General features: G+C 42.6%; 3 protein-coding genes across 20 annotated transcripts; 2 read left to right on the top strand and 1 right to left on the bottom strand.

Annotated features, from left to right (window-relative positions):
* Nucleotides 1-4,265: 4,265 nt before the first annotated feature.
* mapk8ip3 (mitogen-activated protein kinase 8 interacting protein 3) lies at nucleotides 4,266-62,921 on the top strand. Of its 17 annotated transcripts, none has more exons than XM_012970137.3 (34): nucleotides 4,271-4,458; nucleotides 5,604-6,030; nucleotides 27,593-27,713; nucleotides 28,055-28,125; nucleotides 29,148-29,239; nucleotides 32,199-32,222; nucleotides 35,072-35,216; nucleotides 36,384-36,618; nucleotides 37,194-37,296; nucleotides 38,235-38,353; nucleotides 39,251-39,262; nucleotides 40,674-40,691; nucleotides 42,527-42,584; nucleotides 43,939-44,091; nucleotides 44,185-44,239; nucleotides 45,250-45,398; nucleotides 46,843-46,899; nucleotides 47,248-47,418; nucleotides 48,089-48,248; nucleotides 48,902-48,997; nucleotides 49,896-50,054; nucleotides 50,450-50,615; nucleotides 50,924-51,109; nucleotides 51,791-51,974; nucleotides 53,326-53,445; nucleotides 53,667-53,747; nucleotides 54,290-54,357; nucleotides 54,518-54,666; nucleotides 54,752-54,923; nucleotides 55,430-55,543; nucleotides 57,538-57,576; nucleotides 59,063-59,242; nucleotides 59,868-60,008; nucleotides 61,207-62,921. In XM_012970137.3, the coding sequence occupies exons 2-34, from the start codon at nucleotides 5,722-5,724 to the stop codon at nucleotides 61,326-61,328; spliced, it is 4,029 nt and encodes a 1,342-aa protein (XP_012825591.1). In that variant the 5' UTR covers nucleotides 4,271-4,458; nucleotides 5,604-5,721; the 3' UTR covers nucleotides 61,329-62,921.
* A 4,948-nt stretch (nucleotides 62,922-67,869) lies between these two features.
* rab40c (RAB40C, member RAS oncogene family) lies at nucleotides 67,870-86,958 on the bottom strand. The gene is made up of 7 exons (XM_004917990.4): nucleotides 86,673-86,958; nucleotides 82,237-82,610; nucleotides 73,530-73,590; nucleotides 73,017-73,077; nucleotides 71,795-71,872; nucleotides 71,020-71,242; nucleotides 67,870-69,520 (listed from the first exon to the last, which is right to left on the bottom strand). Exons 2-7 carry the CDS (start codon nucleotides 82,376-82,378, stop codon nucleotides 69,225-69,227), a joined length of 861 nt encoding a protein of 286 aa, XP_004918047.1. The 5' UTR covers nucleotides 82,379-82,610; nucleotides 86,673-86,958; the 3' UTR covers nucleotides 67,870-69,224.
* A 3,487-nt stretch (nucleotides 86,959-90,445) lies between these two features.
* ubfd1 (ubiquitin family domain containing 1) lies at nucleotides 90,446-102,215 on the top strand. Of its 2 annotated transcripts, none has more exons than XM_012970101.3 (7): nucleotides 90,446-90,665; nucleotides 94,141-94,401; nucleotides 95,268-95,476; nucleotides 96,056-96,121; nucleotides 96,838-96,943; nucleotides 97,071-97,153; nucleotides 99,843-102,215. In XM_012970101.3, the coding sequence occupies exons 2-7, from the start codon at nucleotides 94,158-94,160 to the stop codon at nucleotides 99,951-99,953; spliced, it is 819 nt and encodes a 272-aa protein (XP_012825555.1). In that variant the 5' UTR covers nucleotides 90,446-90,665; nucleotides 94,141-94,157; the 3' UTR covers nucleotides 99,954-102,215. The 2 variants fall into 2 exon arrangements, with proteins under 2 accessions (XP_012825555.1, NP_001120489.1); NM_001127017.1 differs by having other exon boundaries at nucleotides 90,475-90,614; nucleotides 99,843-100,661.
* Nucleotides 102,216-104,455: the final 2,240 nt, after the last annotated feature.

A 104,455-nucleotide genomic window follows, 5' to 3' on the forward strand; every position in this document is an offset into this window, starting at 1 on the left:
GGGCCACCATCAGAAATCACAGGACCCCTTACATCAAAATTTTCTAGGCCCCCCCTCAGCACCCTCCAGCTCCACTCCCCAGCATCCTGCAGCTCCCCCCTCGGCATCCTCCAGCTCCCCCATCAGCATCCTCCAGCTCCACTCCCCAACATCCTGCAGCTCCCCCCCAGCATCCTGCAGCTCCCCCCTCAGCATCCTCCAGCTCCCCCCTCGGCATCCTCCAGCTCCCCCCTCGGCATCCTCCAGCTCCACTCCCCAACATCCTGCAGCTCCCCCCCAGCATCCTGCAGCTCCCCCTCAGCATCCTCCAGCTCCCCCCTCGGCATCCTCCAGCTCCCCCCTCAGCATCCTCCAGCTCCACTCCCCAACATCCTGCAGCTCCCCCCCAGCATCCTGCAGCTCCCCCCTCAGCATCCTCCAGCTCCCCTCTCAGCATCCACCAGCTCCACTCCCCAGCATCCTGCAGCTCCCCCCCAGAATCCTCCAGCTCCACCCTCAGCATCTTGCAGCTCCCCCCCTCAGCATCCTCCAGCTCCCCCCTTAGCATCCTCCAGCTCCACTCCCCAGCATCCTGCAGCTCCCCCCAGAATCCTCCAGCTCCCCCCTCAGCATCTTGCAGCTCCCCCCCTCAGCATCCTCCAGCTCCTCCTCTCAGCATCCTCCAGCTCCCCCCCAGCATCCTGCAGCTTCCACCAGTGTCCTTCCCAGCATTCTCCAGCTCCCCCCAGCATAGTCCTCCCTCCAGTGGCTCCCCCCAGCTCCGACCTCCTTTTTCCGCCTGCTTCCTCCGTCCTTCGACTGCGTCTGTCCCCAGGCTCCCTGCGGCAGCCCACACTTTTATATGGTTGCACCCCGTGCGTACTAACATCACGTGCACGCACGGGGCACTAACAATTAGGGCCCGGAATTCTTTAAGGGGGCCAGAGCTAAAAAACTGTATCGCAGCCGGGCCCCCTTTAAAGAATGAAGATCGTCCGGGCCCAGGACAACTGTCCCCCATGTGTAGCCAGGGCCCCCTACCCAGCATCCTCCAGCTCCCCCCCCTGCTCCAGATCCCCCCCCAGCATCCTCCCCAACATCCTCCAACTCCCCCCCAGCATCCTGCAGCTCCCCCCTCAGCATCCTCCAGCTCCACTCCCCAGCATCCTGCAGCTCCCCCCCAGCATCCTCCAGCTCCCCCCCTCAGCATCCTCCAGCTCCCCCCCTCAGCATCCTCCAGCTCCTCCTCTCAGCATCCTCCAGCTCCCCCCCAGCATCCTGCAGCTTCCACCAGCGTCCTTCCCAGCATTCTCCAGCTCCCCCCAGCATAGTCCTCCCTCCAGTGGCTCCCCCCAGCTCCGACCTCCTTTTTCCGCCTGCTTCCTCCGTCCTTCGACTGCGTCTGTCCCCAGGCTCCCTGCGGCAGCCCACACTTTTATATGGTTGCACCCCGTGCGTACTAACATCACGTGCACGCACGGGGCACTAACAATTAGGGCCCGGAATTCTTTAAGGGGGCCAGAGCTAAAAAACTGTATCGCAGCCGGGCCCCCTTTAAAGAATGAAGATCGTCCGGGCCCAGGACAACTGTCCCCCATGTGTAGCCAGGGCCCCCTACCCAGCATCCTCCAGCTCCCCCCATGCTCCAGATCCCCCCCAGCATCCTCCCCAACATCCTCCAACTCCCCCCCAGCATCCTGCAGCTCCCCCCTCAGCATCCTCCAGCTCCACTCCCCAGCATCCTGCAGCTCCCCCCCAGCATCCTCCAGCTCCCCCCCTCAGCATCCTCCAGCTCCCCCCCCCAGCATCTTGTAGCTACCCCCGTCAGCATCCTCCAGCTCCCCCTCTCAGCATCCTCCAGCTCCCCTCCAGCATCCTGCAGTTCCCCACAGCGTCCTTCCCATCATTCTCCAGCTCCCGCCAACGTGCTCCCCCCAGCGTCGTCCTCCCTCCAGCGGCTCCCCCAGCTCCGACCTCCTGTTTCTGCCTGCTTCCTCCGTCCTTCAGCTGCGTCTGTCCCCCGGCTCCCTGCTGCAGCCCACACTTTTATACGATTGCGCCCCGTGCATACTGACGTCATGCACACGCATGGGGCGCAACCAATCAGGGCCCATAATTCTTTAAGCTGCCCTGAGTTAAAAAAAACAGTTTTTCAGCCGGGCCCCCTTTAAAGAACGAGGATCGTCCGGGCCCGGGACAACTGTACCCCCTGATGGCGGCCCTGATATGGGGCCCCCTATGAACACAAGCCTGCAGTACAAAAAAAATGCCACACCCCTCGTGTGTGCATTATAAACAGCTGATGTTATAATAAGCAGTTCAAATAAAAAGTTCATATAAAAAGCTCCATTGATTAATGTGCTAATAATTCAGTCAGTTCATTGGGGGTCAGTGGAGTTTGCCTTAAGTTTAACCCTTTCCCAACTACCTGCCACTGCTCTGTGCTGTCATCATTTGATATGGAAGTTATGCAAGTTTTTGCATAAGTTTTGTAAACTGCATTAATTTTGCTGTGGGGCCCAATATCTAGTCAGTGGTAGATCATAAAAATAGTAATTAAAAGTAATCAGTCTTAACCAGTCTTATCAGTAATCAGTATTTTGACTGGGGGGGGGGTCAGTGGAGTTTATACATAAGTAACATAAGTTTCATTGAAAGTAACATAAGTTTTTGCATAGTTTATATAAAATGCATAAGTGTAGGGGCCCACCCTGGGGGCCCCACACCAGTTGCAAACTCCTGACCAGATCCCCTGGTTTGGTTTAGCCAGTCTGTATGGTGTGAGAGAAACTCTAGCTTGTAAATTATCTGCCAGTTTGGTGTGTTTATATGGACTACCTACTGTATGAGGAGTTTGGATTCTAACGTTACTGACTGGGCTAACGCTTTTTTTTTGTATCTGTTGTTGTAAACAATGATGTGTAACAAAAAAAAAAACAATGTATAACAAAATGTAATTCCAAGCAACGTTCCAATATTACATATTTCTGATGTTTAAGGGCTAAACTCCATGGGAAATTTTGATCAGACTTTGTGGGTCAAATTTTATCTGCTCTTGTCATACAACACCACGCAACTCCACAAGATTTTGTAGGACCCTAAAAAAAACCTGATCACCCATAAGCTGAAGTGTTAAGTTGGATCAGATAAAGTCGGATGGTGTGTTTTGTTCCAGCATCTACATCTGACAGTCAATGTATTTAAATGAGGAAAAAAAAGTCTGTCAGGCGCCATCAGATTTTATCTCGCCAGATGAAGATGCGAGCGTTCCCTTCTGACAGGCGTGTTGTGTCGGCTGGCAAGTCTTTCATGCAGTTTACACATCAAATTTTTGTATCAGTCCCAATATATTTTGACCCATGCGACTACATCTGATCCAACACCATTCTACAAAATCTACATAATGGAATTTAGCCCTCAAAGGCGTTTGCATGTACAGGTATGGGATCCCTTATCCGGAAACCCGTTATCCAGAAAGCTCCAAATTACGGAAAGCCTGTCTCCCATAGACTCCATTCTAATCGAATAATTGAGAATTTTAAAACTGATTTCCTTTTTCTCTGTAATAATAAAACAGTACCTTGTACTTGATCCCAACTAAGATATAAATAATCCTTATTGGATGCAAAATAATCCTATTGGGTTTAAATAATGTTTTATTGATTTTTTAGTAGACTGTAGGTATGGAGATCCAAATTATGGAAAGACCCCTTATCTGGAATACCCTTGGTCCCGAGCATTCTGGATAATGGGTCCTATACCTGTATAAAGTCTATTGTAAGCAGTATAAGTCTGTTCTTTGCTATTCCCTGCACTGCCGGTCCTGACTGCATGTACCATTGGCACTTTGTATAACCTGTGAGCTCTCCTCCGACTAAGACGCCAATCCCACAATGCCTTACAATGTAATCAAATTCCCCTGTCACATTCCCACAACATGCCCTCAATGGCGGCAAATTAATCAGGAGCTAATTAACCTGCTTTTTGTCAGCGTGGGAGGAAACCCACTTAAAAAAAAGAATGCATTTGGAATTAAGGTGCCAATGCTAGCCATTGTATAGTGTAAATAAATATATTGATCATAAATATATAATCCCCAATGTTATATACAGTATGTGCAATTTCCAGGGAAAAAAATCCTTGTGCTATATAGCAGCTAGGGGGGACAGGGCTGCAGGGGATGCTGCTGCTAGGGAGTGAATCAGCTGTATTCTCCCTACCCACAATGCAGCGGGCTCCATCCTGACGTCAGATCAGCAGCCTTGGCTAAGCAGAGGGAGGGGCGAAGCAGCAGCCTGGCTAAGCAGAGGGAGGGGAGAGGCAGCATCTTATTCCCACACTTACAGCAGGGCGGGGAGGTGCCTCTGCCTGGAAGGACCACATCTCCTCTACACTGAAGATGGAGGGGTTCCCCTAGCACCCAACACAGTGGGGGAGAATCATCAGAAAGGAGCAGCAGCAGCCTCTGGACTAATGCAGGTGTGTTCTATCCCTATTGGAAGCTCCACACTGGGGTTGGGAGATCTTGGTTGGGAAGGGCAGGTGCATAGAATATTCAGTATGGGGTTAAAATGACGTTTTTACTGCCTGAAATGTGACCATCTTAACATAGATGCAGTGCATGTGTACCTTGCCTTAACAATTAATATATATATATATTATATAGTATATAGTATAGTCTCCGTGTGTCTGTTTATTTTATAGATTATAGCCAAGATCCAATTTATACGGTGGAAAGAGAAATAGGCAATGGTCGTACACACAGCTGTGTGAGTTGCTGTATATTACTGTGTATAACAGGTTAAGTGCATTACAGATATACAGCGACATTGTAGTGCTCTGGGGTGACCCTGTAGTGTAGAAAAGGCTGCCGTGCTGTGTTTTGCTCAGGCATGTTGCTGTAAACACTCTTTAAATTGGAAAGGAATAAAATTAAACGGCAAATAATAAGGATATAGTAGCAGGCCTAGACCTACCAAGGAGGCAGAAATATATATGGCAGTGTCTGCAGATGGATATCAGTGTGGTGCAGTAGCTTGGCACAGAAGTCCCACGCAGTACAGGGCTCAGTTCAGGGATATATAGCCTGGATATAAAGGTATATCTATTCATAAAAGCTTAATTAGTATTCTAGTCCTGATTTTTGCAGATCTGAGATGCAAGCACTGGGAATAAGTCACTCTTTAACAGGGTACCGGGCATTAAATATTTATATTATTTACCCTATTAGGCTGTAGAAACAAAAAACGGAACTGTTCTATCTAGATATTTACATACATAATTATGGCTAATGCTATTCAATATTAATATCATTTACCCTATGAGGCTGTAGAAACCAAAAAAGTGAACTGTTCTATCTAGATATTTACATACATACTTATAGCTAATGCTATTCAACATATAACCTCATACTGATATATATTTATTTGTAACTGGTCAAAAGGTCCAGTGACTCATAATTTAAAGGTTTATCACAATGCACAACATATCTAGTTTTTATCTAGTTAATTATTATTGGCTATAACTCTGTAAGGCACTGAATTAAGGACCGATATGTTGTTCTTAAATGCATCTGATTTCTCCTTAAGTATTATAGTCAACGGCTGTATATATTTTTTTTGAAGGCTCTGTTGACACCCCCAGAATTAAACACAGCATCAGGATCTCAAAGGGTAGAGGCCCTTTATTCTTTCTCCAATAAACTACTGCCTCCCTCTTGGGGGTAACATCCCACCTGCCAAGATGATGGAGATACAGATTGACGATGGGGTGGTCTACCAGGATGACTACTGCTCTGGGTCGGTTATGTCAGAGCGGGTATCGGGGTTGGCAAACAGCATTTACCGGGAATTTGAGCGCCTCATACGATGCTATGACGAGGAAGTGGTAAAGGAACTCATGCCACTGGTGGTCAATGTTCTGGAAAACCTTGACGCTGTCCTGACAGAGAACCAGGAGCATGAGGTGGAGTTGGAGCTGCTAAAGGAGGACAATGAGCAACTGCTGACACAGTACGAGAGGGAGAAGGCTTTAAGGAAGCAGGCTGAGGAGGTGGGTAAACAATTATCATTATCATTGTTTGCATACTATATACAAGCGAAGGTGGCAGGGACTTTTCATGAAGGTTCTATAAAAAAAGCTAAAATGTCTGATTTACTATTGTTGGTGCTACCAACACAGATACCTGTGGCAACCAATAACATATTTTTTTCATTTACTACCTTGTAGTACACATAGCAAAACTAATTACTGATTGGTTGCTATGGGTAACTTTAACTCTTAGGGGTGGATTTATCAAAATGTTACATTAGAGCTCACCACAAAAAAATTGTATTCATTCTTATAGGATTTTCACCCAGTAATAAATACCATAGGAATGAATAGAAAGTGGGAGAGTTTTTTTGTGGCGAGTTCTGGTCTCACATCTTCATAAATCTGCCCTTTGGAATTGAGCATGTATGGTAGATTAGTTTCTATTCATTCCTATGGGATTTTTAGAAGTTTATTTATCAAATGGTGAACTCTAACTTTTGCCCATTGATAAATATACTTCTACAAATCCCATAGGCTACCCTACACTGTTCATTTGGTTTTCATCCTATTTTATTTTGGTTAGTTTAAGCTTTATATTGATATTATATTTGATATGAAAAAATATTCTTGCTTATGTACAATATGCATTAAAATTAAATAAAAATGATAGAAATACAAATTCCATAGGAACGAATAGAGAGGAGGTGAGTTCTAGTCTCACATTTTGATAAATCTGCCTCATAGAGTCTAAAGAGAATAGGAAACAGAATGCTTCCAATGTTGTTACACTACAATTCCCAGCATCCCTTCTCAATCTGCATGGCTTCTGTTGGCCATCAGTTGGTAAATATCTGCATAGCACACTATAAAGGTAAAAATGATTTACTATAGAGAACATTCTTTTGTTGGTTTCAGGGATTATATCACAAGTTTCCAATCATGTCCTTGTATACCCAGAAAGCATATTCCGTTGGTCGATCAGGACAGATCATGGAAGCTGTGGATAAGGTTACACTAAAGTGGCAAGCGTGCTAGTGATGTATATACAGCTGCCCATAATCAATAAAATATGTTTCTGGTCAGTAAACTCCTAGTTTCTCAGGAGTGCTTCAGACTCAATGTTGTTTAGGTTCAATGTCCATGTTGTTACTGTAATGCCAGCTTCTTTTTACCTTGGGCAGGTTTCTCACTGTCGCTGCCAACCAGGTATCACACTTATACTGCAGATCTATTGGGCAGGGACTGGTGTAAAGTGCAGTAAGTAAAAAGTAGAGCCGTGTAATAGAAAAAGACAGGACTGTATATGTTATTATGGTAGAAATAGTTGGTGTGAAATTTCTTTTAAGCTACAATTTACTGTTCTTGCACATACAGAATGTATAATAATCAAGCATTATTTTACTAAATTATAGGTAACAGAATAAAATACTGGCTATACGCTGTGCATAACCATTTTTTGCGAATTGTCGTTTTCAGAAGTATTTGAAATTCATACTGTTTCCTTGGAAAGTGCATTCGCAAGGAACCCTAGAATCAAATCAGCTGAATCAAATATGAAATAGTGTCACTTTAAAGCTCTTAACTACTGACAATGACAATTATTTGTTCAAAATGAAAGCAATTTTCCTTTTTTTTTTTCAAATTTGAAATTTTAAATATGGATTTGCTTCGGTATTTGGCTGAGTCTTGCGTGAAGGATTTGATATTTGGCTGATTCCAAAAGTTAAGGATTTGGTACATCCCAAGTTGACAGTGTAATAATATTAATATGGAGGAATTTTTATGATAGTTGTTTTTAAAGGCAGTCGTTGAGAAAAAGTCCTTGACTAGCAAGTTCTGCTATGTATTTACGTTATCTGGCTGATACAAGGAATTGTTTCACTTGTACAACCTTGGTAGAATTGGCCCTTATATAATATTTCTAAAGGTCTTTTGTAAAGTAATGAGCCTTGCCTTAATGTGGTGCATCACATACTGTATAAATGGTTGTCATGGCAATGAGGAAAGCCTGCTGATCGCTTGTCTGTGGGTAGAAAAAATTCTATATATATACAGGTATATAAGAACACCAGACTTAACTAAATTTAGTTGGAACAAGGTATAAAAGGGAAGAAGATGGCATGAGAGTAGGGGAAGAATGAAAATAATAAATTAAAAAAAAATAATAATAATGTAGAAAATAAATAGATCAAATGACTTTATTCTTGTAAGGCAGCATATAATATTGTGTCCTAAAAGTAATATTGTGTCGCCTTTATTCCTTTATACTAGATAATTATTTACTTTTGTAAGGTGTGTAATGAGATATTTAAGGACTTTTGTTTGATAAGCACCGCTACTAAAAAAACATTATACTATACTGTTCTGCTATTAAGAAGCTTATATGATGTGGTAGAATTCAGTTTTAAGAAACAAATTAACTCCCTGATTGCCTGTTAATTTTCTGTTTTGGTGAATTGCCAATTGAAAAAACAAAGCGAATTGCCTCGCCTGGTTATATTTGTTTTAATGAACAGTGGAATATTTTCCAGTTTAATAGAATTACCCTAAATCTAAAGGTGCCTATGCATAAAAATCCCCATTTTTCCATAAGGTCCCCCAGTTTAGCCACTTTTCAGGCTCTAAATTTTGGTCTGAAAGAGACTCAACTGGAAAATTGTAGTATTTCCAATGCATGGGAAGTGGTATTTGTTGGCAGAAATGTGCATCACCTGGTCTCTTAGCCTAAAGGTGGCCATACACGCACTGATATTATCGTACGAAACCTCGTTTCGTACGATAATCGGTGCGTGTATGGCATGTCGGCGAGTCGACCGATATCGCAGGAAGCTGCTGATATCGGACGACTCGCCGATCGGACCAGTTTGAAAATTTTGATCAGGCGCCGTAGAAGGCGCCTGACCAAAATTCTCCCTTCAGAGCTGAATCGGCAGAAGGAGGTAGAAATCCTATAGTTTCTTCCTCCTTACCTGCCGATTCAGCCCTGAATGGTGTGTGGCGGATCTTACGATGTTTTGTGCGACCGATGGTCGTACGAAACATCGTCAGATCGCCACGTGTATGGCCACCTTAAGACTTACCTGCCAAGACTAAGGGGCTGATTTACTAACCCACGAATCCGACCCGAATTGGAAAAGTTCCGACTTGAAAACGAACATTTTGCGACTTTTTCGTATTTGTTGCGATTTTTTCGGCTTCTTTACGAATTTTTCGTTACCAATACGATTTTTGCGTAAAAACGCGAGTTTTTCGTAGCCATTACGAAAGTTGCATAAAAAGTTGCACTTTTTTCGTAGCGTTAAAACTTACGCGAAAAGTTGTGCCTTTTTCGTAGCGTTAAAACTTAAATGGTGCAAAGTTTCACGTAAGTTTTAACGCTACGAAAAAAGCGCAACTTTTTGCGCAAGATTTTACGCAACTTTCGTAATGGCTACGAAAAACTCGCGTTTTTACGCAAAAATCATATTGGTAACGAAAAATTCGTAAAGAAGCCGAAAAAATCGCAAAATACCGATCATTACGAAAAAAACGCAATCGGACTCATTTCGACCCGTTCGTGGGTTAGTAAATGTGCCCCTAAGACTAAGCAAGGGGCAAGTGGACTGAGTAGACAATTATGCTGTGTGGTGGGAGTGTGTGTGTGGAGAGAGTTTCTTCCATATGTTTAGGCAGATAGGTAGGTGTAAAGTAGGTGTAAAGAAGTGAGTAGGGTTCCAGGCCCCACAGTATTGCCTTGGATGGCAATACTTTGTAGTCCAGCTGTGCCACGGGCACTTGAAACTGCATGATGATATTGAAGTAATTTCACTCAAAACACTCAAAACAACTCCAGTCAGTAGATTTTGGATTCTGTTTGTTTGCGTTTTTGTGTAATGTATTTTACAGACTATATGCTGTGAGATATCAGCCCTAGATGATCCATTTACAAAAAAACATGCACAACTGCAGAAGTGCTAAGTCATGCAAAATCAAGACCCATAGATCCCCATGCACTAATGGGTTGAGCCTAGCCCTTTAAGCCACATTAAATATTCATTACAAGAAAAAGTGCCCCAAGGGAGCCCTTAAGCCCTCCAGCTTGTGTGCTCTAAATGGGGTACAGGCGCCCATGTTGCACCAACATCCATCTCCTTGCACCACTGTTGAACGCAGGCAGAGCTGCATAAAAAAAGTATCAATTCTAGGAGCTCAAAGGATGGAATGTGAAGCCATAGAAAGCAAATTCTGTTTGGGCAAGGTGCAATAAAAAAAACCCAATGATATCTAGGGGCTAAATCAAGGATTCTGTTTCAAAATGTACATCACATGGCTAATAGTCATGAAAACAATTTCACAAAATCCTCAGTATGTGGGGTTTACTACTATGTCCCTGCTACCTAAATGGCTTTCATACTTAGGGGGATTATTGTCAGAGCTCCCTATCACATGATCCTAAAAACAATGGGACAGGGAAATGGGGCTTAGTGGCTTGCACTGTTTTCCAGTGATCAGTAATCACTTTTAAAAACTTTGAAAAAGCCATGGCATTTATTATCCATAATTGGGACCTTGGTATTTCAAGATAAGTGGTCTTTCCTTAATGCAGAGTTGCACACCTTAAGGCTACTGAAAACTTTTTGTCATAGGATTGTTTTGCCATCAATATGGGCTTATGCTAGTTTAACAGTGCATGGTACTATATATAGGGGCACATTCATCAAAGTATGAGTTTGAATCCCGAAATGGGAAAAATTTGGATTAGATACGATAATTCCTGATGATCGCAAATATCACGAAAATGCTTACGAAAAAATCGTAATAGTCACAATAATATTGTATTGGCGATCCGAAAGTCACAAAATTTTCGTATTGAAAGATCGTAAACGGCGGGAAAACCTTTCCAACTTTGATCCTTCTGTGCATGATTTTGGAAGCCTCCCATAGGGCTCAATGGCACTCTGCAGCTCCAACCCGGCCCAAGGAAAGTCTCCCATAGGGCTCAATGGCACTCTGCAGCTCCAACCCGGCCCAAGGAAAGTCTCCCATAGGGCTCAATGGCACTCTGCAGCTCCAACCCGGCCCAAGGAAAGTCTCCCATAGGGCTCAATGGCACTCTGCAGCTCCAACCCGGCCCAAGAAAAATCTCCCATAGGGCTCAATGGCACTCTGCAGCTCCAACCTGGCCCAAGGAAAGCCTCCCATAGGGCTCAATGGCACTCTGCAGCTCCAACCCGGCCCAAGGAAAGTCACGACACCGAAGCTTGAATGAATCCAAAACTTTTGTACTCGGCGAGACAATACGATTTTGTCACGTAATTTTTGACGCAGAGTATGAAAAAGTTGCGCAAATTAGCAAAAAAATCGGCGAAAATAGGCAAGCTGCGAAAACTATTCGGAGGCAATCGTACTTTAATAAATGTGCCCCATAGTGAATAATGTACCCCCCTGTTGTAAAAAAGATATTATAAGTCACCAAGGAGTTCCATGACCATATAAAAGCACAAGGCTGAAGGTGATTTATATATATACAGTACATAATAGACAGGAGCCATGAATATCCTGTAAGTTATACCCTTATAAATGGCACTTAGTGATGTCATTAGTTGTAATCGGCGCTCAGTGATGAAACTTCTGTCACACACACTGTAACTTTTGTATTATAAGATAAAGCAATCCCTGTTGTAAAATATGAGGATATTAGAATTTACCTCGTTCTTTTTTATGGTCATGGAACTCCTTGGTATTAATATGCTTAAATTTTACAATATGGGGTTCATTATTCACTGTATATATTTATATACACACATGGAAGCATATACCAGTAACAAATGTGCAGGCTTGAGAAGGGTCAGGTACCATTGGAATACCTGCAAATCGGTCAGTTGTCTGCCAGGAAAAATAGTATTTCCTGGCCCTGCAGGTGGTCAGCAGGCACCTTACAAAGGGAATTAGGTGGGGTTTTGCTCCCTGTATAATTAATCTGTTACAGTCCTCTCCATGTTCTGGAGTGGTAGACATAGTCATATTTGGTGTATAGTGTGGAAACCCCCCATAGGAATAGGTAATGGATCTATGGGGGTAAAAATATGGATCTAGATCAGGTTGTTGGTCAGATTTGGGCTTGGGTGTTCCTGACCAACACAAAATGGTCTCTTACATTCAGCCAGTTCATGTTTAAGGTACACCCTGTAAACATGCTAAATGGGGTGAGACTTGCGAGGTACATTTTAATGAAAGAGTAAAAGCACACTTGGCAGTGAAAGATAAAATGGAGGAGGCATGTATCTGGGTTGAGTAATGAAAGCATAGATACAAACGCCTCTTGTATGGATTGTAGCCCATTTTGACTGGGAAAAGGTTAACATTAGTGGATGTGTAATTTAATACCATTAGAAGATGGAAAAAGATCAATAAGCATTCAGCTCTGTGACTGGTGAGTTGCCTTAATGTTACAGGAGGCAAGGCCCTTCCCCCATTAAACAGCACAACTGAGTTGTCTTGTATGTGTGTGTGTGTATGTGAGTGAGTGGGCGTTGTCTTGTGCAGTAAGTATGGCGGGGGCATGGCTATTTGTTGGTGCTGCACCAAGGGAACCCAAATCCCAGTCTGAGCCCCTATATATTTATTTTGTGTGTATTTTCACTTCTTATAAAAGTTATGGCAACAGTCAGAGCGGCCCTATTCGGTGGTCGGCCTGGGAAACGTTCGCTTTCTGCCTGTTGCCATAACTTTTAATGCACACACACAGAGCGGTGTACGGAAGCGGATCCGCTTCTCTCCGCCAGGCAGAAAAGCACAGGGCTCAGAGAAGCAGATTAACGCTTCGTATGCCCTCGGCCTTAATCAGAACCAGTTCGACTAGCGCCACGCTGAGCATCTTTTTGTTTCACTGGATAATTATGAAATTTATTTATGGCGTGTCAACAATTTTGTATTGCGCTTTACATAAGTTTACAAACAAATTGATACATTAGGTAATGAGGACCTTGCCCGCAGGCTTACAATGGGGATGGTTGATACATAAGGTATAGAATTATGTGGCTGAAGGGGAAGCATACTATGGGAAAATATTAGCACATGAGGCAATTTTCTCCTCAAGGGAAACCAACCCTTTTGTTTGAAAATACCTTATCATGTCTACATTTCTGTGGGAATTTGTACATTGCTGTAAAAGAGGCGATTTACCATGTGTGACAAAACACGCCATGTGCCACCAATGCACATTGTGCAACTTGGACAAACACTTTTTTCAAGCACCATGGGCTAGACATCGCACAGATTCTGTGGAAGGTGTATTTATAATTTCTATTGCTATTTTATTTACTGATACTTATTTAGTGCAAAAAAACAGCTGGATCGTTACCCTACTTTTATCTCAATTGCCTTACATTCCCTGTTATTAAGCATGGCTTGGTGGCCCGGCTGCTGTTATTTTCTATAGGAAAGAAGTAGAAGAAGTAGATATGGTTATATGATAACAAAGCAAATCACATATTAATGCAAGGTGTGGTAGGTAGGTGCCAAGTACACTAAGAGGTAGGCTTTCTGATCTGCCACTTTAAGCCCCACTGGAGCAGGGACTAATATGGAGAATCTATGCAAAGTGCTGTGGAATATGTCGGCTCTCTACCCCAACCCTTGGCACCCACACCTGCACATTTAAAAGAGTGCCATGGTTCTATGGCCCACAACACATTTCTGAGCCAACACACAATACCTGCCATTACCCTTTTCACTAGCTTAATGTTTTCTTTGCCCATGTCCCAGGCTTTCAGAACCTGCTGATTATAGTGCAATATAGAGCATATAAGCCATAAATATTTAAACTCTTGTTGAATACAACTCCTAGCATCCACCTTTGGCTTTTAGGACACGTTGGGAAAAGTAGTTCATCAATGGCTAAAGGCCCAAAGATAAGGAAGCAGATACCTGTATTAAATTGTGTGCATAGTTGGCCTAGCCTGTGGGGGGCCAATTTGGGCAGAGATCCACTCGCTTGACGACCTTGCCAAACAAGTGGATCTTAGTGGGCAGCTTTTCAGGTACAGACCTGAGTGAGAACCCTTTGCTTTTTACATAAGATACAAAATATAATGTTTAATATATAGTTATATTATGTATATGTATGTTTTATTCATACTTAAAATAAATACATTATGGAAGTGTTGTATTTATGGCAAATGAAAGTGTGGCCCATAGCACAGTTCTAACAATTGTATATGCAACATAACAGTCAGAGGTTATTGTGAATGAAAGTGTTTTTGTATGAAAGTTTTTCTGATATGCCTTATGCCTATATCCCAGTCAGGAGTGTGACTGCCCTTTAATATTTTTTTACAATGTGAAAATAAAAAAGTGATACTGAGAAAGTGGGAAGAGATTCCTGTATGGACTAAAGTCAGTGCTCGAATGGGGAAAGTACCTGTGAATATTTGCTTGATTAGCCTAAAGGGCTGGCAACAGAAGAGACCCTGGATAATACATTAAGATGAATCTGTGTTTGCACTACCCTTCCCCCTGAGCCTTGCATTGCTATTAATGATGTTCCTGTGCATCTCAGCCCATTCTGCATTAATCTCCTGTCTGTGGCTGTGCCTTTTTAGCTTTATCAAAGGGAGAGAAAATCAGACTGCTGGGTCCCAGAATTTTGAATGGTGCAACAGGACTCTGATGGATGATACATATGGATCTCATTGTCAACTCTCTGGACTACAACTCCCAGAAAACAACATTTTTTTCTTTGGGGTTGAGGGATGATGGGATTAGTAGTCCTCTAAAATCAAGGATGTTTTTTTATAGCACCACTGTTCAATAAAACTCTTCCTCAGCTGTTCCGTGGCACACTTAGGGACAGATTTATCAAAATGTGAGTTTATAGCATAATACATAAAAAGTCACCCATTTTCTATTCAGTCCTATGGCATTTTTAGGAGCGTATTGATCAATGGGTGAAAATTAGAAGTCACTATTTAAATATATACACTTCTCAAAATCCCATAGGAATGAATAGTACATGAGTTTTTATGTATTAAGCTCTAAACTTGCATTTTGATAAATCTGTCCCTTAATGTCTGCTTCTGAAGCACAGGTAGAGATGATATACTTAATTGAACATTAAAAATCAATCAAAGGCATGTAAGATGATTAAATTAAAGCTTCATGTTCCAGGCTAGTGCCCTGCTATACTGTATTGCTCCCCAGAAGGTGCAGAGAGCAGGATATTAGAGGGTTAGTCCCCAATGCAATATGATTTTGTGTCCAAAGAAAACCTAAGCCCTAGAGAACTTTTGATGAAGTCTGGGCCCAATTTGGCCACTCACGTAGAAGGCCAGTTGGGCTCATAGACAAATGACCGAATCATACACTAGAACCTGTTGATATCTTCCTGATTTTTGACCAGATATGTTAGAGCTGGCCTGTTTGGGTCCCCATACACAGGCAATAGGCAGTTGACTCTTGTAAGCAGTTGGCTTTTATAGCACATGCAATGAATATTATTCACTTGTAAATGCACAGCTGACATAATGCGGTGGCCCAGCAGGCCCTTTTGGGTGCACTAATGTGCCTTGGCATTATCATGAAATGGCGATGGCAACTTGCTGGGATAAAAGGTGGTTTTGGTCGGTGTTTGCCATCTTTTTATACATGTTGGAATCCATTCCCTTGGTTCTACTTATATAGTGTGAGGGAGCCAATGGGAAACCCCAAACGTGGCATCTAAAATTGAAATCACTGCTAGGCCCTACCTTATGGCCCTTGCAATGGGTTCTCTCTCCCTGTGCAGCCAGAAACCGCAGTGATTTGAACATGATTGGCTATACAGGCAGGGTCAGACTGGGGGGATTCATTTAAATATTGAATAAACCCAATAAGATTGTTCTGCCTCCAATGATAGGTAACTCTGGAGCGCCCTCCTCTGTCCAGACTTCTCAGATGAGGTCTTATGGGGTAAAGTAAAATAATAAAAAAAAAAAAAATAAAAAAAATAGCGTAATACAGTAATTACGCTATTTTTTTTTTTTTTTTTATTATTTTACTTTACCCCATAAGACCTCATCTGAGAAGTCTGGACAGAGGAGGGCGCTCCAGAGTTAAGTATTTTTTTTGTTTAAACCGAAGCACAAGGTATCTGGAGTGGGTTATACATTTCATTCACACTGAAAAATTGTTTTGTTCCAATGATAGGTAATTATATCTTAGTTGGGATGAAGTACAAGGTACTGTTTTATTATTACAGAGAAAAGGGAATCATTTAACCATTAAATAAACCCAATAAGGCTGTTCTGCCCCAATAAGGGGTAATTATATCTTAGTTGGGATCAAGTACAGGTACTGTTTTATTATTACAGAGAAAAGGGAATCATTTAACCATTAAATAAACCCAATAGGGCTGTTCTGCCCCCAATAAGGGGTAATTATATCTTAGTTGGGATCAAGTACAGGTACTGTTTTATTATTACAGAGAAAAGGGAATCATTTAACCATTAAATAAACCCAATAGGGCTGTTCTGCCCCCAATAAGGGGTAATTATATCTTAGTTGGGATCAAGTACAGGTACTGTTTTATTATTACAGAGAAAAGGGAATCATTTAACCATTAAATAAACCCAATAGGGCTGTTCTGCCCCAATAAGGGGTAATTATATCTTAGTTGGGATCAAGTACAGGTACTGTTTTATTATTACAGAGAAAAGGGAATCATTTAACCATTAAATAAACCCAATAGGGCTGTTCTGCCCCAATAAGGGGTAATTATATCTTAGTTGGGATCAAGTACAGGTACTGTTTTATTATTACAGAGAAAAGGGAATCATTTAACCATTAAATAAACCCAATAGGGCTGTTCTGCCCCAATAAGGGGTAATTATATCTTAGTTGGGATCAAGTACAGGTACTGTTTTATTATTACAGAGAAAAGGGAATCATTTAACCATTAAATAAACCCAATAGGGCTGTTCTGCCCCCAATAAGGGGTAATTATATCTTAGTTGGGATCAAGTACAGGTACTGTTTTATTATTACAGAGAAAAGGGAATCATTTAACCATTAAATAAACCCAATAGGGCTGTTCTGCCCCAATAAGGGGTAATTATATCTTAGTTGGGATCAAGTACAGGTACTGTTTTATTATTACAGAGAAAAGGGAATCATTTAACCATTAAATAAACCCAATAGGGCTGTTCTGCCCCAATAAGGGGTAATTATATCTTAGTTGGGATCAAGTACAGGTACTGTTTTATTATTACAGAGAAAAGGGAATCATTTAACCATTAAATAAACCCAATAGGGCTGTTCTGCCCCCAATAAGGGGTAATTATATCTTAGTTGGGATCAAGTACAGGTACTGTTTTATTATTACAGAGAAAAGGGAATCATTTAACCATTAAATAAACCCAATAGGGCTGTTCTGCCCCAATAAGGGGTAATTATATCTTAGTTGGGATCAAGTACAAGGTACTGTTTTATTATTACAGAGAAAAAGGGAATCATTTTTAAAAATTAGAATTATTTGCTTATAATGGAGTCTACAAACTTTCTGGATAATGGGTTTCCGGATAAGGGATCCCATACCTGTACTGCTAATAGACATGGCTGGGGGGAACTGCAGCTTATCGCTCTTAAATGGTACTAAATAAATAATACGAAAGTTGCCTATTGCTTTTCCATTTACTGTTTCCCTAAACCTTGTGGGAAATTTGTAATTCTCCTTTAAATGCCATATAATAAAATAAATAAGGAAATATAAATGATTCCTTTTGAGGAGCAATAAACCTGGTGGGAAATCTTTAATTTTCCTTTAAATGCCAAGCTAATGTGGGAGGAGTTTTGTAAATAACCATGCAAAATGGATATCTACTGGATGCAATGAAAGGAAATATATATGACGCCTTTTGTCTGCTCTGGTGGAGCTTTTATTACTTCTCTTCCCACCTTAAATTATTTATTGCCTGTGGATCAGGTTCCCACACTGATGAGTCTTTATTGTCCCATGCCTCAAGCCTTCTACTGACCATTTTACATTTTTTTCTGCAGGGACTAGTGCATTGTGAATACATTTAGCTATTGGGTAGAACTGCAGGTTTATTATAGGAACAGTAAAAGCAAAGAGGGTTCTGCATCTTCCCTATAAACTTTCTCCAGTCATCAATTACCAGAAAAAGTATGGGTTTTTTTGTGTTTGGGAGGAGTTCCCCTTTAAAAAGGGCTTGTAATTGATTAGAAATTGATTACCAACTCCTGCATTGCCACGTTAAAACCCTTCATTTACTGTTGGGTTCAACCTGATTCCAATAAATAAGGTTTGAGTGAAAATGCATTAGGGCTCTGGCATACGGGGAGATTAGTCGCCCGCGACAAAACTCCCTGTTCGCGGGCGACTAATCTCCCCGGATTGCCATCCCACCGGTGAAAATGTAAATCGCCGGTGGGATGGCATACGCGGTGGCGCGATTTCAGTAAAATCGCGTTAATTGCCTCGAGAGTGTGCCAGAACCCTTATTCTTTTAGTTGGAGGAGGTGCCCTCTTTATTTTTGCCCGAGAACACAACAAATCTTTAATTCCATCACTTCTCCAACACTTATAGATAGTAATACAGGTATGGGACCCGTTGTCCGAAAACCCATTATCCAGAAAGTTCCGAATTACAGAAAGGCTGTCTCCCATAGACTCCATTATAAGCAAATAATTTCGATTTTTTTGAAATGATTTCCTTTTTCTTAGTAATTATAATACAGAACCTTGTACTTGATCATAATTAAGATATAATTACCGTATATACTCGAGTATAAGCCGATCTGAATATAAGCCGAGGTACCTAATTTTACCTAAGAAAACTGGAAAAACTTATTGACTCGAGTATAAGCCTAGGGTGGGAAATGCAACTGCTACTGCTAAGTTTCAATAATCAAACAAATAACAGATAAATAAATAGATAACTTAATGGAAAGAAAAATGCTACAGCAGCAGACAAAAGCAAGTTTGGGAAGGCTAAGGAAGCTGCCATACTAATTATCAAGTACTTGGACCCCAGTGTACAAGTCACACCACAGTACTACAATAGTAGTTACAAGGGCAAAATAATTCTTGATGCTGGACTTAGTACAAATTGAATTTTTGTATATAACAAGTTATTGTACCAGTTACTTAATCTGGCTCGTTGTGCAGATGGATGTGCAGATGTAGCGCACCCACCCTCCCTTCCTCCACTTTTGTCCATGCATACATACCTCCCTCCACTTGTGTCTGTTCATACCTCCCTCCATTTGTGTCCGTTTATACCTCCCTCCCTCCACTTGTGTCCGTTTATACCTCCCTCCCTCCACCTGTGTCCGTTCATACCTCCCTCCCTCCACTTGCGTGCATACCTCCCTCCCTCCACTTGCGTGCATACCTCCCTCCCTTCCTCCACTTTTGTCCATGCATACATACCTCCCTCCCTCCACTTGTGTCCGTTCATACCTCCCTCCACTTGTGTCCGTTTATACCTCCCTCCCTCCACCTGTGTCCGTTCATACCTCCTTCCACCTGCGTGCATACCTCCCTCCCTCCACTTGCGTGCATACCTCCCTCCCTCCACTTGCGTGCATACCTCCCTCCCTCCACTTGCGTGCATACCTCCCTCCCTCCACTTGCGTGCATACCTCCCTCCCTCCACATGTCCACATGTGTCCGTGCATACCTGCCGTTGCGCGCACTCTGGCTGACTTTGGCTCGTTGAACGCGCTCATTGCACGCACCTCCCCCCGAGGACGGACGTGAGTAAGTGCGTGCGTGCGTACGTACGCGCACGTGCAGATATGCACGGACACACGTCCGTCCACGGGGGGGCTGTGCGTGGAACAGCAGGAACGGCAGGTATGCACTGACACATATACTCGAGTATAAGCCGACGGTTACTTTTTCACTACATCTTTAGTGCTCAAAAACTCGGCTTATACTCGAGTATATACGGTAATCCTTATTAGAGGCAAAACAATCCTATTGGGTTTATTCAATATTTAAATGATTTTTAGCAGACTTAAGGTATGGAGATCCAAATTATGTAAAGATCCCTAATCCGTAAAACCCCAGGTCCCGAGAATTCTGGATAACAGGTCCCATACCTGTACAGGTGCTGCCTCACTCTAAAGCTGGCCATCGCTGATAATATTGGACCGATTCAATTATGTGGGACTCGACCCAATGATTGGATCAATAGTGCCACTATGCATGCAGTTGAATTGAGGACCGCATCAACCTGCATAAGCAGATTTGTTCCAACAGGAAAATTCAACCTGCCCAATTGACATCTGGCCAATTTTCGTCCAATATTTGGTCCCTTTAGTGTTCCATCACTTGCTTTCCTGCCCATAGTAAATGAGCCGTGATATGTTTTAGCAAGATGGGGGCACTTTTGTACTGGTGGCTCTTCTCTTTTATTATGGAGAATGTGATGTGTTGCTGAAAAAGGGCTTTTGGGAAATGGGTTGAAAATAGTTCAGCTCGGGTTTCTTCCTGGTTCCTACAAATAAACATATGCAGGTACATACAGTATATATACTAGTACAGTGATGAGGAAAACCCTGTACATAGATTATACTGACAAACCTGGAACAAGCTCTTTCTGATAGAAGGGAGAATTAACAAAGCATTTCCTTGCAAGCTAGATGGATCAGCATCAGGGAGACATTATGATACTCATGCTTTAAAATGATTATCTGGAGAGTTGCCCTCACACCATCAGTCTGTGTCATGTTAAACTGCTATAGATTTTCTCTAGAAAGGCTGGTTTTGTTCTCCCAAGTGCTAATGAAACCATCAACCTGGCTTATTTACTGAAAGACATTTCTAGTTCTTTTGCCTTAATTAACCTTTTAATTGACCACCTACATATTTAAACCTGTCTTGGGTCATCGCTCTGCCTCTAAGAAACTGGCCAGTCATCAGTATCAAGCAGCCAGTCTTTGTCTTCCTTGTTAAAGGTGATGTAAGCCATAGCTACTACTCTATCATTTGGGCCTATAGCTCACAAACATCCTGGAGACTTACAGACTTACAGACTAAGAATCACAGTACACTACTTTGGTCACTAGACCTGCCCCTTTTGGCCTCTTGGAATGACTATAGACAGGCTATAAGAGGTGATAGAGAAGGCTAGAACACCTCAAAATGCTGTGTGTCCCTTCATCCTGAGATACAAAAAGTTCGCTACAGACCATATTGAGTTCCAGCAAAGTGATTGGAGGTTGGATTCTTTTTTTTTTTAAAAGGGTTTTTATTTTGTATTTTTAAACATAAAAAACATACAGACACATAAAACTAACATCATGTGGTTTTACATCAAGTTATCCTAAATTGTGTTTATTCAAGATAGCGTATACAGTAACATTAGCTTTTAATCTTGTCTGGGTTGGTGGTCCTGTTGGTAGATGTGTCCCCTGGAGCATAAGAAGGGGGGGGGGGGGGAGACAGTTCAATTAGTAGCATCTATCCAGTTCCTCCAGATTATTTTATATTTTTGGGGACACCCCCTTGCAGTGTATGTAAGTTGAGACAGGGGGAGTAGCATTCTGAGATTTAACCATCTATCTATTGTGGGAGGGGATTGCGCCATCCAGTGTAGCAGTACACATTTCCTAGCATAGAACAATAGGCTTCGGAAAAGGGTTCTAATGTGGGCTGTTGGGGTAAGATCATCAACCACTCCCAGTAGGCAAACCTTAGGTGTTAGGAGGTTGGGAGAGAGTTTTTTTCTTGGATGTAGCTCATTACTTGTGCCCAGTAGGATTGGATGGTCTGGCATTGCCAAATGATATGTATATAGTTTGCCTCTCTAGTTGAGAAAAGGTAATCATAGGCCCTATCAGTGGCTTGATCCCAGTCATCATCATCTATGCCTGGGAAGTCCCTGTGCCACATTGTATAGGCTGTACCAAATGGGGATTTGACTGTTGATAGGAGGACGCATATAATGTTGTAGTGAGTTTTTAGTTGAGGGGCTTTGGAGGGTTAGTTCTATTCTAGATGTGATTGGCGTGATACGGTTTCCCCAAATTGTGCCTGAAGGGAATGTCGTAGTTGGAGATAAGAGTGTAACTTGGGTTTGTGAGTGTTTAAATGGGTCTTTTGGTGCCAAGGAATCTCTTATTAGTATGTCTCCCAATGTACGAATTCCCCAGATGGACACAACTCTGTATGATGATATTTGTTTGAAATGGCGAAGGTGGGAGCTAGCCCAGAGTGGTAGTCCAGCGGAGAGAAGAGGGGGTTTCAAGTGGTAAAGTTTTAGTGCATCGAGCCAAGCTTTATATGGCTTGAGCATGATTGGATGTGTTATGCGGATATCTGCTGGTGTGCGGAATGGTATATATGTTAGTGACTCTGTGGAGTCCCCGGGGCTCCGTATATGAGAAAAATGTAGGTGCGGCTGGATGGTATGCCACCCCTAAAATTGTGCCGCCCTAGGCCTGGGCCTTTGTGGCCTAAATCCGGGCCTGCATGCTGTACAGCTCATAAATGACCACAGAGGAGCACTCTGCCTGGAACAGTTTTTGTTGGAAGTGTGTGTTGTAGCAAATGCAAAGCATTTGAAAGGCAGCTATTGAAAGAGTTATTGTGAGGCACTGGCTGGTCTCCTTGGTGGTTTCCCAGGCACACAAAAAAGCAGCTCTAGTTACGTTTAGAGAGAACAGAAAACTGTGTATACACAATGCAGGCAGGATTCTTGGGCACGGGGTAGGGGGTGATGTGTGTGTGGTGTCCCCCAAACAAAGACAAACGTCAGAAGATCTGAATGCTTTAGAGCTCAGATTGGTGACACAACATGCCAGCAAAATACCAACACTGGGTTAATAAATAAAAAATGTATGAGTGCCCATGTAGGGCTCCATCCTTCCAAAACCACTGTTCCTACTCAGATGGCCAAGCCAGGAAAGTACAAAATAAGAAATCATATTAAGATGTGGTCCTCTTGGCTACGTTTTGTGTTTGATCTCAGCTGAAGGGTTAAGCTACAGGTCAGTTTCCCTCTTGATAGACATCTGCAAACTGAATGGTGTTACCCAATAGCACAATTATAATTAGGATAACATGTTGGGTGTCCAGTTTAATTCCTGCTTGGGCACTGCCTGCAAGGAGTTTGTAACATATATCCAAAACATACATGCAGGTTAATTGGTTTCTGGCAAAATTGACCCTACTGTTTGTCACTGTTATAGGGCAGGGGTTGAAGTAAATGATGTACTCTGTACAGAACAGTACTGCGTAATGTGTGTATGTGCTATATAACTAGATAATATAGTAAAAAATGTATTTGTTTGTTGCTGTCACCAACTATATGCAAAAATATTGTGACACTTTTATGAGTGCCAGGTGCTGGCAGGAATTCCTGTGTAACAGCCTAAGCTTCAGGCAAGGGCTCATTGGCGATGTAATTGTCAATGGATCTGAGTCATAAAGTGATGGAAGCCTTTGGGCAGGGATAGGTGTGGGAGTTTTGGCAATGGCTGGTTAGGGTTTTGTGCGCTTGGGATATTTTCCACCCAGGTTATCATTACTGGCCAGCTGAGCTGGTCAAATTCTCTATTTAAGGTATATTTGTTAATATCCTTAATATGTTTTAACAATTCCAATGGATGATTAATAAAAATAAGTTTTGGCAAGTCTATAGTGCAATACTCGGGCTTTGTTTCTAATTACCATTAGGTTACTATTGCCTTTTTATTATAAGGGTATGGATACTACCACTGGGAGCCACAGTTAGTAACCCACTGCCCTCCTAGACTTGTCATATAAGTGTTCATTCCCCAGTCTGCCCAATTACACACACACACACCCCAATCTGCCCCATACCCATCCACTAGTGGCAAGCTCTACCTCTTTTGGTCCCTATTAACCTGAACCATTGCATCTGTCAGGCTTCCAAATGGAGTTGGTCACTGACAAGGCTCCAGTCTGTTCCCCCAAAGGCACCACTGGCTCATATTAGCATTGCATAAAATACCTGGGCACCCTGGTAATTTTTATATTACAAATCCAGATGTCAATGTTTCAGGACTTAAGGTACAGTATTTCCTAAAAACAAGACCTAAGAGGTATATAAACCTTAACAAGAAGAGTAAATAAAGAATTTTTGAAGACCAGAATGCACTGGGATTTTATATAACGCTAGGGATGTAGAAAAAGGTGTGGCTCGGTGGTTTGGAGATGAGAACCCTGGCAGTACTTGACAGGATTGACAAGGCTTTTTCCTGGCCCGCTAAAAGCGATATCTCTTGACCGCAGCCACTCTCAGTCCATTTGCCTGTTGGCTGATAGGTCAGAGAATATGGCTGCCTTTAAAAAATGCTGAGCTTTAAAACAATTATTCTTGTGTGTGATTTTACTTCAGATATCTACTAAGCAGGAGATTTTTCTAATTAAACAAATTGGGTTTTTACTGGTAAGAACTTGAAATTACCAGCAGATAGTGTTGATTTTTCATTAGGCTGTCCAGTTGGGGTATCTAACATTGATTGCTTTCTTTACAGTTATATAATTGCTCAATTCCTAAACCATCACTGGTGATGTTTGTCTCCAGTGTTAATAAATACACCCTTTGCTGTGCTGATGATATTTTTTCCACCAATCAGAACTCGCTGATGTGGGGCACCCGATATTGTTGTATGTATATGGAGTGGCACTTCACTTTCCCTTTCTAATCATATATTTGCCCAGTGGCGTAACATGTCTCACCCAGGCCTGTGAAACATACATTACATACAAATACTGACAGATACAGTGGGTTTGTGCTCATTAGAACTTCCTGCTCTAGTCATAACTATCAAAGGAATCACATCAAAGACATCAAAGAAATCGTTGACTTTAACTTGTTCAGCACCAGCGTCACTTGATCTGAGCCAATAAAGTGGATTTTTTTCCAGTAACTCTAATAAAATTAAATTATTGTTAAAATTACAAAATCATTGGGCTGCCATCCCAGCCAAAATATCATTTATTAAAGTAAGCAAGTTTAATGGAAGTGTTTGTTTCATATCTTCAAACCTGGAACAAAATGTGTTTTTTGCAGTTTGCCAAAAATTTTCAAAATATCAAATGAATGTTTAACCCTAGGGACGCCTAAGGTTGAGAGTGCCTATGGATGGAAATCCTCTGCAAATGCTATTCCCCTAGTTGCTAGGCAGAAGCCTGTGTATCTAAGTTATTGACCCATAGAGCCAGGGACCATTTCCTGTCACACTTTAATATAGTGTTTGGTAAGGGGTGATTCTTCCTCTTTGGCCTCCATCTTCTGACCCAGATGGATGAGTCTGGGGGGCCTGGTGTCCAAAGGCCCAGTAAAAGGTTCTGCCCTAGAGTGACAACCCTTCTTGTCCAAGTTGGGGAACAGGGACCCTATGAACAAGGTTAAGTCAGATTATAGGACTAGCTGTGTCAGGAATATGCTTTAGGAACATAAGATAGTAAGGCATAGCTAGAAAGAGCAGCCTTGTGCTCCACCCAAGGATCGTAGCTGGAGGTAGGCCTCCTTAGGCATTACTGGCCTAAAGTGAAGGGACCACATAGGGATTCAGTCTTAGCATATTGCTACATGAACAGATTCCATTGAAGGGGATTCAGACCACTAGCTGCTAGCCTTAAAGGGGTATTATTACAGTTGCTTCTGGACTCCACCGTAGTGTCACAGAACCCTGAGTGTATCTGACAACAATAATACTACCTCATTGCTTTGTGAGTATTAACCCTGTGGTGTGGTTTCAGTAAAACCCCTTTTGTTTTGTTAACAAGAACCTCTGGCATCCTATTTGTCTTTCTACCCACAGCAGAAAGGTGCATTTGCACAACACACTCTCATTTTCTCCTCCACTTAGTAAGGGCCCTGTGGGTAAGAGAGTTCAGTGTGACCCATAGGGTTGCAACCTTTATGCGCCGTTAATACCAGCCTTCAGGATGGGGGGGCAGACAGTGGTGATACTGGCAGGGCCATATTTACCATAAAGGCACCCAAGGGCCTGTGCATAGGGTGACACATTTAGGGGGGCAGCCCCCAGGTGCCTATATGATTAATTAAAAAAAAAATTGCCCTGCCACTACTACCCCACTGGAGGGCGTGGATTGATGGCATAACGGGTTGGGAAATAGGCAGGCTGGGCAGGGAATAGAGCATGCTTGGGGGGAATGGGCAGGGCAGAGGCAGGCTTCCATAGGAAGAGTTGTTGCCCATCCTATGGGTTATAGTGCTGGTAAATTTGTAATACCAGAACCTGCCAGTCCTAACAGGTGATTTGCTGGCTAGGCTGGTCAAATACTGGCTGGGTGGCATCCCTAGTGACCTATGGTCTACTATTGCTAGCTGGAAAGGCACTTTTTGGCCAAGATAGGGTTACAAAGGTTTATTATTGTTTTTATGAAAATATATATCAACTGTCCTAATGCTAAAATTTAGAATGTGTGATGGGGAATGTGTTGGCAAATGATATTGCTCACTCCCCGCACTGATTTCTTCTGCATGTGAATGTCAGCAATTGAGGAATACTGGCAAACCTTTGTCCTTTGTGCATTTCTCTCACTCTATTAGTCATGAAAGTAACCAGCCCAGGACCATATCTGATTTATATCTGCATAAAAAACAATTACTGGTGACAAGCAATGTACAGAGCCACTTCCCTACTAATGTGGGCTGCTTATGGTCCCAGAGCCTGCCGCTTTGAGATAGCAGTAGCATGGGGTGGGGGCGACTCTGCACATAAAAATATCTAGAGGAAATACAAAATTGTAATTTATAGAACAAACAACAAATGCAAAAGTATGACAAATTTGTGTTAATTAACACAAAAATTATCTTGGGGCAGCTTACTCCTAAAGGTGCCCATACACGGGCCGATTCTAGCTGCCGATATCAGTCCCTTAGACCGATTCGGCAGCTTATCGGCCAGTGTATGGGCACTAGCGACAGGCCTGCCAGACAGATATTGTTTGGGCAGGTTTGAAAATTAGTTGGAACTGAAGGACGCATATAGCCATCGTTCTAATTCTATTGTTTGGCACCCAAGGCCAAACAACCGATTTAGCCTAATACGCCCACCGGTAGGTGGGGAAATTGGGAGAAGATCCGTTCGCTTGGCGACCTCACTAAACAAGCGGATCTTAGCGTGTATGGCCACCTTAAGACTATACAATAGTCTTAGGATCAGTGTTGGACTGAAATGGCAGGGGCCTTTCAGAATACACTGGACCATAGGCCCAATCTCAGAACTTTAATTCCTCCTCTTCTTCCTCAAACTCTTTATTGTCCTAGTCTCTTTTCTCCATTATACTCTACTCTATACTCTTCCATCCATCAAGCTTCCTTGTTCCCATACAGAAATAGGGAATGACCATGAAATAGGGCAAATTGTTAGAAGCAAAAGGTCCCACTGACACCTGGGCCCACCGGGAGTTTTCCTGGTATCCTGGAGGGCCACTCCGAAAGTGCTTAGGATGAAGCTCGCGAATAGCTTTATGTCATAAATATATATGTATCTGAGCTGTATAGAACTGGGAATAGGATTGGGTTTTCTAACCTTCCTCCATGCTGATCATTTTTCATCTCTCTCATGCACTCTTTTTCTTTGACTTTTGCAGAAATTTATCGAATTTGAAGATGCCTTGGAGCAAGAGAAGAAGGATCTCCAGTACCAGGTGGAAACCCTCGAATTTCAGGGACGGCAGATGGAGCTGAAAACCAAAAACTATGCTGACCAAAGTGCGTGGTAGGGTAGACATTGCAAGATGTGCCTTGTGGGATGGGCATTAGATGTAATGTATTTCATTGGGCAGAGCCAATTTACTTTAAAAGGGAAAGCATTCAGGACTTACCCCCCAACTGTTTGTGGGAAAGATTAGGCACCATAAAAGAACAGGCAAATACATTTTCAGCACAAGATCCATTTATATTACTCAAGCTGAAGAAATATGTTAGTAAATGTATACTGCCCCTTTAACTAATCTTTATATGTGATAGTGTATGGCCTGGAGCTTTGCTTTTTGCATTTCTTAAAGGAGGCGATTGATGCTAGTGTCATTTGTTGTCTATTGTTTTCTCAGTCTCCAGGCTGGAAGAAAGAGAATCAGAGTTGAAGAAGGAATATAATGCATTACATCAGAGACACACAGAGGTATGTTCCACCTTGCCTTCTCTAAGGCTTTAATAAAGTGAAGCGAATAGAACGGGTGCAATAGTGTAAAGCATGCTATGAGGCTGATTTATTTAAAGGGGTACTCCGCCCAAACACAACTTAAAATTTTTGAAAAGTAAACATTTTTAAGCAACTTTGCAATATACATTAATTAAAAAATATGCAGCATTTTCATGATTTTTAATGTAATAATATGGTTTGGAACAATTCCCTAAGCCCGGCCCCCTATTCTCCTTCTGATCTGGCTGACAAATTTGAGACTTAAAATGTAACAATAGTCGTCTGTCCTCAGCCTGCCTTCAGCCTGCATCCTCCCAATCCCACAATTCCCTGCACACGTGACATTAATAAGGAAAGGAACATCACAGTGCAATGCATTGTGGATTATGTAGGCCCTGCATGCTGTCTGTAAGCTGTGGAGAAGTTGTTAACAGTATTTTAGTCCCTCCTCCCCTGCCAGGATTTCAGATGATGCAGAAAGAGAAGAACTGTTTTGTAGCTGGATTTCAGCATATAAAAAGGGTATTTATTCATACTTTTTGAAGGAACAGATAACAGTGATAGGTATATTAGGGGTTTAACTGATTTCCCCTTTCTCTCCTTTCTTTAACTGAGTTTCCCTTTAAGGGGGTGCAGTGTGCTAAGCCTCTGTATTAGTATGCCTTCTTTAAATTACTAAAACCCAGTCAGGCTCAGTTTAGTAGTATCTTGTTTGAACAGTGCAATGAGTTACTTACTATATTATATGCCCTTGGCTTCTTCTTCTTAGCATCCTATTTGCACCACTCACAAGCCTGACTGGGAAGAGCATTGTGTTGGCCAGTAGGCTTCCAATTTAGTCTGCACCATTATCCGCCGCCTTAAGGAGAACTCTGGATACTGTTTCTGGCAACTTTTTTCAGTTATCTGTTGGGTGTTAATGGGGTTACTGTTGTATAATAACACTTTAAGCCAGAGCCAAGATGTGGAAAATTCAGAGACATTTTCTCTTTGCTTTTCAGATGATCCAAACCTACGTAGAACATATCGAGCGGTCTAAACTGCAGCAAGTAGCAGGAAACAGCCAATCAGATGGTGGTGTTACAGGCCGAAGGTGCAGATTTAAACACATAAATAACATACAGTTTGAAATAACCACATTTTTTTTTGTGTATTTTTTGCACTGACAAAGCATGATCAAACAATATGGTTTAGAGAATAAGAACCTGTGTGCCCCAAGAACTGAGAAGTGCGTTTGTTTCACTGGACCAGCGCTGTGTAGATTTCTTGATGGAATGATTCTGCTGCCTAAATGTTTTATACGCCAGTGTGCCGGTGTGCCAATGCCAGCGAGAAACATCAGCAGGAATAAGGGCACAAGTAAAACTGGGAACTGTATCTCAGCACATGCATTGGGCAGTGACTGAAATGGCAAAACCACTGATGTGACATTGGGAAAGCATACAATGAAATATGACTGTCACATTATTATAGAATGTTGTCACAGTTGTGCACTTCTAGGACTGGTTATACGATCAGTTAGATGTGTCTGTTTCTGCATGTGCTTGTGGGGCCACACATCCCTGGCAGTGACTGGCAGGGTACAGCTATGGGTAAGGGTGAAGACACATGGAGCTACTAGTAGCAGCTACTAGTTGTGGCTACTAAAATAGACAATGTTGATCGTTTACTGATAACTGTCTCTATGTGTGTTTAAAGGAACAGTAACACTAAAAAATGAAAGAGCTTTAAAGTAATAAAAATATAATGCACTGTTGCCCTGCACTGGTAAAACTGGTGTGTTTGCTACAGTAACACTACTATAATTTATATAATAAGCTGCTGTGTAGCCACGGGGGCAGCCATTCAAGGTGGAAAAAAGGAGAAAAGGCACAGGTTACATAGCAGATAACAGATAAGTTCTGTAGAATACAATAGTGTTTTATCTGTTATCTGCTATGTGCCTGTGCCTGTGCCTTTTCTCCTTTGAATGGCTGCCTCCATGGCTACACAGCAGCTGATTTATATAAATTATAGTAGGCTTTCTGAAGTAAACACACAACTTTTACCAGTGCAAGGCAGCAGCACATTATATTTTAGTTACTTTTATACACTTTCATTTTTTGGTGTTAGTGTTCCTTTAACAGAGGTAATTCTCAGTACTGTCTATGACAGGATATTTTCTGGAGTTTAGTAGCTGTGGAAAAAGTAGCTGCTACTAGTAGCTCAGTGTGTCTTCACACTAAAGGGAAGAGAACTGCATGCTCCGCTGATCTCCCCGAGAGTCAGTGTGCCTTTAATGTGCATTTCTTCATTTATACATTATTTCAGTGTATCAGATTTCATATTCCAAGTCCACAGTGTTACAATGTGATGTTATTAAAGGGGTATCAGAATTATGGGGCAAGGTGTTAAGTTTTCTGTACTCACATGTCTAGGCATGTGTGTCTTTTTCGTACTACATTTATCTGATATATATTTCCTAGAAGTAAAACCAAGACCAAAAAATAAATCCTTATTATGGGTAAGGTTGCATTCATAAGTTTCATAGCAACCTTTTTAACGCTGTAATACATGGACCCGTTTGTACCCAATGAGTAGTGTGATTCTTTAGTTCTGCAGGTCTTGCTGAATCTGGAATTAAGGAATCTGCCCCTTGTGACTAAAGGGGCCCATGTATGTAAAGGAGCCTAAAAGGGCCCTGTCTCATGATAAATTTCAGTATATATACAAGAAATGGCATCTGTGTTGCCGATTACAAATCCCATTGTCTACTGACAATGAAAAGATTGTACAGTAGAATGCTCATCAGCTAGTGAATTGTAATTGCCCCAAAGTACAAGTTGAATGGGCCACTAAGGACCAAAGCCAAGGTGGAGGAGTGGAGTCTGTGCATGATTCTACCATTGTTCCTTTCTTTAGATAAATGTTTACTGTGATACTGAAATATGCAGTACTGGGACAGGGAGCTTTAGCATCTCCCCTCATTCCCCCAAATGTAATAAAAGGCAGTAAGTTTGCCCAGTAGCAGTAACCCATGGCTTCCAATAAGATATTTGCTATTAAACAGGTGATAAGTAAATTTAAACAGGTGACCAGTAACCTTGCTGATTGGAATCTATGGTTACTGCACCTGGGCAAACTTAGTGCATTGTATTACATAATCCCCATAATGTTTAAAGATATAAAAATATTGTTTTCCCTTTTTACGTTTGTTAGCCCTACATTTGAGCCATTCCGTGCTTTATTTTCCAATGCTACATTATATGCTTCTGGTTTTTTTCTTTGTCTTACTTCCCATCTCAACGTTTGTCAGTGTTTTTCTGCCTTTCTTTCCTCACAAACTGCAACTGTCTCTTCTTCTTTCCATGTGGGCTCAACAACTGTCTCTTCTTCTTTCCCTCATCTGTGCCTTTCTTTTTTCATTTTACCCATCTTTCCCCTTGAACCTTCATCTGTGCCTTTTTTTCATTTAACCCACCTTTCCCCTTCAACCTTCATATTCCCCATTCTCCATATGCCAGATTCTCCATCTATGGAATCCCCTCAGGCCAATAACTTTACCCCCTTTCTTTATGTTTCTTTATTTTCACCCCCTCCCATGTCACATTTCTTTCCTCCCTCTGCATTCTTTCCTCCTGTGCCCTCCCTCTCCCCTTACTGTTTATTCCCCACTTTACCAGTGTTCTAGTCTGTCTCTTTACCCATCTCCCCCCAGTATCCGTGCTGTTCTTCCTTCTGGGCTTCATCTCCTTCCAGAACACTTTCTTTTGGATCCATCCAGGGATAGCCAGACATTTTAATTTTGAATTGCTTGTTGGTGCATAAAAATTATTGTTTCAGAATCGCATAGACATTTTTAGTGAAAAAAAGGTGAATAGTAAGGCAAACCTGCATGTCAACCCATTCGTCATTACACCAAACTGCCATGTTTATGTATCACGCTGAGAGCATGCACACCTATTCTCTTGCTCACGTATATGCATGAAGCGCAGCATCTAACATTTGTTTTCTTGTCCCGCTTCTTGTGCTGTGGCCGATGTGTTTTGGGTGTCTTGTCTGTGTCACTGCAGCCACCGCCAGTCCTGGAGAAAGAGGTAATAATTCCCACTCACTCATTGTTTCCACAAACGAACCACCGTGCCATGGTCTGACATTTTTCTATATGTGGTGTACTTCCCCTTGAAATGTTTTATCGTGGGCATCACTTCCAGCTTAGATGACTCAAGAAATTAAAATGGCTGATTTCTGCACAGAAGTTTGTTTTTTTAAAGAATTTAAAATGGTAGCTGCTTCATTTACCAGGGATGTTGCTGTACAAGGAAGTCCCTGTATAAGTCTTTGCACAATATGAATTGCAGATAGAAAAAAAATCAGTAGACCAGTAAAGGCTAACAAGGCAATGGCAATGTTTGCTTTAAGACAGTCAAATTAAAGAATATATTAGCTTTTTTAAACTCTTGGCCACAATTATAGTATAGTTTGTGTTGAGCAAAGCATTATATTGGAATTTCAGCTTAGCTTTAAAGTGCATTTAATATTTTACAGTTATAGTATCCATTAACCGGAAACCCATTATCCAGAAAGCTCATCTTTCTGAAGGTCATCTCTTATAGACTACATATTAATCAAATAATTTAACATGTTTAAACATATTTCTTTTTTTCTGTAATAATAAAACAGTACCTTTTACTTGATTCCAGCTGAGATATAATGAATCCTTAGGGCTCTGGCACACGGGGAGATTAGTCGTTGGTAAAATTATCCTATTTGGGTTATTTAATGTAGACTTAAAGTCTGGAGATCCAAATTACAGAAAGATCCCTTTTCCAGAAAACCCTGAGAATTTTGGATAACAAGTCCCATACTTGTACTAATCATCTTCTAAAATATTATCTAACATCAAACTGCTTTATACTTCTACAACCTTCAAAAATGTAATTGTCATTCTATTCAAACCTGGGAATGCTTCTCTAACCTGAAATTTCTGAATACTGCTAAAATATGAGAATACCATTCTAACCTGAATACTTCTCTCAGCTACTCATATGGGTGAATACTTCTCTCAGCTACTCATATGGGTGAATACTTCTCTCAGCGGCTCATATGGGTGAATACTTCTCTCAGCTACTCATATGGGTGAATACTTCTCTCAGCGGCTCATATGGGTGAATACTTCTGAATCCTGAAGTCTGAGTCAGAGTTCTGAATGGTAGTCTAATCTGCCTAAGGGCTCTGGCACACGAGGAGATTTGTCGCCGGCGATTTTTAAAAGAGCGATTTGGCGACAAGACGAACGACAAGACGCCAATGCTAAACCAATGGAAATCGCCAGCGTCAAAACATACAAGACTACTTCAAGTCGCCTGCTGTTTCAAATCGCACACAGACCCTTTTCTGAGCGACTTGAGTAAACATGTGGGAGGGGTAACTGTTGAGTGGCACCATGGGTAGCAGATCGCCTGGAGCTAAACTCGCATGAAATCTCTTCGTGTGTATTGTCGTGGCGACTTGTCGCCAAAGCGCCTGGGGGAAAAACACAGGCGACAAATCTCCTCGTGTGCCAGAGCCCTAAATGTCAAATTACTTCTTTAACTTGCTTAGATTTTTACATACTCCTACTAATTGGGTTTCCGAAAACCTCCCTAACCTATTCAGAGTTATAAATACTTCTCTAATCTACTTGAAAGCTGACCATACAGAGCAAGATCCAATTGCTTAGCCACGTTGCCAGTTGAGCAGATTTTTACAAGGTTTGGTCACCAACACGGTGGGCCAGATTTGGATGATCTCATTACTGACCTATAGAAATCGCTTGAGCGAGGACCACGGTCATCATCGGATTTTCAAGCCTGCCCAATTAATGTCTGACCAACTTTTGGATAGATATCATTTAGGCAGGACCTCCCAAGGGTCCTCTACAGAAACATATAGACTGTCACCTCTGGTGGGGCCAAGACAGCAGCTCAGCCAATGTGCGGCCATCTAACTACTAAGTACCCCTTTAACCTACTTAGGTTTCATAGCACTTCCATAACCAACTCTAACTTCTGAATGCCCCTTTAATCTACCAAGATTTATGAATACATCCCTAACATACTAAACATCTAAATACTTTTCTAACCTATTCAAACTCCTATATACTCCTCTTACCTACTCAGACTCCTATGTACTCCTCTAACTTAATCAGGCTTCTATATACTCCTCTAACCTACACAGACTCTTATATACTCTTTTAACCTACTCAAACTTCTTAGTATTCCTGTAAGCTACTCTGACTTCTCTATACTCCTCTAACCTACTCAAACCAGTATATACTGCTCTAACCTACTCAAACCAGTATATACTGCTCTAACCTACTCAGATTTCTATAAACTCCTCTAATCTACTCAGAGTTCTGAATATTTCCCTGACCTACTCCAACTTATAAATACATCTCTGACCTACTCAGACTTGTAAATATCCTCTAACTACGGGTTTCTTAATACTTCTGTAAACTATTCAAACTTCTGAGTACATTTCCAACCTGTATTTCAAAATTCCTCCAATCAGAGACAAGAGCATTAAACAAGAGAGGTAATAGTTGTGCAAAGTATAATGTAAGGCATAATGAGAGTCTTAGAGAAGCTTCTGTGTATAGTACATTTCCCTAATTGCCGCAACTACAATTCCCTATATCTGCCAGTAGTATGTATAATGTAACACTCCTGAATGGCAGAAATGTCATTTATGGAATTAAAACAAAAAAAGGGGCAAGTACCCCAGAATAACAATAATGAAGTATTTGTTTTTAGCACTTACCTCATGTTTTTTATCCTGTTCATTACATTTCCTCCTTTACTTAATAAAATTTCCCTTTTGAGTGACATGCATAGAAGTGTAAATCGGCAGCCATTGCTTTGTATGTATCAGGCCTAAAAGCCATCCTTTTCTTGTAATCCCCCAGCAGGAAGGAGCGGCCGACCTCTCTCAACGTGTTCCCCTTGGCGGATGGAATGGTACGTGGGCAGATGGGTGGCAAGATCACCCCAAGCTCGGACCACTGGCACCTGAGCGACCTCAGCCAGCTAAAGTCCAGCTTCAGCTACAAGGTTGGCCCAGAAAGTCAAGGGAACAAAGTTCCTGCCATATGTCTTCATCTCCAGATTCATCTCACTGAACCTTCTTGTTCTGAATATGATTTTTTCATAAAGAGATCATGTTCATTTTTTTTCATGAGTTAACTCTATGATAGCATCTGTTTCAATGGGGATTCACATGGACTAATAACACAATACTATAAATTGCCAGAATATCATATATCAAAATGTCTTTTTTTATTCTTTGCCCAAGTATACAAAGAACTGACACAGGAATTAAGAGTATGTGAAGACTAGGGGTTCCCCTGTGTCTGTGCCTTAAAGGAAAACTATACCCCCAAACAACGTAGGTCTCTTTAAAAATATATTGCATAAAACATCTCAAATGTAAAACCCTGCTTCATCCAAATGGACCATTTTCATAAAAATCTACTTTTTAGTAGTATGTTCCACTGGGTAATCCTAAATAGAACATTGCCATTTCAAGTACTATGGGCCGCAAACAAAACATACATGTTAGATCACATTAGCCAATGAATGGACGAAGTTCTGCCTTTTACTCTCACACTACTTCCTATTACAGTTAGAGCTGCATTATTTCCTGTCAGCTGATCTCTGAGGGAGCACACAGGCCATCACAAAATAGTGCCTGAAGATGTAAAAGATGTAAAATGGCAGTATTTACTGTTATATAGAGTATATATATATATTCAGTTTGGTAAAATTCTTTAATAGGCCACTTAATATGATATAATCTGTTGGTTAAGTATTCCTTCTTGAGGTATAGATTTCCTTTAACAAACCGTTTTATTACATTGTTGTATAAAGGGTGAACACAAATCCCTTTGCACAATATCACCAGCTCTGTATGTGCACCTCCATTTGTTAATTCCTCACATTCATACAAGTTTGTCTCCTCTGTGTCACCACATTAGTCATGGTGCCCTTAGACTAAAATTGAGGCTGTATGAGATTGCATAGTAGCCTAGTGTTTGTAAACCCATCAGGGACCCAATGCATCTCTCAGCTGCCCAGGCTGAACAATATATGAATCATCCTTAATCGGGTATTGATCAGTGAGGGTATCATTTGAGGCCCATACACAATCACAAAAAAGTGAAATTACCACAAGTGGAGCCTGACTTTGTTGTTAAAATTTTATAACCCTTTTCTGAACAGGACGAAATGTCAGAATCTGGTCAGTCGTCAGTAGCAGCTACCCCAAGCACTACAGGTACAAAATCAAACACCCCTACTTCTTCTGTCCCGTCGGCGGCTGTGACGCCTCTACATGAGAGTTTGCAGCCTCCCCAAGATTATGGCATGACAGGAAAAGCCAAGAGATCACGGGAGAAGAGGCACAGCCATAACATGGAAGTGCAAGTGACCCAGGAGATGAGGAATGTCAGCATAGGTAAGGCCATCTTTTCCATAAAAAACTGCTTTCTACATTTTTCTGTTTGAAAGAGTGATTGGGCATATATTCCAGTGTGGCACAAAGCAGACAGAATTAGCTTTACTGTGCTGATATGCCATATTTTCCCAACCTAGCAATGGTGGCCAGCACAACAAAAAGAGGCCTATTCGGAAACGGATCAGGTGCACAAAGAGTAAAGTTACGAACCCTTAAGCTGGCCATACACGCACCGATAATATTGTACGAAACCCCGTTGTATGGCAAATCGGCGAGTCGACCAATATCGCAGGAGGCTGCTGATATCGGTCGACTCGCCGATCGGCCAGGTTAAAAGATTTTGATCGGGCGCCATCTACTAATTTCTCTCAGAGTGTGCATTTTATATTCATGGAAAAGGGCTGTTTTCTAAAGACATATATACATGCAAAATGTTTTTTGCAACCATTTATTCCCCCATGTTTATGTGTTTGTTACTGACCCCTCTGCATATACCTCATTTGCTGTTATATATTATCTGGAAAGCCTATTAGGAACTTTATCCATGTGGGAGTAGCACTGTATCTCTCCTACAGGTATGGGAAGCAGCGATGAGTGGTCTGATGTCCAAGACATAATTGATTCCACCCCAGAGCTGGACATGTGTCAGGATCCACGACTGGAGCGCACAGGAAACAGGTGAAACAGGAAAATAATGCTGTCAACAGATAATAAATGCAAAATCTGAGGATAAGCAAGATAGACTGAATAATTATATACAGTTAATTATCCTTAGTCTACTTAATGGATTTCAGTTTCTACTACTATCACAATTGTTAGCAGTGGCTACGGAGATTTTATCTTTTATGTCTTTTGCATAGAAGAAAACCCCCCTCAGTGCTACCCAAACATTAAATACAGTTGAGACTTTCAAACAAATTATTTTTACCTTTGTTTAGAGTATGATTCCATATTGAGCCTCAGTAACCTGAAGGTATTTCTTGTTTGTCTTCAAATACACTTTAAATGCTTAAAAGGGAACTCCGGCTTCCGAAATTTGTTAAAGAGCCCCACACAACACAGAAACCCCTAATATACCTATTACTATAATCTGTTCTTTCAAAAAGTAGGAGTAAATACTATTTTATATGCTGAAATCCAGCTGCAAAACAGTTCTTCTCTTTCTGCATCATTTGAAATCCTGGCAGGGGAGGAGGGACTAAAACATTGATGTTACAAATTGTAACAACTTCTCCACAGCTTATAGACAGCGTGCAGGAACTACATAACCCACAATGCATTGCACTGTGATGTTCCTTTCCTTATTGACATCACATGTGCAGGGGATTGTGGGATTGGGAGGATGCAGGCTAAAGGAAGGCTCAGGACAGGCGACTACTGTTACATTTTACTTGAGTCTCAAAGTAGTCAGATCAGCAGGAGAACAGGGGCCGGGCTTAGGGAACTGTTCCAAACAGTCCAATTTTATTATTACATTAAAAAATCAAGAGAAGGCTGCATATTTTTAATTGATGTATATTGCAAAGTTCCTTGAAATTATGTTTACTGCTCAAAAAGCTTACGTTGTGTTTGGGTGGAATTCCCCCTTTTAAACTAAGTCTACAATATCTTTTTAGCCCAACACAAGGGATTGTAAACAAAGCTTTTGGAATCAACACCGATTCTTTATACCACGAATTGTCCACGGCTGGGTCAGAGGTCATTGGTGATGTCGACGAAGGGGCGGATCTCCTAGGTAAGCAGTGCACGTCCTTCTAAGCAGTGTCCAGCTCTGCCTAATCATCACTCACTGCCATTACTGGGCCAAGTGTTACATGAAAATGGAAGTAAAAAAACTTTTTCCGTTTATTAACCCTTCCTTAGCTTCATTTCCAAATGTAAATTAGGATTCAGATTCGGTTTGGTATTTAGCTGAATGTTTTACGAAGGTTTCAGGATTCGGCGCATCCTTAGTTACAAGGAACAAATGCTATAATTGTTCATTGGGTCTCTAACATGAAATCAGCTTCTATTTTCAAATAGCTTAAGGCAACAATACATGGGCCAACCACATAAATCTCTGTCCGATTGGCCCATTGGCCCAACAGACGGAGTGTGTATGTGGGGTCTCAGATGGTATGGCCACCTTCCTGTTGTTTTAGTCAAGTTGCAGACAATATGGGGCAATGACTTATTACATTTTCTAAACTGTTTAATTCTGGATCCAACCAATATGAAAAGTCCATGGCTTGGTGGGCCAAAAACATAAACAATGTTTTGTGCAATATTATTGGTAGGTATGGCGCACTTAAGCCTCTGATTTAATTAACTGAAGAAAGGAAATGGATCTTCTGTATTGAGACTGCTAAGCAGAATCCCAGGGCAAAATATGAATCCTGTATTTGCATATCGTTGTAACATATTCCCACAGTGGTTACACAGTGTTGTGTGCCAGCAGAGAGACCAGCAACAAGACCTAGCAAATGGATATGGGCAACTGATCCTCTGACTGCTGCCGGTGCCATACGAGGACTTTTGCATAACGCTATGCTTCATTGAATTGTTAATGAATGACCCAGTCTTATCCTTTGTTTCCCTTTCTCTCCACATATTCCCATTATCTCACACCTAATCACCAAACCGCCTTCAAAAGGAGAATTCTCAGGTGTGTATCGTCCTTTTTCTATTTGGTCCTTGCTTTAAACTTCCTCTTGCCTCCCAGAACCCTGCCTGACAGCTAAGTGAATGGCGTTCTTTGCCTCCTTGCAGTAATTCAGCCCTTTATTTACACAGGGTCTCTCTCCTCCAAAAAAAAGGTGTTCACATTTTTATTAATTGGGTTTTTGTGACACAGTAGGTTTTGGCAGGTGTTTACTTGTGGCAGAAGAATTTTCCCCATAGGACTTGATTGATCTGAAAAGCACTGATCTTCCAGCTAGAAAATTAGGGCCTTAATGTTCTACCAGTGCTATGTCTAATGTAGATTAGATTAAATAACCAAGCACACCCTTTAAGTATGACTTTGAAATCTTTATTTAACCTGGAACGGATTTTAAGGCAGTACTAAGTCATGTAATGTGCATCTAGGCACTAACTGGTATAATAATAACTCTAAGGGCGTCCATTAGCACCTGATGGGCAAACACTGACTATTACACAACACTGTTGACATTGATGAGAGCTATTATAGGGAGTGGATAGGGATTGGCCGCAACCAGAGCAAATTGTATTGGGTATTCATGCCTAGTGCCAGACTGGGCCTCCTACATCCCCACCAGAGAAGCTTACATCCAGGGCCCACTCTCCCAACCATTAGATAAAGCTAGTGAAAATGAGGATATAGGTCTATGAAGGACATAAGAAATAACTGTTGGGAATTGTCCTCAGCTGCCCTCCCTGGATAGTTTTGGTGGTTTAAGACCTTTATTATTAATGCGTTGTTCACCTTTGAGTTGACTTTTAATATGATGTAGAGAGTAATATTCCAAGACAGTTTGCAATTGGTCTTCATTTTTTTGTTATTTGTAGCTTTTTAATTATTTCAGTGTTTGTTCGGCAGCTTTGGAGTTTCAGCAGCTATCTGCTTGCTAGGGTCCAAATTACCTTAGCAACCAGGGAGGGGTTTAAATGAGAAACGGGAGTATGAATAGGAGAGGACCTGAATAGAAAAATAAGTTCTAAAGAGTAACAATAATGATAGAATTGTAGCTGCACAGAGCAATAGTTTTCTGGATGCTGGGGTCAGTGACCCCCATTTGAAAGCTGCAAGGAGTTAGAAGAAGAGGGCAAATAATTTAAAAGCTATACAAAATAGTGAAGACCAATTGAAAAGTTGCTTAGAAGTGGCTAGCCTATAATATGCAAAAAGTTAACTTAAAGGTGAACCACCCCTAAAACTTTACTACCATAAAATCCATCCAAGTGGGAAATAGGATGAAGTGCGCTCTTTAGATTGGCAGTGCATGGCAGCAGCGCTATTATGGCTAATATCCAGTCACTTCCTAACAGCTGCTCTGTTTTCTTTTCCTCCCCTCTCTACTGCCTCCCTCTGTCTCCCCACGGGGCTGCACTCCTAGTGCGGGATGATTTCTTTGGTAAGGCCGCGGCCTGCGTTTGTCATCTGTATGCCAGGCTTCTTTCTGACTTGCTGCATCTCCTGCTTTATACACTGTTTGTGAAATCTAAGTTTTGGGGGTTTTCAGAACTCAGTTTATTTATTTATTTATTGTTTATTTTTAACTTTAAGCAGTGTATCACTTTGATATTTTATTAACCTATTAATAACCTTTACTTAACAACTAAATTAAAAAAACGTATGAATTTAATGTATTGTTACTTTTTTTTCCTGCTTTTATGTTCTGCCTCAGTGGCTGCTCCCATAGCTTCCATGGCATATCATTGGTTACAACTAAACGCATGTTTAATATCAAATCAGGGGTAGTTCACCTTTAAAATAATTTTTAGTATGATGTAGATATTGTAAAACAATTTGCAGTTGGGCTTCATTTTTCATTTTCTTTTTTATGGTTTTTCATTTATTTAGATTTTTGTTCACCAGCTCTCCAGTTTGGCATTTCAGCACCTATTTGGTTGCTAGGGTGCAATTTACCCAAGCAACCAGACAGTGGTTTGGGAATATCAAAAGAAGAGAGTCTGCATAGAAAGATAAGTACAGGTATAGGATCCCTTATCCGGAAACCCATTATCCAGAAAGTTCCGAATTACGGAAAGGCCATCTCCCATAGACCCCATTATAAGCAAATAATTCGAATTTTTAAAAATAATTTCCTTTATCGCGTAATAAAACATAACCTTGTAACCTTGGAGGCAAAAAAACCTATTGGGTTTATTCAGTATTAAAATGATTTTTTTGCAGACTTAAGGTATGGAGATCCAAATTACGGAAAGATCCTATCTGGAAAACCCCAGGTCCCGAGAATTCTGGATAACAGGTCCCATACCTGTAATAAAGCGTAACAATAACAAAACAATTGTAAGCTCACAGAGCAGTCATTTTTAGCTGTCGGGGTCAGCGGCCCCCATTTGAAATCTGGAAAGAGGCAGAAGAGGAAGGCAAATCATTAAAAAACTATAAAAAATAAATCATGAAAACAATTGCAAAATTGCTTGGAATGGGTTATTCTATTACATACTAAAAGTTTGCTTAAAGGTGAACCAAAAGGGACATATACCCATCACAAGCTAAAGTGCTCATCTGCAAGGGGAGCTCCATTCCTGCTTTCTTGATGTAAGTATTTTTAATCCGCTAATATCATAAAGACGAGAAGAGGGCTGCAGGAGCAGGAATTATAGAACCTAAAAGCAGGAAAAGTACTTTCAAATAAAATAGGCAACAGAAAATGGCCACAGCTTTATGTCAACCAAGCTGCAATGAAATCTCAGTGATACAACTGCTGCAAATAGTCATGTGAACAACGTATATTGTCTTCTGTGCTTTTAATTTGTTAGAATGCTAATTTTTCAACCTTACAAAAAAAGGTTAAAGAGTAATGCAGGGGTAAAGTTGACCCAGAAGACATGACCATGTATATTAACCCTGCGTATATCCAGATTTGCACCACCGGACTTAGCCTAAATTCTGTACTACATACATGTTTGTTTCATCTCACTCCCCACTACTGATCCCTTAGTTTGATGAAAATACAATCTGATCCATATTATCAGTAACAGAGTATAACCCATGACACAGCCATCAGGAGTGCAGTGGGGCGAGTGGTGTTTTTCTGGCTGTTATTTGAGTTAAAATAAGTCATGTCTTCAAGTAAAATATCCTGTGTTTAGATGGTAACGATGGCAGTGGTACAATTATTGTCCTACTTGTGCCTAGGCAATATTTTTACTTTCTAGGACAGTGATTTTTAACCCAAAATGGCCTCTACACCAGGGCAATAACATACTGTTGTTTCAGGAATGGGAAAAGAAGTGGGCAATCTCCTTCTGGAAAACTCACAGCTTTTAGAGACAAAGTAAGTTTGCGTATGATCTTTTTTTAAGTTTTGCCTATAATTCCAAAGACATATAGTACAGCAGTGATCCCCAACCAGTGGCTAGTGAGCAACATGTTGCAACCACCCCCTTTGTTGTTACTCCAGTAGCCTCAAAGTAGTTGCCCAAATCTACATTGGAGGCAAGTTTGGGAAGCCCAGAGACACAGTTTTATTTGAAGCAGAGCCTCCTTCAGGCCAGCAGTCCACATGGGGCTACCAAATAGCCAATCACAGCCCTTATTTAGTATCTCCAAAGTACTTTTTTAATGCTTGTGTGGCTCATGAGTGAAAACGGTTGGGGATCTCTGTTGTAGGGATGCACCGAATCCAGGATTTGGTTCGGGATTCGGCTAGGATTCTGCCTTTTTTCGGCACGGTTTGGATTCAGCTGAATCCATGGTCCTGGCTGAACGGAATCTGGGCGGAAATGGCGTGGCGACATTTAATTAGGATGCGGTTCGCTATTTGGCCAAATTCCTTAACATGGATTCAGGGGTTCGGCCGAACCCAAAAAACTGGGTTCAGTGCACCCCTGCTTTGTTGTACATCAAGGTTTTGTGTTATGTTCCCTTCTTCTATGTGCATGTGTATCATTCTTTTTCTTTCTAAAGGCATTTAACCCTTTCTTGAAGTGGCCTTATATCTGTGCCAAAGTACCTACAACTGGGAAAGGGTTCCACAATCGTTTACTTTCACTGTAAAAAAAGCTAGTGGACACGTGTTGCCATGAGTCAGGAAAGGAGAGAGCAGCAAAGACACACATGGCGGGCAGCAAAAAGCACAGTCTAGTTAATTCAGGAGATGGATAGAGGGGAGGTAAAGTCAAGGACCAGACACAGGCAAATACAGAAGGTGTCACATTCACGTGGGCAAATAAGGACTATAAGCAGGCCACTTAAAGGGGACTTGTCATCCAGACATAAAAAGCAACCATGAAACTCAATTTAACCAATTTAAAAAAATCTTTAAAAGAGTCAGGTCACTCACCGCAGGATGTATTGATGAATAAAGCTGTTTAACCTTCACCGCTGCCTTGGTGTCCGATTGAGTGCATGCCACATGGTGCTTTGATCCGTTGTACCTACAGAAGCCTTACAATATGCCATGACTTTAAAATTAACAAGATATTATATAAAGGCTTAAAAGTGGGGTTTTTACCAAAGCTTCCATTTCTTTTGCTTCAGTAAACCCATTGCTGCTCAGCAGTGACCAATCACCTGTAACCCATGACATGACCACCAATTTACAAGGAAACATATGAAAGTCTGAGGCATTGTCCCAGTGGCTGAAGTTCACATTGACTTGTTATTACCATGTTTCTCACCTTTGTTAGGAATGCGCTAAATGTTGTTAAGAATGACTTGATTGCAAAATTGGACCAACTGACTGGGGAGCAGGAGGTGCTCAAGGGAGAGCTGGAAGCCACCAAACAAGCCAAGGTTAAAATGGAAACACGTGTGAAAGAGCTAGAAGAGGAGCTTAAGAGGTACAAAGCTTGTGCTGTCTGACAGATACTTGATGCAGGTAGACGTAAGGTTAGTTATTTTAAAGTTAATTATCTTATTTTTCTCTTTTCCAGGGTGAAATCGGAAGCTATTGTGGCCTTGCAAGAACCCAAAGAGGAAGTGGAAGAGGTTGGCATCTCCCTAACATGCTTCTCTGCGATATAGAATTACAGTTTGAGGGGCTAGTATACACTGTTTGTTGTTAACACAAATATTTTTAGCACGAAGCACTTCTTCCCAGCAGTTCTGCTTCCATGACCCCCAACAGACAAAGAAAATGCACCAAGGATAAAAGTCATTAAACATGCCAAGGGGGTTAAACTGAAAAAGGGATTCTGTCACGGAAAAACCATGTTTCCTCCAATACTGCATAGGATAAACAACAATAGCTTATCTGAAAGCAGTTCCATTGGTTAGTGAATACAATTTTAAACAGTTAAATAAATCATTTGTGATGCTCACAGTGTAATTTAATAGTTAAGACTACACCATAAAAATCATGAAGGGGAACAAAACATTTGCTGCTCTGGTTGTACTTACAGTAACTTTATTTTTTGTCTTGGAATGAGGATGAGTTAAGTTGAAGCTAATTGAAAGCTGTGAGCTGCAGATAACTTAGTACAGTTACAGGGCAACATAGGTGCCTACATAAATTCCACTGTCTAGTTTTATTCCCCTGCTACACTCGGTGCTTTAAATAGATCCAACACAGCTAATTATCACATTAAAATGAGGAGTTGAGGTAATTGCATCAGTGGTTATAGCTTCTCATATAAAGCACTCTCATTAATGTCACTATGCAGGGAGCATTTTGCTGAGTTAATAAATAACCAGATTTTGGAGTAACTGCATGCTGTGCATATTTAACTCATAACTTGCATTCTCTGGTGAATTTATTGACTTTTTTTGGATAACAAAAACACATCTTCATGTTAAAAAATGGACATAGTGAAGCGGTTGCTTTTGTGGTATTGTGTCCTGGGCATCCAGTAATTGTGTCCAGTTATTGTGTCCTGATATAAGAAGTGGCCTAGTCATGAAGCCAGTTGCTCTTTTCTGGATAAAAATATTGCTTGCCAGTACAAACCAGGGTGTTTCATATTTACATTCCTTTTGTCTTTCTCTGTCTGACATATAAGAGCTCCTCACCGCTGCAGGACAACATTCCCATCGCTCAGCGTAGACGATTCACCCGCGTTGAGATGGCCCGGGTTCTAATGGAAAGGAACCAGTACAAAGAAAGACTGATGGAGTTGCAAGAAGCTGTGCGGTGGACAGAGATGATCAGGTGAAGGAATTCATGTAAAAGTGCTTTACTCCCTTGTAGCAGGGCTAGATCACCTCTCATTATTAATGAAAGAGATATGGAGCTGAATTACTAAAGGGAGGGGTCATCTTTAAGTTTACTTTTCATATTTTATAGAATGGCCAATTCTAAGCAACTTTTCAGTTGGTCCTCATTATTTATTTTTTAGAGTTTTTGAATTATTTGCCTTCTTCTTTTCACTTTTTCCAATGTTGGAATGACTCAGCAGCTAAAAAACTATTGCTCTGTGAGTCTGCAACTTATTTGTTATTGCTACTTTTTATTACTTGTTTTTCTATTTCTAGTCTCTCAATCAAACCACGCTGAAATTCCAGACTGGAAAGTTATTGAACAAAAAACAAAATAATTACACAACTACATATAATGAAAAATGAGGACCAATTGCAAAGTGTTTCATAATATTACTCTCTAAATCAGGGTTCCCCAACCTTTTTTACCGGTGAACCGCAGTAAAATTATGAGAATCAATCAATCAATCATTGAGAATCATGGTACCATTGTGACTGGATCATACCTTCTTACACCTGTCAGTTTCAGCCAACAGCTAACTGAATAAGTTTAATGGAACCATTAAGATTGGATGCCTGTGACTTTACTACCCTCAAGGGTTTAAATGCACCTGGATGAATAAGAATCTTCATAGACACACAGTCAAAATGTAAAAAAATTTGGAGAGCAACACAAGCATCATAAAAGTTCATGGAGGTGCCAAATACGGGCTAAGATTGGCTATTAGGCAGCCTCTATGCACACTAACAGCTTACAGGGGGCTTTATTTGGTAGTAAATCTTGTTTTTATTCAACCAAAACTTGCCATTAAGCCAGGAATTCAAAAACAACTACCTGGTTTGGAGGAACTGAGAGCAACATCCAAGAGTCCCACCTGCGTTTGGCACTTTCATGGACCAGTGTGAGTACGGGCATATTGAGAAGAATAGGGTGCGTTCCTTCCTGCGCTCCCCTGTGGTAGAATGCAGAGGAATGCACTCCAGGGAAAAGCAGAAAGGGACGCTTGAGGGTACAAGCCTTAACTCAGAGGTGGACTCCCACTAAAAGTGGACAATCACTGGTTCGGTTTTATTTTTGGAAATGATGGGAGATGGACTTCCATGTGAAAGAGTCTGATTTGTGTTGAAAAACATGCATTGTTGCTTTCATTTTGCTGAATAAGATGCAATTGCATCAGGCACTTTGCCCCCTTGTGACTGAAATTACACTGGAATTCTGGGCAAAACCCCTATTTCTGCAGAAAAAACTTGAAGATTGAGCTCGAAATTGCACTTTGGCAGAGTGTAAGATCCCCAGGAAAATCCTCTTCTATGATCCAAAGCCTTCACTAACGTTCCATTGTTTAGCATGATTAGAGCTTTACTAACACAAAAATCCATCTTTTTTCCTTTTGCAGAGCCTCCAGGGAGCACCCTTCAGTCCAGGAGAAGAAGAAGTCAACCATTTGGCAATTGTAGGTTTGCCTGTACTTGTATTTCCATCATACACTTTGACAGATAGATCAGGCAGCCTTTGACTGGGTGCCATTTATAAGTTCCTTACTATCCCTGATATTGTCTTTATCACAATGTATTTGACCCAACAAATTCACTGTATATTAAGTCAAGCTTGGCATGTTGAGTGCACAGATTAACTCTCAGTCATTTTCTATGAATTGAGATATTGGCAATAAGAGGTTTCTGTTATATCATCACATCAGTTGCCCAGGAAGATCTTAACTGTCTATGACCACAAATGAACCACTAATATAGAATGCACAGTGGCTCCTCATAGCTGTGTAATGTTGCCTATTTTCTTTCAGCTTCAGCAGGCTTTTCAGCTCTTCATCCAGCCCACCACCTCCCAAGAGGACTTACCCATCTGTCAATATCCACTACAAGTCTCCCACGCCTGCGGGATTCAGCCAGCGCCGCAGCCACACCATGTGCCAGATCTCCTCTGGGGGGCGCACCATTGAGTTCTTCCCAGATGAGTAAGTCAAGCATTGTGCTTGAAAGAGTGTACAAAGACACAACATAAAACTATAAATAAATTCTGATTATTAAGTATTTTTTAGTTGTGTAGAAAATCCATGGCTTTGGTTGTTCACGACTAGTCAATGATGATAGGTGAATGCATATTAATGTTTTTCCAATGTCTTGATGTTTCCATCTATTGGTAGAGGCAGGTGCAGACTGGGATTCAAAATAGGCCCTGGCATTCCAAGCACTGTTTGGGCCTTCATGTGTTACCAGCCCAATAAATAGTGACTGTCTATGGCTACTTACAGCAGCCCCTTTGGCATTTGCCATAACACACAGATTCCCAGTCCAGGCCTGGGTAGAGGTGCCTGTCTAACACACTAATAACTACGTGTCCCACTGACTAGAATTTTTAGCCACAGGGTTACAAAAAAACTCCCAGGTTCTGGGACACATTGCACATTGTATCACATCCAGTTCGACAAATTGAATGAGATTCACCACTTCCTTGGATAGAATTAAATGTACCCCTGATTATGGTACATACAGCCCCCTCCTATGCTACCTTGCATTTGCCCTCCCCATGCTTGCCTTCTTGCTCACTAGATGCCTTTAACCCTTGCTGCTTTGCTTTCTGCTCTCTCCCCTGACGCTCTGCCGCATCTTTTTCTTTTCCCTTAGATTGAGGAGTAACACTGTAGCTTCTCTCCTCAGCGACTGCACATCTACGGCTCGCCGGGAGCAGAAGCGCGAGCAGTACCGCCAAGTGCGGGAGCATGTGCGCAATGACGATGGGCGCCTCCAAGCCTGTGGGTGGAGCCTACCTGCCAAATATAAGCAGGTTGGTAGCTCAAGGGATCATAGAATCTGTGAACTAGATTAGTGATTTCCCTGATCTATTTTATATATATTAAAACTATAGTTGATCTATAGTTGGGCCTTGTAAGTACAGGTATGGGACCTGTTATCCGAAATGCTTGGGACCTGGGGTTTCCTGGATAAGGGGTCTGTAATTTGGATCACCATACCGTGAATGAACCCCAATAGGATTGTTTTGCCTCCAATAAGTATGAATGAATCTTGGTTGAGATCAGGTACAAGATACTGTTTTATTATTATAGAGAAAAAGGAAATTATTTTGAATTATTTGATTAACATAACCAAATCAAATATGGGGGATGGCCTTCCCCTAATTCGGGTTTCCAGATAACCGATCCCATACCTATACATTATGTCTGTGTATGTACATAACTAGTTGTGTTTTTTACATCAATTTATTATGGTTGTGTCAAACATGGAGATTAATTGCATCGTATCTGCATCGTATTGCATTGTATCTCCCAAGAAAGAGTTCAGTAACAGAATTATATAAATATTAAATATTTTGCTTAGGAGAACCTAAATAAGTAAAAAAAACACACTCAAAAAAAGACCAACTGCAACTAACAGTTTTACATATTGATTTTATTCAAATAAATGTGTTAACTCTGACAGCTTAGTCCAAATGGAGGACAGGAGGATAACCGCATGAAGAATGTGCCAGTCCCAGTTTACTGCAGGCCACTGGTAGAGAAAGATCCCACCATGAAGGTAAGAATCTGCCAGTCCCCCGGGAGTACTTATTTCCTGTAAAGGCAAAGAGACAACACGTATATAATTACACAGCATTTTTAGTTATCTTGCTTTACACTGCAAAAAGCAATAACATATCAATAACAAAAACAAAATAATTGAGTGCTGTTGGCTCTCACACTGTTGTCCTTGAATTCTGTATCCGTGTCCATTGCGTGTTTATTTGGTATTTCTAAAAAATGTTTGCATTAAAGAGTTCCATTAGGGCCCTTTTCACCCAACCACAGCCCCTTGAAATGCAAGGCCACTGCCATTCTGACTACTCGTTAGGGAACGGTGACACAATCGGAGGGCTGTGGGTGGCAGTGTGTATGGCTGCTGATCATGAATAGCTTACTTTGTCAGTTTTTCTGTAGGATTAGCTCCAGCGAATGTCTATCCAGTGAATAAAATGATCACTAACAGATTACAGAGAGATTACAAGAGGCTTCATAATCATTCCAATTCTGTTTTCAATTATATGCCATTTGGGCATGGACACCTGGTTGTTCTTATTTCTGATTAAGTTCCACTGTGTCTTGACACCTATCGAAAAAGTATCTATCTATCATCTATCTGTCTGTCTGTCTATCTATCTATCTATCTATCTATCTATCTATCTATCTATCTATCCATCTATCTATTTATCCATCTGTCTATCTATATATCTATCTATCATCTATCTATCTATTTATCCATCTGTCTATCTATCTCTACCTACAGTATAGATTAGAATGAGAAATTATTAGGCATAATACTTTTTACAGTCCTGGTATATACTCGTTGCATTTGCAGCTGGATCTTTCTTTTATACGCTTCTCATGTGGGGATACTGTAAATGATGGTATTTTTGCTTTTTTTTTTTTTAATTTTGCAGCTGTGGTGTGCAGCCGGAGTAGATCTGACAGGATGGAAACCATTTGAAGAGGATTCTGGGAATGGAGTCAGGCAGGTACCTGGGCGAGATCCTCTAACCTGTGACCGTGAGGTGGAAGGAGAGAGCAAAAGCACCCACACATCCCCTGAGAAGAAAAAGGTGAGATCAGTGTGGAAAGATAAAAAGATGGCTGGCTTTGGCTGTTCCCAGCTCTTTGGGATTAAATCTTCTTTAATATCTAAATACATCTGTCATTGCTGATGCACACAGAATGGCAGGGCCAGAACTAGGGATGGCAGGAGAGGCACGTACCTAAGGCACAATGGTGGGGAGTGCTAGGCAAATACCTCTGCCATTGCCTACCCCTAGTCCGCGCCCTTGTAACTGTGCTTGTTTGTTCGAGCATGGTGTGTGAGTGAATGAACATGCAAATGGTAGGGGCGAGTTGGCTGGCCAGCTTGGCCCGGCACTGCAGGTTGGCAACAGAAAGCTCAGCTTCTTTGTATACTTCCCCCAATGTACATTTAAGTTCTCCCATTCTGAACCTTATACAGACAAAAGAACTCCATGAAGCAGATGCCACATCCAGCCGAGTGTGGATCCTCACTAGCACCCTGTCCACCAGCAAGGTGGTGATTATCGATGCCAACCAACCGGGCACACTGGTAGACCAGTTCACTGTATGCAATGCTCATGTCTTGTGCATCTCCAGTATACCAGGTATGGGAAATAAATAGCTCCTTTAGCCCCTGTCCTCTTCATTTTAAAGAATAGTACAATTTACATACAAAACTTAACTGACAATATATCATGGTATATGGTTTTATTTCACTGGTGTTCGCTGTATAAATACAATTTCCAGAAAAGCAGCAGGCCAGTTCTTCTTGTTCATGCACTTCTCATTTAGCTTAGGGGAATCTACTGAAAAGCTGTTTTGTTTCAAAAATAACATTTTAGACAATTCATAGCAAAGATTGTTACATTGCCTACTTTTGTTCCGAATGTGCCGATCTCATCTACCCCTGCAGCTGCCAGTGACGGTGACTATCCTCCGGGGGAAATTTTCCTGGAGGGGGATATAAACCCAGAGGACTCGGGAGACACTGATGGAGTTCTGGCTGGGATCACACTGGTAGGATGTGCCACGAGATGTAATGTGCCACGGAGCAACTGCTCCTCCCGAGGGGACACTCCTGTCTTGGACAAGGGGCAGGGTGAGTGACTGCTGATTGGCCAGTTTAGAGCTCAAAGGCCAAATGGTGTGCTAGCTATTGTAAATGATTAATCAGTACAGGTATGGGATCCGTTAGCTGAAAACCCATTATCAGGAAAGTTCAGAATTACTTATTTTTAAAAAATATTTCCTTTTTCTCTGTAGTAATAAAACAGTACCTTCTACTTGATCCCAACTAAGATATAACCCTAACACTAAAACAATTCTATAGGTTTTAATTCATTTTTAAACAATTTTTTAGTAAACTTAATGTATGGAAATCCGAATAATGGAAAGCCCCAGGTCTGGCATTCTGGATACCAGGTCTTATAACTGTATTGGCCAAACAATTAGAGTTTCTAGGGGTAATATGGTTAATGGCTAAAGATCACATGACCTCTTTTACACTGCATAAGGCAAAAGAGTTCAATTATAATTGAGAGCTTTTAATAAAATGAAACCCTCAGTAGCCAAAATATCAGGAATATCCCGAGAAATTATTTTCCATCCATGTATTTGGTCAGAACATAGGAAACACCTTTCCAGTATCTGAAAGGATTCCTTTGAGTTTCTGTCCCACTGGAACGATTTTACTTATTTATAAATAAAAGCATGGAGTTATTAAGAGCCTTTGCTCACTAGACCATATTGAACTGTCATATTCAACATCACTCTGTCACAGGAGAAGTTTCTACCGTCAGCAATGGGAAACTCAACCAGCACCAATCAGCTGAGGAAGCCACCGAAGCCCTGGAGGTACCAGAAACTTCTGCCACTGAAGCAGATCCTGCTCAGGTACGGCCTGGGCCCTTGACAGAGCACGTATTTACTGACCCAGCTCCTGTGGCAAATGGCCGGCTTTGCAGGTATTTTGTCTATTTTTCATCTACTCGTTACACTGCATTTCCATTTGTACCCCGGTTAATAGTGTAAACCCTGCTGCACTGCTCAACCAAACGTTACACAACTGTTGCTGGACTACAAACCCCAGAATAATGTAACATATAATAAGGTAGAGGCATGCTGGCAGCTGTAGTCCAGCAACATCAGGGTTGTATTCTTAAGCAATTCTATTGCTCAATAGAGCTTTTCCAAAACTTTTCACCAAATTTTCAGGGACAGCTTTAAAATGCAAAAAAAATCCTACAATGAGAATTCCAGATCGGTGTAAATCTGCTTAGGGTGCACAGTAGCTGTGTTTGGGTATGCATTTGGGTATCAAAGGGTTATAGCTGGATCTTTAAATAAGTCTTTACTTTCAATTATGTTTTGTGGAAGACACACAGAAGATCATTTTTGCACAGGAGGCCAAAGGAATTATTTCTAATGCCATAGCTAGCACATTCTCTTCTGTGACATCCCTTCTAACCTTAAATACATATATAAAGACTAAAGCTGCCCATACACGCACCGATAATATCGTACGAAACCTCGTTTCGTACGATATTCGGTCCGTGTATGGCAAGTCGGTGAGTCGACCGATATCGCAGGAGGCTGCTGATATCGGTCGACTCACCAATCGGGCTGGTTAAAAGATTTTGATCGGGCGCCATAGAAGCTGCTGATATCGGTCGACTCACCGATCGGGCCGGTTAAAAGATTTTGATCGGGTGCCATAGAAGGCGCCTGATCAAAATCTTCCTTCAGGGCTGAATCGGGAGAAGGAGGTAGAAATCCTATTGTTTCTACCTCCTTATCTGCGTTTTCAGCCCTGAACGGTTAGTGGCCGATTGTACGATCTTTCAGAAGTTGCCACGTGTGTGGCCACCTTTATGCTGCACCAATATTTATATTTATCAGGTACACCAGGGAGTAGTACAGGTAAGGGATACATTATCTGGAATTCTTTATCCAGAAAGCTCTGAATTACGGGAATCAAATAATTCAAAATTTTGCAAATGATTTCCTTTTTCTCTGTAATAATACCTTGTACCAGATCCAAACTAAAATGGAATGAATCCTTTAGGGTTTATTTCATATTTAAAAGATTTTTTAGCAGACTTAAGGTATGGATATCCAAATTACACCCCCTTATGTGGAAAACCCCAGATCCCGATCATTCAGGATACTAGAGCCCATACCTGTGCTTACATTTGTATTTATGGTAACATCTATCCTTAAAATTGCAAAGGGGACATGATTTTGGGCTATTACCCAGCAGTGTCAGTACAGTGTGCAGGTATATTTATTAAATCTGCCTTTGTTTTCCATTAATAGTGAAAATGGCCATCTCAAGCCAGAAGTGAATACAGCACCTCAAGAGACTGAACCAAACCAAGAGGCCTCCACAGGCACCAGCGCATCCCCAACCATGTGGTTAGGAGCACAAAATGGCTGGTGAGGACTCCAGGACACCATGTTTTTGGAGAAACCCTGAGGAGGGTAGCATGCTTCCAAGGGGTTAACTCTCAAAGCAGGTCACACTTTCCCTGGAAACACTGTTTATATCCGTGCCCTGAAGAACAATAATAAACATTTGAATATTACTTGGTATTACTTGTTTAGGTATAAATATGAATGATGAAGACATTAATCTAGATAACCTCTCTTTATACCAGGCTCTATGTTCACTCTGCGGTTTCTAACTGGAAAAAGTGCCTGCACTCCATTAAACTGAAGGACTCCGTCTTGAGCCTTGTGTAAGTGTAGACACACCAGCTTTCTATATGGGATAATATACTCACGGCTAGGGCTGTTAGACGTTTCCGAGCAGTAAAGTATCCATTATATATAGTAAGACACAGGCAGAGGTGTGCTCTCATATCCTTGCAATAATAATTTTCTGTTAGGGGTCAGGCCTGAATTGGGAGTCAAAATAGGCCCTGGCATTTTTAAGTACACAGAGGCCCACACAACAGTCCTCACTTGGCCCACTAAATAGTGACTGTCTAAGGCATCTTTCAGATTCTGTGGATTCTGGCTAATACCAGAGGGGCTGCTGTAAGATGCCACAGACAGTCACTGTTTATTGGGCTGGTGGGGGGCTGTTTGGGCCTCTGTGTACTTGGAATGCCAGGGCCTGTTTTGATTCCCAGTCCAAACTTGGCTGCATTGTTTGCCATGTAGATAAAAACTTATAGACATTTCTAGTTTATCATGTAGTTCCCATATAACAAATAGATATTCTCTCTCTCTCTTAAAACTTTCTGGCCTTCTTTTAAAGATCTTCGTTTATCCACAGACATGTAAAAGGCAGAGTTCTTGTTGCACTTGCAGATGGGACACTGGCTATTTTCCACCGGGGAGAAGGTAGGAAGTCATTTTTGTCTGTTTATTCTGCTTTCATTAAGTACATAAAGGGGGATATTTATTGTAGTGTGCAAGCCAACATCACCACTAATGTAGCCCATAGCAACCAATCAGATCTTTGTTTTTGTTTTTTTTTAAATTGCTCCCCGTTATTTTTCAGACAAGCAGTGGGATCTCAGCAACTACCATTTGATGGACCTAGGGCACACACACCACTCCATTCGCTGCATGGCTGTGGTATATGATCGGGTCTGGTGTGGGTATAAGAACAAAATACATGTAATCCAGCCCAAAACCATGCAGATAGAGGTAAGTGGGAACATCATGCAGCAAAAGATATTTCTGTGACAGTTTAGCTTCAGTACAGTCACCCCCACATCCTTGTCTTATACAGAAATCGTTCGACGCTCACCCGCGCCGGGAGAGCCAGGTACGGCAGCTGGCATGGATTGGAGATGGGGTATGGGTGTCAATCCGACTGGACTCAACCTTAAGGCTGTACCACGCACATACACATCAGCACCTTCAGGATGTGGATATTGAGCCTTACGTGAGCAAGATGTTAGGTACGTAAGCCAGGAATGCACAGAACATTGGTTCAAAGAACAAGAAGCTTGTGCTGAACATATTTTTGCTGCTTTTTTCATTAAAGAGGTGGTTCACCTTCAGCTTAACTTTTAATATGTTATTATAATGGCCTATTCTTTGCAGCGTTTCAATTGGTCTTCATTTTTTATTTTGTATAGTTTTTCAATTGTGTTGCCTTCCTCTTCTGGCTCTTTCCAGCTTTCAAACAGCTAAATAATTCAAAAACAGCAACTAATTAAAAATGAAGACCAATTGCAAATTGTCTCAGAATAGTATTCTTTACATCATACTAAAAGTTAATTCAAAGGTGAACATTTCCTAAGAAATATGCTGACTTACTTATCCTGAAACTGAAAGCAAAGTCAAATTCTATTTCCTGTTATTATGAGCTCAGCCCTAACATATCCCCTGTTAGTTTCATGTCAGGATCAATGAAGGGGACAATGATGGTTAAAATATTTGTCTTTTTCTGTGTTAATGACAGGCACAGGGAAATTAGGCTTCTCATTCGTTCGGATCACAGCGCTGCTAATCGCCGGCAATCGGCTCTGGGTAGGGACAGGCAATGGAGTGGTCATCTCTATCCCGCTGACAGAAAGTAAGTCGTACAATTCAAGCACTGAGATTATTGGAGTCCAGGTAACATGTGCTTTCTCCATATTTATATGCAATCTTGTTTTCACACTGTTCTAATTTAGGTTCAAAAATGATCATTTTTGCATTAGTGAGCATTATCAGACTGGTAGCCATTTTAATGTGCTATATTTGGGGAGCTCTATAAGAGTGAAATGTTAGCTGTCTAATTCAGGGCTGATGGAGGTAACCAAACCCCTGCTTTATTCATTTATGTTTGCATGTAGGCTATCAGAATTGCTTTATGTGGTAGAAGTATCCTTGCATTAACACACATTGAGATGGGCATGGAAGTACCATGGAGCAGGAAGAATGGATTTCCTGTGTGATTATACTGCATCTCTGACCTGTACTGGACTCAGATGTGAATCAGGCATATAACTACTATAGGATACTTATGTTTTGCCTCTGATTTACACGACTTGCAACCTCCAAACATGTACTTCAATTCACTGGGGCATATTAATTATAACATGAAAGGACAGTTCGCCACAACCTACCAGAGGAGAACTTTACAGGTCTCTCTTCACTTGTGTAGTGTATTTGGAGTTGTCTTTTGGTGAACTGTCCTTTCACCTTTTGATTACTATGACTCTGTTAGGCTCATTTATTATTGTCAGGGGTGCGAGTGCTTACCACTATGGACATTTTTTGTTGCCCTTTGGGTCAGCCATAGACACAGAGTGCAGCACTTAGTGGTGCAAAATACCCTGTTTAGGTGTTAAAGGGCACATATCTTAGCTGATTTGCTTCCCCCTACTGGAAATGTGGTATAATAGATCATACCCTCTGGCTGAGGGAAAACAATAATATTTTGACCATAAAATGCCACCAGTAGTGTTTAGCTGCACATAATGAGTACCCTAGCCTACTCATTTATGCGCATTCATGTTCTGTAAGAACAAGGAAGGAATATACAAATCCTGTGTCATGCATATATTAAATTATGCGCCTGCATCTTGTACCAACATGGCTGCCCCCACACCAGAAGCTCCCTTTTGGTGTGGTTGGCATAGCACTCACTAGGGACATTTTCTGCCCAAAATAATATTATCCTCACCTACACGAGTGTGGGCTCGATGCAATTTGTTGCATGCCTTGTGCAGCCTTAATAATCCCAGCCAACACCCACATCTATCTCTTAGCATGCCAGGCACAGGCAGCACCACATAATGAGGAACACTCTTTGTATTTCATTAAATAAGGCCCAGTGGTACTGGCTGCAAGAACCACCTTCTACCCTTGTCTAAATATGACATTTAGCATATTGTCATTGTCAGGGGAGGCCTTGTAAGAAGCTTCTTTTTCCAAGGTCCCGAAAAGTTTCTGGTGAATATAACTCAGCCTTAATATTGCCCCAGCTGTAGGCTTAGTTTATGAATATAATGGCATGGGGCTGCTTTGTTGCTTTCTGTGGCCCAGGCCCGGACTGGCATTCAGTGCATTCTGGCAAATACCAGAGGGGCTGCTGTAAGATGCCATAGACTATATCACTATATAGTGGACTGGTGAGAGCTTTTTGGGCCTCTGTGTACTGGAAATGCCACGGCCTATTTTGAATCCCAGCCCAGTGCTGCTGTGGCCAGCATCTTATATTTCTTTGTTTATAGTTTGAACCCAGCCCTTTTTATTCTGGGATGCGTCTCATTCCCCTTCTAAACCTGGGGCATATATACTAATAAACCAAGCCTAAGTGAGGCTTTACTTGCCCTTTAAAAGGATACCAACACCTTACACATAAACATGCCCACACCATTCCCCCAGGATACAGAGTGCAGAGAATTGCTCTTTTGTTTTGTTTAAAGCAGAGGATTTATAATTTACTTTGGGAAGATCCTGCCAATAATTTCTTTTCTTTTTGTGTTCTCCATGCCTACCCTTCCTTCCCTCGCTTTTCCTTCTCTTCCTCATTTCCCCATTACTATTCCCAACCCCTCCACCTCTCCTGACCTCCGCTAGCGGTAGTCCTACATCGGGGGCAGCTGCTGGGGCTGAGGGGTAAGTCGAGGACCTATGAAGTTCCACAGATCTCACCTCATCCCATCCTTCCACATGACCTTCTCTCTCTCCATCTGAATCTTTTCATCATCCTTCAGCATTCATGAGATCACAGAGGCTTCTGAAAGCCTCTGACTGTTTGGTGGTGGGCTCTGTGTTGTTTGGTGTACTGTATGTATGGAATAGGGATGCACCGAACTCATCATTTTTCTATTTTGCCCAAATACCTAATTCCCCACGTTGATTTGGGCAAAAACCGAAATTAATCTAAATTCTAATTCATTTTTACCTTTACCCAAGATCAACTCCCCGCCCCCAGATTTGGTTTGACCAGGCACTCAGGATTCAGTGCATCCCTAAAATAAATGGCAGTTGACATAACCTCATACAAAATGTCTCATTTCCTGTGCGAGATTTACAATGGCATTGAACAAGGAGTTTTCCATAATGCGATCATAGCAGAGGGCTACAGGGAGTTTTCTGATCCACTGAATGATAAGGAGGGGACCAAACCATTGTCTTCCAAAATGGAACCCCACAGTGTTATCCAATAGCACCGTCAGATTGTTAAGAAAGACGGTGCTGTGAGTATGTGTCCCATAGTGTTTACAATATACATTTAGGGTGTCAGGCAAAGGGGATGAGTGGCTAAAGAAAAATGTTCAGAGGTAAAGATCCTATATGAATTTCCTTTACTTTGGAAGTTGTCTGTATGTGACCTACAGTCGGGGGCCAATATCAACAGGGTACAGGAGCTACTCCAGATGGGCTACGTGGCAGAGGTGGCCCCAAGAGAATTAATGGTGTGATTTGCTGGTTGTGGAGTAGGCAGGGTTTGGAGGGAGTTGGTAGGATTTGGGTGGATTTTTGGGGCCCTATTCTAGTTGTTGGCAGGGCTAACTTCCCAGGGAGCCATGTTGACCATTGGGATAATAAATGGGGTTCATAGAAGTAGGGCCCTGCTAACTTTTTTATGGGGCCTGTAGTATATATATATACATATATATATTAAAAATAATATATATATATATATATATATATTTATATTAGAACAACTAAGTTATGTGAAAACATGGGTAATTTGTGCTTAAGGGTCCCTTTATTGGTATGTAGGAAGGTTGTGTAAATGAGATGTCATACAGGCAGTGGTAGATTACCATAAGCGCAATGTGGGTGGTTGCCCAGGGCCCCCCAAAGTGACTCCCAACCTTGGCAAAAAGAAGTAAGGCTTATGTGGGCTGGGGGGGGGGGGCGCTCTTCTGCTAAGGCCGTGTTGCTGGACCTGTACATGATTCAACAGATCTTGGGGTCAGCATTTTATAAATCTAAATGACTTTGTAGTTCCAGTGTCTCAGAGTCAAGGGCACCCATGATACAGAAAATGCCAATGATAACATTTTGCATAAGACTTCCCACTCTCTTGTCTGTGACATTCACTGCCTTCATTGGGTTTATTTTTCTTATCAAATACTTTATATATCTACAGCCAACAAGACTTCACCCACCTCTGGAGAGGGAACGCGGCCTGGGGGAGTCATCCACGTGTACAGCGATGAGAACAGCGACAAGACCGCAGGCAGTTTTATCCCATACTGCTCCATGGCACAGGCCCAGCTCTGTTTCCATGGGCACCGGGATGCGGTTAAGTTTTTTGTATCTGTACCAGGTGAGAGCAACTAGAATCAGAGAAACCTACAGTATATACTGTATTTTATGACAGCAAGGTTCCATCGTAGAATAAATATACCTATCTACATATACACATTCCATATAGATTCTGATATTTTCTATGGATAGAGGGAAAATATTGTCCCTTTTAAGGGGTTGTTCAACTTTTAGTAAAACACAGGCAGTGACAATTTGCAACTGGACTTCATTTTTTATTAGTTGTGGTTTGTTCCAGTTTGAAATTTTAGCAGCTATCAGGTTTCTAGGGTGCAATATAACCTAGCAACAAGCCAGTGGTTTGAAAGAAAGACATGAATATGAATAGTGAAGGGCCTAAATATAAAGATAAGTAATAAAGTGTAACAATAAAATTGTAGCCCCGCTGAGGAATTATTTTTTTGCTGCTGGGGTCAGCTGGAAAGAGTCAGAAGACAAAGGGAAATCATTCAAAAGCTATAAAAAAATGAAGACCAAATGAAAAGTTGCTAAGAATAGGTAATTTCATCAAGTTAACCTGAAGGTGAACACCCCTTTAATATTGTCTTAATCTAAAAGTGTTTCTGGAATGGTCTTTGTGCAGTTTGTGTTAATATTTCTTTATAATGTGCCTTGTTGTCTCCCAGGGAATGTGCTGGCTACCCTGAATGGCAGTGTGCTGGACAGCCCATCAGAGAACCCTGGGACCCCGGCTGAGACAGAAGAGCAAAAGCTTAAGAATGTCCTGGTGCTGAGTGGAGGAGAGGGATACATTGATTTCCGCATTGGTGAGTGGCCATTTCTTAACCTCTGTGCAGTCAGAACTGCAGCCAAACTGCTATTGCTGAACTGCCCGTTGCCATTACAGTCACACAAGCGGGAGGAGGGTGATGCTGAAGAAATGTGATATTTAGCATTGGATGTGGTGACATGTTCACCAAATCGTACCTTAGTCTAGATTAAAGATGGCTGACTTTTGGCTGCTCACTCATTGCTGGCAGGGATGATGCATTTAGACAACAACCACTGAACAAGAGGAATAGTGCCTCTGATTAATGGAAGAGGAATCCTGGTTGGAATTTTTAAGGCAAGTCACAGAGATAGCAGGGTCATATCGGTTCTGATATGCTCAAAGTAGGGCTGTTATTATTATTATCATCTCATTTTTGATAAAGAGCCAGTGGTTCCTAAACTCTGGGGTGGGTAAGATGTGGGTAAAATGCCTCTTTGTTCTCCTAGATAAGGGATCCCCAGCCTTTTCCACTCGCGAGCCACACACAGAAGCAAAAATTGTTGGGGAGCCACACAAGCACAACAAAAGTTACTTGAGGATGCAAAATAAGGATTGTGATTGGCTGTTTGTTAGCTCCATGTGGACTGCTGGCTTCTTGGAGTTACACTGTGTCTTTGTGCTTCCAAAATTTTCCTCCAAGCCAGAAATGTAAACATGGGCACCCACTTTGAGGCCACTGGGAGCAACATCAAAGGGGGTGGGGAGCAACATCTTGCCCACGAGCCACTGGTTGGGAATCACTGTCCTACATGGTCCCGAAGGCCCACCCTGAAGCTCAATTAGGGTGGGATTTGGGGTAAACACCTCTGTCATGGATACTATTGGAATTATGGCTGATACATCCGTGCTTTTATATACCTGTAACCTTGTTCTAAAGGAGAGCGAAGACCAAATGCTGGACCTCAAAAGGGCTTGAGTCCATTTGGTTGAATGAATGTGCATTATATTGAGTTGTAAATATTTATACAGCACTACAAATGTACGTTGTACTTTAGAAGGCACAAACAGGGGTACAGTTAATATAACTTCCACTAATAATGGTAGTTAAATATAAAAGTGCTAGTCATTTGGAATCAGGTCATTGCTCCAAAGAGCTTACAGTCTATGTTAAAACCGATTGCTCACATATTTGCCTTCCTTGTTCAACAGGGGCTGAACGAAGCACTCATCCAAACTTGCTTTTCTTTCCACAGGAGACGGAGAAGATGATGAGACTGAAGAGCACTCTGCCGATGGAAACCAACCAAAACCAGTACTTTCTAAGGCTGAACGAAGCCACATCATTGTCTGGCAGGTCTCCTACTTGCCAGAATAAGAGCGGCCAATGTTTAATCAACCCCCAGAATGCCAAGACACCTCCTGCATCCCTCCTGCTGGAAAAAAAACTGCTACTTACATCCAACCCCGGCTATCACTCTCCATAAACCTCTCCTTTAGATCTTGGTGGAACTATAAAGATACCCCGAGCATTTTCTATACTCTTATCTGCTATTTTTCTGCTGCATTAAGAACCCTTTTTCTTTTTTAAAATGTATCCAATGCCAGAGATCTGTACAGTAACATTGCCAAAGAGGCTAGCAAAGGTTTCCACCAGCCCTTCTGGAAAGGACATTTATTAATAGGGTGCATTGGCCTAGGACAGAAAGCCTTACGCCTGCTATCTCATATCTTATGACACATAGATACAGTTGGATGAGCTGGACCCAAACCTAAAATGGTGCAAACACCAAACTCGGATGGAATCAGGGAATCATTTCTTGCCTTGTATACTTGCTCAAAACATGTCCCCTACAGTAATCTGCTACTGTAGGTCTATAGTAGGTTACAGTAGGTAGCTCTGCTGAAAGGCTGCTAGAATGAGAGCACTAAGGCCAATAGCACACTCCTATTGATACAAAGTTTGCACTCTCCTTGCTGACCAATGCAAAGTGACCCACAAATGAGTCCCATGGCCTTAGAGTGGGCTGTGCATTATAGACCTTCCTTCCAGCAGCTGAGACCATATGGAGGCAGCCTCCTGTTAACAGTATTGCAAATTCATTTTTTTCGAGTTGCTTTTTCTGTGAGCTACCCCAAAAAAATATACTGCAACTACTTAACCTGTTCAACCCCTCGGTTGGCAGCGGGACCAGCAATTTTACTAGGAGTAGAAGTTTCCCCCTATCAGCAGTTCCCAGATATATTGGGTCCAGCATTAAAGGGATATATCTTTGCTAATGCATGAGCACTCACCCTGCAGGTGCCTGCCTAACAAGTACAAACCCTTTGACATGGGACACCCTATGCATTAATATTAAACTCCTCCTACAAAAAGGAGCACCTATGCTTTGGAATAATCTGCACTTGTAAGCTCTTTAATGCATATTGTGCTATAATAAAGCCACACCCCTTTGTAATATGGGGGCTAAAACATTCTAATTCTCCCTAGATCATGCATGTAATCCCTTTATTCCTGTGCAGATAAAGGTGCCTGCAAAGCATTAATGTGACAGGCACCTCTGGGGGTGCAGGGGTTAACAAGAAATAAAAAAAAGCACATTCTTGCCAGATAATAAGGAGTTACTGGCTCTAACATAGGGGTGTGAAACCCGCGTCACCCTCCAGATGTTGTTGGGAGATGTTGAGAGGTGTAGTTCGACAGCAACACATGCTTGCTCTAACGGTTCATCCTACCTATGGCAATGACGTATGTAAAGATTCCCTGTATGTGTCACAAGGGGACTGTCCGGTGTGTCTCTTTCCAGGCTTGTAAACTCCGCTGTGTGTTGTTTGTCCTTCTGGTCATAAGGTTGGCATTATGTAAAGAGCTGTACCTATAATTCCCTCTGCTTCTCTCTCTCTGTCCCCCCCTTGTGACACCAATACTCTGTAATTGTTATGTATGTAATAAATGTATTACAAATGGAGATTTCGGGGGAATTTGTATTTTTTTTTCAAGTGATGCTATTGGATAAGATTGGAAGCAGCTTATTGGCTCGTGATGGGATCACTTTGTTAGACCTGAGAACTCACAGAACTTTAAAGGACAAGGAAAGGCTAAGTCACTTGGGGGTGCCAAAATGTTAGGCACCCCCAAGTGACTTTAATCGCTTACCTTGTACCCCGGGCTGGTGCCCCTGTACGGAGAGAACAGCACCAGCCCGGGGTACCTGTAGCGAGCGCTTCCTCCTTCCTGCTTCGTTTTGCCAGCAAATTCCCGGGACCGACGCATGCGCAGTAGAGTGAAATGCCGACTTTGTAGTTAAAGTTCGGTTTTTGACCCTACTGCGCATGCGCGAATCAGGAAGGAGGAAGCGCTCGCTACAGGTACCCCGGGCTGGTGCTGTTCTCTCCTAACAGGGGCACCAGACCGGGGTATAAGGTAGCCGATTTAAGTCACTTGGGGATGCCTAACCTTTTGGCACCCCCAAGTGACTTTGCCTTTCCTTGTCCTTTAAAGGGGTTGTAAACCCAACCATAACACTGTCCCACTGCGCCCCCTAGTTTTTCTATAGAAGCTGTTTAAAAACATAATTATAGATGCAAGAAAATTTACCAATGAGCATTCTACTGACCAAAAACTCCTTATAAATGTTAGAGAAGTGACCAATAAGAATACTGATTCCCAGCACTACATCAGGCATCTTGCTGGTACCTTACATATAGAGATCATTATGTCATTTTCCCTTCATTATATGACACAGGACTCAGACATGGGGATAAAGAACAGACTTGTTCAGTGCTGGGAAACTGTGCTTAATGCTCCCAACTCCAATTGCAGGAACAAAGAACAGGGAGCCTTATTTACACAGATCAGCTGGGATTCTCATTGGGGGATTTTTTTCTTTTGTTATTTTGCATTTTAAAGCAAATGCTGGCTCTGGAGATTTTGGGAAAATTTTTGGAAAAGTTCTATTGTGCATTATTGCTTTAAGAATACAACCCTGATGTTGCTGGACTACAGCTCCCAGAATGCCTCAGCCCTGTTATACATTACATTATTATTATTATTGAGGGTCTTCACCCTTGAGATGCACAGAGCTTCTTGGTAAAGTTTCAGTTTGATGAATTAAGGTAGAAACAGAAAACTTTAGACCTGGTCTTGCTAATGAATTGTAAATTAGATATTACAGGCAAAGTTACATGCAAAACGTTAAAAAAATGGATTACAGGTGAAGAAACCCCCATAAAACTAACCGAAGATTTTCAGTGGCTGATTCCATCAGAATGGCCACTAGAGGGAGTGGAGCCCCAGGAGCTGCAGCCAAACCAATCCCTTATTAAACACTGTCAAAAAGAGTCAAATGTGCTGTAAATGCTGCAAAGTCAGGGCATCGTTAGAAAAGAAGTTCTAGGGAACTGAGGGCATGATAAAAAGGAAGAGACTATAAAAACAGGAAAAGGCAGTCTCTTTATCTGTATAAGGATTAAGAAAGCTTAACAGAAAACTCAGATTTTGTACAATGATTTTCTTTTACAGATATTCTAATGGGTCTGGCTCCAACAAATGCTGTTTATGGTGGAATTCTACGGTTGCCTTTAATACACAGGATTCTGTTTCTTCAGTAGAAGATAGTAAATGGAATTCATAACTTGAATAAGACTAATGTCTCTCTCTCTCTCTCTCTCTATCTATATATATATATATATATATATATATATATATATATATATTATATTTGGCTTGGCGCCAAAACATCCTTTAAAAACGCCAATATGTTTGTCTTCCTGCACTCCCTGACGAAAGTCCTAGTAAAGGACTGAAACGTTGGAAATAATAAAACTCACCACTTGCATTTAAAAAAGAAGCTTTATTTTTGTGACTTTTTGTGGAAATCCTAAGAGTGCCAACATCCTTTACCTATCTGAAGATTCTCTAGCTCTGGCACCTAGGTTTATTTTTATTTTATGGTGTGCCTCCCACTCTGGACTGTATATATATATATATATATTATATATTATTATATAATAAGAATAATATAAAGAATATATAATGCAATATATACAATAGATTGCTAGATGCCTAAGTAAGGGCTCAGTAACTCCCTGTAGAAGGGGGCGGCTAATCGGAATGTTCTGCTGTCCGTGGTGCTGAATGAGGGAACTCTCCAATTCCAAACCTGTTGGGTTCCAACTTCTGTGTTTGGCCTGAGAGTTCCTGATTGGAGGTGCCTAACCAATTGGCAAAGAGAGAACATTTAGCTTTGTATATAAGGTACAAAATATACATTTTCATTTTTTCCCAAGCGCCATTGCACAATATTTAGTACCCTAGGGAAATACTGTATGCCCCCAATACTCCTGCTGAAGATTCTACATCGGTAACAGGCCCCCCGGTATTTTAATTTCATAAACCTTGCCCCCCCCCCCAATAACCCCACTCACCCCCTAATAACCTGCTGTGTGTGAGGCAGCTGATCAGAAGGCTGTAAACCATAAAGGGCAGTAGGGGAATGGAATGGGGTCCAAGCAGCCCAATCAGTAGTGTCTATGGCATATTACAGCAGCCCCTCTGGCATAACAAACTATTTTTCTAGGCTTGATTTTCAACCTTCTTTTAAATAAAAATAAATATCAAGTTTGGTTTTCCTTTAAGCAAGGGGCTGTCTGCCCCACCCCCCAACAGTGATGCCAGAGATGGGTGGGTCAGGTACAGGTATGTGTGTAAGATGGCATGTCAGATGGGTTTAGGGACAATGAGTATTTGCTGACAGCTAGAGGTCAGCTGTTTCCATGGTTGCATTTGGGTGCAAAGGAAAACACAGAGAAGGATTAAAAGACCAAACATTTTAATTTATTTAGAAAAAAAAAAACAAAAACAAACAGAAAAAAAGACTGACAAAAAATAGAAAAGCAAAGCATCAGGATTTCACAGTTGGAAAAGTCAGCCTGCTGCCACCTAGAGGCCAGGGCAGGAACACTTAACTGATCAGAGCAGCATTATACATTGTATCAAAACTTTACAAGGAAGGTTAAGCGTCCCTGCCCCCCATCTCTCCTCTAGGAGTCCCACTAACGTTGGTCACTAGTCACTTCCGCAATCAGCATGTCCCCCGGCCGTTCCTCATACGGGTATTTCACCTATAGGGTAATGTCCCACGGAGAGACTAGTCCCCCACATATAGAGCTTGACCAATCTCTCTGAAATGCCTTTCCACTGGCAATAAAGGGGAATCGCAGGGGAAAGGCCTACGAATCGCTTCGGTTTTCCAAAGTCGCACAAAGTTACCTGCACATCTTCTGAAACCGAAGCGATTCGTAGGCCTTTCCACCGGCCATTTCCTTTGTTGCCATTGGCCAGAGAGATCAGTCGCCTGTGGTAGCAGAGATCTATCGCGGGCAACTAATCTCTCCATGGGACATTATCCTTACATTAAACTTTAAGCACGATGTAGACAATGATATACTAAGACAATTTGCAATTGGTCTTTGTTTTTTTTATGGTTTTTCACCCTTTTGTTCAGCAGCTTTCCAGTTTAGTATATCAGCAGCTAAATGGTTGCTAGGGTGCAATTTACCATAGCAACAAGGCAGTGATATGAATAAGCCATAGAAATATGAATAGGATTGAGGCGAAATAGAACAATAAGGAATAAAAAGGATCAATAACAACATTGTAGCCTCACAAAGCAATAGATGTTTAGCTGCAGGGGTCAGCGACCCCCAGTTGAAAGTTGGAAAGAAGCAAAAGAGGAAGGCAAATAATTAAAAAAAAAAAAACTATAAAAAAAATTAATAGATGAAAACCAATTGCAAAGTTGCCAGGAATGAAGCATTCTATAACGTAAAGGTGAAACTACCCCTTTAATCCAGTCACCAAAGGAAAGGGCTGAACATACCCAGTGAGGGGTCAAAGCGTTGGGGCAGGGGGATACCACCATTGTACGGTAACCCCATTTTATAGCCCCACGGGATCTCATGCTGAGGCTTAAAAGGGATGGGGGAGTTTGTATGTAGCATGTTGTTCAGCTGTGGCTTTTAGAAAGTAATTAGTGTTTAAAACCAGGAGAAAGTTGTATGAGTAAACGAATCTAAGCACCATGGGGATGCCATGTTTGTACCAGCTTCCAGCCAAGATGGCACACAATGGGACGGGATACTGTAGCAATGCCTCTGTGAATCATGGTTACAAGGCTACAGGCTGGATCACTTTATCCATCCTCTATCCAGATCTGAACAACCTACCCCAGCACTTCCAGCTAATGAGTACTACTACTCCCAGCATCCCTTACAAGCCTATGCTACTGAGCTGCAATGGCCCCGCCTCTGGGAATGGCTGCCAGTCGCTTCCTATTGACTACAACAGGGAATTCAACTAGTTGTGTTCTACATGTTCTGCACTATGTGGGTTTGTAGAATGGGAGCCACCTTACTGCTCGACTGTGGTAAATCTCCATGGGCAACCTTAGCAGTAAGCAGTTTGGCAGCTCCCATTTACATGCAAGGATGCAGAGAAGGAATGTTCTATACACAGAGTAAACTGCCCCTCACTTTACTATTATGGGAATGTAATAATGAATGCTAGGTGGGTTATGGGCATGTAAAGAATTGGATGGAGGTCTCCCAGCCCCCGCTGTGCCACATCATTAAACATGACCATCATTTGCCACCGTATCAAGTTCATTGGACAGTTGGTTGCTCACCATTAAGCCATATACAGCTTGCATCCTTTGTCCATCTGTGTGTAGCCAATAAAAACTGACAGCCCTAAGGGTCACACCTAATAAATGTGGGGATACTAAATAGGGGAGATGTTTTCCCTTTGAAAGCAGGGTTAAACCACAGCTTGTTTGTAATGAGAGGATATGGCGGCTGAGGATAAGGTGCAGGGAGTGATACGGAAGCAGGGATACCTGTACATTAATATTACACCCAACAGGAACAAGCATGGCGCTGCTGGGACTCATTGGGACCTCGCAGGAATAGACATTCCCCGTAATGGGTAGAATGTGGGAATGAAGGTATCTGAACTGGACAAAGTGCATAAGAATAGGGAAACCAAACATAAAGTTCTGGGGGTTGGGTCTTGTTCTTCAGCCGGGAAGGCTGTGATTTGTCACTCGTGAATAATAGGAAAATGGCCGGGAAGGAGCAAGGTCTACGCCTGATTTCTCTGCAGTTGCCGTGACGTATGAAGGGTTCCCACGGGGCAACACGGGCCGGCAACTCGCGTCACAGACAGGCAGGCTGCTCTCATTCCCTCATGGCCCCTCTTAATTCAGTCACTGCAACCGGGAGGCGGGGGGGGGCTGGAACATGGAAGGTGGCAATACTGTGGCATTTATATAGAACAAGCCAATGCCTGCCAGCTGTGCAGTGAGGTAGAAAATAAAATGTCTAGGTGCCAGAGCTTTTACATACCTGCTGAAGCACCCCCCTTGGCCATTTAAGTCATGGAATGGAGGTTTATAGGCATGGGAAGTAACTGTGGCCCTACCTGCATTCAATACCCAGGACAATGTGTGGGGCCACACTAGTAATGATCTACCTGCAGCTGCCCTGAAACAGCGCTCATATAAAGCGCAAATGATGCCATCTTGCCCTACTATATATTCCCACTACTGCAGCCCTTACCCCCTCAAACTGGATAAAAGTGCTGCTTTGTGTGGCCCCCACATTGGGAATTCCAATGAAGCAGCACCCATATAGAATGCCTTTAACAGTAAGAGGCAACCTTTGGTACTGCAACTCCCAGAGGAGCTGGTGGGAGTTGTAGTTCTGCAATAGCAGTTACAGTTAAAGGTTTAGAAGGCTGCACATTCCCCTCCTTGGTTCCACTTACATGGCCTTTTCTCCTGACTTGCCCTTTAAGAAGGGGCGGGTGTGAGAAAGGTATCTGGATGCACAAACATTTTGGCAGGCATTAAATATATAAAAAGTGAGGCGTTGGTTATTATACACCAATTTATAAATAAAAAAAAGGGAATAAAAGTGAGAAGTTCCTGTAGCACGTGCCTCTGTGCAGAATTGGGTCAGTTCCTGGGTAAGAGTGTTAGGTAGGTCCATCATGCAATCCTCACAGGGATTTATGGTTGAGTGGAGGTGCCTGGCAGCCAATCTGTGAGAAGGACCGGTGGTGATCCTCAGCCCTTGCTCTGCCCCTGAAGTCAAGACTTGCTCTGAGCAGAGGAGGGATCCATGCAAGGTTCCATCACGTGGTGGCCACTAAACCACTTCAGCAGTGGGGTTATCACAAGTAGGAGCCTGTCCCCCACTATCCCAGACTCCCTTGCTAAGATATTTTGCAGTTGCTTCTTGAGCAGTTCTGAGGTGGGCTCTGAGGCGGCCGGATGGATTTGGAACGTTTAAGACTATTGCCCTTACTTCCACCTCCGCCTCCTGTGGCTCCACCACTGCTGCCAGCCACAGAATAGGACCGTCCGTGCATCATCACTGCATTCATTCCATTGGCCATAGAAAAGGACTTGAGGTGGCTCTTGATGGCCACGGGCAAGGGGAGCTTGTCTATGAGATGCACCGGGGTGCAGGATACTATGGCACGGCAGCACAGGTCCTGCAGGCTGAACACTGAAATTGAAGAGAGATACTATAAGAACATTTCCTTTGTATTACACTGATTTGTCATGTGACCATTTCAGCCCTATAGGAAGACACGGTACAATCAACCATCCAAACATTGCTCCAACCCTAACTAGTTAGCTACGTTGAATCCCAGAGTTTCAACAGCCTCTATCAGCAGTGATCCATAGGATGTTAATGTTACCCAAAGCAGTTCCCCATCTTGGGTCTTGTTACTTTTTCCATTGGGTGTCAGTGACACTGCACATGCTCAGTATGCTCTGGGCTATTGAAAAGGCAAAGTTTATGCTGTATATTGTGAGTTGGTCCCTAAGCTAAGGTAAGGTATAGCAGCCATGAGCAAATCGGCAAAAAGAAGATGGGGAGCTACTGGGGGCATTCTTGGAGGCACAGATCTTCCCCACTAAAGGGCTATAGAGGCTTTGGGCTGGTACAGAAGCCCCAAACTTAAAGTGTCACATTTTTAGCCTAATTCTTTGTGAAGGTTAATCTCTCCTTTAACAGGGAATGCATCAATAGGAAAATATCAGGGAACGATGCCAGGAAAAAAACAGAAAAATAAAATTAAGCTTAAAAATGTATTTCCCAATTATCGTTGGCAGCCGTTTCACCAATGGAAACTGCCCATATCAGGCCAATAAGTAATGGTGTAGTGGGGCTATAAGTGCTGGAAACACTGCATAATTTATTATGTTGGACTGCTGCCTGCAGTACTTTCCAACCAAATGGATACAGAGACCTTGGTGCTTTGCCTCTTGTGCCAAAATGCAGAGAGATTGGAGAACAGGGAACAGTTTTGCTTTACTAAACATTTCTGGGAAATGCCGAGCAGGATATCCCCTGCTTCTCAATCTGGGAGACTAATGTGACTTCTGCCGCCTGTTGCTATGCCATTCGGGGCATCTCTGCTTACGCAGTAGCTTTACTTCTACGTTAAATTCCTAACAGACATGAATGACTAGTGTAAAAAAAAAAAAAAAAAAAGTGCCTGCCAAGGCTTGAGTATCTCAAGGCCTCAATGGCCGCTCAAGGGTAATGCCAAGGCTGCAATAAAATGAGAAAGACGTACAGCAAGGCCTCAATGTGCATTCAAGGACATGGATAACTGCAGTCCAGTGGGGCAGCCCATATGATAGTTCTGCTTTAGCAGCTCAAATGTTGCCCTTGTAAGGAACTCATGGAAAGGCATATTCCCCAGGGCGAGTGATGCATCAATAATACACAATGTATGTACTCTAGGACATTAGTATTGGAAGAAAGACCGGATTTACTGTACATTATTAAAAAGGTGTATGATTTTGTGCTTAAAGGGAGTCCGGTGGGCACCCCAGCAGAATGAAATATAATCAGAAATGGTATAGTAGCTTTCTTAAAATGAATGAAAACCAGAAGTGTTCATGAACTACCTGGCTGCACCTTCAGTTTATTGACAACATATAACAAGCTAATGAATAACTGCCCCAAGGGTATTAGTTCTGGGCACCCACCTCTGTTTGGCCTCCAGATCTTCTCCATGCCATGCCTCATTAGGACAATGCGGGACAGCTCCGTGAAGGATTCTGTTACGTTGAAGTTGCAGAGGGGGCTGACTTCAAAAAAGGTCATGCCGTTCTTCTCGGCATAGCTACGCGCTTGCTCGGTGGGTACCTGGCGCTTGAAGGCCAAGTGAAGTCTGTTTCCTACAAGGATCCGCGGGACCCCCGGCGCGTGCTTGTGTCAGAGAGGGGGAAATGGAAGAGCACAGTTAGAAATCTAACAATAAGTGGAGGGAATTAGCTGGGTCATTGAGATTTTAATGGCGTTAATGTTCTTAGCCTCGACTGTGCCAAGTTACCCTAAGTGAAGTTTCACGTGAGTGGCAGGAAACAATGGGCGCAGCCAGCAGGGTGCCTCAGTATAGTCTCCACGGCATATGCTCTGTACCAAGAACTATATCCAGTGCAATCACCATGGTTTTTCCCACATTGGTGGGAGTATCTCAAGGGTTCCCCTGCATCAGAAGGCAGAAAGAAACTGAGCGAGTTCAACCATATGGAAGTGCAAGGAGCACATTTTGACATAAGGAGCTTTAATGAAAGTGGAGGGAAAATTATGAGGAGCCCACACTGGCTCTCTGCCAATCCAGTTATCACTGCATAATAATATATAAGATTTGCAGCCCCAGGAGACACGGATGTAAGTCAGGCTCCCCATAAAGAACAACCAGGCTTTCCAGGCATCTGTGAGACTTAGCCTTTGAACCTCTCTTCTTATGATGCTTACCTCATCTATCTCTTTGATCCAGCGATCTATCCCATCGAAAGACCACCGGTTTGTGATGTCATATACCAAGAGAATCCCCTAGAAGACAAAGCAGGAGAGCAGCTGTACTGGCGAGCCCATAATTACTGAGCACACATTCTCCCCCTGGTGCTGCCCCGGGCTCAGGTGGCACACAGAAAAGGGGCAGAGGGATCAATGGAGACAACATTGCCTTATTTGCAGCCTAGGCCACGGGGGAATCATTCCAGCGATGCAGGGATGTCTGGCACAATGCAGAGGCTTCTATTTCCCCTCTCTGGGACAATCGCTACCCATTATACAAGCAACTGTCACGGCTTCTTTTCTCTAGCCAATTTGCCACTGTGCTAGCCACTTCTGTCCCTCACTCCTTGGCCATCTGCAATCTCATATTCATGCACAGAGTTTAGACCCAATGAATAATTCATGGCTGGAAGGGGGGGGGGGGGCAAAAACTGCACACGGACAGGAGTTGCACATATGCTACAACCCAATTATGTGTTTAGCTTGGGAGAATGAGAAAGGTAGCATTTATTTTATACATTATTACAAAGCTGCACTAGGGAGTGTCGATTGGTTACACTAAATGTGCCCCAGTTTACTTCCTGTCTGGGAAAAAAAAAAATGTAGTCCTGCTCTGCTTTATGGCAAGGAGTCTAAATACAGACCAAGGATCAAAGCAATTGTCCCACAAGGAATGATCAATTAGGCTTTATTTAGATTTATTACTCTGCTGCCGGAGAGGCGTGTGGCTCATTATTTATTACTGGTGCCCAAGCAGAGCCAGCAGTGATCATGGGGCTGGATACTATACAAATACATGGCTAAGGGGTGGGCTGTGAGTGAGGATTCGGGGTTGTACTGCGGTACTTTTCATGGCAGAGGGTTTGGCATCTGCAGTCTGAAAGCTGCTGTCTGGGCTACTCTGCTTGTTGGCTCTGCTCGGTATGCACACACATAGCACCCACATCCCAGGGCACGTGCCAGGGCATATCCAGCTCTGCAACACAAATTTAGGGGACAAGGAAGAGCCTCCATGAATTTAGGTCTCCTATAGTGAACTGCCTTTTCTTACTTGTAAATAACCTCCCCCAGATGCTCTGCTATAAGTGTGGCACATTTCTCCTGCCCCACAAGCTGAATGCTCCTTCATTAGGCCATTAATTCAGCAATAGCTGCAGCAGAACTAGCCCTCCGGCCTTACCTGGGCTCCTCTGGAATAGGAGCGGAAGATGGTGCAGAATCGACCCTGGCCCGAGGTGTCCCTGCAAGAGAGAGAAGGGCCCAGTGTTACTGCATTTCCTAATTTTTTGTAATTATAAAACAGAAATGAAAAATACTGTCTTTCAAAGAACCCCCTCTCCCCCCCCAGTGTGATTTGTTCAGCAGACATTTCTGAATAAAAACAATAGTTACAAATAGGTTCAAGCCCTAGTCACTAAACTCATGCTGGAAAGTGGGTAACTGCCCCTTACAGCTAATTATTATGTACTGTATGTACCTAACCTGGCCTACTCCTGAGTCTACTGAATCCAAACCTTTATTGTCATGTAACTTTAATTAACTGGCTAATGGAAGGTGAATTGCTAGTATTTTCAGGAGGTTTATTAAATATAGTTCTATATGTAATAATCCTACATATATTACGCTGGATATATGGAATATGACACAAAGGATAAGGCACTATTTATAAAAGGTTTATTTCACAGCTTCTTACCACAGCTCCAGCTTGACCCGCCGACCATCGAGCAGAATGGTGGTAGTTTTGTAGTCAATACCTGGAAAGAAAAGGACACACATAAATTAAATGGGAACTCCACGCAAATGCAAGTTAAGCTTTTTGCAAAGAAAACATAATTTAAAGCAACTTCACAATACACATCAATTACAATATATGCAGCCTTTTCATGATTTTTAATGTAATAATATGGTTGGGAAGAGTTCCTTAAGCCTGGCCCCCTGTTCCCCTGCTGATCTGGCTGACTACTTTGAGACCCAATCTCACATTCCCTGCACACGTGATGTCAATAAGCATAGGAACATCACAGTGCAATGCATTGTGGGTTATGTAGTTCCTACATGCTGTCTGTAAGCTGTGGAGAAATTGTTACCATTTGTAACATCAATGTTATAGTCTCCTCTCCCTTGCCACAATTTCAAATGAACTGTTTTGCAGCTGGATTTCAGCATATAAAAATGGTATTTTTTCATACATTTTGAAGGACCAGATTACAGGGCATATTAGGTTCTGTGTTGCGTGGAGTTTTTTAACAAATTTTGGTTCAGAACTACTAACTACCCGGAAGGAACGTGTTAAGGGAGAATTGATGGGGGTAACACATACACAAACACACAAAGACAACTAAAGCAGTGCTGTCCAACTTCTGTGGTAACGAGGGTCGGAATTTTCCCGGCCTCCGTGGTGGAGGGCCGATAATGGAAGCTAGTTTTGACCACTCCCCTTTTTAAAACCACACCCATGTTATCGCATGACCATAGCCATATTAATGGTGGTCGTACAGCAAAAATCTGCCATACTCTGCCTTCCCTACCCTGCCTGTGTGTGCCATACTCTGCCTTCCCTACCCTGCCTGCGTGTGCCATACTCTGCCTTCCCTACCCTGCCTGTGTGTGCCATACTCTGCCTGCCCTACCCTGCCTGTGTGTGCCATACTCTGCTTGCCCTACCCTGCCTGTGTGGCCCTACTCTGCCTGCCCTACCCTGCCTGCCCTACCCTGCCAGTGTGGCCCTACTCTGCCTGCCCTACCCTGCCTGTGTGGCCCTACTCTGCCTGCCCTACCCTGCCTGTGTGTGCCATACTCTGCCTGCCCTATGCTGCCTGTGTGTATGGCACACACAGGCAGCCTACAGTGACTACTGCTCCTACAGTCTGCACAATAACTATATATTAAAAAACTTTTTAATTGCAGTACCACCACAGCATATGTTATTTGTGGGTTTCTACTGAGGTGTGAACAGACGAACAATGTGGGTGATTACAGCCTGAGCCTGAGGTGTGAACACTGCAGGGGATGAACAATGTAGGGATTAAAAGGTGTGAACAACACAGGGGATTACATTTTTAAACAATACAGGGGGTTTACAGCCTAAATCTGAGGTGTTAACCATGCAGGGGGCCAGTTAATCTCAGTACTGATACCATTTAAATCTTACACAAAGGTAAGCCATCAAAGCAGCCAGACAGGTGGGGGGCCACACAGAGGGGGGTCGCGGGCCGCCAGCACTGAACTAGAGGATTCAGCTCATGTTTAATATATTGTAATTGGCCTGCCTGTCACTGTGCCTACAACAGGGGCCAATGCACGTGCACAACAATCACAGCTCAAAGGTAACAAGCCCGACTCTGGGAAACAAGGAAAAGCAGCCAATGATGCTAAACGCTGCTTACTAAACAAGAGCCATTGCATGGCACAGATAGAGCTGTTAGAGTCCCCCATATGGCACTACAGCAAGTGACTGGCCCTGGGAGCCGCAGCGAGGCCCAGGGTGGCACGGCTAAAGGCAAACTCAAAGATATTTACCAAGGCCATCCAGGTAATTCTATTGTGCCATCATGAACCACAGGTTTGCCCCTTGCAAGTGGCACAACACCTGTACCAAGGGGTTTTGTGGTTCATTTTGTAGGGGGGTGGGCTGCAGTCTGGCTTTTATGTGTATTACTTCACTGGGGCTTGAACATACTGTAACTGCTTATCGAGTCCCACTGTCCCTAAGTGACTCCACCATGGGCATATTCAGAAACAGACATGCCAGAAGCCTTGATGGTAAATATCCCCAAAATAGGAGTCCTGCTTTAAATGTGACCCACCAGCCCCCAACCAGCACTTGAGGTTCATTCCGTGGCCTGAACATACCCAATCTAATGGTTTTAGGCCCCACTTAGTGTTGCAGCAGCCATTTTTAGCCATTGCCACTGTTTTTCCAATTTTCAGTTCTGGAGCGTTGAAGTGGAGGGTGAACACTGAGGGATGACAAAAAGGGATGAGTACTTATTGCTGTTTACCAACAGGTTACTGGGCTAAGAATCACCACAGAAATATTTTAACCCACAGCAAACTAGTCAGCCATGTTGGTTGTCAGCAGTGCATTCCAAATAAAGAATCATAGAGCTGAATAAGGAAGGAACACATGCAATGATATAAGCAGCCCATGCCTGACAGTAAGTATATATATATATATATTCGGAGGAAGGTACCGCTCACGCAGGTCTTAGGTTCAATTTTGTAAATTTATTGAAAAGGCAAGGGAACTGACGTTTCGGCTGCAACACCAGCCTTTGTCAAAGTTACAAATACAAGTGAGAAAAAAACCTTATAAACAGTGTTTGGCGGGAACACCAACGGACAATAACGTGAGCGTGAGAAACACCCCCCCAAAAAATGCAAACGTGATGACATCAGACAATACATGTACACAATCAAGACCAAGGTTACGAAATACAACAAATAATATAATGAAAAAATCAAAATAAACGAAACAGAATGTGTTAATGTGAATTGCCCCAAAGAAAACAATGTAACTTAATATAAGTAAGGAAAAAAAATACGGAAGAAAATAATATAAAAAGCGAGACAGACCTGCGTACCTACATGGTAGGAAAAAGGTAGGTAGTTTGGTAACACTATTCATGACCGGGTCATGGTCCCTTGTTAGGCGCTATTGTTAAAATAAAATCAAGTAAATCTCCCGAAATTTGGAGCTTGCTATGCCAAAGCAACATAGCATACACACACACACACACACACATTTGTGTGTTGCTTGTGTTCTCCTCACTGGCAGCAGGGATCTGTGCTATGTTTGGCTTTGTGCTTAGTGTCATGGGAAACGTGAGCTGGAGGAGCCCGGCCTGACTCATGTCCCGAGTGGGACTCCATGTGATGGAACAGGGCAGGGCCAGAGCTCCACTTTTCACGCATGTATGCGCATTCATCTCACACTAAATAGAGCCGCTCTCTTGGATCTCTGCCTGCTGCTGCTATGCCCCCACCCCTCCAATGTCCACCATGCTGCTGCCCCTACCCCTCCAGTGCCCAACCTGCTGCTGCCCCCAACCTCCAGTGCCCAATCTGCTGCTGCCCCCACCCCTCCAGTGCCCAAGCTGCTGCTGCCCCCACCCCTCCAGTGCCCAAGCTGCTGCTGCCCCCACCCCTCCAGTGCCCAAGCTGCTGCTGCCCCCACCCCTCCAGTGCCCAAGCTGCTGCTGCCCCCACCCCTCCAGTGCCCAAGCTGCTGCTGCCCCCACCCCTCCAGTGCCCAAGCTGCTGCTGCCCCCACCCCTCCAGTGCCCAAGCTGCTGCTGCTCCCACCCCTCCAGTGCTCAACCATGCTGCTATGCCCCCACCCCTCCAGTGTCCACCATGCTGATGCCCCCACCCCTCCAGTGCCCAACCTGGTGCTATGCCCCCAGTCCTCCAGTGCCCAACCTGCTATGTCCCCATCCCTGCTGTGCCCGACCTGTTGCTGCCCTACTCCTCCTGTGCCCAACATGCCGCTATGTCCCCAGTCCTCCAGAGCTCAACCTGCGACTTATGCCTCCAGCCCTCCAATGCCCAACCTGCTGCTGCCCTGCTCCTCCTGTGCCCAACATGCCACTATGCTTCCAGCCCTCCAATGCCCAACCTGCTGCTGCCCTGCTCCTCCTGTGCCCAACCTGCTGCTATGCCCCCAGCCCTCCTGTGCCCAACCTGCTGCTGCTGCCCCCACAGAAAGGCAATACCTCTGGAGCCAAACAACTTAATTATTTACAGAGCACACACAGAGCATGCAGAGAACATGATGTTACATGTAATGAGTAGCCTCATTCCTGTATCCAGCAACACTGCAAGCCTGGCACTGCCACCTCAAACCTCTCATTACATAGAGCTGGACTGGCGCTGTTAAAGCAAAAAACACATGCAGAAAACAGTTAAATCTGAACTTCATGACCGCCATAGCTGACCGAGTATGCATTGTGCGATTTCCACGCCATACACAGTTTAAGCGAGCCGGGATACTGGTTCCTGAATGTGCCCCATCATGGCTGTCTGTGGCAGGAGTAAGCTCCCAGTGTGACTCGGGAGCACAGAACAAGGAATATGCTTTAGAAAAGTATTGTTTCCCCTATTTGGCTCTGTAGCCCACACCTCTGATAGCCTCACTTTGGGCATAGGTGCCCTGGGGCAAGCAGCCACCACGGTGTTCAATAGTTCCGCCCAACAAGGCTCCTGAAGCATTCTGGGTACTGTGACACCAAAACCTCCCATATATGTATTAATGCAAACACTGGGCCAGATTTCCAGCAGTACTAAATACAGAGCTTTAAAAGGACAATGCAACCCAAATAATGACAGTTTACCATACAAAGGCCAAAACAAGCAGGTCTCCTGCCGATCACACCGATACAGGTGCTAAGTAATATTTCTCTGAGAGAAAACAATGCGCTTCGGGAGGGGGACACAGGAGGCAACACAATGGCATTTCCTTCTAAATGCGGCAGCAAAACCCAGCCCTGGAATTCACACTCACGCTCACTCTGCAAGTTCAGCTTCCTACCAACTACAGGCAAAAAGTAGCATTTACTATGTGCTGACTGAGGGTGAAGCGGTGCAATCAGCCATTACTTGGAAACCTACATACTAGCCATTCTATTCACACAATTGCATGTTTAGGGGTCATTTAAAAAAAGCAAAACAATGTCATATGTAGAAGTCTATGAAGTTCATAAAAATCCTTGAGAGCAATATCCATTTACTGCTGATCCCACTCTCATTCCAAATGACTAATGGCCGCCATCTTGGTGCAGGAATGGCTAATGTGGCCCTGCAGTCAGTGGGGAAATGTGAATCACATGGGAGGCATGAAAGCACCGGGACCGGGCCTGGACCTAAACCAAGGCTGAAGGCTTTACTTGCCCATTACTTGTACTAGTTCTAGCTAGAGCTGTGCCATGCCCATTATAAGGAGAGCTATTTGCTACTGTAAAGACCCAGTTATAAAAACAGAAATCCATTTTGTGCCTTGGAATAAATCTGTAGGCAATGGCCGCTTAGTGCAACTGCCCCCTCCATAAGCAACAAGGTTTTAATCCAGGGGGCTCAAACTCAATTTACCTGGGGGCCGCAGGAGGCAAAGTCAGGATGAGGCTGGGCCGCATAAGGGATTTCACAAAAAATTGGCTTTCAAGGGATAACGCAAGGCACGGCGGGCGGGAGCTGATGATTGCGGAAATGACGTTATGCCATCATAACAGTTATTATGGGAAGACGTTCTGTGTGCACAATTAGCTCCTTAGCATAATAACTTCCCATAATAACTGTTATGATGGCATAACGTCATTGCCGCAATCAGCAGCTCCCGCCCGCCGTGCCTTGCATTATCCCTTGAATCGCAATAAAAATCGCGATCCATTCATTGCTTTTGAGAAGGCGTTGGTGCGGGCCACAAAATATTGTACCGCGGGCCGCGAGTTTGAGACCCCTGTTTTAATCTGTAGAACCCAGAAGGCAGCCACCCACCGGCCCTGTCCTTATGGAGCACTTTACCAGGAAAGCAAATGCTTGCAATCAGATACCCCCCCAGGGACAAGCACTAACTGCACTTCCAATAATAAGGCTGCAAGATCAGATGGTGATCATCTGGACATTGGCTCTCCTTTTACTTAAGGGAAGGGCAAAAATGGCCTCTGGGAGTCTCTGCACTTTAGTCCCAGGAGCCACTGAGGCTCAGACCACAGCCCAATATGTTGTGCTATTACCAACCTCAAGCTATTCACATGAAGCCCCCCTTCCCCTTGTTAGCACACTCAGAATGCCCACAATGAACAGATAGTGATGCTTCTGTATGGTTCCAATACATTTATAGGACTCAATGATAAATGTTAGCGTGGGCTATGCAGAGCCCCCAGTAAAGCCATGTGCGTTTCAGAGCAGCCCAAGCAGGGGCACGTGCAGTAGAAAGGGTTGTTATTGTTTTATTTATATTTTATTTTGTCTTTATTGTGGCCCCCAGCCTATGAGCACCATACACTTCTAATATATTAGTATAGTAATTCAGACTTACACATGTGTGCCATACCGCAAAGCTATGTCAACAGTGTCACAATAACCAGCTAGTCACCCAGTGATCAACCCTATGCACTGAGAAAACATACTACCCCCACCCCCATTATTATCATCATCAACAGAGCACCAACATATTCTGCAGAACTGTACAGCAAACAAAAGGTTAAACACACACATTACATAAAAAATACAACCAACAGAAGAAGAGAAAGCCCAGCTCAAAAGAGCTTACAATCTACGTGATGCTTAGTAGAGCTGATAGCTCAGGGGGAAGCCCATCAATACACTTGTGGCCTAGGTAGCCATACAAATCAGTTCTATTAGCCCCAGTGCTGATACCAGCACACATATCTGCCCCCGCAAAGAAAGAAAATATCCAGATATTCTCTTTGCATTTACTCTCCAGTTAAAAGCAGCCGATTCATCCCGCCGGTTATTGCTACTTCCTTCCTCTCAGTCACTTCTAAACCCTAAGGCATTGAAACCTTTCCATTCTCTGTGACCCAATGCAGCCATTCTAAATGGGACATCCTGCTTCTTCCCAAAATATATGCAAAACCCAGCCCCCACCATAACCTGGCCTTCCCATCCGTTCCCCCCAGTTCCTTCTGTGGCTTCCGATTAAAGGGGTAGTTCACCTTTATATTAACTTTTAGTATAATGTAGACAGTGATATTCTGAGACAATGGGCAATTGCTCTTAATGTTTTATTATTTGCCGTTTTTGAATTATTATAATTTATTTTTCCAGTTTGAAACTGCGGCAGCCTTGTGGTTGCTGGAATGAGTCAGAAGAGGAAAGCAAAGAATTAAAAAACAAAATAATAAATGAAGACTAAATGGAAAGCTCCTAAGAACTGGCCATTCTATAACATATTAATACTTAATTTTAAAGTGAACCACCCCTTTACCCACCGTATCCCCAAAGTCCTTCTATTATGCTGTGTATGGAGCCACCCCAAGCAACTTTATCCCTTGTACACACGACTGCTGCCTTTCCACTGTCGCTCACCCAACGCCCCCCTCAGCCCTCAGGGCACTAGCCACAGGATATGGTTATTACATAGATAATACAGTTGATTGGTATTTTACTCACAATATAAAAACCATAACTATACACTACTTATGAGTAAAGTAAATAATATTCTCCAATTGGTGATTACATTCTGAGCAGACAGTAAGCTCATCTAATAATATGCACATATATGGAAAGACTGAGCTTAGTACATTTGGTGGTACCAGCTGTCATGTGCCTAGTGGTACACTGGACATATTAACAGCAGTGATCTGAATGAGACCCTTTCAGCTCCCTGTTAGAGGTCACTACTCCATATGTATTTAGTCCTGTAGTATGTACACTGAACTTGATGTAAATAGGTCTTTTTAAACCTGATTTACTATGTTATAGATAGGATAATACATAAGGAGATGGACCACATGCCCAGTTCCTTTCTGCTATTGGCTACTAGGTTTACTTACTTAAGAACTCTGGGTTGGTTATAAAAAGTTATGGAACACGTGAAGCTATGAGAATGATTGGGCACTGTACTTTAACCTCTTCCTGCCTAAATGCTGTATCTATAGATTTGCAGATTGTTCATGGCCTTAAACTGGTTGATATGGCAAGAGTGGCCAGGTAGTCATATTAGTTCTAGTGTATAAAGCGTGGTGAAGGTGGTGTATGTGAAGCCAATGGCCCTGCCTGGTTACCTTCATGCCCAAGCAGTTAAGGACTATAGGACTGAAGATCACATGTTCATACATGCGCCAAGGCGGTTATAAGGACTGGGTGTGATTCCGTACAATTACGTGTGGAAGGATAATTGTCAAAGCCCATAAATCATACAGAAATCCAGGTCTCTTGGAATCCATGCAATTAACAATTGTAAAACACAGCAAAGAATTCTCATGTCATTAGGGCCCCTTCTGCCACTCGAAAGCAGGTGTCGCTTCAGACTATCATACTGTATGATAAGCACAGCAATAAGTGCTCGGAGCAACAGGCAGGGTGCTGGCACATTACCTCACAGGCGTACAGAGCTGCCAGGGCGCCCATACAGGTTTTTATAAAGGCCTCATCACATGGAGGTGTGTTTGGCCTTTAATGATTTAATGATACCATGAGGCCGAGACAGAATGTTGTATGTGGGTGTCGCTTTGTACAAGCATACAGGTGTGGAAAGAGTGTCTGAGGAAGGTGGGTGGTACCTTTAGACTGGTACAGAGTCTCTCGGAAGGTATAAAGGCACCACTATGACACTCAGCACCCCAAAGACTAAGCAGAATGACTACAGCCCTGGGGGCACATTGTGGAATAAGTCACCATGGCACCCTTTATAAATGCGCAGAAGTACCAGCTCTTACCATTACTGTAGGAATACGGCGACTCGGATGCCCCGTCCTGCAAGCTCTCCAAGATTTCCCCTTTGCCCACGTCACTATCTCCCACCAGCAGGAATTTCAGCAGATAGTCGTAGCTCTTCACCGGGCTGCCCTGAGTGCCCATCCTCCCTTCTCAGGAGCCCAGATGGACAACCCACATGTCAGGCTCTCAGAAGCCAAACGCCGTGCCAGAAGCCTGGCGAGTGCTGCACGTCGGTAAGGGCACAGTGTATGTTGGCAGAGTGCGCCCTGAGTGAGAGATACTGCAGAGTGCTTGCGTCGGGCTCTCAACCGTCTCTCTCTCTCGCTTACCAACTCATCTGCATTTCCCGGTGGGACTGGGTGGGGAGGGAATCCTGTAAGATAAACACATAAAAGAATGGAACATGAGTTCAAACGCTGTATTAATATACACAAGGCCAAGCCATAAAGGTAAAATAAACATCATGTCTCAAGGAAATCAGCACACTCTGCAGGGGTATATTTAGTATCATGCTCATATATAATATATGTATTATTATTTTTTTTTTTTAATCCAACCCCTAGCCCCCACAATACTAACCAATAACAACCTTTCCATCCCAGCTTTGTGCATGTATCCCCTACCCAGCTGCAGGGAAGTGCACATAAAGGCTAGGTCTCCTTTCTCCCTTTAGCATAATGTAGGGGGAGAGAGCAAGCTTCCTTGGCTCGGCCAACAATGGGCACAATCGGGTGCAGCTGCCCCATCTAGACACTCCCTTGTACAAGAGGGGATTACAAAACAATATGCATAATGAGCAAAACACAGGCAGATGGTGGAGGTCGGAAACACACTGCAGGGTCTGCGCAGCGGTGGGGCTGCTCTGCAATATCCTACGGGCTTATGTGGTGCTGAGGAGGTTAATCTCTTTCTAGTCAGCGGATGGAAAGAGAAAGCAGTGCTTTATCCATTTCTCTGCCTTCCAACCCACTCAACATTCACACCCCACGGCAGGAGGGGAACAAAGGCAATCAATGGCAGCTCATTGTAATTCATGGGTCCCGTCTGTGCTATGTATATATTACTGTTATGGCGGGGGGGGGGGGCTTCCCTCCAGCTGTGAGGGTTATTCACCTTCCTCAGTGCACTAATGGGGACACAACTAGAAATAGAGGAGGATATGAAAATAGGAAATTCTGTGATATTGACATCAAAGAGGAACCCTACATGGCAAGGAATGGAGGGGATAATGTGTTCGGGGGCAAGCAGTGTCACCAATAACCAACGATGGATTCCTATTCACAATGGGCAAACATGGCTTCCTACCAGCTGCTCACAAACACAATTTGTTGATGCATAAAGCACCTCATGCGTATAAATTGGCCATAAAGTTATCACACCATTTGGTTAATTTATTAACATATGATAATCTGCCCCAAACAACAAGAATTCTTGTTGGCACCCAAAAAAGTAGTCCCTATCCCATTTAAAGCGGGGCTCTGTGATCTCTTTAATCCAGTGGAATGTATTTCTGCAGCGGTCTGGCAAATGCCAGAGGGGCTGCTGTAAGATGCCATAGACAGTCACTATTTATTGGGCTGGTGGGGGGACCACCACCTGGCACCTGGCCAAGGTTGATTGGCCAAAGCACCAATTTGGATTAGAGACACAATTTACTACCAAACTATAACTGAAGGGGCCTTGACTTCAACCTCAGTGCCTGACCAGTTGGCCCAAGAGCTGGCTGACTTGCCAGTTAAGGTAAAATTGCCCATCCAAATGGAATCAACACACTGGCCAATGAACCCAATGCTGATGAATCAGATAGCTTTAAACTAAGCAAGTACCGTATGTGGCCAGTATTACTACAGATATATGGCTACATGTTACCCTTATGGTCCTGTAGCACTATAACTGGCAACATCCACCCATGTATAAGGGCTTCAAGGCGACAAAGTTCAAAAAGGTGCCAACACATATTGGGATGCCCTGAGATTCCAATTTCACATGGTCACAAACACTTCTTTTTACAAAAAGCCCTAATGGGTGCAAGTGCAATAGGACTAGCTGGTCTACCTGCCTAAATGTACAGAGAGACCCACAGCATCCCATGGGCTGCAAAGCATGGAAGCTAATGACTGGACATTCCGGTGTTCAGGTTGGGCTGCTAGTGGGCTTCCCATTGCCCCCTTTCTTACTTTCACTATAAGAGAATATAACTCTTAAATCATTATACACAGCCCCTACCTAACTGGTATAAGAGTAGACCATGGACATGAGAATTCCCAGTGGAACACCCAGTCCAACACTATCTGTGTCAGATTCAGATAGAAAACTTGCATGGATCTATTCTAATTCCAATTACACACCTATGCAACTGGGTTCACATAGGTTTAAAAACAATTTTCCGTACACACAGCCTCACACACCCACCTGCTACACACACAACCAGTCCTACCAGCACCTGAGCTCTCACGAGCTTCCAAGTCACAAAAACAGAGATACAAAGTACCTCGAGATCAGCTCAAAGCCTCAGGCCTAGGACACACGTGGCATACTGACTGCCACCACGTTCTTGTGGAGATTATTAAAGGTCAAAGCCCCCAACTCCAACTGGCAATGCCTTCTGTGCCATAACCCTTAATGGCAGAACCCAGTCCTAGGCTATCGGTACCAAGCTGGAAAGACCTGGTGCAGGTCTGAAACAAATGGAGAATCTCGCAGGGTCTTTGTACCGACAGGCACGGCATTACTCATGCAAACAATATTCTAATTGGGTTTTCAGGGAACCAATAACTGAAAAAATTGGAGGGGGGGGGGCCCTGCACTCAGGCTAGATCAGTGGTTTTCAACCTTCCTAATGCTGTGACCCTTTAATAAAATTCCTCATGTTATGGTGACCCCCAACCATAAAATTATTCCGAATACCATCGGAAATATGTATTTTCCGATGGTCTTAAGGTCCCCATACCCTTGGACCGATTCGGCAGCTAATCAGCCCGTGTATGGGGAGAGCAGAGAGGCCTGGCCGACCGATATCTGGCCTGAAATTGGCCAGATCTCGATCGGCCAGGTTAGAAAATCCGGTCGGATCGGGGACTGCATCGGCTCATTGATGCGGTCCCCGATCCGACTGCCCCATTGCCGCCTACATAATCCGATCGTTTGGCCCCAGGGCCAAACGAACGGATTTTTTTTTTTTTTTACCTAAATGCTCCCCGATATTGCCCACCCGTAGGTGGGGATATCGGGGGAAGATCCGCTCGCTTGGCGACATCGCCAAGCGAGCGGATCTGCTCGTGTATGGCCACCTTAAGGCAACCCCCATGAAAGGGTCGTTCAACCCCCAAAGGGGTCCCGACCCACAGGTTGAGAATGTTCCTAAGGTCAATGGCATAAGCATTGTGTACTAGGCTTTCTAGCAATCTTCTGCCTTCCTCTTCCTGAATATGTGTGCGCTTACAGGCACGGATCAGCCAGTCCGCCCATGCATGGCATGGAAACATAGTATACATTTATCACGGTGAAATGCGTGTGGGTGCTGACAGGCCAATCCTGTGCCCATCAGCGCACACATTCAGGGAGGCAGCGGAATGGCCAGCGTTGAAATGCTAGCAGGTAAAACAGTTGGCGTGCCATTGGCCTTAAGGTTAATCGGCCAATGCTGTGCTTGTCAGTGCAGATACAGGAGCTGCTGTGCTCTTTGTATTGTACACCAGCTTGCTGGAGGGTTTAAAGCTCTGCTCCAGAGAGGCAGAATTATCCAAAGGGGGGAAATGTAGCAGAAATTACCTGAGTTAAGGAGGGCTGGATGTACAATGCATGGACACAGGCCATACAGCAGCATTTTCCCATTGTATGACAGATGGCTATCTTGCCCCACACACAGCGGCCTCAGTCAGGATACAAACATGGCACATTTATTGCACTGACAGTAGCGTGGGTCTATTCTCAAAGTGCCACACTGTCCCCAAACTAACTGCCCCACTGACAGTCACACTGCCATTTATCCAAGTGCCTTTTATTCTCCTGACAAAGAGTGACAGATACACTGCTGGGGCCCAGTTCCATCAGGAAACCATATCCTTGCAACTGGGCAAGCAACTCAGCACCTACATTAAATAAAGCAAGGACAGCAACCCTCCAGGAGATGCAGAACTACAGTTCCCAGCATTCCCTGTGGATAAACATCTACAGGCCTGCATAGTGCATAGTAGGACACAGGCCTAGCCCCAAAGTTGCAGTTCAACTAAACCTCACAATAAAGACGAAGGCTGGTTGCAGAAAATGTTTGAGAGTAACTGGCTGAGGATGCTGGGAACAAAGTCCCATGGAGGCTTTTCGATTACTTCTAAGCTACGTATTCCTACATCTTGCCGATCCCAAGGACGCAGGGAGTTGTTCGATAGGAGACACAACATACACATCTGGCCGGGCTAGGATGAGTGGAACTTACCGCCAAGGCGCCTCACTCATCAGCAGGGAGCAGGCCTTGAGCACCGGAGAACTAGGCGAGGCTCGTCCCACCGCCTCGGTAGCACTCACTCGGGCACCCGATCCGACGGAGTCCAGACACGCACCGAACGCTCCCTACCCGCCGCGCCTCTTCCGAGCCTCAAGCTTCTGAAGCCACTGTCGCTGCCGTCGCGTCCCAAAGCCAAGGAGCTGCACCGGCGCGCATGCCCAGAATCGCTAGGCGGGGTCGCTTTCCTGGTAACCACGCCCAATTTCTAGTTCACCGCCCTATCATTCTCATAGCTATGTATTGCCACGCCCACATCAGCAACTCGCGTTTCTTATTCGCGGAGGAGTTCAATAGTGCGCCTCCTTCTCCATTTATTTTCCGTCGTGACTGGGTTGTAAGAGATGCCACGCCCCCTGGCAAACCCTCTATGGAAGTTAGTGTAGCACTCTGACAGGAAGTTCACACTTTCGCGTAGTTTACCTTATACCTTAGGCTGGTGGCCTTGTGGCTCTTCTGTACGCACAGTGACAATAATGTGGCGGGGACTAATTCCGGAGGAGGGATTATAAAGCTGTGCACAGTACTAGAGCCATCTTGGCGTATGATTACTTGAGAGTGTGAGTTGCCATAGTACTTGCCTCACACCCAGGTCAGCACTAGACAGAATTTTTTGCTGCATTTTCGTTGCTCGTATTACTGTCACACAGGAGCCTGAGGTTAACCCGTGCAGTGCCACACAAAGAGCGCAATAATAACCCCCCAGTCCTGCCCGGGGATATCTGCTGTGCAATTACTAAATCTACTGTTGTGCTTGTAATGACTTGTGAATAAATCTTGATGTCATGTTTTAAGAACCATTGGTGCTAATCTGGATAGTGTGCACCTTTTTCCAGAATTTACCAAAGCCTTAGGGTGAAGACACACAGAGCTACTAGTAGCAGCTACTTGTCATGGCTACTACAAAAGACAATGCTGATCATTTACTGATAATTGTCTCTATGTGTGTTTTAGCAGAGGCAATGCTCAGTATTGTCTATGACGGGGTATTTTCTGGCGTTTAGTAGCCTGGAAAAAGTAGCTGCTACTAGTAGCTCTGTGTGTCTTTACCCTTAGCCTTAAATATAGGGAGGCATGTCTGCAACTTATGATATGAGAGATAGTGAGAAGAGCAGTAGTCAGATGAAAGGAATGCAAAAGACTAGATCAGTGTTTGTGTGCCGAGATCCACCCCATGTGTACACTGACAGGCCAATGGCATGCATCCCAGTATGCACACAACCCGGGGCACAACGGCCTTTTCTCTGCTGGCTGGCAAATTCACTCTATGTATGCCATGGACCTTAGGAGAGACAAGGATCTGGGCCAGTGATGAGCCAATCATATAATGTTCTGCGTGGCATAACACAGTACAATTTTTTAGTATTTTACAAAAATAGTTGTGCAATAGACAGGTGCCACTCATTCCTACCATTAGTTCTGGTCCTGGGTTTTTCCCCTTCGTACAATATCAAGTTCTATTTCTCTTGAGATGTTGTAAACTGAATAAACCCCTAGATGTTTCTATTCTATGTACACTTATGTACCTTAGTGACCATTTACTGCTGCTACAGCTGGTGTAGTATTTGGGCAGGGGCCCATAAACTTTTAAGGTTGAAGACACACAGGGCTACTTAGTAGCAGCTACTTGTCATGGCTACCAAACCCCAGAAAATACCCTGCCATAGACAATACTGAGAATTGCCTCTGCTAAAACACATAGAGACAGTTATCAGTAAATGATCAGCATTGTCTATTTTCATAGCCGTGACAAGTGGCTGCTACTAGTAGCTCTGTGTATCTTCACCCTAAGGGTGAAGACACACAGAGCTACTAGTAGCAGCTACTTTTTAACAGCTACTAAATGCCAAAAAATACCCTGCCATAGACAATACTGACAATTGCCTCTGCTAAAACACATGTAGAGGCAATTATTAGTAAATGATCAGCATTGTCTATTTTAGTAGCCATGACAAGTAGCTGCTACTAGTAGCCCCATGTTTCTTCACCTTAAAAGTACTTTAGCCTTTGTGTCTAGCTGTCCTTTGCAGCTGGAAAGCAGGGCAGCACATTAACTGTTTACATTTGTATTCATCACATATAAAGGCACATTTGGTTGTGGTCACACAAAAATGGATGCAGTCATTGTGTGAGCTGATGCCATTGGTTTAAAAGGCACTCACTTCCAAAGACAATACTTGCACTTCCTTATAGTTGCACTTAGTGCCAATGCCTGAGGTGAAGAATATAAAGACCATCAATAAAAAATAAGAAAAACAATAAAAATAAATCTTGCATATTATCTGTATTTTGGTTGCTAGGGTCAGTCGGTTCTCATGACCAGATTGTATTTTTCACTTGCAGGCTGGAAAGAGCAGGAATAGGAATCCTAACTGACTACTCTCGGTACAAAACTGCTTTTAACCATAAGCACAAGTGAACACAAAAATGTATAAGGTACTTTGAAAAAATGATATATTATCAGACAAAGGTACAGGAGATATTGTTGCATTGTTGCTGGGATTGTATAAAACACAAAAAGTGTGACCTTCTACATACTCAATAAGCAGTGGCCCCAGTCCCAGATTGCTGAAGATTGGTGGGGCTTTGGGTGGTTCTTGTCGTGACTTGAATTGTCCTTTTTGGGATATACTGGTTCTATTTTCATGGCCATTTCTACTAAGAGCAGTGGCTGAACAATAGGGGACTCTTAGGGAAAGGGCTGCCTGATAAGGACCTGCAAAAGTCCCTTTTCAGGACTGTTCCACCAGATATGTATGTATGTATAACTTTATTTATAAAGCGCCACAAGGGTACGCAGCGCTGTACAATCTTACAGAATACAAAATTACACACAGGGAGGACAAGTGATATAATAAATAAATAAAATAAATATATATATATATATATATAAGTGCCAGGTGGTATGAGACACAGTAGGAAGGAGGTCCCTGCCCCGTAGAATTTACAATCTAAGGGGCACATTTACTAATCCACGAACGTCTGAAAAGCGTCCGAATGTGTTTTTTTCATAATGATCCGTATTTTGCGACTTTTTAGAGCGCTCAATATGAAAGTCATACTGGCTATGAAAAAGTCGCGACAATTCACGAAATTTGTAATGGCAATGAAAAAGTTGCGACAATTCACGAAAGTCATACTGGCTATGAAAAAGTCGCGACAATTCACGAAATTTGTAACGGCTATGGAAAAGTTTCGACAATGCGCGCAAGTCGTAACGGCTACGAAAAAATATGAAAAAGTCGCAAAATGTTTGTTTTCCAATCCAAATTTTTCCCATTCGGATTCGTGGATTAGTAAATCAGCCCCTAAGTGTTATATATAACCAAGATATATAGGTTTAGGCAGAAATATCAACTAACCCTTTTAACAAACTTCAGGACAGACATCTGTGCCCACTCAAGCTATCCCCTCAGCCCCTGTAACCACCATTGAAGTAGCTAGCCCATATTTGCTGGCCTGTCTATCTCTATGCATTTACTGTAAATCCTGTGCAAAGCCAAACCAATCCTTTATGCAGTTTTATTATAGGTGGGTGGATGCTGTGTGTTTGCTCCACTATGCCAAATACATTATTACAGTGAATGTATAAAATATAAATATCGTGGAAAAAATGCACAGAAGCTCGCTATCAGGCAGATTACCACTTGTACAAAAAAAAAAAGAATACTTCCGGGTAATAGGCTGAGGCTGTTTTTTCGCCTCTCCATGGTATCCGGACCCCATCTCTATCGTATCCAGTCCTCCAGTTCTTTTCTTTTCCTGCACTCGGCTTTGAACTACGGCTGCCAGCTGGGTCCAAAACGACTGGCTGTGAGATTCCCGGCATCCCCAGCGCTGGAGACTTGTACACAATCATCATGGCGTCCCAGGACGGTGGGTACCGGGTCCCCCCCCCTCCTCCCGACCCTCTCTGAGGGTATGACGGTCAGTCATCCTATTCGTGACCGAGATATAGCTCCACATACACCTTCCACTTCTACTGCCTTTCCTTCCACTCTGCACACTTCTGTACCGTGCCCACTATGGTGCTCCCGTTAGCTGCCAACTTACTGCTCTGCCCATGCCAGCCACAGGGCATGGCAACATTACCCTATATTTATTAGCCGTGCAATGCCCAGCCCTGTATCTGGCACACAAACACATATGTCTGTGCCATGTGTCCTACTGATTAGCCTTCATTACCCTATGCCAGGCTGCTCACTCCTCCTCTGTGCCACCTGCAGCACTATAGAACAGCCCCCCCCCCCCCTCTCTAGCCCCCCCTGTCTCTTTCGATCTCTCTTTCTGTCTCTTTCGATCTCTCTTTCTTTCTTTCTTTCTTTCTATCTCTCTTTCTTTCTTTCTTTCTTTCTTTCTATCTCTCTTTATCTCTCTTTCGATCTCTCTTTCTGTCTCTTTCGATCTCTCTTTCGATCTCTCTTTCTGTCTCTTTCGATCTCTCTTTCTGTCTCTTTCTATCTCTCTCTCTCTTTATCTCTCTTTCTATCTCTCTTTATCTCTCTTTCTATCTCTCTTTATCTCTCTTTCTATCTCTCTTTCTATCTCTTTCCATCATGACGTAGCGTCTCTATTTGCAGTGCCTTGCATATATGGTATGTGACTGTTCCATTGCTGCCATATATTCCTAATTTCCAGGGACTTTTTGACACTTTAACTCTGTTTATTAAAACTGACCAACCGCACAAAAGCATTTCTATTATAGTCTGACCTGAGATTAGTTCTCGGCATCTATTCTCACTCTGTTTAAAGTGATACTGACACTAAAAAATGACTCCTCAAAATATGAATGTACATAAAAAGTTGCCTAAAGGTCATGTTGATTGATTTTCACTGAGAGATTTGCTTTTGTAAATAATTGTTACTTGAAGTTCCTAAACCTGACTGTTTTTCCAACCTGACTGTCCCTTCTCAGCCTGTCAGTTACAGCTTCTAATGCTAACGGCCTCCTGCTGCACAAATATGGCAGCCCCCTTATAGGGGATCAGACGGGTAATATAAAAGCATTGGGCAAATACTTTTATGGCAAAAATGAAGGTCATGCAAAGACAATGTTATGACAGATGTAAAAAAAAAAAGTTTAATTTCTGGTGTCAGTATCTCTTTAATATAGATATTTGGGAAAAGGGGATCTTATGACAGAGCCCTGCATTTTTGTGCACTGCCTGACCCTTATTTTACCCATTACCTCCCCTCACACAGATAAGAGATGATTTATAAGTGAAATTGACTGTAATGCAGTTTACAAAGTGCAAGTTGCCATGTTTTTGTTTTTTTTTATCCACAATGCAGTGTTTTCTGCCACCTCAGGGGTTTCCCTGTGTCTTTAGGCACACTGGAAATGATTTGGGAAAGGAGGCGGGATTGAAGTAGTGGTGCCAAGCACAACTATGCTGAAGTGGCTTTAGAGACAAGTACCTGGTGTATATTCGCGTGCTGACTGCAACAGACTTTTTGTAACTGCACCTGCAGTTGTAAATGAATCCTATGGGGTCATGTTATAGCGGGTGGATTGCCGGAAAGGAGGTGGGAGAAGTTAATTTGAAACAGAGTAAAATGCTCTACCAGACCCGATGCTACTAGCACCCATATCTCCTTACAGTACCTGCGTTATTCTTTATTACAGGACCTTATGAAATTGTTTAAACCATTAAAAGATGCAAATGTTACAAATGCTCCCTGGATTGCTTAGGGCAATGACACACACAGCTACTTGTTGCCAACTACTTGTCCCGGCTACTAAATAGTACTCATAATTGCTACTACATTTCTCACTATGGTAGGGTATTTTCTGGCATTTTGTAGTCACTACAAGTAGCTCCATGTGTCATAGGCCTTTGGTTACTGGGAAATCCCAGCAGCCTGGGTAACAGGCTTGATGTTAGGCTTATAGTGTGGTAGTTGTGGCATGTTGTGCATTTCTCAAATGATGCAATGCTAATGCCCCCTGGAAATTGGGGCAGGTTGATATAGACAGCCATGGCTTTTATGAATCTAAATCGATGATCTCAGAATCAGATGCAATTCATTTGTTTATTTGTCATATTTATTTGCCTACTTGTTTGTAAAACTACTGATATCGTTAAAGAAATAGTAACACCAAAAAATGAAAGTCTATCAAAGTAATGCAAATGTTATATACTGTCTTTCTGCACTGGTACAAGTTGTGTGTTTATATAAGCAAAGCTGCCGTGTAAGTAAGGGGGTAGCTGTTCAAATTGAACTTGGGCTATATGTAACAGGTTGCATAGCTGATAACCGATAAGCATTTTAAAACACCATTGTATTTTACAGATTGTAAGCTGCTATGTAACCTGTACCTTTTCTCCTTTTTCCAGCTTGAATGGCTGCCCTAATTGCTACACAGCAGGTTATTTATATAATCTATAGAAGTCTTTCTGAAGCCAACACATAACATTTACCAGTGCAGGGCAACTGTACATTATATTTTACTTACTTTAAAACATTTCTATTTTTAGGTGTTACTGTTACTTTAATGTAATGCCACACTGTGTGTCTGTGTGTGTGCATGCTAACTTTGGATGTTCCCCAGTAAGATCATCTCATCTGGCAACAGATATGTCATAGCTCCTGCCAATTGTACATAGTTCACCTAGAGCTTTTCTCATATATGCTATTCACTTATCCCACAGCCTGATAATATATTCATATAATGAATCAGGGAATAGTTTGAGTTAGGTTAAGAAATATTTCTGGCTCCCTCCCCCATAGATAGAGTGGGTATGCTATTTAACTTACTGCTTCTACCCCTGCTGGGAGATGAAATGACTTACCTAAGGTCACAAATAGTTGATATGGGAAAGGAGCCAGGCTTTCCCAGTGTCTGGCCCTCCCTAAAATGCATCATGAGATATTTACTGGTACCTAGCCAAGTCATGACTTTCATCTTTTTCTAATCGGCAAGGTAATTTGCTTTTCTGCCCTAGCAATGAAAGTATGTGTTAGCAGAAATGGCTGGTTAAATTGTATTATTTCATCTGTTACAAGCTGTTGTGTCCACTTCCCCTGCTTATCGTCTCTGAATGTCATTGTGTACACAATCAATCTTTAAGGGTGAAGACACACAGAGCTACTAGTAGCCGCTACTTGTCACAGCTACTAAAACTAAACTAAAACTGATAAATGTCTCTACGTTTTTTTCAGCATTCAGGCGATTCTGAGTATTGTCTATGGCAGGGTATTTTCTGGTGTTTAGTAGCCATGACAAGTAGCTGCTACTAGTAGCTCCATGTGTCTTCACCCACAGGGCAATCATCACTTCTACTGTGTGTGGTAAAAAGCCTATGCAGCGTATGTTGTTTTGCTGATGCGTTTTTGTAGCCTTTGTGGAATGATCTGCTTTATTTGTCCCTAATGTTTTTTGCCCCCTCCCTTCCCCCAGAAGTGGAAGAGCTGGGTATGGAGACAGATGGACGAAAATCACAGCAGAGCAGCACAGACGCTGAAGACGGCAGCTCTCAGGCATCAGACAGCGGTTTAGTGCCACAGGAGGCAGATGGCTCTGTTAGCAATGGAGGGGACTCTGAGGCACCCAAAGAATATGTAGAATTTAAGGTTATTTGGAACAAGAATAAATATGATGTTAAGCTCCCACTGGATACCACAGGAGCAAGCCTTAAACAGAAAATTCACTCTCTTACAGGTACCCAAATTTTTTTTTTTTTTTGTTTAATGTAAATTATTGAGGTCAAACACTCCTTGATGAACTTGAATCTTATTGTAGAAAATATCTTTTCTCTTATTGTGATTTAGTGCACACATGCATGTCCCCTGCTAGTTAGACCTGGGCCAACACAGAAGAGCACCCAAGCCCTGCCTTCTCCCACCCAACCCGCCGCCACTCTCAGCTTTTATTTCAGCTCATCCCACCACCCGCTCGGCAACTCTTCCTTTTTCTGATGCAACTCCTGTGTTGCTGCATCCCAATATGAAACTAAGCACAGGGTAGGAGTTTGGCAGCAGAGCTCTGTGCCAAATAGAGCCCCCCTCCACGGTGGCACCTATGCCTCTTCTGCCTAATTCTAGTTCTGGCTCTTCTTCTTCTACCTTGAAAGAAGGTAGAAACATCTAAATGAAGGGCATGCTATCTTTGATGACCCCCTTTTCAGGTGGTGCTTTTTCTTTATTTTTATATTGTTGTATACATGATAATAGGAACTGCAATATTGTTTCCTAGAATGAAAAGCAAACCTTACTAGTTGCCACTAATGCTTCTGAAGTTTATGTAGAACCAAGCGGTATGGCAGCTATTATAGGAAAGTAAACTCTTCTCATAACATCACAGAAAACACCTGAAATGCCGGTTTCACCTATTTACACTGTTCACAATATACACAGTGGGAGACGGGGGATGGATTTGGGCATTTCTGCCATGTTTTTAAACATTGCAGGCAAGAGGACTAAGACTGGTCCCAAATCCCCCTGAATGTATATTTATAAACTGGTGGTCATTTATCTAATCATAAATATATGACGTATTTAATTCTTGTTCTCTTTCTGTTTTTCCAGGTCTTCCACCAGCTATGCAGAAAGTAATGTTTAAGGGGCTTCTTCCCGAGGATAAAACACTACGGGAAATTAAAGTCACAAACGGGGCAAAAGTCATGGTTGTAGGTTCTACGATCAATGACGTGCTGGCCGTTACCACCCCAAAAGAAACGATCCAGCAAGAGGTAAAAGAAGAGGAAAACAAGAAAGAGCCACTGTGCAGACAGAAGGTAAGTGCCAAGTCCCCCTAAATGCTTTTCTATAGCATTATAGTCAGCACCCTATGTGGGTAGCAAAAAATGTTGATGAGTAAATATGTGTGGTCCTTCTTATAAATATAAGTGTGTATATAATGAAAAACATTTCTGTGCACATTAGATTGTGTGTGTGTGTGTGTATAACAGACGCATTCCTCCACTTTGGTAGATTGCTGTGTAAATTTTAAAATATAAACAGTAATAGCCTTAGTAGTGTCTTAGTGTATCAGTACAGGTATGGGAGCTGTTATACAGAATGCTTTGGACTTGGGGTTTTCTGGATAATGGATCTTACTGTAATTACTTCTATGAGGATTAATTACATTTTAGTTGGGATCAAGTACAAGGAACTCTTTTGTTATTACACAGAAAAAGAAAATTATTCTTAAAAATCAGAATTATTTATTTAAAATGGAGTCTACTGGAGATGGCCATCCTGTAATGTACAGCTTTCTGGATTGCGTTTTTCCGGATAATGGATCCCATACCTGTATAATAAGGATTGTTCTGTATTTCCTGCTCCACTGATTGGTGTTATCTCGATTGTTTCAGCAACACAGAAAAGTGCTAGACAAAGGCAAACCAGATGACGTGATGCAGTCACTGAAAGGGGTGCAGGTATGGGCCAGAGAATTCATGTTAAAGGAAACATAAAACAAATATACTTTACTCTGCATACGAAAGAGCATCCTGTCTGTCTGTCAGGGCTAAAGATTACTGTTGCCAATTTCTTATCTTGGTGCACAAATGGGGCACCTGCTACCCTCTCTCATGAAATTCTCAAACTTTAATACCTCAGTTTTGGAGGTAAGCAAGCTACTTGCCATACACAGACTGATCCTGAATTGGACCCTAGGGCCAATGATCAAATTATCCATTTTGACCTACAGGGAGCCATTGGATGAGGGCTTTGTGAGCATGCTGATGCACTCCTTGTCCAATGGAATTTTCAAACCCATCTGATTGATATCTAGCAATTTAGGCCAGATATCTGTCAGGCAGGTCTGTGCACCCCATACATGGGCAGATAAGCTGGTGGCTTGGTCTGAAGGGCCTGAATTGGCTTTTTCTGTAGTTAGGGGGGTCCTATGAAGGACCTTAAACTTTTGCCTAATGCCCATCTCCAGTCTGTTGGGAAAAGTACTATTTTCCAACACTAATTTTTGTATTCTAAGTAGAAAACTCTTAAACTCCATTTTGAAGATATGAGAAATGAAAGCAATGATATGTCGGGGGTGGTTACCCTGTGGCCATTGGTAATACACTGCTCCCCTATTAGACATCTCTGCCTAGTGGTTGCAGTAATGAATGAATGAATGACTTATTTATTGTAGGAGAGGCTCCCAACAACACCTATATCTGGTATGTACAACAAGTCTGGAGGGAAGGTTAGACTGACATTTAAACTGGAGCAGGATCAACTGTGGATCGGTACAAAGGGTACGTTTTTCCATATTAATGTACAAGAGACCTGTCTGCGTAAAGGTTTCTATGGCAGACAATGTATGGTACTGCACAGCTTAGCATTTATTGTTGTGGTCACTTAACTACTTATATCATTTTTCAGAGAGGACGGAGAAAATACCCATGGCTTCCATTAAAAATGTGGTCTCAGAACCAATTGAAGAACATGACGACTATCACATGATGGTAAGGGTGCTCACTTTCTTTGGGCAGTGCAGAGCAGTCTTGTAAATTGGGAAGTATCAATACAGATTGAAGCTAACCATATACTTTGAGAGACATCTATTTGGTAAGGTTGCCAAACAAGTGTGCCCTTGCCAGGCCCAAAATTGGATCACACGGAGGGCCATGTAGTCCTGGTAAAAAGGCCTAGATTATATACAGCAGAACAACAATTGGGTATCATCTTGAAGGCTATTGTAGCTTCCTCCATGGTCCAACAAGCTGCCCATGCAGGAGTGGCCTGATTGGCAAACTGTACCCTCAAAGATTGAGTCAGTTTTGAACCCCGCCCCATATATTTTAAAGTCTAAGTAGTGCCTAGGGAAGATTATGGCTAGTACTCAAGGAATGGAGACCAGTTTATGAACCCATGGCAACCAATTGTTTTAGTTGCAGTCCTGGTGCAGTTTGGTATTTTTTAATGAATCCTTCATCAGGCAAAGGGTCGTTTTGGCAGCATTGCATTCCCCATATGACCTATCCTAGCATATGCATAATAATGCCTTTTGGGATGCAGAGGACTGGAAAAAGTTAAATTATCTTATACTCTGTCTTCCTTTAGATACTATATTTTGCAATATTAAACACTGTCAGATATGCTTTATAACATGCAAGAAAAATTCCCATGAGCTAGCATAATTGTAGAAAACTGGAAAGACAGAAAACACTACCAGAAAGACAAGCAGGAACTGTAACTGGATGTTGAGGAAGACAAAAGCAGCAGTGTCCAGAGAGAGCCCATAGCAATGTGAAACAGATCCTCCTCTGTTGGATTCATTAGTGAACAAATATTTAGCTCAGTTGCCTTTGCTTTGCCTTGTGTTCCTGGTGAGAGCGGAACATTGGTTTCCCTATGATACTTACGAAAAAATAAGAACTCGTGCACATTGGTGCTTTACTTATGATTTCCACTGGCCAATCCCCTGGGAGTTATGTGATCATGTGCACACTGATCTGAGCACGAGTCTTGGAGAGAGCTGCAACACTGATCTCCTTCAAGAATTGTACTCTGCGCATCCTTTTCCAAGGTCACGATTACATTGTGGGAAATTCACACATGGAATGTGACTGACAGTGACATAAAAATCAAATTGTATGCAGATTTAGTTGGATAGTTGTGTTAGCAACCCCTCCTTCTGCTTGAAGCGAATATTTACTGTTAAAGGAGAAGGAACAGTATAATCACTGGCAGGTCCCCCCCGAGTGAATATAAAGGAATACTGTTGGAGTGATATCGCCCCCCTGCCAGCAGCAGAACAATGAGAAGGGAGCAAATCAGAATAGCACTCAATAGTAAGAAATCCAAGTCCGGCTTGGGACTCCTCCAGTTACATGAGTAGGAGAAACAATAGGTTACCCAAAAGCAGATCTAATGTGTAGGGCTGGCTCTTTAAAAAGGAAAGCTCAGACTCAGGCACAATGCACTGAGATGGCACCTACACACCAATATTACGAATAAAGTGTTAAATTGTAGAGTGAATTATTTGATATGTAAACAGTGTAATTTAGAAATAAAAAGTACACCATAAAAATCGTGACAGAATCCCCTTTAATTATTATCATATACCTGATACACAGGGCCAGGCCTCCTGTTCACCATAAACTGCACCAGCCCAAGTTATTTCTGTAGAAGTGCCTCATCCCTCCTCTTAGACTACTTCAGTCTTCTCTTCTTTCTGGTCCGGGCAGGTAAATGCGCAGTAGAGTGAAAACTGAACTGAGATGTTCTGCTCTCTTATGCGCATGTACCTGTCTGGGCCCAGAGATAATATGTAGAAAAGGAAGATCACACTGAATGAGATACTACAGAAATACCTTTTTATTTTACTATAAGGTTTATTTGGAAAAACAAAGTTTTAGCAAAATCCTAAAAATAGAGTCACAAACATCACAGTATCCTCAAATGATCTGGAACAGTGATTTTCTATTTCTAGTTCTGCTTTAATCATTAAAATTTTGTCTTTTACCTTCCTATCAAAAGGCAACAGTCAGGATCTGATCGTTAACCCAAATACAGACCCTAAACCAGTGGTTCTCGAACTCTGGGTCGGGACCCCTATGGGGGTCGAACAACCCTTTCACAGGGGCCGCCTAAGACCATCGGAACACACATATTCCCTATGGTCTTAGGAATAATTTTATGGTTGGGGGTCACCACAACATAAGGAACTAGGAAGGTTGAGAACCACCGCCCTAAACCCATGTATTCCTGGCCCAGTGAGATTTCCTAACCTGGCCCATAGATAAACATTTGGGATTTGCTAGAACACAGCAAAGAACTGTCATTTTTGTTTTATGTGCTTTTATATACTTACTTTCTTTTAAAATGAAAGAAAAGCCTTAAAAGAGCAATTCAGTGTAAAAATGAAACTGGGTAAAATAGATTGCGCAAAATAAAAAACGTCACTGTAGAAGGCAATGGTTGCTGGGAAAATCAAGGCAGATATTTGGATGGCAATTTTGCAAAGAGCTGAAGGATTTCAGTGCAATAAACCTAGCAGTAATATTGGGGCATTATAACTTTTTACATATTGTGAGTTATATAGTTTGCTGGTTTGGCTTTAGCTCTCCTTTAAGCCTTGTGCTGCTGCTGATTTGATTATAGGAATATGAAACACCCTAATAATGACCTGTTTTTCTCAATCTTTGGCAGGCTTTCCAGCTGGGTCCTACTGAAGCATCTTACTATTGGGTTTACTGGGTCCCCTCGCAATACGTGGATGCCATCAAGGACACAGTGCTGGGGAAATGGCAGTATTTTTGAAGTTATGTTCACCTCTGGCATAGGACACGAAATGCTGGGAGTAACCACATACAGTCACCTACTCTCCCCATCCCACACCCGGACACCCCTTTTCCTCCCGCCATGATAACCCACTGACCCTCGGTCCACAGAAACTCCCAAACCTGGAACTTAACCCATTTCAAAGTATCCTGTGGGTCAAGGAAAGGCCATATTGTTGGAGCCAGAGGTGAACACTCACTGCTAGTTTACATTTTTAACTTTTACAAGTTGCAGGCACACTGCTGCAGCTGCTTCAGCCATATATCCAAGTGAATCAAGCAAAAATCCTCTTTTTATTACCCTTTAGCTGCCAGAGACACCAACAGAACTCCCTCTCAATTGATCCCTCACAGTGGCAGCAGAAGGTTCCACTCTCCTGAGGCTTCGGCCGGAATCACAGGATGGAGCCGCACAGGGCTCAATAAATGCTCTAAGCAAACAGGCCACATTACCAGCCCATGCCGATAAACCCCAGCTTCCTTTCTTGCTCTCTATATTATTAGTTGGTTGTTTTTTTTTTAATTATTTTAACTTAAGATGACAACAAAGCAAGTTCTTTATTGATTTATCTTTATACCAAGATGTCCACCGCTGAATCCTTGGAGGGAAGATACCCTGCATTTTTCAGTTGATAATTGGATTTTTTTCAGTTTAATATTAAACTGGTGCAGACAGTGCCACGCCATATATACATGTTGTTCCTTTGCAGGGTGTGATTGTTTGCGAAAATCTTGTAGTCATGCACTATATGGAAAAAAGCATGTGGACTCCCATCTAATTATTGTAATTGGTTATTTAAGCCATACCCAACAATGCCAGCACTATATCATACAGTGACATCCTTCCATGATTCCTGCGGTGCTGTAACAGTTTGGGGAATTTTGCAGCATGATAATGCCCCCATGCACAAAGTAGGGTCCATACAAAATGAGTTTCCTGAGATGAGAATGGAAGAACCTGATTGGCCTGCACAGGGCCCTGACCTCAACCCAACTGTGAGATGAATTGGAACACATGGGTTCATATAGTCAGTGCTCAAACTTTCCTGTATGAGGTGAAGCAAACCCCAACAACAATGTTCCATCATCTAGCCGTCCCAGAAGGGAACAGGATAAAGGCAGCTGAGAAAGGCCCAACTTCATATTAATACCCTCAATTGTAAGTGGAGATGTTGGACAGGTCCACATACTTTTTACCATACAGTGTATCTGAAATTTTGACCCCCATTCCTGGCTGAGGATGGTGGTATTTTCCCTATTTATTAGTAGGACTATTTGCTATTGGAATAAGAGGTTATGGCTTACTAACCAGGCAAGCAAATCCTTCATGGGACGTGCCTAATGGAAAAGGTCACTTTAGATACCAACAGAACAACACTTCTCATGATCAGAAATTGGATGTGTTGTTTTTCTAGAGAATGCCTAGAGTTAGTTATTGTGATGGTTAAATGCGAACATGCTGAGTAGGAATGTTCTGGGCACTTTAAGAAGCAATATGCCACACATGAATGATAGCAGCATTTACATATCCAGTATGTGTTGGGTTTATATACCCACCCCTGAGTGCCAAATAGAATAGCTGGGAATGCCCAAACTGATCTTATTAATTGGCCAACCATGGGACAGCTGTCAAGCAGTGATTTAGTTTCATTGCTTTTGATGGCACTGTACCTGGGAATTATCCTGCTCAACTGTGCCTACTACAGGGGAATACCTTTGCTGGCTTAGATATATGGTATCTCTCTGAACAAGCTATTGGGCAATGAAGAAGTTGCTCCCAGTATGTAGTCGCATTCATAGGAGAACAACAAATGAATGGCACAGTGGTTGTTGTATTGAATAAAGTTGGACATACACGGTATTATCTGCTCACTTGGCAGGATTGCCAGACAAGCGGATCTTCTCCCTATATGCCCACCTAAGGTCTAGGGCCAAACAATCAAATTACAGTCATGGGCATAGGTGCTGTTGGTGAACCAATGTGGTCCCCGATCCGACAGAAAGTCAAACCTGCCTAATTGGTGTCTGTCGGGTAGGCCCGTTGGGGGTGCCCATACATAGCAGCTTAATTGCTCAGTCGGCATCTGAAATCTGCCCGTGTATGGCCACCTTTAGAGTCAGACTGAAATAGCTTTCTTGCAGCCATGTGAATGAGGGCATCATGGAGCTTACTAACATAGGAGCTAAGTGTCATAGACTCAGCAATTGGCTTTGATCAGATGAGAATTTGCTATGAATAACTGCCCTGGGTGAGAATGTTATATGTGCTAGCGAATGAGCTCCCATAAAGCCCTTAGGGAAGTGCTCTGCCCGTAAGCACTAAATTGTAAAAGGCAAAGCCCATAACCTTGTAACATTTACCAGCATACAGTATATTAAGGTTATCCACAACTGAAAAAAGGCATTGAAATGTGTTTGTTTTGTAGGCCAGGGGACGCAGGATCCCTTGCACAGGATATTGTGTGAGCAGGGTAAAACTGTGTCCCCCATGTTGCACCCATGGCATCTTCTATTTCCCTTTCCTTAATTCCCAGTCCTTTATAGGAAGTAAATATTAGGCAATCCAATGGGCAGCGTTTAGATCTTCTTGCCTAGAGTTCCCAGCTCCTGTACTCCAGACATGCTAGGAGTTGTGGTTCTGTAGAGCAGGACTAAGACTACTGCCCCACGGAGAGATTAGGTAAATTCATGCAACTTGGGAAAACTGAAGGGAAGTGTAGGCCTTTGTTTCAGGGATTCCCTTTATTGCCAGTGGGAAGGCTTTTCGGAGACATTAGTTGCCCGCAGTAGCAGAGATTTATCTAATCTCCTCGTGGGGCATCAGCCTCATCTGTCTCTCATTCAAACTACTGCCTGGTTATTGGGGCAAGCTGAACCCTAGCAACCGTATAGCTGCTTGACAAAAATTCAAAAACTATTAAAAATTTAAAAATTGACCAACTGCAAATTGTCTCAGAATATTAGGACACTAATTGCATATGTACTCCCTGCTACCTCTAATGGGAAAACCACTGGCAATCAAAATACTCTATGCGCCTAAGCTGAGCATATTGTTTGTGATCCACTAGCACTTTTGCCATTTGAGATATGCCATTTAAGGCTCCCAGAATAACAAAAATGAAAATAAATCTGCCAGTAACAGTATTCGTAGCAGTGCTGCTCCCAGATCTTGGGCGTGTCTGCTTTGCACACATGATATAGTGAATTATCGGGGCCACCATTACAGGGATCACTCAAATGGAAGAACAGCACAGCACTGCCTTCATGAGCAGACATGCCAACTAACTGTGTGTCATTAAGGGCATAATGTTCCACTGTGGGCATTTTTTTTTAATAGGAATCTTAAAACTGGAGTATTGCCACCCTAAAGGCATGGCTTTAGCTGCCGTCTCTGGTGCTGGCGAACTGGTTAGCCTACCCATTCTTTCTTTTATTGACCCTGATTTGTTTCAGGGTTCTGTCTCTGCCATTGGTGGTTCTATATCAGCCTTATGGGCATTTCATTGTTCACCAGATGGAAAATAAATCAATAGAAAAAGATTTGGAGCTGTTTGTTGGGTCAGTGCCAATGGAAGAGTGCCATTCAGCCAGGCAGTGCCATTCTTATAGAGCAGGTACTGCACTCAGTTCATTCCTTCTAGTTATGAATAACCCCTCTAGCAGTTCTCTCTTGAATATATAGCATCTGTTGATCCCCAGGTACATTTTTTATATTTCCCTCTGGCCCGCCAACCTTCAGTATTTCCATCTCCAGTTTCTCCATCTCCAGTTTTCTCAAACAAAGCCTTCATAATAAAAGTCTTCTGCTGAAATTGCGTCCTTCTTCCATATTACCAGTAATGATGATGAAGAACTTGATGATGCCATTCTTTTATTGAAGCAGGTAAATATTTAGGGGCATATTTAATAAGATCTAAACCAGGGGAATCCTCAGTGGACTCCCAACAGTTCTAATATCGTCATAGGTATTATCCCCTTCCTACATTAGGGAATTGGTGTATATCCCAAAGGCTGCTGGCTTTTTATGTATGTAATTTTGTCAGATTTAACTGCTTTTAGTAGTCAAATGAATTTTTCAGCACTGATCTCTAACAACCAATCTGGTAAGTCTGCAAAAACAGAACAAGCATCGCATTGATTTTAGCAGAATGCATAAATATAGAGAATATAGTAACTGATTTTTATATCAGAACATCATACAATGTGTGCCTCCCATATTTCTATTGCCTTAATATAGGGCACCCATATGCAGATATCATCTTGGTTTCCCTCTGAACAAGTTTGGCTCACATGCAAAGGCCTAATTGGCCAATGTGCCACCTGCATGGTTGAGGCACTTCCTGGGATTCATCTATTGCGCCACATTCATTTATCTATAGAGTGCCAACATGTACAATACATGGATTTATATTGGTCTGACATGTTTATGCATCACATTACAGAGATTGTCCATTATTCACATCAGTCCCTGCTTATAGTCTA

This window comes from Xenopus tropicalis, chromosome 9 (assembly GCF_000004195.4).
Source record: "Xenopus tropicalis strain Nigerian chromosome 9, UCB_Xtro_10.0, whole genome shotgun sequence".
Classification (NCBI taxonomy): Eukaryota; Metazoa; Chordata; class Amphibia; order Anura; family Pipidae; genus Xenopus; species Xenopus tropicalis.

What these genes read in the sequence shown, in the direction of transcription:
- mapk8ip3 (XM_012970137.3), top strand. Translation starts at nt 5,722, where the DNA reads ATGATGGAGATACAGATTGACGATGGGGTGGTCTACCAGGATGACTAC. An exon ending in AGTCCAGCTTCAGCTACAAG is followed by an intron (nt 35,217 to 36,383) that starts GTTGGCCCAGAA and finishes TTTTCTGAACAG; the next exon opens with GACGAAATGTCAGAATCTGG. An exon ending in GTGCATCTCCAGTATACCAG is followed by an intron (nt 50,616 to 50,923) that starts GTATGGGAAATA and finishes CTACCCCTGCAG; the next exon opens with CTGCCAGTGACGGTGACTAT.
- rab40c (XM_004917990.4), bottom strand. Translation starts at nt 82,378, where the DNA reads ATGGGCACTCAGGGCAGCCCGGTGAAGAGCTACGACTATCTGCTGAAA. An exon ending in CCTATTCCAGAGGAGCCCAG is followed by an intron (nt 71,873 to 73,016) that starts GTAAGGCCGGAG and finishes TTTGTCTTCTAG; the next exon opens with GGGATTCTCTTGGTATATGA. An exon ending in GATCTGGAGGCCAAACAGAG is followed by an intron (nt 69,521 to 71,019) that starts GTGGGTGCCCAG and finishes CTTCAATTTCAG; the next exon opens with TGTTCAGCCTGCAGGACCTG.
- ubfd1 (NM_001127017.1), top strand. An exon ending in AGTCACTGAAAGGGGTGCAG is followed by an intron (nt 96,122 to 96,837) that starts GTATGGGCCAGA and finishes TATTTATTGTAG; the next exon opens with GAGAGGCTCCCAACAACACC. An exon ending in ATGACGACTATCACATGATG is followed by an intron (nt 97,154 to 99,842) that starts GTAAGGGTGCTC and finishes AATCTTTGGCAG; the next exon opens with GCTTTCCAGCTGGGTCCTAC.